The sequence below is a fragment of the Phragmites australis genome, chromosome 16 (genome assembly GCF_958298935.1).
Source record: "Phragmites australis chromosome 16, lpPhrAust1.1, whole genome shotgun sequence".
Classification (NCBI taxonomy): Eukaryota; Viridiplantae; Streptophyta; class Magnoliopsida; order Poales; family Poaceae; genus Phragmites; species Phragmites australis.
In genome coordinates this window covers 25,723,285-25,865,862 of record NC_084936.1, presented here as the reverse complement: position 1 = coordinate 25,865,862, position 142,578 = coordinate 25,723,285, and the positions used below count along the sequence as shown (strand labels likewise).

At 43.2% G+C, this 142,578-nt stretch overlaps 9 protein-coding genes, 1 long non-coding RNA gene, 1 other non-coding gene and 3 pseudogenes across 20 annotated transcripts; 7 read left to right on the top strand and 7 right to left on the bottom strand.

The window, feature by feature from the left end:
- Positions 1-3,115: 3,115 nt before the first annotated feature.
- On the bottom strand, positions 3,116-7,330 carry LOC133895689 (probable galacturonosyltransferase 4). Its single transcript, XM_062336159.1, has 7 exons — positions 7,100-7,330; positions 6,973-7,013; positions 6,836-6,880; positions 5,293-5,564; positions 4,802-5,159; positions 4,078-4,653; positions 3,116-3,824 (listed from the first exon to the last, which is right to left on the bottom strand). Exons 1-7 carry the CDS (start codon positions 7,251-7,253, stop codon positions 3,549-3,551), a joined length of 1,722 nt encoding a protein of 573 aa, XP_062192143.1. The 5' UTR covers positions 7,254-7,330; the 3' UTR covers positions 3,116-3,548.
- Positions 7,331-27,123: 19,793 nt separating this feature from the next.
- Positions 27,124-32,232, bottom strand: LOC133895681 (cytochrome c oxidase assembly protein COX15-like). 4 transcript variants are annotated; one of them, XM_062336152.1, is made up of 8 exons: positions 31,901-32,232; positions 31,020-31,336; positions 29,645-29,870; positions 29,311-29,556; positions 29,104-29,214; positions 28,672-28,803; positions 28,237-28,439; positions 27,124-27,597 (listed from the first exon to the last, which is right to left on the bottom strand). In XM_062336152.1, the coding sequence occupies exons 1-7, from the start codon at positions 32,138-32,140 to the stop codon at positions 28,269-28,271; spliced, it is 1,443 nt and encodes a 480-aa protein (XP_062192136.1). In that variant the 5' UTR covers positions 32,141-32,232; the 3' UTR covers positions 27,124-27,597; positions 28,237-28,268. The 4 variants fall into 4 exon arrangements, with proteins under 4 accessions (XP_062192136.1, XP_062192134.1, XP_062192135.1 ...); XM_062336150.1 differs by lacking the exon at positions 27,124-27,597 and adding an exon at positions 27,656-28,029; XM_062336151.1 differs by lacking the exon at positions 27,124-27,597 and adding an exon at positions 27,656-27,962.
- A 15,355-nt stretch (positions 32,233-47,587) lies between these two features.
- On the bottom strand, positions 47,588-51,229 carry LOC133896173 (BTB/POZ domain-containing protein At1g55760-like). The gene is made up of 4 exons (XM_062336722.1): positions 50,680-51,229; positions 49,613-49,770; positions 49,126-49,241; positions 47,588-48,374 (listed from the first exon to the last, which is right to left on the bottom strand). Exons 1-4 carry the CDS (start codon positions 50,793-50,795, stop codon positions 47,772-47,774), a joined length of 993 nt encoding a protein of 330 aa, XP_062192706.1. The 5' UTR covers positions 50,796-51,229; the 3' UTR covers positions 47,588-47,771.
- Positions 51,230-70,240: 19,011 nt separating this feature from the next.
- LOC133895174 (E3 ubiquitin-protein ligase RGLG2-like) lies at positions 70,241-71,789 on the top strand (annotated as a pseudogene).
- A 96-nt stretch (positions 71,790-71,885) lies between these two features.
- On the top strand, positions 71,886-73,325 carry LOC133895739 (uncharacterized). Its single transcript, XR_009905640.1, has 4 exons — positions 71,886-72,069; positions 72,359-72,463; positions 72,550-73,080; positions 73,176-73,325. It is a non-coding gene; the product is annotated as an uncharacterized LOC133895739 (long non-coding RNA).
- A 3,546-nt stretch (positions 73,326-76,871) lies between these two features.
- Positions 76,872-80,069, bottom strand: LOC133895173 (lysophospholipid acyltransferase LPEAT2-like; annotated as a pseudogene).
- Positions 80,070-80,766: 697 nt separating this feature from the next.
- LOC133896112 (agamous-like MADS-box protein AGL66) lies at positions 80,767-83,939 on the top strand (annotated as a pseudogene).
- A 1,922-nt stretch (positions 83,940-85,861) lies between these two features.
- On the top strand, positions 85,862-87,185 carry LOC133895663 (NDR1/HIN1-like protein 13). The gene has a single exon (XM_062336128.1). The coding sequence runs from the start codon at positions 86,348-86,350 to the stop codon at positions 87,041-87,043; it is 696 nt and encodes a 231-aa protein (XP_062192112.1). The 5' UTR covers positions 85,862-86,347; the 3' UTR covers positions 87,044-87,185.
- Positions 87,186-87,432: 247 nt separating this feature from the next.
- On the bottom strand, positions 87,433-92,288 carry LOC133895750 (elongator complex protein 2-like). 2 transcript variants are annotated; one of them, XM_062336252.1, is made up of 10 exons: positions 91,889-92,288; positions 91,683-91,770; positions 91,199-91,284; positions 90,825-90,978; positions 90,470-90,630; positions 89,714-90,385; positions 89,275-89,593; positions 88,935-89,152; positions 88,283-88,460; positions 87,433-88,145 (listed from the first exon to the last, which is right to left on the bottom strand). In XM_062336252.1, exons 1-10 carry the CDS (start codon positions 92,027-92,029, stop codon positions 87,646-87,648), a joined length of 2,517 nt encoding a protein of 838 aa, XP_062192236.1. In that variant the 5' UTR covers positions 92,030-92,288; the 3' UTR covers positions 87,433-87,645. The 2 variants fall into 2 exon arrangements, with proteins under 2 accessions (XP_062192236.1, XP_062192237.1); XM_062336253.1 differs by lacking the exon at positions 91,889-92,288 and adding an exon at positions 91,499-91,557 and having other exon boundaries at positions 91,683-91,871.
- Positions 92,289-101,328: 9,040 nt separating this feature from the next.
- LOC133895756 (LRR receptor-like serine/threonine-protein kinase RGI3) lies at positions 101,329-105,110 on the bottom strand. The gene is made up of 2 exons (XM_062336259.1): positions 102,078-105,110; positions 101,329-101,990 (listed from the first exon to the last, which is right to left on the bottom strand). Exons 1-2 carry the CDS (start codon positions 104,887-104,889, stop codon positions 101,515-101,517), a joined length of 3,288 nt encoding a protein of 1,095 aa, XP_062192243.1. The 5' UTR covers positions 104,890-105,110; the 3' UTR covers positions 101,329-101,514.
- Positions 105,111-114,674: 9,564 nt separating this feature from the next.
- Positions 114,675-114,807, top strand: LOC133896527 (small nucleolar RNA Z247). Its single transcript, XR_009905780.1, has one exon. It is a non-coding gene; the product is annotated as a small nucleolar RNA Z247 (small nucleolar RNA).
- Positions 114,808-118,544: 3,737 nt separating this feature from the next.
- On the top strand, positions 118,545-119,199 carry LOC133895172 (uncharacterized). Its single transcript, XM_062335344.1, has 2 exons — positions 118,545-118,874; positions 118,951-119,199. Exons 1-2 carry the CDS (start codon positions 118,545-118,547, stop codon positions 119,197-119,199), a joined length of 579 nt encoding a protein of 192 aa, XP_062191328.1.
- A 14,229-nt stretch (positions 119,200-133,428) lies between these two features.
- On the top strand, positions 133,429-134,396 carry LOC133895248 (probable E3 ubiquitin-protein ligase XERICO). Its single transcript, XM_062335405.1, has one exon. It carries the CDS (start codon positions 133,614-133,616, stop codon positions 134,076-134,078), a length of 465 nt encoding a protein of 154 aa, XP_062191389.1. The 5' UTR covers positions 133,429-133,613; the 3' UTR covers positions 134,079-134,396.
- A 797-nt stretch (positions 134,397-135,193) lies between these two features.
- On the bottom strand, positions 135,194-142,276 carry LOC133895247 (C2 and GRAM domain-containing protein At1g03370-like). 6 transcript variants are annotated; one of them, XM_062335400.1, is made up of 10 exons: positions 141,910-142,270; positions 141,188-141,836; positions 139,635-141,005; positions 139,049-139,231; positions 138,595-138,878; positions 138,392-138,508; positions 137,723-137,979; positions 137,323-137,500; positions 136,926-137,198; positions 135,194-135,827 (listed from the first exon to the last, which is right to left on the bottom strand). In XM_062335400.1, exons 2-10 carry the CDS (start codon positions 141,534-141,536, stop codon positions 135,633-135,635), a joined length of 3,207 nt encoding a protein of 1,068 aa, XP_062191384.1. In that variant the 5' UTR covers positions 141,537-141,836; positions 141,910-142,270; the 3' UTR covers positions 135,194-135,632. The 6 variants fall into 6 exon arrangements, 5 of the variants coding, with proteins under 5 accessions (XP_062191384.1, XP_062191386.1, XP_062191385.1 ...); XM_062335402.1 differs by having other exon boundaries at positions 139,635-140,384; positions 140,778-141,005; positions 141,188-142,269; XM_062335401.1 differs by having other exon boundaries at positions 142,112-142,269.
- Positions 142,277-142,578: the final 302 nt, after the last annotated feature.

Sequence of the window (142,578 nt, the reverse complement as noted above, 5' to 3'; positions counted from 1 at the left end):
GAGCCGTTGGGACGTCATCCATTACGTTAAACCCAAGCACATTCAACTCAAGAAATCTTCAAGAACTTCGGTTACAGTATGCACTCAACTTTAAACGAGAGACCGGGGTGCAAGATCCATGTAAATGAAGAATTTATTATCCTCTAAACAAAAGAAAAACATTACGGTGCATGAATGATTCATGTAACAGTTGGTGGTAAATCTCCGTTCTTCAATTCTGTGCACTACGAGAAGGAACACGACCGGCTAGCTAGACAATGCTGGCGACCAAGCCGCAGACGCGGCTGACGACGGGAAGCAGGGCGGGGCCCAGCTGGGGGACGGCGGAGAACACGTCGACGACGCACTTCTCGCCGACCCCGGCGAGCACGGCGCAGCAGCCCTCGCTGAGGTGCACGGTTCCGAAGACGAGCGTCAGGAGGACGTCGCGCGCGCAGGGGCGCGACGTCTCCAGGACGGTCTTCACGCAGCCGGCCGCGGCCCTCGGCACGTTGCCCGCGCCCGCGGCCGGAGCCAGCAGCTCGTAATCCTGTGGCACGATCTCCTGGTCGTACCCCGGCGCCTCCGCTGTGGCGTCCATCGTGGCCGGCGCCTCCGCGGCCTCAACGGCGTGCGCGACGGAGAGGACGACGAGGAGGAGGAGGACGCGAAGGCAGGGCGACGAGTGCGCCATCGCTGGTGCACTAGTGCGCGCGGCAGCTGGCTCTAGGCAGTTTGCGAGCTGCGCTGTGCCAACGTGCTGCGTTCTTCGGCGAGAACGCGACGGAATGGCGCGCCATTTGTAGAGAGGGAGCTCGATGGAGCATGCAGAGCGTTATGTCTTCAATTCGGAAACCGGCACTGGCATTTCGACATCTCGTAACTGACGACGCTAATAGGTTAATTCGACATTTACTCACGCCTTTAGGTACGCGCGCGTTCTTAATTTTGGTCGGTTAGTGTGCGTCGTATCTGGACTGGGATGACGATTAAGTCCTCTTAATGTTCTAACATAATTGGTTTTTTAATATTAATTAAATATCTATGTAAGTAAAAAATTAATGTGATAAGATATTATTGAGAAGGTAGATGAAATTTGTTTTTTTATAGAAGAAATTAGCTAGTTGAGCCATCTAAAATGTAAGACACCGTGTTGGGATGTTACGATTTATTCCTTATGCTCTCTTTTTCTCGCATTTGATACTCTGCGTCTTCTATAACACAAGTACTACTCACCTCTCCTCTCCTCTTCTCTTAAAGCAACATAGTTCATCACATAACCAAAATGGTAATTTTTATCGTACTATATGTAACCATTAATTATCTTGAAAGAGCTAAAAAATAATATATAGACATCATACATTAGAAGTTTATTTCTTAACACTAAAGACAATTACTAAAAATGGCATATTTGTAAATATATATATCGGTGCAGCCATACAGTGAGATATAGTAGTTTTTATGGTTTTATTAACCACATTTTTTGTTTTTTTTATGGTATGTAAATATTTCGGTTTTCTATGTGTTTATTCCGGTGAGATGATCGTATATTTTTTGGTTTTTTAATATTTCGATTTTTATGTATTTTTTCTGGGGATGGTTATACTTTTCAGTTATTTTGTATAATGTGTAAATATTCTAATTTTTTATATGTTTGTTCAAGTGAGATGGTCTTTTTACCGTTTAACGGTTTTTTCGAGTCTTAAAACACATGAACACTCCGGAGTGGAGTTGCATTTTTTTATGAAGGTAAGGCCACGGCGACCGCATGCGCAGTCAGTGCGCAGTGCTCAGCAAGAAAGCACCTTCCCACGCGCGGCCTGGCGCAAACGCGGCGCCGCTCATCCCCCGCCCAGAGCAGACAGCAGAGCACACCCCGGCCGTCCCACCAATACCGGCCGGTGCGCCCGGGAAGGAACACCACGCCCAAGGCGACGTCCGGATCCGCTGCCTACCTGCCTACGGGCGCGTAGGCTCTCCTGCGTGCCCCTCGCGCGCACCGGTTAGCGATTCGCGACCGGGATCGCACGCAAGTCGTAATCGACCGGTGCCGGCACGCGCAGCTTCACCGCTGTGCGCGACGCCTCCGACAGCCATTTTTAACGGGAAAAATAAAAAACCCTTAAAAGTTACTTGAATTTTAACTTTCCTCCTCAGAAATTGTTTCGTTGAAAAAAAAACACTCGAGAAGTTCAACTTTGTTGCAAAAACCCTAAAAAATTCAAAAAATAAAAAAATCATAGAAAATTCAAAAAAACTAAGACAATTCTAAGACCTTCTGTGAATTTTTTTCAAAAATAATATCATTTGCATCATATTTCATAAGAGAAAGTTTGAAAAAAAAGAAAAACGTGCAACTCATTTATTAATTCGAGTTAAATGCATAGTTAATTATTTACTAATCCAAAATTATGAAACTAATTTTTTTAGTCTTCTTACATGATCCACTCTCTTCTAAAAATACATAAAATCTTAAAATAGTTATTGTAACGTGCATGATAGAGTAAATGTGTTACAGATAGATTAATTCATAACTAATCCATAACACCCTTAAAATTAGTAAAAACCACTTTTATTAGTTTACTTAAACAATGATTTGTGTAAGAAAAATAATAGCAGATATGAAAAAGTTAAAATAACATGAGTTAATAAATGAGCTGTATATTTTTCTTTTTTTCCAAACTCCCTCTCTATGAAATATGATAAAAGGATATTATTTTTGAAAAAAAAAATTCACAGAAATCTTAGAATTGTCTTAGTTTTTTTTTTAAAAAATTGTTTATGATTTTTTTATTTTTTGAATTTTTTTGGGAGAGGGGGTTTGCAACCCCCAGCCAAACTTAGGGTTGCAACAAAACAACTTCTCAGAGAAGTCAAAATCCAAGTAGCACTACTTCAAGAACATGTGCCAAAGCCAAATACTTGAAGGGCTTACGTGCAAAATGTACTTTCATGTTGGCATAGCCACATTGGCTCTTATAGCCCTGGGAAGGTGTATAGACCTGCCGTGCACCACTAAAATGTTTAATCAATCTAGAACTGAAAAAAAGAGAAAGATCGTAGACCTATATGATATAGTAGGATAAGTTTATGAGCCGTCAGTACATTTACTCATAAAACAAGCAATGCCCCAGAATTGCAACATTGGCATCAGTAAGATTAGATCGCTCTGTTGCCATGAGCTTGTGCCGAGTTTCTGGTCGTTTACATTTTGTGCGTGGTGCGTATGTTAAAGTAGCAAGGGAAGGGTGCGTGTGTGTTTTCCCTGCGTTGTACACGAAAATTCTCTCCTAAAAAAAGGATAAACCATCGTGTGTGTACCATACAGCACAAAACAGCTATGGCATATTTTATTCTAAGGCCCACTATGAGTTAGCAGGGAAGAAATCGGCTAATAAAAAAAAAACCATATATGAGAGGGGGGGGGGGGGGTCATCAAATAACTACTCTACAAAGCTAAAAAAGGATGTAAGCAGCAGTAGCATATCAAAAGACCAAAGGGAATCTGCAGCAGCAGCAGCAGCATATCCAAATTCCAAAGACCAAAGGGATTCTGCAGCAGCAGCAGCTCATGGATTTATGTTGCATTCCCGTAGAAAAACATTATCAAAATTGGCATACTTCGACCAGTATTTGCGGTATTTGGGCAATCCAATCTCAAGCCAAGGTTTCAGATTCCCATTGTAGTGTATTACAGCTGCCCCCTCCATATCCCTTTGGTTGACATTTGGCTTGTACCCTAGACCCAAGAGATGCCATGAACGATCAAGAGGGAAGGTGTGGTTCCAGAATGTGACAAGACCAGCAGGAAGTGTTCCTAACCTCCATAATTGCCTGTTTGCATTCTGCAGAAATGAGATATCATATCCTTTAGTGAAATATGTGGTAACACAAGAACATAATACGGCACTAACGAATACCAAATCAAACGTCTGGTTAGGTATGCAGGTGTAACATTACAGTCTTAGTGAAGTTAATACTTTAAGATAAGGATTAGGTAGAAAAGTTGTGCCGCAAGGATTAATTACTTGCAATGTCTACTGCAAATATTTACGGCAATTTTTGCTTAAAATTATTGATAAGCTCATGAATACTCACCAGTTTCTGCCAGTAGTGGTAGACATCAGTAATATTCTGCTTCCTCCACTCAGACAAATCAAACATGTTCATGCCATAAGCCCAGCCACAAGCACGCTGATCAAACTTCTTAGCAATTAGTGGATTTGAGAAGTTGAGGTACCTATCAAACCTATGGAAGGTCTCCCCACAGGTTTGTACAGCACCATTAACTTTGCCTCTGAGATCTATCGACCAAAGTGAACTTAGGTCCTGCTGGACTACAGTATCATCATCAAGAAATAAGACCTTGCTAAGCTTTGGGAAGATCTCTGGAAGATAAAACCTCAGATGGTTGAGAATGGACAGGTACTTGGGGTTCTGGAACTTCGGATTTTTGTCAGGCTTATCCTGACCAGTCTTGAAGTAGTAATTGATCATGAAATGGGACTCCAGTTGCTTCAAAACTGGACTGTAGCTCGAATTTAGCCATGTAAACTCTTCAATGTTCTGAACCTGAACGGCAGCTTTGCCAAGGGGATTTCTCAAGAACCACATTCTCATTGCAGCATAATTAACTTTATCTGTCACAATATGGAAGACATGGTTTGTTGGTTTCTGCATCAGATTTTTGGTTAAAATGTTAGTTCTTGGTACATATGAAGTAAAACTGAACCTTATCATATATTTACTGCAGCATAAGTTGATTTGCACTTCTTCATTAGTTATATGTATTCTACAACTCCCGAACGTTTCAATACTTTACCTTAGCATTTACCAGAGTTGAGTTCACAACTACAGCAGCTGCCAGTACATTATCCGAGAATAATGCGTAATGTTGCAGTTTCGGATCTTCAAACTTTTCTTCATATGGAAAATTCTGATTGTAGGAGCTGGACAAATAATATTCATTTGTAAGACGCAGTGCAAGACAGTGAAGCCTTTTAGGTAGAGCTTTAGCCGCTACTTGCGCTAGATAGTCAGCCCGTTGCTTGAGAGTCTGAACTTGGTCCTCGGTGGAATGAAGGGTTGCTAGTAGCTTATCAATAACAGACACACAGTTTTCATGTACTTGTTTGATCTTTGTTAACATCAACTCCATAACTCTAATTTTTCCATGGACACTGTGTAGGCAATAAAATTAAACTAAGCAGGTTAGAGATGTTCACTTCCCATAAAATAGTACCTAAACAACAGGTACACATAATAATTGGAAATGCCAATGTGAACTTTGCAGTGCAACGAAAGAGAAAGTACTTATTTGGTAACCGCCTATGCCTGGTTGCATCACTGAGCGCTTGCTGGATATCCCTCATCTTTCTTCGGAGATCCCTAACAAAGCCATGATTGCCTCTAGAAGGTAGGAGCAGAATATATGTTTTTGCTCTTCTTAACTGGTCCTTGATGACACGTATTGTATTATCTGGAGAACTTGTATGATGACTGGTATTACTTCTATTTGCCTTTGCATTTAACCCTTCTGAGGCAGCACCTGTCAATTGCTCAGATGATCTATCAGCCGCGTTTTCCTGGGAACATTAAACCACTGGGAACTAAATAATTACTTAACATTGAAAGAAAATGAGAGGGAAAGCAAGATATATAATGCTTATATGAAACAATCATGTTAATAATATTTTCAAATTGTCCGCACCTAGTTTTACTAAACCTGAAGCATGTACAAGGGAAATTGAAAAAGGTAAAACATTACCTGACAGAGGGAAATAGATGCACAAACTAACTAGTTATCAGCAGGAAAGCCATCAAGATAAAACTTGTCAACAAAATGGAAAAAAACAGTGTTTTGAGTACAAATCATTATGATGGAATTCTGCATATTCCACTATGTCACTAGCATAGCAATAGCAGCTTACTAATTATAGTCCTAGAATGACTTGTTTTCATTATAAAATGGAAAGGTTCTATATTTCATATCCTATAAATATAGTTAGTTCTCATAATTCATAAACTTAATACCTATAATTTTTTCTCTTTGGACACGAATTTGATCGGTTGACAAGTTTTTCAATTTATCAATAGGCCACTCTCTTTTGCCTTTTTCAGTGACATATTTGGCTCGCTGCGCATAGCAGCAACACTTTGCTCCCTCGCTTCACCATCGCTGTCAAAGCTGCTCTCTTTACCCAACAGAGAACCCCCTTTGCTAGTAAAGACAACCTCGTCAACATGCTCTCTCTTATTTGGATCATGTGACTCCATCTCCTTCATCTCTTCTCCATTCTGCAGTCTGTCGTCCTCGCTCCCCCTTGATTCACTTGATCTATCTGAAACAACCTTTCCCATCAATAGTTTGCTGAATTACTCCATCCTGTCCCAGACTCCCAGTTGGGTGCCATGATTAACTACAATAAACGTTCCCTCCTTGTTGCGCTCGCCTGGGTCGCATGCAACTGTCTGTACAGGCTCTTTCACCGCATCAAATGTGTCCTAGCACGATAATTCATGACGACATTTTTAAATCCCAAATTCCCAATCTTACATACTTCCTCATCCCAAATATAAGTCAATTAGGAAATGATACGATCTCCAATATGACACTTTGACTAGCAATGTCTATAAAATATACTATTTCAAATAGAAAGAGTTATATATTAGGAAAGTATTTTTCATGATGACTCTAATAACATCAATCTTATGTTGTCAATCTATATGTATTTTTAGAAATCGGTCATCAAAACTAAAATGGTTTGACTTAGGACAATCCTAAATAGACTTATATTTGGGATCAAAGTAGTATTTGATTTCAGAACATGGGTGCATCTGGAAGCAGAGATTTCACCTGTGCCAGCACGTTTAGGCGCTTCCCCATCTCGTTCCTGGTGATCTGTGGAAAGCAACAAATCAAGATCATGAATTTAGTTCGCCCCTCCCCGAAAGCCTGATTGAAACAGGTAGGGATGCCAAATGCGGCCGTACCGAATTGGACGGATCGCGACCGAATGCGCTCCTCCCGGTGACTGCGAACACCACGATCACACGCATTTTCGTCAAGGACGCGCATAGGGGCAGTGCGAAGCGAAGGGGGACGGATCAGGAACCGTACGGATGGGGCCGGATAAGGGGGAGATGGGCGCGCCGCTGTAGAGCGCGAGGGGCGCGAGCACGGAGGCGACGAGCAGCGCCAGCACCGCGTCCCGGGGCCGCCACTTCCACCTCCGCCACCTCCACCGCCGTGCTGTAGCCGCCGCCGCCGGCATGGTCGCCGTCGCCGTCCTGGTCTGGTCGCCTACGCCAGGCCGAGATGGCGCGCGCCCCGAGCCCCCGATTTGGGAAGCGTTTCGTCCGAGGTAGAGGAGGAGAGCCTTTCACGTGCCAGTGCATTCATAGTTTGGTTCAAACAAGGGAAGCGTGACTGCGTGCCATGGGACGCAAATTTTGTTTTTCTTAGAAAAATTTCAGGACCTGCTTAGAAATGGGATGCAAATTTTGCATTTTCTACTTATTAAGGCGATCCAAAGCTAAAAAAATAAGTTAAAGATTTATTCTCACCTAATTAAATTAAAAATAAATAAATTAAGTGGTGACTCAAAACTTACATCCCTAGTTAGAGGAAAAAAATTGCAAGAATCTAAAAGTATTTTCAGATCTATTTATTTAGTTTTCTGCTTCTAACTTCTCTGAAAAGTTGTGTTTTTGACTTTTCAAAAAACTATTTTTAGATTTTAACTGTTGGATTTTATAATATTTTTTTTTGCTTTTCAACGCATTACTTTTAAAAAACTACTCTCAGCTAACTTCTCAGATTTTAGTTTATTTTTCTCAGAAATAAACTTCTGTCTTCTTTAAAAATCACTTTTCAACAAACCTTTTTATTTGAGCTTTAGACAGCTAGCTTTTGGCCCTCCATGTCCACATGAATCATGAGACATTTTGTCGGATCCGAATTTCAACCTTAACTACGATACAAAACAATATACAGCCTTGAACTACTCATACCATACAAGAATTTTTTTCTTATTTAGCATTGAATGATAGCAAAATCCCTTATCTGCCACCGAAAATCTTGTCGTCCCTTCCATGCTATTGGATTGAAAAGTTCAAGGTTGTATGCTGTTTGGTATTGGACTTGAATTTGCCTCCGGCAATTTCTATTTTTGGTACAAGGGCTACTGTTGCACGGGTTCTGTTACCTTCAATAATTTGGCCATAAGACACTTCGACTTCGTGACTTTTGCTAAAAGACAGTGAAAAAATTGATTTTTGCTGCTGGACACTATAAATTTGTTTATATTTGCTGCATGCCACAATCTTGTGTCCTGCACTAAATTTTGAAAAAAGAATGATCTTTGTTGCTAGACACTGTAAATATACACAATTGTCGTATCCAACAGCAAAAAACAATCTTTTTCAGTATCTTTAGCAAAAGCCAGAATGTCCTTTAGCAAAAAATTGCCTATGTACGGTACATTTGGTTGGAGGGAATTGATAGAAGAGAATGGGAGTTCCGAGGTGGGGCTTTAAAATCTCTTGATTGGTTAGTGGTATAGGGATTTGAATGGGATGAGCAAGGAAATTTGAGAGGTCAACTTCTACCATATTAAACCCAGGGGGAGTGGTGATAATTGGATGGAATCGTTTTGTTAGTAGAAAATGGATGTATATCCGTCGTTCATCATGACTTATGTTACTAATAATTCCCACTTCTAAACTCACACACCAAACTGTGAATAAGAATTCTCTCTTAAACAATCTTTCTTTTTCTTTTTGATGGGAAAACAGTAGGGGAGCCCCCAACAGTTGTATATTAACCATCAAAGGAGGAAGAACAAAAATGTGCAAGGTAGAGGAGAATATACAAAAGCTAAAGCTATTGTACAGAGTTAAGCCATGAATAAAGATCAGCTTGATTAGCTTCCGTCATTCTGAAGCCATGCAGGAGGACATCATTTATTAAAGAAGTTTTCCATAAATTGATATCAAGTTGTTGTCTTCCAAAGATTTTCACATTCCTTCATTTCCGTATGTGCTAGGCAGCTATGATTATGATCTTTGTGAAATACAAATTGTTAAAGTCTCTCTTTGGCTGACTGAGCACGTTGAAGAATTGTAATCCAATGCATTCCAATAGTGTTCCAACACTGCTGGTTGAATGTGCAATGAAAGAAGAGGTGGATCGATGTTTTTTCAATGTCATGTTGGCATAGAACACAACTGTAGTTATTGTCTTGAGTCTTGTGATTTTTCCTCTATAGAATATTCGTTGTATTTAGTCGGTCCATAAGAAGTAGCTATGTGAAGACTTTCAGCTTCAACGTATATTTGCTTTTCCATATCCATTTGAACTGTATTAGAGGTGAGTGATGTTGGAATGCCATCATGTAGAATTTTTTTAGGTATATGTTCCATTGCCCCATATATATGACCAAGTATCTCATAAGTTATGTTGCACATTTATGGATTGTACAACTGCTTGTAGTTGGATATGAGCTTATGAGCTTGTGCTGACATGGGAAGGTTGAATAAGTCCCCAATTTCATCTGTTGCTAGGAAGTTTGCAACTGAGATTTGCTTGTTCTTTACAAAGAAAAATAGCCTTGGAAATTCTCCAACCATATAATTATTGTCCCATACATCATACCAAAAAAAGACAATATGCTCATTATCAATTTTGCAGCATGCAATGGCACGATACTGATCTGCATATTTCATAATGTCACGCCACCAAAAAGACCCAACCTCTTTTGATCTATGTAGTATGTTACCATCCAAGTAATATGCTTCATATATGAGGTGTACCCATGGTAAATTCAGATGATTATAAAACTTGTGTAGATATTTCATGAGTAGGGTAGCATTATGATTTCTTAGATTAATAATTCATATACTTTCTTTCTCTTTGGGTCGGCTAACCAGTCTCCATGCAGCCAGAGATTTACCTTTTACACTAGTGTATTACCCCTTCACTGACCATGCCGTCTAGCTCTATCAATATTTTCATTAACTCCTGCTGGGAGTTGTAGAGAGCACATAAAATATGTTGGCAAAGAGGAGAATACTAAATTTACTAGTTATAATCTACCACCATAATTCAGTAAAAAAGATGTTGTTGTTAGCCTTCTTTCTATCTTTTCCATGAGGGGCGCATAATCTATTATTCTAAGCTTAATTGTACCCAATGGTAATCCCAAATCGGTGAAGGGAAGAGTGCTCGGCATGAAGCCAAAAATACCAATCAGAGTCCGTATTTTCTCATTTGGGACATTTATCAGTACCAAACAAGATTTGCTATAATTCACTTTCAAACATGTTGATTGTGTAAATGTTTCCAGTAGACCCTTTAAGCAGAAAATATCTTTTGGAGTTGCTTTTATGATAAGTAAGGTGTCATCCGCGTATTGAACAATGAAGAAGTCTTGAGAGTGGCCTCCATTGAAAGGTAGTTGAATGAGACCCCTTGCATGAGCTTTATTGACAATAGCTTGTAGGAGATCTACTGCTAGGACAAATAATAGAGGAAAAAAGGGATCTACTTGTCTGAAACCTCTCTTGCAATGAAACGTTTTCTCAGGTGTACCATTTAATAGTATGGAAGATTTTCCTAAGTCCATAATGTTTTGTATCTACATTCTCCATTTGTCATCACAACCCATAGTTTCTAGCATGACCAAAATTGTACTATATTCCACAATGTCAAATGCTTTCTCAAAGTCTAGCTTGAGGATTATGATTTTCTCCTTAGACTGATGGCATTGGTGAAGATATTCAAATGACCAACCAATACAATCTTGAATGATTCTAGTCTTTATGAACTCATGTTGATTTTTATGTAAGAGAGAGATTATGCGGGCTTGCAATATGTTGGCCAACAATTTTGTCAGGGTTTTAAAAGCAGTATTGAGCAAGAAAATTGGACGATAGTTTTAAACAATCTTTCTTAATTCCATCCAAACAAAGGACTGAGACTAGAGTCTGTTTGGTAGAACTCTAGCTCTAAGAATTCTTGGAGCTAGGTAATCCTAGCTCCAGAAATTCGTAGAGCTGAAGTTGTGAGTACACTAAGGGTATTTGAATGAGCCATCCTATTCATATTTTAGATTAAAAATAGTAACTTAAACCACTTTATTACAGCCTACAACTTTAAAATTTGACGTAGACCTGGAAGCTAGAGCTCTGCCAAACGAGGTCTAAAACTCAACTCCCATATAAATTTTCTCTGCCAACTCCCACCTCTAATTCACATGCCCCTTCTCATTGCTCGCCAAACGCGCCCCTAGTGTCCCATCGCATTTTAAAGCCTTTGGTCCAAGGTAGAGCTAGAAAAAAAATTGGCAAAAAACCCGAGCTCGGTCTGGCCCGGCCCTATTACTCTAGTAGCCGCTTTAGGCCGGGCTTGGAAAGCAGATGGCAGCCCAAAATAAAGTGGGCCTAGGATGAGCTCTGGTCCAAAATATTTCTTTTGTTATTTTTAGGAAAGAGTTCATATCGCCTCCTTCAACTATTACTCGAGTCTGTTTGTCCCCCTCGAACCGCAAAACAAGATATCTCACATCCTTCAACTATTTAAACCGATTCAATTTACCTCCTTAACTGATTTTGATAGTGGTTTCGTCCTACGTGGCAGTGGGCCCCACATGTCATATGACATCTCATCTCTTCTTCTTCCCTCTTTTCTCTCTCTCCAAAAAAATAGATGGCTAGTGTGCACACTAGAGCGTGTTTGCCTTGTTCTCGCCGATGAGCACACCGGGGGAGCGAACGAGCCCCGCCGCCTAGTCATGCCATACCACAACTTTGTGTCGATGAGGACGCCCATGCCGATGTACTCCTTGAGGAATGCCTCGACCATGATCCTCGGGTTCACGGTGAGCACGCACTGGCGCCCGCATCCTGAGAACATGAACAACGACTCTGGGTGGAGGTCGGAGTAGTAGAACTTAGGCAATATGATGCGCGCTACAGCCTCGATGTCGGTGACCCTAACGCCGGCCATGGACGCAAAGATGAGCACCTGGATGCCGTAGCACGCCACCGGTCTTGAACACCATGTTCACGGAGCACGCCGTCGAAGTACGAGAATGAGCTTTGGCCACAAAGTAGCGTGTCATCCAAGTCAGCTCGAGCCGGGGCTCTCTTAGGATGGAGATCGACATGGTGAGCTTGCCGCCGGACTCGGAGTAGAAAGGCAAGAACCCTCGATTTTTTCCCCAAAACAAAGCACTGTCGCGACCACCGTTGATCTATAGCTCCAGTCACTGGCCGTGCTGTCCAACCTCACGGTGAGCACCACATGCCACTACTCTACCTCCCTGGTCCCTCCTTTCTCTCTCTTCACAGCCACAACCGCCTCCTCACCGAGCCACCATGGTCGTCGCCCTGCCCTGTTAATCGCTAGTCGCCAACAAGACCTCCCCGTCCGATCCGAGCCCATAGCAAGCATCACCGTGCCCCCACCTCTCTTTCTCAAACCCTATCTCTCCTTTGTTCGTGCCCATGTGAGGCCCTCACTGAGAGCACCTCCTCCTCCGCCCTTCTCCATCATCGCTGGCCACCGGCGAAGCCGTACCACCCAAGGCAACACCACCGGAACACCAGTCGCACCCCACATCACCCTCCTGCACCTCTTGTTTAGCCTTAAGACTTTACTGCCAACTTTGGCGAGCTCTCGCTGTCGCTAGCCAGCGTACGACGACTTGGACCCCACCTCCGTAGGCGCCCGCAGCAGCGACCAGGTATCGCGAGGGATTCGTGGCTGACCGTCTCCTCCATATGAGCCCATGTGAGGCCACCACCGAGCTACCTCCTCCGCCGCCTTTCCTCTCCGTTGTCGGCCGCCCTGGTGCATCCCCGAGCCAAGCTGAACCATGGACGAGCTTCACTACCTCCCATGGGTCCTCTTTCCACGCTCCACGCCGAGCTTCCGCGTCGTTTAGCTGGTTCCGGCCAAACTTTGGTGAACACGCCGCCGTCTACACGCTGTGCCAAGCCACCCCTTTCTCTCTGCCTCAATGCCCCTCTCTCTGTTTGGCTGACGCGCGGGACCCGTTGTGCCACCTCAGCGTCTTTTGGCCCAATCGAAGCTGATTGTCGTCACGTAGGATGAAACCAGTGTACAAACCGTCTTAGGGAGGAAAAACAAACATTTTCAATTATTACGGGAGCCTCCATATCTAGTTTTATGATCAGAAAGGAAAATCAGACAAAGACAATAGTTTAAGAGTCAAAATAGATTTTTTTTCCTTATTTTTACATGTAAAGTTGACCAGGAGGACCGGACCAAGCCCGTCCCAACTTTCGCCCGGAATTTCTGGCCCGACGTGCTGTTTTGGGCATCCGACTTCGAAGTTCTATCGCTTTTGAACAAGGTGCCCTATTTTTTTCAACATAACGCCGAAAAAGCTTTTCAAATAGGGTGGATGAACTTGTAAATGAGATATGCAGGACCTCCAAATCCAGCAGATGAAATGGTTCCTAGAGCGACAGGACGGTTACTCTGGCTGCAAGCGCAACACGGCAGCGCCTTTTCGTCGGTTCGTCCCACGTTTTGGGCTCGTTTTCAGTTTGGAAGAAATGGTTCCTAGAGCGACAGGACGGTTACTCATTCGATTGAGCAGAGCACGGCACACATCTGGATCCAGCTTGAGCTTGGGTGCAGTGCAGTGCAGCGCATGAAGCTCGAGCCAACTAATTAATATAGCAAGATTTTTTAATTTTTTTTTACTTGAGGTTTATACCACTGGTTCAATTGCCGATTTGGTTTTTACCACTACCTTTTGAATTATTAGGGGCTTATTTGGTAGAACTTCTCTGATCTAAATTCTCAAAAAATAATTACATGATTAAAAATGATTCTCTAGACTAAACTCTATGGAAGAACTGATTCTACGTAGTAAGTGAATCAGAGAAAGAAAGTTTTTTCAGCTCACAGTATATAATTTGTTTCAAAGAACCACTACCACGGAATCACCTTGAGGGCTAAAAATTACAAACTGTTGTTTAGTAGAGCTCCTACTAATTTCACTCTGTAAGTTAATATGAGAGCTCTAACAAACAGCTCCTAGATTCATGCCACTAATTTGTAAAAAATCTTCGGTTCATGCCGATAGTTGCCGCGGCTAGATCGAAAAATTGGTTCAATCCAACTTAGTGATACGAGCCTAACAAGTTTTAAAACCAGATGTATAAACCAAATAATTACAAATGCGATAATAAAAGGTGAAACTGCAGTGACATAAACCTAAATTTCTCAAATGAAATGGGTCATGCTTCATGCACAAATGAATTTCTGTAGATTGTGTGTGATTGGTGGTTGTAATTAAAGGATTCAATTTAATTCCAAATTTGAAGAAACGGTTAGTTCCCTTCACCAAAGGGATAAGGCTAATCCAGGTTGATTTCTTGATCTGCGATTAACAGCTAGCCAGACACAAACATGCTTAAAAGTCCTGTTCGTTCGTCGTCATCGGGGACTGTGAGTAATTAAAATCCGCGACACTAAAAAATGATGATTTGAAATTGGATTACACAAACACAAAGCAGGAAACCTCTCAGTCAAATGTATATTTCGCTTTCTGTTGCTACTAGTATCTCTGTATGCCCCAAGGCAACCACGTCAGCACAGGCAGGGAGCTGCCTTCGTGCGGCCGCCAGGTGGGGGCGCTCGGCACCTGGAGACTCGCCTCACGTTTGGTGTCATGCGGCGGGCCCGGGCCCCTCGAGCACGGACCGCCAGAGCGGGTCCACCTCGCCGTCGGCGGCGGCGGCGAGCCACGCGTCCACGTCGTCGAACAGCGTCCGCTTGCTCGGCGGCGGGGAGAGGCGGTCGCCGGGCACCCCGATCGACGCCGCGCGCCCGTCCACGAGCGAGCGGAAGAATACGTCCCGGAGCTCCCACCCGCCGCCGCCGCCGGTCACGACGCCGAGCCCGCCGCCGCACTTCTGCCACGGGAATTCGAACACCCCTGGCGGCCGCTGCCACGGCGCCCCCTCCCCGCCTCCTCCGCCGTCCGCCTCCTCGAACGCCACGTCCACCGCGTCCGCCTGCCTCCTCCTCGCCGCCGCCGCCGCCGCCACCTCCTTCCCCTCCCGCGCGCGCTTCCTGCTCTGATCCATGCGCGGCGCTAACACAGCACATGCACCAACATTTCATTAGGCTTTCAGCTCCAAGAATCAGCCAAGCCTTTCGATCCTCGCATGCATGCAAGAACACAACACGAACATCACAAGACCTAGCGCATGCACTCGATTACCTGATCGGAGCAGCAAGGATAGGATGGTTTCAGGGAGGCGACCCTCCTCACCTCGGGTGTTCTTGGGAGGAAGGAGGCGATGGTGGCTGGTGGTGTATGTGTTGTGTGTCCAAGGGTGTGTGTGTGTATATATACACACGCCGGACTGGGCTGGATCGATGAGAAGGTTGGAGGCTAATGGGCGAGCGTTTTGCACGGCCTGCGGCCTAAATAAACTGGATCAGATCGAACGAACGAACGAACTATCTTATGATTCTTACAATCACGAATCCACGAGCCTCACTATCCTGTGGCTTTGTTCATATGGAGAAGATGTGGAATTGGCTCATTGGAAGAGGAATTGGCTCTATTTGTTCCCTGAAATTTGATGGTTTTGATTCTAAAGTTTTTTTTAAAAAAAAGAACAAATCTATGTGTGGTGCGATTTAGAGGTGTAGTGGATGTAATAGATAAGCGTTTGTTCACTATCACGTTGTGGATATAATTGCAATAGGGAATAGCAGCAATTATACAGAATATATATATATATATATTTAGAATGAAAGAATTAAATACCTGTTGGTGAAGGAAAATATGGGATACCGCTTCTTGCTATCAACTCTGAACCGAGATCGGTGTTGATCAAGCCCGACCTAGCATTTACAATGTTTGACTCTAGGCTTCGTGTCCCTGCACCAACAAGGCTAGCGGAGATGACAAAGAGAACATCTCACCGCGACAAGGAGAAATAAAAGCCATAGGGATGGAAGGGTAGTATTGGATCGATGATTGGAGGTGTCGATACAGGAGGCGAGGAGGTCGATGGCAAGAAACCGGCAATACGGTGGCGGCACCAGTAGCAGGTTCTATCGACGGGGAGCAACCAGCTGAAGTGCCCTAGTGTGGTTGTGGGTGGTGACAATTGAGGTAAAGTTGGAAGGAGGGTCGAACTATCAGTGGCGCTAAAGAGGGAGGGGGATATGATGGCAACATCATATATTGTGTAGTGGGATAGGTGAGAAGAGAACGAGTGGGTGGGAAGGTGACTAAATAGACTAGTGGCCCGAAGTAATGGCAACAATCACCATGAGAAATTTGAGAAAGTGTTATTACCTATTTTTGAGCATGGCTTAATGTATTTCTCGGAATAACTCAATCCTGAAAAGCATGGGAACCCTTGGAGCTCGATGGCCCCTCATCCTTCAGACCTTGGACGATTTTATTGATGTGACACTAGCTGCTGTACTTAGCTTTGATTCCCTTCTTTAACGCATAAGTTTCTAGCTAAACAGGTTTTGTAAAGTTATTCAACATCAATCTAGTAATTTTAAAGAAATATCGTTAATCAAATCACATTTTCTTAAAAAATGAGCAACTTAGCATTTACCATGCTGCGAACAGGTGAATGCTCGGGTGGTAAAGCTCGGTGGGGAGCAACCGCGGGTAAGGGATCAAGCCCCGGCTCTCGCACCATTCCGTGGGCACGCACGGAGCGTATGGGCTTGACTCCATAGTGGAGTCAAGCCCGGCGGGGCCTCCGTCCCCGTTCCGCACTCAGCCCTGGGCCTCCAATGAAGACCGTGCAGATGGAATCGCATTGTTAAAAAAAAGCATTTACCATGCTCGGTTCTAGGTTCCCGGTGGCCAATGGAGTAACAGCGCTAGCATAAATGATGCTGGAGCAAGAGTTCGTCTTGCCTCAGTAAGTACGACGAGAGTTTCTTTTAAAGAGGAGACTTAAGCTTGGAGATGAAGTTTAAGAGGAAGGAACACCACGAATGCATTGATGGTAGAAAAAATGGGTTAATCTGGGGGAGTATCACAGCGTGACTTGGTGTTTTTCACCTCTGTGTCCTTCTGCCGTCTCGCTCGTGCTTCTTGCCCAGGCGACCAGGGCTCCTATTTATAGGGCCGTGCGTAGCTTGGCGTACAAGTTTATCCCAATGTACAAATATCTGGGATATGACCGAATTACTGGGCCTTATCCCGGATAACTACTTTCTACCCTATATGGGAGATAAATATCTACCAGAGTAACTATCGTGGTGCCTGCCCCCTGAAGGTGGCAAGTCATTCGCCAATTGTGGCCTGGCGTCGTACTGTCAGAGGTGTCAGGATAGCCTCCATTACGCCGGGGTGTCAGAGCGATGTCCACCATCCTAGGTATTTAATGCTGGTCACTTCCTTGTAGGAAAAGTATAACCGGTGCTCCCCTTCGGCAGATCTTTTCTGAGGCCTGATGACTCACCCTGTAGCCTCCGGTGAAGCTAGCCCGAGCAGTTGGAGACGGGGGCCTCGAGAGGCATGGCTCCAGGAGGTGAAGGCTTCGGGAGGCAGGACTCCGGAAGGCCGGGGCTTTAGGAGGCTGAGGCTTCGGGAGGCCGGGCTTTAGGAGGCTGAGCCTTCGGGAGGTCGGGCTGGTTAAGCCAAGGGAAGGCTTCGCAGGTATGAAGAGGTGGCGCGAAGGAGCCCGATAGCTTCGGAGGTCGAACCTTTAGCTGGGGGTTTGGAGATCAAGGCTCCGGAGGGATCTAGATAGTACTCTTCAACCACTATCCTCAAGCTAGTTTATTTTCCCCCAACAGATGACAAAGAGAACATCTGATTGCGCCAAGGAGGAAACAAGAGCCATGAGGATGGAAGGGTGGTGTTGTAGCGATGATTGGGGGTGTTGATGTAGGAGAGGAGAAGGTCGATGGCAAGTAATTGGTGGTATGATGGTGGCATCAATAGCAGGTTCAATCCACGGTGAGTCGGCTAAAGTGCCGTAATGTGGCTGTGGGGAGGTAACAATTGAAGCACAATTGGAAGGAAGGTCGAGTCGCCAATGGCGCTGATGGGAGGATATGTTGGCAAAACAAATATTGTGGAGTGGGATGGAAGAGAAGAGAACATGTGAGTAGGAGGGTGACTAAATAGAATAGTGGACCAAAGTAATGGTAGAATGACCGCCACCGGCAATTTTAGAAACTCTTACTGTTCAATTTTTAGTCACAGTTTAATAGATTTCTCGAAATAACCCAATCATAAAAAGCAATAGAGCCATTAGAGCTCAATGGGCCCCGCCTTTCGGACCTCATACGATTTGATTGGCGTGACACTCCTCGTGAGGTGGGAGACTGCTAGACTTAGCTCTGATTCTTTTTTTTTTGACGCATAAGTTTTCAGCTAAAAAGGTTTTATAAAGTTCATCGAGATCAATCTTCTAGTTTTAGAGCAATATTACTAATTGAATCACATCATTTTTTTTCAAAAAAAATATCGAGCAACTTATGTGTAGCAAAAAAAAAAAAAAAATTATCTCCATTTCTATGTTTTTGCTCTGTATATCTCTGAACCGTCACAAATGAAGTACGTGATGAACAACTCAACACGCAGCCTTAGGCGACAGAAATCCAAAGGAAATTTGGCACATACCTACGCAATGCGCAACCAACGTGACAACATTTCTGGCATCCTCTCATCTCCATGACATCCTCACTTCCATCGATCGGTGCATGTGCTGCGTGACATGCCCAATTTTAGGCGTTTTGGTCGAACAAACGTGTTACGAACAAACATACTAGAGAAACAAACATACCAGAGAAATAAACATGTGATCAATTAACATTATTAACTACCATATGTAGTTACCAATCAAAGGGGCACCTGTTCGGGTGGCAGTTGCACCCGAACATATATGTTCATGTCCTTTAGATATGTGTATATATATATATATATGTAAACACTATTTATGAATACAATATGAAATTTTCACTCTTTGTCCACTCTCGATTCTATCGACTACTTTCATTTTGAACACGTTATCAACACGATTGTTCACCACTGAGCAACAAGAGAATAACCACAGGGGCCGATCGGCCTCAACAGCAACAACAGAGAAGCATGAAGGCTTCTCCTAGATCACGGTAAGAACACACATGAATTCATCACCTTCCACAAATGGAGAAGTTCTTTGTTGCTTGATGGACTTGGAGGCGGCAGTCCTCCATCACATCTTGCCACTCTGCCGCACCTGAAGCAGTCACCGTACACATGCTCGTCGTCGTGCCCGTGCATGTGGTCGTCGCTGTTTTGGCCGCTGCCACGAACCTGCAATGGCTCCAGATGCTCCTACAACTGCTCTTTGCATCAGACCACCGACAACAATGGCAGCACGTCGTTGTGTTGTCCCTTTCTTCAATAGCACGCTGGTGGTGGTGTCCTCAGAGGAGGAGGATCTGGAGGAATGTATTTGGTTGTACTCCCCTGAGTACACTCCACTGTCTCCTTCAAGGGACAATGCCGCTCGCTCCACTCCAGTGAACGCCACTGGAGTCTTCACTGAGACAGCGGAACCAGCTTTGGAGCCCTCCAATGCGATGTTGCCAGCCGCAACTGGATCTTTCGGGTCCACCGCGGCAGGAGCCTTCCTGGAGAAATGGAGAACACGGTCCCGCCTCTTCTTCCTGAGGCATTGACCTCGATGTGCTAGCCAAGTCATCCTCCATCGCGTCGACCTTCATCGACTCCAGCTTTGAGGTCGACGAGGTGCTCTCCGATGAGACTAACCTCAACCTCCATGGATGTTGCACCGTCCACTTTAGCCGGAGACACAATGGCAATGCGTCGCGGCTCCCCAACCTCGACCTTTGGATCCACTGTGGCTGCCCCCACTGTGCCGACCCACTGCACCCTCCGCCGATTTGCTACAACGGCGGCCAACTGCTGTCCGAGCCTCCACCTAGGGTCATGGGCCCCGCGGCCTCCGACTTTCCCTCCAAAGGGACCTAAGCGCGCCCAAGCATGCGCGCATGCTTGGGGGGAAGGGGCTCTTGAGCTCTTTCATGCGCGTGTGTGAGGGGAAGGGGGCAGTGCATCCCCTCACCGGCGTCATCACCGGCACCTGCGCCTTGTCTTCCGAGATCCAGTTGTCCGACCTCCATCCTCGCCGGCTCGCTGGATTCTCTATGGCTACTAGACACAGCATAAGGAGGTGTAGCCTCCATCCTACCGGATCAGCTCCAGCCCCTCTCCGGCGGCTTCGAGTGGCTCCAAGGCGGCACCATGGTGGTTCATAGTGACCACCACACACATGGTCGGCTCGATTCTGGCCCTTCTCCGGCGGCGCGCCCTCCTTCCTGGTTCAGCTCCGGTCACTCTGCTGTGACACAGCCTCCCCTCATAGGCAGTAGCACAGACGATGGTGGTGGCCCACAAGGTGGTGGCGGCTATAAGAGACGTGCGGTTAGGGTTGGCAACCCTAACTGCCAGCTCTGCCGGTTATATACGGCGCGGGGTGAGGGGGCTTCCGATCAGGCCATGGGCCAAATGGCCTAACAGGCTGGAGCCCAAGTTGTCTCGGCCCATAGGCCGAGAACTCCTGTGAACTAGCTATTTTTCATAAAAGCCCCTGGGTTTCTTCATAATTATAGTCCATTCTAATATTTACAACTTATCGTACTGTTAAATTATGTTATAGCCCATGTCTTTGACTATAATTATATTTAGTACTATTAATTATGTTATAGCCCATGTCTTTAACTATAATTATGTTTAGTACTATTTTATATTGTAAATATATCTTCTAGACCCTGTTTTATCTGGAAATTTATTTATGTCCCCATGTGTGTGCCCTTGTGCATTCCCTATGATATATCATTATGTTTACAACTTTATTTTTGCAATTAAAATTCTATTTCTTGCAAAAATACTTTTTAATACAAATTAAGTGATTACCTCTTCCACTTGATATTACACAATGTTCCAAACCTTTGTATATTGGTCATACACTAGGTAGTACTTGAGTACTACTACGGAATCTACACTATATCTACACATAGTGACTATCCTTAAAAGTGCGTACCTAATGTCAAATTTGGAACAAAGGTCTACACCTTTTCAGGTGATTACCTTAATTCATATCTCATATTAGCGATACACAAGGTAGTACCTAAGTACTACTGTGGGATCTACACTATATTTAGCACATAGTGATTATCCTCAACGTGCATACCAAATTTGAATATGAATTAAATAAAGGTCTACACCATTTTGGTGATTATATTTAAAGTATCAACACAAGATTTGCATAACACAAGGTAGTGGGATTCATTACAGATTATGTCCCCACTGTTGAAAGGTCTACATCATTTCGGTGACTATCTTCAATGTGTTACCAACATAATTTGAGGTCTACACTATGTAATTCAAGTCTCAACTTAACTTTACAATTTTGCATTATTACAATATTACCATGATTCTTTAATTTACCCAATGTGTAAATTCATTCAATCATTGGTTAATTTGTATAACAAAATATCCAACATCAAGTTCGAGAGACTCGAGTTGGATGGCAAAAACTATATAACATGGGCAATAGATATGAAGATAAGTCTATCATCCCGTAGACTCATAACAGCGATTAATCCTCCTCAAGAGGGAGATCCGCCACTTCAAGATCAAATCAAGTATGAGGCTTTATACTACATAATGCACTATCTTCATCTATATTTAAAATCTAAATACTTGATGGATAAAATCCATATGATCTATGGAACTCTCTCAAAGAGCGATGTGAACAGCAAAAGGCAGTCATACTGCCCGAAACACAACGCGAGTGGTTCAACATTCGTCTCCAGGACTTTAAGTCCATTGGACAATACAATCATGTTGTTCATAAGATCTGCTCTAGGTTGCTATTTTGTGACAAAGCTCCCACAAATGCAGAGAAAATTAAAAAGAACTTTGTCTACAATGATTTCTGTCCATAGGGTATTACAACAACAATACCGTGCTAGAAACTACCAGCACTATTATGAATTAATTCACACTTTACTTCAGGCCAAAAAGCATGATGAACTTCTTTTGAAGAATTATCATCAACGCCCTACTGGCACTGCCCCTTTACCTGAAGTTAACTCTAATATTTAAAATAACAAGAAGTCCGACGCCTAAAAACGCTGCCTACAGAACTTAAAAGGAAAGAAGAACCGCAACAAGAAGCAGAAATTTCATAGACACAACAAGGGGAAGGGAATTTTCAAGAACAACAACGATAAATATGACATTTGTTGTAAATGTGGTTGCTACAGTCACACAACTAAGAAATGATGCACCCCAAAATACTTGATTGATCTCTACCTTTTAAGTTCGTCGAACAAAGCCGACCAACTCAAGGCGAAAGGTATAAAGCTCATTTTAATCTTCAACTTGACACCACCAGGATGACAAGTTGTTCCCAAAACGTTCATCCAGAACCGAACAACGACAACACTCTGCAACAACAAGAAGACTTTGAGAGCACCAACAACATGATCATGAAATTTGCTTCCAATGATTTATTTGGATACCTCAATTAGTCTCCTAATTTATTAGATATGTTATATCTATGTCCTACATAGTATTATAATAGGTTGTTGTCATCTTATATTATATTGTATATTCCAATAATGTATTAGCACATTGATACTCAATAAAGTTGTATGGATTCTATATATCTATGAATAATTTCACTTTAAATTCTCCATTTCTATATATAGATGTCTACAGGGGACAATCCGATGGAAGAGAAAATATGCTTAGTGGATAGCTGTACCACTAACTCTATACTTACGGAAACTAAATATTTCTAAACTCTTAAAAAGAGTAAAGGAAATGTTTTGACAATCGCTGGACGTAATGCTATGATTGTTGGCTCTGATCGCACCACAATCACTCTCCTTCTGAGTACTTAAATAACAATCGATGATGCACTATTATATCCTGATTCAACATGTACCATACTAAGTTATAGAGATATCCATCAAAATAGTTTCTATATCAAAACCTATGATGACAACAAAGAGGAATATCTTCTCATTACAAAAAATAACGGATATACCAAACAAATTCTAGAAAAAAAATTCCTATTTATCTTCAGGATTGTACTATATATACATCAAACTCGTATCACATGTTGTGTATAAGGTAATTTTTCAGAATGTTAACACATTTTAAATATGGCATGATCGCCTTGGTCATCTTGGTGTAGGGATGGTGCGAAAAAGTATCTACAATTCAATTGGTCATGGCATAAATACTTTCAAATTCCCACAATCTTCGGATTTTGTATGCACTGCATGTGCCACAGGGAAATTGATTTTAAGACCCTCTTATCTTAAAATCTGAGCTGAACCACTCAAATTCATTGAGTGCATTCAATGCGATATATGTGGTCCTATCCAACCATTAACTGGATCATTAAGGTACTTTATGGTTCTTATTGACGCATCTACACGATGGTCACATGTGTGTCTTTTGTCCACACGAAACCATGCCTTTACCAAAATAATTGCTCAAATTATTAAATTACGAGCACATTATCATAAACATATGACACAATCCATTGAATGATCTATGTGGCTAAATTCACCTCATGTGTCTTCAATGATTATTGTATGGCTCTAGGAATTCAAGTCCAGCACTCAGTACCATACATCCATACTCAAAATAGTTTGGCTGAATCTCTCATCAAGAGAGTCAAGCTCATTGCATGAAAATTATTACATAATTACAACTTTCCAATTTCATGTTGGGGTTATACAGTGTTACACGTTGTTGACTTAATTCAATTGCAACCAACTGCATATCACACAGCTTCCCCACTGCAGTTAGTACGTGAAAATCCTCCTAGCATTTCCCATATGTGAAAGTTCAGTTGCGCTATATACGTACCGATATCACCACCGCAACGTACATCAATGGACTCACATAGAAAATTAGGGATCTACGTGAGGTATAACTCTCAATCAATCATAAAATACCTTGAGCCCCTTATAGGAGACCTATTTACAGCCCGGTATGCTGATTGCATATTTGATGAGGAGCATTTCTTAGCATTAGGGGGAGATTTCAAGTACCAGAAAGAATACTAGGAAATCAATTGGAATGTCACAGATATTTCCTCCTTAGATTCACGTACTCAAGAATCGGAACTTCAAGTTCAGATGATCATATATTTATAAAATATTGTAAATAGCCTACTAGATGCATTTACTGACAACAAATATATCACTAAATCCTATATTCCTACTAGGAATGTACCGGAAAGAGTGGAGGTACCAAATAAAACCAGTTAACTCCCAAATCAAAATAAGAGGGGGAGAAGTACGGTCATAAAGGATAAAGCTTCTTGCAAGTTACTATGGAAACAGAGGAATCTCTCCTTCAAAATAGTAAATGAAAATCAAAGTCAAGTTGAACGACACCCGATGCCTATGGATACTATACATCCAGTGGATAATCAGCATCCACATCCCAGCTCAACCATGCACACAAATACTGATGCTGGGACATCAGAACACCTAGACTCTATTGTAATAGGAACTCATGATGAGTCAGAAAGGGTAGATGAAATTTTCATCAATTATATTAATTCTGGAGAATCATTTGACAGAAAGACTATAATCATCGACACATACTTCTCCTCAAAGATTGCAAACGACCTTCTCAATGGTCCAGATCCCAAGACCATGGCAGAATGCCGCAAGCGCTCAGACTAGACACAATAGAAGGATGCAATCCATGCAGAATTGTGCTCGCTCTCCAAAAGAAAGGTATTCACATCAGTAATACCTAATCATCATAATATTTTTTCTATAGGATACAAGTGGGTTTTCATCTGCAAAACGGAATGAAAACAACGAGGTGGTGAGATATAAAGCGAGGCTTGTAGCACAATGGTTCATATAGAGATCCGGTATTGATTTCAATGAGACTTATTCTCCAGTAATAAATGGAATCACGTTCCGATATCTAATTTCATTGATAGTTTAAAATCATCTATCTATGCAATTGATGAATATAGTGACCGCATACCTATATGGGGCACTTGATTCGGATATATATATATATATATATTCCGAAGGACTAGACATTCCGAATCCAAACGCAAACCGCAACATGTATTGTGTAAAGTTTAAAAAGTCACTATATGACTTAAAGCAGTCGGGAAGAATATGGTATAATCAATTAAAAGAGTTTTTTTTTTACAAAAGGGTACTCCAACAATGATGATTGCCCATGCGTTTTTATAAAAAAGTCCTCAATAGTATTTTATATTATCTCTATCTATGTTGATGATATAAATATCATCAAAAATATAGAAGATATAGATGAAGCACGTAAAATGAAGGATTTGGGTAATATCAAATTTTCTTGGGTATACAACTCGAACATCTTCCTTCAAATATTGTAGCACACCAAGCCACATATACCAAAAAAATATTAAAGAAATTTAATATAGACAAATTATATCCTTCTAAGACTCCTATGGTTGTTCGATCTCTTGATATGGAGAAAGATTCATTTAGATCACGGGAGGAAGGAGAAGAGATACTGGGACCTAAGGTCCCTTATCTTGCAAATTGCACCAGACCTGATGTCACATTTGCAATGAATTTACTAGCTAGGCATAGCGCTGCTCTAACTAAGCATCATTGGACGAGAGTCAAAAATATATTTCGATATCTTCAAGGCACCATAGATCTTGATCTTTTCTTTAAAAAAACAAGATATGAATATGATTGGATACACTGACGCTGACTGTTTATCATATCCCCACAATGCCAAATCACTTCATGTTCTTACACAGTGGAACAATTATTTCATGGAAGGCTTCATGTTCTTACACAGTGGAACAATCATTTCATGAAAGTCTTCAAAACAAAATCTAGTGGCTACATTCACAAATCATTCTGAAATAATTACATTATATGAAGCATCACATGAATACATATGACTTCGTAGAATGATAAATCACATACAATAATCATATGGTATTAGTTTCATTGGATCACCAACAATTATCTATAAAGATAATTTTGCATGTATTGCTCAAATACAAACAGGTTACATAAAGAGCAATATAACCAAATATATTACCCCTAAAATGTTCTACCCTCATGAATTGTAAAATAATGGGTAGATAAAAATCTTGCAAAATAAGTCATGTGATAATCTCGCTAATTTATTCACTAAGTCCTTACTAACTTCTATATTCCAAAAAATTATTCATAAAATTAGTATGCGACGACTTCGAGATTTACAAAGTTCAGGGAAGTTGATCCCTGAATAATAACATGTTCATAATTATATTGGACTATTTTCCTTTATGAGTTTTTCCTATATGATTTCCCATATAAGGTTTTTAGCGAGGCAATATCTACCTTATTCCTCTTATTTTTTCGAGAGGTTTTTCGAAGATTTTAATATGATCCAAAGATCATAATTATCGCTCTCTAAGCTTACCAATAAGTTTTTCCTACTAGATTTCTTATATGAGCTTACAATGAGGTAATAACCGATATATACCATATTTTTCTCCTTATATTTTTTATTGGGTTTTAAAAGAGTTTTAATGGCATATCAATATATCAAACTATTATTTTCTCCTTATATTTTCCCCCATAGATTTTAGAGAAGTTTTCAACAAGAAGTTTACATTATAAATAATTAATCAAAGTAGAGTGTTACAAACAAATATTCTAGAGAAACAAACATGTGATCAATTAGCATCACTAACTGTCATCTGCAGTTACCAATCACAGCGGCACCTATTCAGTGGTAGTTGCAAACGAACAGACATATTCATATCCCTTAGATATGTACATATGTAAATACTGTTTATGAATACAATACAAATTTTTCACTCTTTGTCCACTTAATTCTATCTACTACTTTCCTTTTGAACAAAACAGTCAAAATTCGGAAGTGAAAACTCCAGGTACGTTGCAGCTGTTTCCGTGAGCTCACGAGTTGCAGTAGCCTCTGGGTTGTCATTCTCAAGTTCAGTTAGCATCTACTGTGAACTATTCGGCTTGTTTGGAATGTATGAATTTTTCGACAAGTAACGAAATTTCTCTATAACTACAAATGGGCCCCAAGCATTCAGGGGAGAGAAGCACGTAAAACACGTATGCAAAATCGTTTTCATTCTAACGTGCATAGAAGTTTTGACCTTGTTTGATGAAATAGCCAGATCATATGCATGCTTATCAAAATTTAGTCTCTTTTTTTCTTTTGCGAAGAAGAATCCGCCTTGTTTAATCAAATAGACCCGACCTCAAACACCTACAGCAAATATCCTAGGAACTTCATTCTACCTTCACTTGTGAACATAGTGAAAAAATTCAAGAAATGAACTCACCAGGTGTGGGGATCACATGGTCCGGGAGGATGGCGTCCGTCGATTGATTGAACGGCGACGATCCTCCCAAATCTCTACTAAACCCCACATCCATTATGTTCACAATCCTGCTTTGCTGCTTAACTCCGCCTTTTCATCTTAAAAAAAAAAAAAGAACTGCTCTGCCTTCTCCACCGTAATCGCCAACGCGGCCACACACAGACCAACACACTGCTTTCGAAAACATTACCTCAGACAAAAATAATAATAATAAAATCGCAGCTGGATGTACTGCAAAACTTGCGTAACACAGGAATTGCACATAAAATTTCGATACAAGTACAGAAAATCCTCAATATTCCTTAGTAACCCTCGGATCCAAACAGCTCCCACTTCCCAGATTACCTCCAAGGCTCCAACAAGGAAAATTGCAGAATTATTTGAGTGGTACATGGTTACAAGGCCTACGTAATGAAAACGTACTCAGCTCACATATTTTCCGAATTCTCTAGGTGGTGGACCACCAGAAGCTCTTGGCTTATGATTCGTGAGCAAGGAGCCTTGGGCTGGTAGATAAGAATAGAATGAACCGAGTCCTGTGTAAAATTTCTTAGTGCATAACGGAGCAGCTTCAGTATATATCATCTATCAGGGCACACAGCCCTGCACAAAGGTGCCAAAAATGCAATGAAAAAAATGCAACATATCCAAAAGGTCGAGAAAAGGTTTGTAATATTTAGCACAAGGAAACTTTGAGGACGGTTTATTCAAGAACTGAAATACTTCTGGGAAAAAGGTTTCGGTAGTTAGGTAGTGCGAAGAAACAAGGGCAACAATGCAATGTTAGAAAGGGGACAAATATCAACCAACCATTGTCTGATAGAAAATTTCATGGTGAAATATCAGGTTGATTTCACAGCAGTTGCAAGTGATTTAAGAAGAGCTGGTGATGGCCGTCTTAAAGTGTGAGTGAGAAGGATCATCAGTGACAACAGTGTCAACGCTCCAGCTTGGTGAGCTGAGCCCAAAGAGGTAGGAACATACATCAAGAGTGTAGATATTCCCAACGTAACCTGGAACAGAATATGTAAGATTATTAGAGGTATCATATACTAGTGTATGTCCAACGCCGTCCATTGAATAGTTCGTAAGGTGCTAATTATACTCTTCACGTGATGCAATAACTGCATCTGGTATACAGATTGGATTATGCACAGCAATAACTTTTTATGTCGGTTATGTGCAGGAACTGCATCGGTAGTGAAATATTAATATCAAATAAACCCAAAGAGCTGAATTTATTACCTGAAGGGCAGCCATCCCAAGTGTGCTCCCGATCAGAGATTTGACTGCTGGATGCATGTGTATTTTCCTTGCAGCCAACCACAATCCACCCACAGACAATAAAGTGGTTGTTGCAAGAATTCGGTGATTGAGCTACGAAAATGGAAAGAGCTTGTTAATCCACAAGACTGGATGAAGAACTCTAACCCACTGAAATAAGTAGTTCTAGCCAGAATGGGCAACTTAAGAGAATGAATATGCAAACCAGTGGCATAAGCCTAAATATTCAAAAAGCAGTGACATAAGGAGAAAGTGCAATTCAAGCGATGGCATAGATCTTATCAAGATTTAAGAACGAAATATTCAAGACAACAAGAACTTTTGGAGCTGGACTACTTTTGTTAATGAGAACATAAACATAACTGTGAAACTATCATTAGGGAAAATGGTTACCTGCACGGTAGATGTATTCTCAAAAAAATTGCGTATGAAAGGCTCCATGCTAAAAACATCTTCTGGAATCCAAGTGTCACCCATCTTTGGGAAAGAATTGTAAGCATGCCCCTGGTGATAACAATCAGAAATAGTTAGATGAATAGAACCAAATGCATAGCTATATATAGTTTCCAAGATAGGAAAGAAAGAGAATGTAAGACATACTGCATCATTGCCAGCAACAAATGCTCCAGATATGGCAGTAATGCCTACCACAGCACTGACAGGAATTGCCAATTTTCTAATTTTCGCTGCACCATTTACCCAATTCATTGATCCAGTCGGGGGATCTGGCATCACTACTGACAAAGCAGTCCACAATATACCGCAGTATATAACAAATGCAGATGTCAGATGAGTCGCCAACCTGTAAGGGCTAACCCTTGGTTGAACATACTCAGATGTTGGTTCCTAAGATGTAAAAAAAAAAAAAAAAAAAACTGGTGAAGCTCCAAGCGACAAACCAATTAGTTAAAGGTGAAAGACATTATAGAAGGACCTCAAGACCACTTTTCACCATCCACCAGCCAATAAGTCCTTGCCCACCACCAAGAGCAAAAAGAGCCGACAACCTAAGCCCAAGTTGGCGGGTAACATACCCTTTTGCAACAAAGTATGCAAAAGGAACCACAAATACAAAGCCCAAAGCTCTTCCCCACATTCTGTGTGCATACTCCATCCAGTATATAAATTTGAAATCTTCAAGGCTCATTCCTTTGTTCACCCTAGATATGTTCATGGAATGCTGCCATCGCATTAGCAGAAATATGATATCCAAAACAGCATCTCTCAATGATGGGAACATAAAATGAGCAAATGAAGGAAACATATCTGGTGATAGTTATAGTTGTTTAAACGAAAATAGATAAAGATTACTAACAGTAGAGGGGATACTTGTTCCTTATGTTGAGAGTCCATGTGAATTACTTTTCCTATATAGCTAATGAATTAATATAAATTGCTATAAAACGGTACTCCATCCATTCTTTTTTAGTATATTTGATGTTCTAGAATCCAGCCAAACTTTCTAAAATCTGCAATACTTTCTAAAAGTATGGGGAGTTTTTTTGGTTTCAAGCACATGAGATATAGAGTTTTCCTTCCTACACTTTGGCGATTTTGAACAGGTTAGGCTGATTTTTGGCTTAATGCACATGAGAGCTAGAGTTTGCCCTACTAATATTTGACAAATTTGAACAGGTTAGGCCTCCATTTGGTTTGATGCCAAAACTTTGTAAGGATCCATTTTCTTTGGCTGTCTAGTTCATTTTTTGTAGCCAAAGTGGATCGAAACAGGGGCAGCCAATTTTGGTAATGGTCAAAGTCGCATCAATAAAAATAACAGGTCAAAACGGAGGTGTTAATTGGATTGGATGCCACAGCTTAGTCAAACCTTTCACAAGTTTATATTAAAAAACAAAAAAACTTGTTCATAATGTGTTAGCATTAAGATAATAAATTCAGTACTCACTGACATGCTCTAATACCATAAATTGTGACAGATAAGCAGTCCTTGAGAAACATTCTCTAGCAAGAATGTATATTTCATCCATTTCCAGTGAACCAACAAATTTATGATGCATTTTTATTACTGTTGTAAATATTTGTTCACAGATTCTTCAATTAACAGGGGGAGCTTTTAAGGACTTAGGCAGAGTGAAGTACAAGTTCAGTAGCATCAAAGTTGTGATATTGATGTTTCATGAGATGCTAGAATCATCTGAGAGGACCATAAAAATCAAATATGCTAGAAAAATAAGTGGTTGCATCATACAACAGGTCATTAACTAGTTTCACCACTGGTTGTCGGAAAGAGGAGACTGCACACTGCAGTAAGGCAATGCATAAACAAGTGGCAGCAATTGCATCCTTACCTCTTGTACTCAGGCGACTGCTTGTATTTCTCAAATTCCAGCAGCCAGGTCTCGTCTGACATTGGAGGTATTTCCCCGGTGAACTTCCAGTCAGTCATTGACAGCCCAGAACGTGTGAGCCGTGTAATTCCTCCTAGTATGACCAAGCTGAACACCCAAGCAGCACACCCAAAGAGCCATATCCCGACTGCCTTCTGTGCCTGAGGTCCTTTCGTAACGAGCAGCTTCAATCCTGAATTTACTGTTACATTGGCCACAGTTGAATTCAGTGCTGCCACGGTAGTAGACATTTTTCTTGTGCATTGTCCCAATAAGGTCTAAAACAAAACACTTGAATCAGCTGTAATTTTTGATGATTCCTTTCAACAAGCCAAGGTAAACTGATGAATGCTACTGAGGCGCCATATTCCTTAAAAGTTGAAGAAATAAGAAATGGATTCTATAGACGAAATGTGAATTGCATAAATGAAACAAAACTTATACACATCACATTGACATAAAAACATCCATCATTTTCATTTTTGAGTAATTATAGCAACTGAAGCGCCATTTTCTCTTCACTAAAGTTTCCTCATGCAGAGGTTAATCACATACGCTATTCCTTCCGATCTAAAATTCTCACGACAGACATGGCCAAGCTTCACAAAGCTATTTCACTATATCAATCAGATAAACCTCTCAACCCAAAATGATCATGTGTTAGTCCAAAACACAAATCCGTCGTACCAGGAACCCAATATCTCAAGGAGTGGCCGGTCCCGAGTCATCCCTCGAAAATGATCCCATCACAGAAGGGTCGGCCTTCCTCGAAAATGACGGCACCAACACGGGAAAGGGAACCACGCAAGGAGAGAGGTGGAGGAACGCGGAGAGACCCGCACCTTCGGAGACAGGGAGCGGAAGGCCTGGAAGGAGGCGAACCGGGAAGCGGAGAAGAAGGCCCCCGTCGAATCCAGCCGCGGCGGGAGGAGGCGTCCGCCGCCGCCACGGGAGCCGGGTCCAAACGTAGGAACAGCGGGTGCGGGAGCGTTCCTCGGGAGCAGGCGAGGCATCGTCATCATCATGGCGGAGGCCTGGTCCCTGCCCCGGCGGAGCAGCGCCGCGGCCGCCCTGCTCCCCATCGTGGCCCGGCCAGCGGCGGTGTTGCTTGCCGAGGAAGAGAAGCACGCGGCTCTTCGGGTTTTCCAGAATTTGTGGTTGGGGTTTAGGCGTCGTGGAGCCTGCCTGTATAAACAGAGGCGCTGACACACGGTTTTGTGCAAAACCCGTTGGTTCCACTACGGAAAATGCTGCCCAAAACCGCCTCGTGATTCGTGCGAGCTGCATGCAGCGGGGCGAATTTTTATATATATATATTTTTAATATTTATAAAACTACATATACGTTTGAAAAAATAATAACTATAATCTATCGTCGTACTTTGTTATCTTTCATCCAAGGGATAATATTTTTTTAGGGTTTGCTGAATACTGATTTTAGGGTTTTACCGTGATCATTTTTGTTTGCGGCAAAGTGAGTGTCGTTCGTGCGTGGAGATTCGGTATTTTTGAAGTATTTAAAACTATGTTGATATTCATTGTTTTTGAGATATTTTTGATATGTGAAATTGTCAGAAAAGGATTGTTGAACACGGTGAATCTGTGCGTCGCGTAGTCGTCCTGGCTCGAGTGTGTGTCTACTTCTGGTGCGCCAGGTAGCTGCGAAGCTCCGAGCTCGTCCCTAGGACCGAAGATAAACTCGTAGTCAAGACCTAAGTACCGTTCCTAATCATCTGCTCCATGTACTGTGTCGTTGCATGTATATCTCCGAGATAGTAGATTTTTGCATGTGGAAAAAGGAGGAAAACATGTTAACGACAATAAAGATTGAGATATGTAACAAGTACTTAGTCATAAAGTGATTTGTTGTACCTAAGCTATGGGCGCGAGAAGAGTAAGGATCGCGGTTCATGACCGAAGGTCTGGACAAGCCGCTCACAATGCTCATGATCATCTTTTAAATCGCGGGGTCTATTTTCATACTTCATAAAAACTCATAAACTACCACTTATCCGACATACCTACCAACGATTGACAAAAAACTTTACCATTATTACATGTATGAACAACTATATTCAATATATTTACAACATAAAAATAACATATATAAACCTACTCTGCAAACCTACATCTAACAGTACAAAGTTGATAAAGTCCGATGTCCAATATTTTCTTTACATTGCTATAAAAAATACATGTACCAACACTACGTGGTACACTATGTCTAATATCACCAAATCATACATCTATTTACTAAGTTACGTCTAAATTTACATCCCATTGCAAAATTATGTCTAAATTCTAGATCTAGTTCCTAACCTATGCGTAAATAATAGATCTAATTGCTACTCTATGACTACATTCTACATAACTACTGACATATATCTAAAGCTAGAACTATATTCTATACTATGTTTAAAATTAGATCTAAGTTCTAACTGTATCTAAAGCTAGATCTAGTGCCATTATTATGTGTATAGACAACTATATTAGATATATTTACAATATAAAAAATAACATATGTAAATCTACTCTGCAAACCTATATCTAACAATGCAAAAATGATAAAATTTAGTGTCCAACATTTTCTTTATATTGCTATAAAAAACATATGTACCAGCACTACATCTAATATCACCAAATCATACATTTGTTTGCTAAGTTATATTTAAACCTACATCTTATTATAAAATTATATCTAAATCTTATATCTAATTCCGAACCTATGTGTAAATAATAGATCTAATTGCTACCTATGACTATATTCTACATCTAATCACTAATCTATATCTAAAGCTAGAATTATATTCTACATTATATCTAAACCTAGATCTAGTGGCTACCTTAATTGGTTTAAAAAAAAAGAAAGAAAAATTTTATCTTTTTTTCAGCAAACCAAGCCAAATAAGCCATGCGAGAGAGGGGCGGCCAGTGCGGCGATTTTATATAGTAAAATGTGTCACCCATCTAATAGTGGACCCGACGCGCGCAAACGCTCTTGTCATCCGTTGAAGAGCGATATCTTTATTATCGTCTCTCCAACGGATGACACCTTGATGTGACAGCCATATCAACACAGCTATTTAAGTCAATGTCGTTTGACTGTAGTCCCCATAAGGTATCGCCCATTGGTCTATTCAACAGGCAACGGTAAGTTAGAGTTGCTACTTTTAAAACGGAGTGTGGTTTTGCGTGTGTGTGTATATATATATATATATATATATATATATATATATATATATATATATATATATATATATATATATATATATATCTCGTATGAATTTAGCTTAGGCGTAGGACGCCCTATTATAGGCCCATTTTTTTTCTTTTTTTAATCATCGCATTAATTCACAGGTAATGCATTTTTTTCTTCTTATATGCATTCACATATTTTGAATACATACGAAATGTTCAATTTTTTAAAAAAATAAAAAATATATTCATGTTGGAACACATTTGGTTGTATTAATTCTAGACAACATCATGGTTCAAACGATTTTAAAAATAGACTTACGGTTTGAGAAAAAAATATTTAAAATTTGCAAATCAACCGCAGCCCTGGAATGTCCATGTACCGTGCACTCCCACTTCCTTCCCAGTGGATGGTTCCTTTGCTCAGACCGCAGCAATATCGAAGCACGCTATTCCGGTGTGCAACCTTGACTCGGTCGGTGGGTTGAATTTGAATTGATTAAGTGGTATATGAAAAAGACTATTTTAAACTATTACTGTAGTTTGGATTTCCTCTGTAAACTATAAAACCCGATATAATATATTTAGAACTATCTATATCGTGTAAGTGACCTCTTGATATATAAAAAGATGATTTTGCTACGACGTGACGCTAATATGGTAATGTTTTTGCATATGGACATATTTCTAGCTGACCTGGCAATATTAGAGGAAAAGTTAACCAAATCAGCATATAAAAGTTGGTGGGTCGTCACCAAAGGTCACCACCATGGTACCCCACAATTCACATATGAAGGTGATGGTATGTTGCAGCCCGAGGCTATGATTACAGGCTGCGAGGCTTACACAAACTTACCACGGTAAATCTTCTCTCTCTTGTTTGTCTCCCTATGTTGGAGGGTGAACTCTTCAAGCGGGGATCCGGAGGGACCCCTTTGAGATTCGGTCGGGGATGATTTTGAATCCGTTTCGTAGGTAAAATAAATGGGAGTAAATAAGATGCAGGTGGGGTGGAATGATCGGATGCAGGAGGAAGTAAATGCTCAGGGGGTTTTTAGATAGGTTCGGGCCGCACTGAGCATAACACCATACTCCTGTGTGTATGCTATAAATACTCTGAGAATGTCTCCCTGAGGATCTGCTGTGTTACAAGAATCTTTGTCTAAGTCTAGAGCTTCGTACTCCTTGTTCTTCAGTCGATCTAAGCCTTGATCTCCGTCTTCTCTGTCTTGTATCTGATTCAGGCCTTTCTCCGGGGAGCCCACCCTTCTTTTATACCCGTCGGGGCGGTAGCGTGCCCAGAAAGGATGGCGCAAGTTTCAATGCGCCATAAATGGAAAGCAACCATCATGGGCTGCTGCTCGAGGTGATGGGGAGGTTGAAAACGTGCCCCCATCCGGTCTTGTTCGTCATCATTCTGCTTTTCGGCGAGTACTGCGGGGAGGGCCTACCGGGCAGCCACCGAGTAGCCCCGCGTGCCCGCCCGGTCAGAGCAGGCCTGACACATCAGGGCAGCAGGCGGTGTGCCTCGAGTCCTGCGATGTTATCCCGAGACGCGCCGGATGATGCGCGATGGGACCCGTGCATTAAATGTCCCCACGCCTCCCGGAGCTGACTTTTCTTGTCATCGGGGAACTCGGGTGTTCGGGGACCACTGTTCATGACCCCGAGCACCCTCTCCCAGAACTCGGCCTTCTTGGGTCATCGGGGAACTCGGGTACTTGAGGACCACTGTTCATGGCCCCGAGCACCCTCTCCCGGAACTCGGCCTTCTCGGGTCATCAGGGAACTCGGGTACTCGGGGACCACTGTTCATGGTCCCGAGCACCCTCTCCCGGAACTCGGCCTTCTTGGGTCATCGGGAATTCAGGTACTCGGGGACCACTGTTCATGATCCTGAGCACCCCCTCCCGGGACTTGGTCTTCTCGGGCCTCGGGGAGATAACCCCCGAGGGAGGGCACCACGTGGCACTCTGCTGTTCTGGTCTCGGGACTCGGGGACCCCTGGTTCCTATGTCACCGACACCCTACCTCTCATACAAGTCATATCGAGCGACGCCACCTCCAACCTGGCGTTCCCAGCGGTGAGCCTTGGCCAGATCTACCACTTAGTTCTCCCCAACACGGATCCCCATTATAGCATCCCAACCATATTTCATTCATTTTGTTTCCTTCCTGATTCCCCTCCTCGTTTCCATTTTCTTTATTTTCTTTCACCTCCAACAACTTTCTTTGAAAGAGATTTGTGAAGTGAAATGAGAGAGAATACCGTCTTAGAGGGGATAACATTGTGAATCATTTCATAACGAGAACTGTAAAGAGAAGTTGTTAAAGCACTAAAGTAAACGAAAATCCCTTCGTAAATAGCATCCGCGAAAAGAATCCCTTAGGCCATGTACGAAAATCCGCGAAAGGAATCCCTCCATTAAAGCACGAGCGCTTAGCTAGACGCTTGCGGGTGGTTGTCGTTTTTTCATGCCAGCGTCGATGTTCGGATGGACGCTTGCCGCGGCGTCGGTGCTCACAAAAGCGACCGACGCTTGGAGCAGTTTCAGGATGAAAATTAACAGTTTCAGCATGGTCACTGAAGATTAGCAAGGAGATTTTATTGTTTCTATTGTAGGTTGAGACTCATATGCAAATTCTTTATCATTCTTTCTCTTTAAGCATCTATATAATCTATATAAGTGTTGTTGCATTGTACATGGCCTTAGGATGCCCTTAGACCATGGACAACGCGGTGAGGTGGTAGACGCTTATAGGCGGTTTTCCATTTTATTTTATTTTTTTGCCACCGTGGGACTCAATGCATGGCGCCAGGAAAGAATCGCGGCTCCACCAGGCGCTCGATGCTTGGGCCAAGCCAGTCGCGCGGAAGGCAAAGTGGGCGCTCTAGGCTGGTGGTTTCAACCGTGATTAGCACTAGAAATTAGTGCTACATCCCTGATTAGTGTTGGGGTTTACGGATGCTTAAACTGGCACTTAATAGAGGTCAATTAATTAAGCATCCATAAGATTGTTTTTTCCATTATATCTTTGAGACTCTTAGGAAGGTTTTTGGGCATTCTCTCTTTAACCGTCTATTTATCCTTGCATTATATATGCCCTTAGACTATCACATTCTATTGGCATTTAGATAGGGCAGCAAAGAACGAGATCCTCTCACTTCACTCCACCATGAACTATTAGATATGAGTTAGACAGTTAAGATATTGATGAATTGGACTTTATCTCGAGACTTCTGAAAATGATTTGAATCTAAGAATTTGAATTCGAATGGGATTTGAGCTGAACATAATCTAAGAGTAGATTTGAAATTGAGAGATATTTAATTTCAAATCTCCACACAAAGAACTACAAAAACTCAACTAATGTACAAGATTATTTTGAAATTGATTCTAGTGCACTCTAGGACTCCTATCCAGCTTAGCATATCTAATATATATGAATGTATATATACTGATACATATACCTCCACATACCTATTTTCTTAATCTTAGTTAGCTTAATTAATATAAAAAATTAAATTGGAATGAAATTTGTAACTAATCAGCATACTTAAACTCATGATGCTACATTGGTGATCATCTAAAGCAATGTGGAATTGTTCTACAGTTGATTGCATTGGGTACGCCTCAATGTAATGGGATGTTTGAATGGAGAAACCGAACTTTGTTGGACATGGTCTGGTCCATGATGAGCAAATCGGATCATCCATTACCCTTCTGGGGATACACTCTAGAAATTATTATGTTGACTTTAAATAGGATTTCATCTAAAGCTGTAGAGAAGACACCATATGAGATATTGACCGGAAAGCATCCCGGGTTGTCTTTCCTTAAGTTCTGGGGTTGTGAGGACTATGTAAAATATTTGACATCCAATAAGCTCACTCTCAAATCAGATGAATGCTTCTTTGTGAGGTATCATAGGGAAACCAAAGGATATTACTTCTATAACGGAAAGAAGGCAAAGTGTTTATCGTTCGAAATGGTGTTTTTCTGGAGAAAGAGTCTCTCAAAGAAAGTTAGTGGGAGTATGATGCAACTCAAAGAAACTCAGGAACCATCAGAAAGTGTTTTAGCCCATACTGAACCACAATTGGATGTTGCAGAACATGTTGTAGAGACATCAGCTCCACGTCGATCGAAAATGGTCAGACGCGCACCTGAGAGGTTTATGTTCCTAACCACGGAGCAACATGATATATTATTGTTGGACAATGATAAACCTAAGACTTACTAGAAAACAGTGGTGGGACCGGACTCTAAGAGATGGCTTGAAGCCATGAGATCCGAGATAAAATTCATGCACGATAATCAAGTTTAGAACTTGGTTGATCCACTCGATGGTGTTAAAGCAGTTGAGTGAAAATGGGTAAGAAAAAGATAGACGTTGATGGAAATATTCACATCTATAAGGCAGATTGATGGCGAAAGGTTTCAGGAAAATTTAAGGTGTTGATTATGATGAAACATTTTCGCCCGTCGTAATGCTAAAATCTATCTAGATCATCCTAGTAATTGCTGCATATTATGACTATGAGATATGGCAGATGGATGTCAAAACAACTTTCCTTAATGGAAACCTAAGTGAGGATTTGTACATGGCACAGCCTGAAGGTTTTATCGATCCGAAAAATGCTAGGAAGATATGCAGGCTACAAAAGTCTATCTATGGGCTGAAGCAAACTTCTCGGAGTTAGAATCTTTGTTTTGATGAAGTGGTCAAAGGGTTTGGTTTCATCAAGAATGAAGAAGAGTCTTGTATTTACAAAAAGGTTAGTGGAAGCGCACTCGTGTTTTGATCTTATATGTAGGTGACATATTATTGGTCAGAAATGATATTTTAATGCTTAATGCTGTCAAATATTCATTGTGAAAGAGTTTCTCGATGAAAGATCTAGGAGAGGTAATCATATATATTGGGCATAAAGATCTATAAAGATAGGTCGAGAAGACTGATCGGATTAAGCCAAAGCACATATATCGACAAGGTATTGAAAAGTTCATTATGCAGGATTCCAAGAAAGGTTTCTTGCTAATGTCACATGGCATCACTCTCAAAAAGAGTCAGCGTCCTTCGACCACTGATAAGCTCGAGATGATAAGTGTGATCCCGTATGCTTCCGCTATCAGTTCCATCATGTATGTCATGCTTTGTACACGTTCAAATGTTTCCTATGCTCTAAGTGTTACGAGTAGATACCAATTAAACCTGGGTGAAGCTCACGTATGGATATGTTTCTAGTCTATGGAGGTGAAGAGGAGCTTGTTGTAAATGGTTACACCAATGCTAGCTTCCAAACTGACAAGGATGATTCGAGAGCGCAATCTGGTTTTGTGTTTTGCCTCAATGGAAGAGAAGTGAATTAGAAGAGTTCCAAGCAAGAAACGGTGGTCGATTCTATAATGGAGGTGGAGTATATTGTAGCTTCTGAAGTTGCAAAGGAGGTTGTTTGGATAAGAAATTTTATTTCTGAGTTAGGTATGGTGTCTAGTGCTTCTAATCCATTAGATCTCTATTCTTATAATAGTGGAACCATTGCGCAAGCCAAAGAACTTAGGTCGCATCAGAAGTCCAAACACATATTGCAGCGCTATCACCTTATTCGAGAGATTTTAGATCGGGGTGACATGAAGATATGCAAGGTGTACACGGATTTGAATATTTCTGATCCGTTGATAAAGCCACTCCCGCAGCCAATGCATGAGACGCACATGAGAACTATGGGTATTAGATACTTACATGATTGACTCTAGTGCAAGTGGGAAATTGAGGTGTGGGCAAAAGTTTGTTTCTGAGTTAGGTGTGGGCCAAAGCATGAGGCACCAATAATTCTTCAGTTAAGCTTGTCTAGTTTTATGATATTGTGACACTGTATCTTTTTTAGCCTTTGTGCACTTGTGAGCACCACATTCTACTGTCCTAAGCCCTTTAGTGTTTCTAGCATTTGCAGATGTTTTGTGGTATACATGTGAAAGCTCATTAGGATTGCATGTTCATACGTTGCATGGTATTTTGTCCTTGATGTTTGCATTGGGGGGATATGCATTAAGCTATAAAGAAGAATCTTGCATGATGACTGGGGAAGAAAATATGATAAATGTGTGTTCATCAAGGAGGAGCATAGCATTAGAGTTTTATGGCGTTTTGGCTCGTCTCTGCTTCTCTTCGGGCATTTGCAATCTCTCTTATGAAAAGTGGCATGTTTTGCTCTTTCTCAAGTTTTTTATCACTTGGATGAGCTTCTCTTGTTGGTGTTGTTCAATCCAAATTTTTTGTGCTTTTAGGGTTGTCAATGCACTCATCAAGAGGGAGATTGAGAAGCCAAGTTGAAATATGACTTGGTTTATATGTGATGAGTGATTGACAAACTTGTAGATTTGGTTTAGGGATGGCAATCGGGTACGATGGGTACGGTTAGTGCTCACTTATACCCGTACCCACCGATTTTTTACCCACTCACAGGTATACCTGCGAACGCCCCCGGGCGAAGGGCCAGCCCTAAACCCGTCACCCGTGGGTACCCATCACCTATGGGTGTACCCGTTTACCCGCGGGACAGTGGGGCGGGCCGGGGTCAAGCAACACGGTAAAGTAATGTGACGGGGGTGGCAGGGCGACGCAGTGCGACGGGGCGGGGGGTGGCGTGACAGGGCAGGGCGAAGCATCGCACCGCTGTCTCCCACTGCACGTCGATCATCTCCAACTCGCACGCACCGCCTCAAATCGACCACCACAAGCTGTGCAACCCTCAAACCCTCGCCTCCACCGCAGGGGGCAAATCCACAAGGGATTCGCGCACAGGAGCATCAGGAGGCCGAGAGGATGAGGAGGGCGAGATGGGGATGCTAGAATCACGTAGCTATTCACCAGAGAGGATGCTCACATTGCAGGGAAAAGAGATGGATGAGATGGAGCTATGGGTCAAGTTTTGTGCTAACCGGCGGGGGATAGAACTTGAGACCTTCAAATTGGAGAGGATGAAGGAGAGGGGATCCGCACCAGCCCTCACGCCCTCGTCCTCCGGCCGCACGACATGCGAGCACGCGAGGGACTCGAGTGGCCATGGCATGCGTTGTCACCCCTCCGTCTCGTTGTGAGGAAACCCTCACACGGAAGAATCCAAGGATGAGGCCAGCCATTTGGGCCTATGTGGCCACTCGGCCCATGGCCTTGAGCAATGTTCTACAGGAGCAAAAGAAACAAGAATGACGTTGGAGCACAGCCAGACTGTGCATTAAGCCATCATGTGCAATTTACTAGTATGATGTAGAATATTAGGGTTTGATGGAATACCCACTTGTTATCAATCTATATAGGTATACGAGTTTCATGGGTATGGGTATGCCTTACCCATACCCATACCCGTATACATGTCGGGTAGTATTTTCTACCCATGAACGTACCTGTAGATACCAAATGCTACCCATACCCTACCCTATTCGAGTATTTACTTATGGGTAAACATATAATCGAGATAAATTGTCATCCCTAATTTGTTTTGTTGATTTTTGGATTGATTAAGCATGTATGTGTATTGCATTGACAATCATGACTAACCAAAGTTGAAGAGGAAATGGAGTTGGAGTGTTTGTTTCTGAGTCTAGGAAAATCACACACGTCAGATAGTCCGGTGCTTGGGGAGTTGAATGCACCGTAAGGTCTGACATTTAGACAGTGTACACGCTGGAGCTTTTCCTGCAAAGAGGCTGAAAAATTGGCTTTGGTGGACATATATGCATCGGATGGTACGGTGATATACTCTTGTGAACACCAGACTAATTCTTGTAGAGAACAAGTTTTTGAAGGAAATCAAGCTTTGAACACCGGATGGTCCGATGATGGAAGTATTGAACACTGGAGCAATTTTCACAGAGGGGTTGCAAAATTGCTGGTCTGGAGGAGTTGCATACGCTGGATGGTCCAGCGATTGGAAGTGTGCACGCCAGAGAATACGCCGGAGCATTTAGTGCAGAGAGGTTGCAGAAGTTGCTAGCTTGATGATTTGCACACGCGGGATTGAAGTGCCCCGGGTTATCCCCGGTGCTTAAAACCATTATTATACCAGTTCCTGAATCAGTCACTGGTAAATAAGAGTCTTACAGCAGGTATTATCAATGCCATACAACACGAGAGACAGTGAGCATAATCCACCATCCTAATAACACATACAACATTAAGCCCAAGTGCATTATTAAAAAGGTCCACGATAATAGAGTACACAGCAGAGACAGCATGACGAACACGCCACTCCACAGGCAACTCGGGTGCAGACGCGACCAAGCCTACTCGTCTGCCTCACCGTCTGCCTCGGTGAAGTCTGGATCATCCTCTGAAAGCACAAGCAAGGGTGAGTACAAGAGTACTCAACAAGTCTCAACCCTTGCCCTACGGCAGGGGTACGAATACATGCATAAGAGGATGACAAGGATAAGCTGTAAGGTTGAATTTTGCAAAAAGCTAAGTTGTACACGTGCATGGTTCAATTTATGTAAAGAATTTTATGAAAATGACAACGGTAATAAAATATGGTTGTCCAAATTTTATTGTTGCTGGACACCCCGTCCACGGCAAACCATGGCATACGGCCGGACCTATATTCGAAAATAGGGCACACCTTGCCCACTCACTCACAAGAAAAACACAAGCAACCCATGCTAGTTGCTGCGATCGAACCATAGTTCGTCCATGACCATAGACACGGCTATTCGAATAGTTTTACCTCTGCAGAGTTGTACACTTTACCCACAAGCTGAGCTCGACAACAATCCACCACTGTGGAAGCGCGGCTCAACAAAGCCATTACCCACCACAACATCATCACACTAACCGCCTACAGGAGCTAACCAGGGGTTCATGACCTTTAGCTAGGCCTCTAACCGGGTCGCCAAGCCTGCACCGCCTGCCCCTGCTCCATGGTTCCCCGCTACACGACTACCTCCAGACGGTAGTAGACTAGCTGGGGGATTTAGACTAAGCCCTGCCCATACAGGGTCGAGTGGTTGTATTGTATAGATTAGGTAGGATGTCACATCAACTCAGTCCTTAAACGAGCTAATGCAAACATCTCCACATGGAATCTGCCACACGGACAGCACTCCTCCCGAAGCCTGTCACACTGACAGCACTGCGACTCGCTAGGCATTCCCGAAGGAATCCTGATTTGCCCCGGCTCTAACCCTAACTCAGGATTCATTATTCTCATCCAACGTGGTCTTACCCAACCATAACCCACACAACACCAACATATAGTTTTACACCTTTGAAAAAGCTAGATGTGGTTACGTATGAAGTAATAGTAAAGATTATCATTCCTAAGCACACTAGTACAAGGTAATTGCCTAGTCATAAGTAAATTAGCTATGGCGAAAACCTAGGTTTACCAAGATCAAGCATACATGATAGACACAAATGGCTGGCTAAGCTACATTAGGTTATAGCTAGATCAACAGTTTAAAATATGCCAACTAATAATACTACATGCATTATATCGGAGTAAAACGGCTGCTACGGGTGGTGTTGATAAAACCGGGTTCAATATGGTCAAAGGGAAAATGGATTGAGACTTGCCTTCATTGAAGTCCTCGAGGGGGTCCTGCTCGAACTCCTGAGTTCCTGGCACCTGCTCCTCCTCCTCCTCAACGAACTCTCCGGCTTTTAGACACGATAATCAATATAGCAACACACAAATAAATACAAATAAAATATAATTAATTTTTAATAAATAATAAACTGGTATAAATAGATAGAGCACGAATTTAGAAGAATATCGGTGGAAGAATCGTCGAAATCGGAGTTGAAACGGAGGATTTATGGGCTTTGGAAGTTTGCCAGGAATTTAATTTGGGAAAAAGAAAAAAGGGAATATTCCTGGAATATTCCTCGAAAAATTCGATTTCTGGAAATTAAGAAAGTCTACTGTTTTTTGGCGGGCTCGTATTGTGCTTGGGCTCGGTTAATGGGCAGGTCTTTGGGCCAGATCAGCCCACATCAGTCCAGCGGGGAACTAACGGTCAGGCTAACGGTCGTTAGCCGGCCGGGCCCACTTGTCAGGATAACACAGAGAGGAAAGGGAGAGACGGGAGGGCGACGGTGTCGGTCGGCGTGGTGGCAGTCCACCGGAACGGCTCGGGACGGCGAAGCCGAGGGTTCCACGGTGGCGCGCTCATCGGAGCCTCGCCGGAACATGGCTCCCGGCCACCAATCTCGACGGGGATTGCGCCGGAAGAGAGAGAAGGGGATGGGGAGTCCATTTTCATGTAGTGAGCGGAGATGGCCGGCGGCGAATCACCATCGGCACAGCTCGGGTAGCTCGGTGGGCGGCTTGGTGAGGGCATGAGAGAGGGAGGGAAGTGAGGGGAAGGGTGGAGATGCTTGGTGTGGTGCTCGGTGGCCAACAATGGCGGTGTTTGGTAGCTCGACCGAGGAGATCGCCGGGGAGGTAATCTCGGCGGAGAGAGAGAGAGAGAGAGAGAGAGAGAGAGAGAGAGAGAGAGAGAGAGAGTGTGGGAGAGGATGGGAGAGAGAGAAGCTTGCCTCAAGAGCTTAGGTGGTCGCGGTGAGGAGAGGTAGAGCTCAGGCGAGGCTATTTATAGGCGGGGAGGAGGCGGGAGCTTCGTCGGTCGAAGGACAGCGACGAGTATGCTCGGCGTGCTCGGTCATAGGCGACTTGAAAGCGGCCGCAGGCGAGAGGACAGCACGGCAGTCGTTCGAGTCTCCACGCGCACGTACTGGAGGGGCGACGTGAGGAAGGAGAAGTGGGGGACCGGGGCGAGAGGTCGACACCGTGGCGTCCGGCGGCCGACTTTCCCAGGTACGATCGTTGACGGCTCTGCGGGAAGTGACAAACTAGGGCAGGGGAGGGGCAAGAGGACGATACGGCGGGATGGCGTGCGCACCGTGCAGGCATGGGGGGTCACGCGCGTACAATGGCCGAGCGAGCTCCGTGCGCGTGTGCGTGTACTGCGCGGGCATCGTGAGGAAGGAGAAGGGGGGGATCGCTCGGGCTGGGCCGGCGCAGCGCGGGGAAAGGAAAAAGGGAGAGGGAAAGTGGGCCGGAGAAGAGAGGGGGGGTGAGGGCGGCCCAGGGAGGGAGGAAAGTGGCTGGGCCGGGCCAGATGGATGGGTGGGCTGGCCGGGTGATGAAGGGAAAAGAAGAGATAAAGAAAAATGGGCCGGATAGATGGGAAAAAGAAGATTGGTCCCAAGTAAAGGGAAAGGATTTGAGGTTTTGGAATTTTTGGAAAGAGATTTGAGATGGTTTTGAATTGATTTGAAAGAATTTGTTTGAATAAATTTTGAAATTCAATTTAGCCAAAGTTTGGGATGTTATAGGGATCGTCCAGCATTCATGAGGTGTGCACATCGAACCATCCAGCGTTCACGATTTCTCCAAGATGTGTTTTAACTAAGGATTTTGATTATAGACTAATCTATAATGGAATTAGATATATGTATTTGCTTGTCTAAAGTTGTGCAGATCAAGGATACAACTTGGCGAACAATGACGAGACAATCAGGGCCAAGTGGGGTGCTTGGTACCAGACGATCGAGGAGGCCGAACGGTGTCAAGGGTGGTCCTAGTTGTGCACATAAAAGTCAAACAAAGCATGAAAAGAAGGATGAAGATGACGTTGTGACAAAGTCAAGCAAAGGGGATATCGATGCAAGTGACAAGATGGCCCGATGGATCAAAAGCGGGGTAGACTTACCGACGGCCAAGATTGCAAGACAGGGTACACGTGTCGATATCAGGATGCTTGCTTGGGGTCAAAGTCTCTAAGGTGCCACAATCGTTCGATTGACGGAGTGAAAAATGGATCAAAGTGGTGGTAGGGAGGAAGCCATTATAAGTAATGAGTATTTTGAGAACAAGAAAATTTAAAGGCTAAGACACCTCCCTATACCTATAAATAGAGGGGTATAGTTATAGGGACCATCAACTTAGAGAGTTTCTTCATCTGGTGACCATCTTTTTAAGTTTTTTTCAAAAGTTATCATCTTTTCATGACTAGGTTCATAGATTAATCTTAAATGAAATCTTGTGTTCATATTCCATCTATGGAGTCACAGTTTTTCGGTTCTTTCCCTTGCTTCTTTTTGTTTGCTACCACTTGTGTTCTTTGAGATGTGTTGGATGACTCAATAGGAAAAGGTCATCAAGTTTAAAAAGAAATTCTACGAGATATCTATTCACCTCCTCTAATCGTTAATCTTATGTACAAACGGTTTACATCTTAGCTAGTTTGGAAGTATATGCTAATTTACGGTCGGATAAATGGTTTCGATCTCAGCTAGTTTGTTAGTTGTTTTAAACGAGCAGGAAAGTATTAGAAGAACAAATTAAAGAGCAGTAAGGTTGATTTAAACGAACAGGAAAGTATTTAAAAAAAATCAAGAATGTAAAAACTTTATCGACCCATGCAGGTCGCAGCACGACGCACTAACCAACTGAGCTAATAGGCCATTTGTTGTCTGCAAGAATTATTTTCCCTGTTTTTATATAAACTTCAGGCTGTCGAATCGTACTGTCAGTGCTCCGGGTCCTTTCTTTATCTTCTTGCACTTTGTCTTCAAGTAAGCACCCTGTGTAAACAACGACGTGACGACTGGATTAGTGAAAACAGACCAAAGTTTCACAAATCATTTTGCCTTACTTTCAACTGAACAGAAGAGGGAGACATTTCAGTACATGGCTTGGCTTTACGAATAAATGCCACTCTGCAGATGATGATTCTAATCCGACAAGGCATCAGTTTAGCATATATCTATCATCAGAGGAGCTCTGCTAAATAACAGTTTTCAGTTTTTTTTTTTAAATGGAATCTATAATAGTGATTCTCTGAAATAGACTAAAAGCTGGAGAGCTAAAAAAAACAGCTTCTCTTGATTCACTTGACGTACAGAATCACTTCTTTCATATATGCACCGCTTGACCCTGTTTTGAAAATGAGCTTTGCTCTCCTCGTGTCACCAGTTCAAATCTGATTCCTTTTAGATAATCACTTTCAGCCATATAATCATTTTTTATAGAGAATCACTCTCCGTAGAGAATTTGGATCAAAGAGAGTTCTACCAAACAGGCTCTAAGTGACTTTAGCCATAAGCAGTAGAACAGTATTCAACTCGGGATTAAATTTCGTCAAAATTTTGCGAATTTCGGAGATGAACGGAATATCTAATCTCGAAATTTTCTTTATCTGATATGTGGGACTCACGTAGCAGAGAAAAAAAATACCGTGAATTTCGGTAAAATTTAGCGAATTTCAGTCTTTTCACCGATTAAAAAAAATTGTAAAACGAAATTGAAATCCCTGCATTCAATACATGTAAGATACAATGATTAGATTTACACATGACATGATGAGAACAAAATCCAATCAAGGTATACACATTAAATTTCAGGCCAGCTACTGGCACGTATATACTGTATATATGTATATTTACACGCTTTTCCAGCAAGAACCCTCCAAAGCACCTCAACCAACCAAGATACACACATTCCATGGCATCCTTACCGCCCGCTCCATGCTGCAAGAACACCATGGAACACTTCAGCCACCAGGTCCCTCTCCGCAGTCTGCAGGAACGCGTTGAAATCGTCGTGCATCTCGTACACCTTCCTGAAATCCACTAGGTACCTCAAGCAACCGCCCTTGAGCTTCGGCAGCTGGTACAGGTGCGCGGTCTGGAGCCTCTCGAGCACGTTGCCAGCGTCGATGTCCTCCAGCAGACTCTCGTGGCACGCCTCCCTCAGGTCGGCGATGTCGTACTTGTCGGCGGCCCTGAGGAGGGCCAGCCTGTTGGCGAGGAACTCCTCGCCGCGCAGGTCGCCGTAGATGTAGCCGAGGAAGGCCCGGCACGCGACGAGGGACATGTCGGAGATGTCCACGGTGGAGTGCTCCTTCTCCTTGAGGTCGTGCGAGAACATGCTCCGGAAGACGGGTGAGCGGGTGGCGAGGATCGCGCGGTGGGCCCGGACGCTGCCGTCGGCGGCGTTGATCGTGATGTCGGTGAGCATGTCCTCTTGCAGCATCCGAGCGAGAGCTGACAGTGCGGTGTTGTCTGAAGACTGCTTGACCTGGTAGGAGGTCCAGATTGAGGCCGGTTCGCCACCCTGAAATGCAGTTCAGGAGCAGGAGGTGAGACCGTCAGAGGATTGTTACAACTTACAAGCACAAGATGTGAATACTGAATAAGTTTTTTATGTTAATTCTTGTCAGTGAAATTCTTCCAGTAACTGATGTGCACAAAGGAAACGTATGTTGAGATCTGATGGTTAATAGACCAAAAGTCTGGCTATGCTCTCTCTCTCTCTCTCTCTCTCTCTCTCTCTCTCTCTCTCTTTTTGAACTAACAGTCTGACTATGCTCTCTTAAAAAAAATACTGAAACCATGTCTGTTTCCGACTTGTAGGGTGTTGTCAATTGATGATATCAATAAAAGTTTGAATTCTCACTTGCAATATTTGCAATTTTTAGTTACAAAGAAAAGGTAATATCCTGATATTAGGTCGAACTTGAGTGACAAGTGACAGCAGATCTCTGTTTTAGTTTCTGTTATGCTTAATATAGCCTCTGACTTTGAAACATGATTAATTTCCTGTTGAAACAACATCTCCAAATGTCATATCGACATCGCGCATAATTTCAACCCAAAGACAATACATGGATCAGGGGTTGTTTATTTCCACACAAGAAAGCAACCACAGAAGTTTCTGTACGATATTTGTGAGTGAAGTTGTGAACCTGTCCAAGATTGGACATGATTTCAGGTGACTCGAGGATGTCACTCCACGTACCCTACTGACTAATTGTTGTTGTACCAAACATTGACAAATCAAAAGAAGACAGTGAGACAGTGCTTACAGATGGATCTGCAACCTTCAGGTCAAGAAAGTCTATCTCAATCACAAATCTCCCTGTAACGGTACTATCAATTGCCCACACAAAACCGTCGTGTTTCAGCTGCTTGTCAAAAATTCCTGCATATATGCAAATCAGTTGTTAGTTAGAAATAAGTAACATATGGCGTCACGCTGTCACTCTACACATGCCTTGTGCACTCTCTTATTAGTGCGCAGAACTCAACTTGAAATCACAATAATGCCTCCAATTTGAAACCTGACTGATCATTTCTATGTTCAATAGAACAAAATTTTGTATTGCTTGGTGTGTGCTACTCAAATTCTGCATTTATTCTTGTAGCCAAATGAACTGTAGGTGTTTCCTTTCCTTTTTATGTCGACTAATATATTGAGAAATTCAAACGTATCTCCAATGTTTGTACATATCAAGATAATGTTCATCACAATTACAGGGGAGATAGTAGAGACTGTTGGTAGAAGAAACTTACCTGGGTGAACTATGGTCTTTTGATTAGGAGGAAAAGATATGAGAAGTTTGGTGACAAAGGAAGCTATTGGGGCTGGGGCTGCGTCCTTGGTAGAATTTGAATTCTCTGCAAAGAGCTTAACATAAGTCTGCTTGTTGTTTCTCTCCACAGATAGGTACCTTCATATTGCGGCATCAGAAACCTTGAGTTAGTTCATGACAAAAATGGTATCGATTTTCCCTTGTACTAATGCTATGAAGAATTCTTGACAATTTTAATTGTGTTGAGGTGGAGGATGACTTAAACTTCTTTTGGCAAAATTTAAGGAAGCATACAGCTTGGTCAAAGATTTTATTAGTAATAACAGAAAAGAAACCATTATCAGTGGAGGTTCAAGAAAGTGAAACTTTGTCTGAAATATATGGTTCCAAGCAAAGTCTCCACTTCTCTCCCAGAGACCAAATGTGATTAAGAAAAATCCTGACTACATATAGGTTGGTGAGGAAAGGTATCCAGCTATAATTAAAATGAAGCTGAATATAGTTTCGATTGGAAGTATAAAATTTAAGCGGATACATCCAAAAGTAGTGAGCGAGGTAACAAACTGAAATACTATTACACTGAAACCGCCATCAGAGAAACCAAATTCGGACATGATATGCTGTGCTACCAAAAATCTGAACTTTTTTTAGCCTCAAACTGAGACCCATAATCTGATGAAAGTTCAATCCGCTACAATCAAAATCACTACACGAAAAAGACGAAGAAATCCAAAGAAATTGGAACTTCTGCACTCTTTTTGAACTAACAAGCAAACTGACGATATCTCAACTTATGAACCTCCTCCGCAAACATCAAATTAATGAAAACAACAACATCCCAAAATTCACATGTACGGGTGATTCCGTGTCAAATTCAATTCAAAACGACTGAAACAGATCACAGAGCAGCACCAGGTGCACTAGTCACTCCCAAAGTATCGAACTTTTTGCACCCTACTCGACATGGCAATCAAGAAACCGCAAAGTAACAAGTCGAGAGAGATGGGGAGGGGAGGGGAGGGGTGACCGGTGTTGGCAGGGACGGACCAGTTCCAGAGGCCGATGCGGAAAGGGAGGGACTTGCGGTTGGTGTAGCAGGGGAGCGCGTCGACGCGCCATTGCGCGAGCCGCGGCGCCGCCTCCACGCGCGCCCCGTCGGTCATGGGCCCCCACGTCGCCGCCACCGCAGCCACCACCTCATTGACGCAGCCCAGCAGCCCCAGCGCCTCCCCCGCCTCCTTCCCCAGGTTTCGTCCCTCCCCCTGCACAGCCCCGCCTCATGCACTCCGCAACACGGCGCCAAGAACTCGGACTCACCACCGGGGATCGATGCAGGGACTCGACCACCACCAGCCCAGGCTCAAGAACTCCGAGAAGACAGCTCTATTAGCAGCAAGACACACAGCACAAAGGAAGCGTGCGCCAAGAACTGGCAGGACTGGTTGCTTGTCCCGGTTCTTGGCGGGTGCAACGGAGCAGGAGAGTGGCGGCGGCGGCTATATCATTGTGGGACGGGACATGGGACTATGGGAGTGGGAGAGAATTAATTCACCACGCAATGGCTTGGACGACGTTCGCGAGCGAGTGAGAGGAGGCAGGCTTAGGCCTGTTTGTTTCAGCTTCGGATTCTGGCTTTCAGCTTTTATAATCCGAAGCTGAAACAAACAGGTAGTTTTTGGTTATAGCTTTTTAAAATCTGCTGGTTGGATTGTAAGAATCTGAGAAGCTGATTTTCCTCAGCTTTTGATAGATTGTGAAAGTCTATTTTACTAAACTGTCCATTAAATTTTTTTAGAATCTACAGTCTAAAAGCTTTTCATAATTCAGCTTTTCACAATCCAGCTTTTCACAATCCAGCTTTTATAAGCTGCTTTTCAGAATCTCTAGCTGAAACAAACAGGCCCTGCGGATGGTGAATGCTTTGATTAATTATCCGCACCGATTAGCAGCAGTATTTCGCTCGCGCCTGTCGCATCCACTCCACTTCAGGCACCACTCCATCCCTTTTCCTGCTTCCCTTTTGCAGAGATTTTCTCTTCTTGCAATGATCATGCATGATTTGTTATCAGAAGTTCAGAACGGAGGCAGATAATGGTGCTCAATTACTGGCCACCGAGCCGCGGTTACTGGATCATTAACGTAACGGAGCAATGATTTTGCACTTGTACGCATGTATCTAGCATCTTTGTCGTCCATGGACCCAACCCTTGATTTGTTCTCTTTTGACTTCAGAATCGCAGCAAATCGTCACCTTTGCTTCCCAACCTCTCTCTCATCTTCTTGTCAGTATTCTTGTTCACAACACTTGCTCAGGCCCATGCGACAAGTGGGATAATTGTTGCTGAGATAAGGTTCATAAACTGTTTGGATCCTGAAAACCGCTCACCTGCGGTTACCAAAAAATCACAGTTATCACGATAACGTGGCAAATTCGTTGAGAATTCGCTCAAAATTCAGTCAGTCAAATTTGAAATTCGATGAGAATTCGGACCGAATCAACCGAACGGTAACCGGTCGGTTTTCTACGGTTACCGACCGTATTTAGCGATTTATCGAGCTGTTTTTCTGCATTTTTTGAATTATCAGCAACCGTTCAAATTTGTCGGTAACCGTTCGATTTTAGCGATTTATCGAGTGATTTTCTCGAATTTTAGTGAAGTTCAATAAAAAAATTCAAAAAGTAGCTCAACTTTGTAAAATCAATAATTAATTTATTTGAGCTTCAAATCAAGTGAAACAATTTTTGTTGATTTCCTTGTAACATGATCTATATGATAAAATTATTTATACTCATAAAAAGGTTGAATATATTCTGTGAGAAAATTTATTTGCTAAACCTAGTTAAATGCATAGTTTACTCTTTGCTAATCCAAAAATCATGAAACTAATTTTGTTAGTCTTCTTACATGATACTATATCTTTTAAAAATACATGAACTCATGAAATAGTTATTGTTACATGTAGAATTGTGTAAATATGTTGCAACTAGATTAATTCATAACTAACCTATCACACCTCCAAAATTAGTGAAACCACTTATTATTTTACATATACTATACTTTATATAGAAAAAATAGTATTAGACATAAAAAAGTTAATTATAGTAATGTTTCTTAACATATTCACTTTATGCTCATGAACTTTACAAGAATCATGAAGAAATTAATAAAACTTTAAATGAAGTGAAACTAATTTTAAAGATTCTCTTAAGATACTCACTATATAAAAAAATATGTTTTAATATGTTAAGCTTTTTCTTAACATAAGTTAATAAATTAGCTGCACGCTTGAACTTTTTTTTTTCAAACTTCCTCCATATAGAATATGATGCAAACGACATTATTTTTGAATTTTTTTCATAGAAGGTCTTAGAATTGTCTCTAGTTTGTTTTAGGATTTTTTTTATTTTTTTATTTTTTTATTTGGTTTTTTGAATTTTTTGGGTTTAAATTCGAAAATTAGTCAGTTTCTATTATCGATGCGGCACAGTAAGCTCGGTTACTATAATTTTCGAACGGTAACTGTTGATAAGTTGAACTATGGCTGAGATATGCACTGCCTAGTCTGATCGCAAAGGATCATGGTGCAAATTTTAATGTTTTTCCGAGGAGAACAGCGCACTTATGTCTTGGATTGCATTCACGCTACTCAAGTCGTTAGCATCACTGTACACTGTGTTTGTGCTCAGACTAGGTTTAGCAGAGCTGCATTGTATAGTCTAGCTGAGTGAATCATGTTTGTTAAAATGAAAAGTGTTTAGTTGTTTGTATTTGTCTAGACATACTATATTAATTTTCTATTTGATTGACTGAATTTGAGATCATATTAGTGGATACAAGAGTTGAGATTGTGATTGGTTGCTCGTATAAAAATAACTTTATGACATTAATAAGTGGATATGTTATAAACGGATACAGGAGCGTGCATTCGCCGTGAAACTAGCCGTATATTTGTATCAATCAAATCCGATTGAAACAGTAGATATAGATAACTAAACACGTTTTTCTCTAAAATTATACGCATCTATCGAACTAAATTGAAGTAAATTCGAGCAAACAAACACATCTGGAGAGAATCCAGCTGCAAGGGTTAACAAGCCGTTATCATATGAACATGACACAAATGATTTTTTTTGTTGAAGAATTGTTAATATTATTCTTACAGGAAGAACAGATTTCATTTGGTGCAATGCGAAGCTTAGACAGAAGCGAATGAGAGCTGCTGTTGCAATCTGCTCTTTGGAGATCCAAGTGGACAAGGAAAGTATCTCCATGATTCTACGTGGGGCCCGCGCCTGTTGCCCCCTGGATTCTCTCTCTGAACCACCCTCAGCGGCCCAAGATGACAAGCAACCGGTGGGGCCCCGCGTTTCGGAATCTTTGATTCTCTCTGGCTGCGCCGATGTGGCAGCTTGTGTAGCGCAAGAACTCACGTCACCAGTAATCTCGTCAAAACTGGGTTCTCGTTAAGAGCAGGTACTCAGACAGTGGATGTCAGGGCATGTATACTCACCGCTAGGGGTGAAAAACATCGAAATTGATCAGAAAAATGCCTAAAATCATATAAAAAGTACAAATTTTCCTTGAAACTAGAATTGAAAAATTACAATATCCGAAATTGATCACGATCGGAAATGTGGGAACAATCTCTACTCCTCCATCTCTTCCTTTGACTCTGCATCCTACATGACATCTCATATAGTCATGAGTAATGAATAATTATTTTATTTTGGTATCTTAGAATTTTTTGTAATTTTTGAAATATATTTTTATTTACATGAAGAGATTCTTAAATAAAAGAAAACTACCCACAGATACTCAAGACATCCTGTAACCAAGAAGATTTGCCTCAAGAATAGGAAGGAGACTTCAGAGGACGTACGTCACCCCATATATACGGAGCCACGGGTCCTTAGCTAGGATGAGGACAATCAAGCCAACAAAAACTGAGCAAGTAAGTCACCGACTAGATTTAGATTCATCTAGTCTAGCTACATACCTCCTTAACAGGCTCAATCAATAAAAGTCAAATAAGGCGTAGGGTTATTATCCTCTCAGAAGCCCGTACCTGTATAAAAACACCAATGTGTTCTCTCAAGATTCATCTGCATAAAAAGTATCCCCTATTGTTTCAACAAGTTTGTTAGATCGACAGTTCACAAATTGTCGACAGTTGATGTCGTCCGTGGTGATCATGACAAAAGGCATTGAAAAAACTACGCAAAAGATACCATCGACATCGTCCAAATCTTCACCGAGAACCGGTTTTTCAGATGAGGAGTTCTACGATAATTTTACCCCACTCCCTGGCGAGCCGGTGATCTATCGGATGAATTTCAACGACAAACTTTCCAGTGATGATTCAAGCGACGAAGTAAGTCGATTTATAGATCAATGTGCTAAGGATTACGACATCGAATTCGAACCACTCGACTGCCAAGACAATTGTGAATGTCCAATTCACAGCATGTCGGGATCAACCCTCGCAGCTTTTGACAACATAGATTGTCAAGACACCAAACCGGAGCACTTCGATAAAAGTTTAGTTTTTCTATATACCACACCCATTGTCGGAGGGTGAACTCCTGTCGCAGGGATCTCGAGAGACCCCCTTTTAGAGATTCGGCCGGGGGGATGATCCTGAACGAGCTTGTTTTGGGGAAATAAGCGGGAAACGGAAATAAATGCAGTGGCTGGTGGGAGATGATCGTCCTAGTGCGAGAAAGATGGGTGCACCGGGGTTTAGACAGGTTCGAGCCGCACGGGGGCGTAACACCCTACTCCTGTGTGAGTGTTATATCTGTCCTTGAAGGGAATTCTTCAAGGATGTATCTGGTTACAAGAGAGAGCCACTTACTGAGAGCTTGAGGCTCTCGTGTTCTAGCTTGGCTTGAGCTGGTTCGAGCGTCTGCGTCCTCTTCTTCACACACCTTTTACGTGTTCTCCATCCTTTCCTTTTATAGGCGCGCTGACCTCGACATATCCTGAATGGGAAAGAGGGGATGCGAATGCCAAGGTGCCACGGAGAAAGGCGTCATCATTCCGTTTTGGCGAAGTGACAGGGGCGGTGGAAAAATACGGCGCGCATCTGACCACCCGCCACTGTGGATGCCCTCGGGCGCCATTAAGGGGGCCCACCGGGCAGCCTCAGAGGTGCCCGGTGCGCCCACCCTGTCTTGTTCTTCTGCCAGAGCAGGGTGGCAGGCGGAGCGCTTCGATTCTGGCAACGTTATCCCGAGGCACTCGGATGAAACGGGACGGGACCCGTGCATTTAATGGACCCACGCCCCCCTGCTAGTGCATGGTAGGGTCTGACACTGGGGCGTGGGCAGCTGAGAATGTCAGGATGTCAGGATGTCAGGCCGCGCGTGCCTATTAAATGCGGCATTGGGCCCTTGACTGGCTGACATCCCGACGATGGGACCCTTCGAGTCGTCGGACGATCTTGCGCGAACCTTCGGGGAACCGAGTCCTCGGGGGCTGCCACGTGCAGCCCCGAGGACTCTCTCCCGAGCACTTGGGCGAGACCTTCGGGGAACCGAGTCCTCGGGGGCTGCCACGTGCAGCCCCGAGCACTCTCTCCCGAGCACTTGGGCGAGACCTTCGGGGAACGGAGCCCTCGGGGGCTGCCACGTGCAGCCCCGAGCACTCTCTCCCGAGCACTTGGGTGAGACCCTCGGGGAACCGAGTCCTCGGGGGCTGCCACGTGCAGCCCCGAGCACTCTCTCCCGAGCACTTGGGTGAGACCTTCGGGGAACGGAGTCCTCGGGGGCTGCCACGTGCAGCCCCGAGCACTCTCTCCCGAGCACTTGGGTGAGACCTTCGGAGAACCGAGTCCTCGGGGGCTGCCATGTGCAGCCCCGAGCACTCTCTCCCGAGCACTTCCTTCCCGATATTTGGGCTCTGCGGATCATCGGGGAACTGGGGTGCTCGGGGACCAGAGGCGGCGGCCCCGAGCACCTTCTCCCGGGACTTAGCTTTTTCTTATCTTGCAGGGTGGTGACATGTGGCGGATGGCCGGCCTGGTCTCGGGACTTAGGGACTACTGGTTCCGAATACACCGACACCCATCCAAGTGGTTGGTGGGGACAAGAAGGTAATGGCTAATTACCTCTCTACTACCCTTTTAGGAGCTATCAAGACATGGTTGACCAACTTATCGCTAGAAATAATCTACTCATGAGAGCAGTTTTGCATCATATTTCGAGCCAACTTTTAGGGTACATACGTTCGCCCTAACATGAAAAATAATCTCTACCATTACGAGCAGACAAGAAGCGAAACCTTGCGCGAGATAGAATGTCGCTTTGCAATATTCAGAACAACATGCCTAAGGTCAGTGACTACGATGTCATATAAGCATTCACTCGGGGGGTTAGGAGCCATAGATGTGTTGAATATATCGAAATCCAAGAGCCTGAGATGGTTAAGGAGCAAATAAAGATCATCGATGAGTCCGCTAATGCTGAAGACATGCTTCTCTTCGTCAAGGAGAGGACTTAGGGCATCAAGCACCCTCAACCCGAGCTCGAGGGCAACAAGGCAAAAGTCAAGCGCTAGAAGAGCGCAAAAAGATGTAAGGGCAAGGAAAATAATTCTGAGAAAGTTTTTGCAGATATGCCTGACACCCAACCAGATAAGCATTCTGGTTCTTCCAGGGCAAGAGCTCTATACCAGGCTCCAGCGAACGTGACAGTAAGCCCTGGTGCGACCTCCACTAGACTGATAACCACAGCCTCCACGAGTGCCACCTCTGGAAAAAGATGGTCAAAGCGGAGGATGAGAAAGCAGTCAAGGAAAAGGAGATCTGGGTCGTGACCCAAAGTAAAGACTCCGACTCAGATGACAATGAGGACGATACGGACCTGATGTCTTTCTAACCAAATGAGAGGACAATCAACCACATGTTTGGTGGTTCAGCATCCTACAAGTCAAAACGACAGTACAAGATGGTGACCCGAGAAGTCCTAGCTGCCATCCCCAAGGGTCATTAGGCCATTAAGTGACCAAACACTAAAATATCCTTTAGTAGAGAAGATTGTCCTAATAACTTTGTACAGTTAGGCCTCTTCTCAATAGTGGTTGAGCTTACGATAAATAGCGAAAGGGTTACTCGAGTTCTTATCGATTGAGGGAGTTCTCTGAACATCCTCTTTACAAATGCACTCGAAGGGATGCAAATTTTTTGATCTGCTATAAAGCTGGTTACTCAAGCCTTCCATGGTATAGTACCTGGATCTTCAACCACTCCCATCGCTAGATATCGCTACACGTTATCTTCAGGAAGCATGACAACTTTCAGATAGAAAAAATTCTGTTCGACGAGGTCAACTTCGAAATGGCATACAATGTCATATTAGAAAGACCTACTCTTGCTAAATTCATGCTAACCATGCATTACGCTTATCAGTGCATGAAGATCCAGGGACCTGAGGGGTCATCACGGTCTGGGGTTGTCCCAAGGCATGTCTTCGTTGCAACAAGCGGAGTCTCGACATGGCAGTTCAACAACAACCAAATGAGGAACCCAAGAGTTCAAGGATCAAGGTGTATAATAAGCACCAGTCATGACCGCGATCGTAGTGCCTCGAGATGCAAACCCAGAAACCTAGGGGTTCAGCTTTACGACTAGTCTAGAGCCTATGAAATAGAGTCTACACTACCTCGGAGGCAATAAGGGTCACTGCTTATCGGTTTAATTTAGTCTGTTTCATCTAGGTTTAAGATAATAAGTCTAAAATAGCTCGTGGGTCATCGGGAGTTTCTGTAAGTTCTAAGTGTAAGTCCTAAAAGTACTTTCTTGTAATAACAATGATCATATTGCTTAGGAAATCGATCGATTTTCTTTTTCGGCCTTACTTGTCTTTCCGCACATCCTTATGCCTGACAAACGAAGTAAGTAGCTTCTTGGGTCCTTCATCCCAAACGCGCACCCAGGGTGGTGATAAGTTTGTCTCGACCTAAGGGCAATATGAGTTCCCTTTACTTTATTATGTTTTTACTATTTGGACTACCTACTCGGAACTCGTACTTTTAAGTAGACAGTCGAGAAGTACTAGGCGCTGGAAACCGAAAATAACATATTGTGTACCCTTTAAAAGTAGATTCCAACGAGAAGAGAAGGACCATTGCATTGTGAACTCGGGGTTGTAAAAAATCTCCTTATCACGTTCCATGAGTGACTGGGGTCTATGACGCCTCTCACTCAAGCGGACCGAAGGCGGTCATAATAAGCGCTCTGACTAGTGAGCAACACATCTTGAACTAATTGAAGGAAAATTCCAATAAGAAAACCATGATATGTTATCAAAATATTCTAGCACGAAGTAGTCCCATCAAACGTGAAAAGCGTTTAAGTTTCCAACTAAAACTAGAAAATCTACCAAGTGTTTTTTACAAACTGTTTGGTAAAAAGTAAAAACTATGACAAGGGCAAGAAGTCCATCTCGTCCACGAAGGCCTTGGCTATCCGAATTTCCTCCTCAACCTTCTCTACCAACAACTCTTCTGGCTTATTCCCAAAGCCTTCTAGGAGGACGCTTGTGTTGAGCTTCGGTTGGAAGGTCTTCAGGATGGCCAACACAAAGGCGAGTGCCAGCTCCATGCTCCACCGGGACTGACTCAAAAGGTGTTTGGTGGTTATCCCTTGAAACCCACCAAACACCTTGGCAAGCTTGGTCGCCCGGATACCGAGCCTTGTAGCATCCTCTCCGTCGGGGGCCTCTGCTTGGATCCCAACACTGACAAGCGCCTCCTGGAAGATGTTGAGCGTTGCGACTAGTTTTTGGCAATGGCTGACATCTAGGCCCCTCCTGGGCAATAGTTTCTCGTGCCGTGAAGAGTTCTGCAGGATGACATTTTAAGAAGACAAAATGAATGAGCAGCCTATCAGGATACTAGAAGCTTACTCTTCATCCGGTCCTCTAGCACGGCGTCTGCCTTCTCCTTCTCGGCTGTCACCTGAGAGAGCTAGCGGCGTAGCTCGATAGTCTCATTCTCGAGCTCCGCTACTCGCTTCTTAGCATCACAACGAGTCTTGTTCAAGCGATGCACGACAAACTACAATGAACATCAAGGTCGATACCAGTAATTCACAGATTAGACTGTTAACATGCTGAAAGACTCTTACTGCGAAGAAGGCACTGAACGCCAAGTTTTGCTGATGGCCTCCCCTCCCTTCGATCATGTCCCTCCAAGTTACATCCAGCGAGATCTCGTACCTCATATGTGGAGGGGCTGCGGCAACCTCTAGGCTGGCTAACTCCTATTCCTAACTAGTGGCCACTGATATAGGGGGCTCACCAGGCTTTGCTTCCATCTTCTTCAGAGGAGGTAGGGGTTGGAGGTTAGGGAGGTCAGGGCTTGGGGCTATCGGTGGCATTCCGATAAACCTGCAAGGATGACAAATTCAAACCGAACATTCCAAACAAGCATAGGAAATAATTCTTAGCAAACTTGAGCAGTTTCTTAGTCAGCAACGCCTTCATCGGGACCAGGAGGGGGTGTTGTTCTCTTGAATGTCCTCACGGTGGTGCCTCCTTTGCTTGTTAATGCTATCGAGGCTAAGGGAGCATCGCCCGACAAACTCACTGGGATGACCACCTTTCCACGCTCCTTGGCAGGAGGCTAAAACAAGCCCAAAGTCAAGAATAAGTCAGCCGCAGAGGCTCTAAGTAAAATCTCAACTTACTAATGTCGAGGCTATCGCTCTAAGTGCTTGTGTCGCAACCGGGCCCCCAACTGGCAGAGTCGACACTGTGTCAGCAAGGGCAAGGGGAGTTAGAGCGATTGGCATCGGTGGCCTAGTACCACCCGTCGGTGAATCGGCCCCCGTATTGTCACCCCCTCTAGTTCTACTCTACCGGCAAAGGATGGGGCTCAAGATGATGCATCGTTGCCTCTGGTCCCACTTGTGTCAGCACTATCCGTGATAAGAACATCATCCGAGTCTACAGCTCCCCCCCCCCCTCGGTGTTCTCGGCCTCCGGATCAGGCCCTTTGTGTTGGGAAGTTATCCAAACTTGCGGTAGCCATCGCCACAGGTACGACAAATCAAAAAGAAGACAAGAATCAAGAAGGTCTGAGACACTTACTGACATGATTCTCGCTTGAGCTTCGGAGTCCATCTCCATGATGGGAACTGGGATATTCTTGCGGTCAGGAGAGTGGATAGCCTCGAAAAGACCTTGACCCTCTTGTCAGCAGCCTCTGGTGGAAACATTGCGAGAATAAACAATGGACTGTGAGAATTGATCTTGCAGATCCCTTAAATATGGCTACTTGAGATCGGGAAGTACATATCTCACCTTCTCGGGCTGGATCCAATTCGGCTAGAAATTGCCAAGCGCCATTAATCCTCAACTTTAGAGGACTAAGGTGGTACCTGATGAAGTCCCTGACAACGTCATAAGCCCTTAGATTCCTCTCATTTAGGTCCCGGATCTCTCCAATAAGGTTCCAACGAAGGGCGGTCATCACCGGCTTTTTCATCTAGGCGAGCCTCGACAACAGTAGCAAGCCTCGGTAAGGAAGCCCTTGTGGTCCAAGTTGGAAGTAGAACCATTTATTGTGTCGACCCAACCAAGTGGACTTGGAGACGAAGTCAGTGTACTTAGCCGACTTGCCTTCCCGGAGCCGAAGTTTGGTGCCACCGGCAACCTTGTTCTAAAGCCTCTTTAGGATGTAGAAGTACCGGAAGAGGTCGAGGGATGGACGAAAACCAAAAAAGGCCTTGCACAAATGTACGAAGATGCTCAGCATGATGACAGAGTTGAGATTGAGGTGGATGAGTTCTAGGCCATAGAAAACCATCACCTCGAGGAAGAAACTGGAATGTGGGAAGCTGATGCCATAACAGAAGAAGTCAAGGAAGACCACTGCGTTGTGATTATCCGGCTCAGGATCGTCTACACCACCTCCAACGTGCAGGGGATCAGAACCCAAAGAGGAATCACCTATTCGATCTCGGCCTTCTCTAGAGCCTCATCTGTGATCTTAGATTCTTGCCGCTCTGGGATCCCACTCGCCGTCTCATCGGTCGAGGAGCTCTCTTTTCCAATCTTCTTCTTGCCCATGGCGGTGGAGAGATTGAGGGGAGAGGGGTTTTTTGTGGGTTTTGAGGGCAAGGGCGCAAGGAGAGTGACAAATGTGACCAAAAGCAACTAATGACAAAAGAATGGACGTTGAGGTGGGCTCTCCCTTTGCCTTTATGCTGAGCAGAGGCTCCAAAAATGGCATTTCGATCAACGATGTGACACAACTCGAGGCCACAATCTCCCGTTTTATCGTCACGTCGTATTTAATGTCTGGCGCATGCATGGCAGTTGGCGCTGCACCTCGAGGAGTACGGCTCCTCACATTGCTACCGTAATCGTGATACTCTGGCAAGAAAAGATTCTCACCACTACCTGAAATATCCGCTGCGATTTTTTAACGTTTGAAATCAACCAGTGATAAACTTTTTTCCTACCCAAAAGGCAAAGCAAACAAAAAACCTACTTGGATTGAACATCTTCTCGAAGACTCTCTTAGGGACTCGAGGCATTCAAAATCCCGAGTAGAAGATAAGAAAAACCGGTTAGACGATTCATCATAATTGGGGACCCGAGTTCTACTCGATTATGTGGTCGAACAAAACACTTATCTTTACTGGCCATATACTTGATCTGTCGATATCTCATTTCACGTACTGATGAGGGGCTTGACAATGAGTAATGAATAATTATCATATTCGAGCACCCCAGAGTTTCCCGTAATTCTCAGGGCATATCTTTATTTTTAGGAAGAGAATCTCTAGATGAACTACTTATAGGTACCCAATACATCTCGTAACTGAGAAGATTTATTTGCAAGAATAAGAAAGACTTCAGAGGAAATCTTTGCAAGAATAAGAAATACTTCAGATGACGTACGACACCCCTATATATATACGGAGCCAGGGGCCCTATGGAGGACAAGCCCAATCAAACCAACAGAAACCGAGCAAGTAAGTTGCCGACTAGATTTAGATTTGTCTAGCCTAGCCACATATCCCCTTGTAACAGGCTCAATCAATAGATGTCAAACAAGACGTAGTTATTATCCTCTCGGAGGCTCGAACTTGTATAAAAACACATGTGTGTTCCCTCATGATTTGTCTACTCAAAGTATCTCCGATTTTTTCAACTAGTTTGTTAGATCAGTGACTCATAAATCGTCGACACAATGTCACCCCATTGTACATGCTCTCGGAATTTTTTTCATTTATATATGTTTCCAAAATTTGTAGATATTTTGCACTGTTTTGAAATTTTGAAGATCTATACGCTAGTCACCTGTTAGATTTGTAAATTTTCAAAATGGCCATACATATTTGTAAATTCCAAAAATAAAAGATATATTAAAAAAACTCCATGCTCTTGTATTACTCTTAGCACTGTACGGAGTGCAAGAAGTATTGTACGGAATGTCACCCCATTTCAACCTTTGTATGATAGGTTTGGAATTAGCAATAGGAGTACAACACTATGATAAGCATAATGCTTTTTCTCGTAAGAGTGTGCATGGTGGTGTATGCACGTCAATTACAATTAGAAAAAAACATTCAACTATAATTAGGAAAAAGACAGTCACCGCCCTTTTCAAGCAACAAATTTCATGCACGAGCATGAATCCTATGGAATACTCCTAGTCTCCCTAAAGAATCTCTATTGCATTTACAAATCAAAGCATAAGTACCTTTCATTTGCATTCCACACTCTAAACACCGAAGTCTTGTTCTATACTCACTATAGCTTTATCTTCCACGTTTCATACTATTATTATTCATAGGAAAGAAGTGTGTTTGTTACTACATGCCTAACTCTACGACTGATTCCTGATGTGGTTCATCTAACAGCAATCCAATGGATGGATGGATCTTGCAACTTGGCAGTCAAGCTTGGAGGTAAGTGGCTTGGGGCTTGCTAAATTACCTGTCAATTCGCTTGGTGTGTGCGTAAGATAGAACTAGAAAAAAAAAGGGGGCAAGTTGGTGAGTGGAGGAGGCAATGGTGCAACTAACTTGTCATGACTCATGACAGTGACCCGGTGGGCTAACCTCCGTTTTTCCCCTTGTTCACCGTGCATTGGCTGTAGCGACACATTGCACGGCAACAGCAATTTCGCAAGAGCAGTCCATTTTCAAATCCAACGGGCTAGTTTCACTTCTGCAATATGTTTGCTACCACGATCAGGGATTAAAATTTCGATTAAATGTAAATTTTTGTGAATATCGGAGGAGAACGAAATGTTTAATTTTAGAATTTTCTTTCACTGATACGTGAAACCCACATAGCAGAAGATGAAAAATAACTGAAATTTTATTTAAATTTGGTAAATTTTAGTATTTTCACCGGTGAAGAAAAAATTATAAAATAAAATTAAAATCCCTGACCACGATATTACTCTAGTATTCGCACAGATCTGGACCCTCAATTTGGCAATTTGCGATCCAAGCTTCAATAGCCTTCCATCCCTCTCAGGGAATAGTGTGTACCAAGTACCAAATGTCTGTATTTTCCGTTCAAATTTAACACATTCAGGTGCTCGACATATGCACTTCCGTATGACAGAAACAGAGTACCACAGGAGCCATCACTTCAACAATTCTAACAATTCAACCAGAGCATAATTGATTTATCAAAGTGATGGCTACTGACAGAAATTAACAAGTGTAACCTAATTATTATTATTATTTGTGATAACAATCTAGTGATGGATTTTTTTCAGCAGATGAGTGCTATGTGGCAGATAACGGGGGACATATGTGCAAGCCTGCAGCCTACAACTCATGTTTCGGAAAATGACATATGGTGATTCATGATTGGGCCTGCACCTACCCTTGCAGGCTTTCTTCCCGATTGTTTTCCCTATGTCTACATCTCTTGAGATGATCAGGCAGTTGAATCACTGGAATTTGATAAGAGAAACTGAGAAGGTCCTTGATTTTGCTGGCCATTTGTCCACCGTTTTTCAGAGCATGACACTTATTAACTTATTTCTGTTGGGGAACGGATAGACTAGTGTAACATCTAGTCCTCTAAGTAAGTAGTAATTGTTTTGATGATTAATGATAATCGTATTATTGTGATTGATAAGTGTGTTTTGAAGGTATCAAAAAATTTAGTTCACAATGATATATGGTTAATCTTGATCCCTATGTCGATTCAATAGACGATCAAATGACATATGCATCAAGATTAATGATCTTCTAATTCTACGTGTCACAAGGAGATGAATAACACTTAGAGTAGTATAAGTCTCTTTTTTCTTTAGTCTTCTGATCATACTATAAAGAGGAGCTATGAGTAGTAGTTTGATCTAATTGTATCTAGATTTGGTTGGATACATACTTGTGAATTTTTAGCACTAGGTAGCTAATAGAAGTCTATGGTTGAAATGTTGAGAAGATAGAGCTAAAGAAAGGTTGAATTGGTCGAGCTTAAGGAAATTGTCTTCATCGGAATATCCGGCGAACTTCTAGTTGAACTCACTGGAGTATTCAAGTTAGAAAATTAGTGAGATCATAGGATATTCTGTTGCTTAACGATTCATTATCGTCGGAGCTTTTCCTATGTGTTTTGGAACTGAAATTTTTTGAAGTTTGCACCAGATTATCCGGTGATCGGTTTAGATATCGCTGGAGTATTACTTGCAATAGCTGGTTTGAAGAGTTATACTCATCAAATAGTCCGACGTTGAGGTGCACAACGGAGTATTTTTCCAGAGAGGGTTGCAGCAGCTCACTTGGCGTGATTATATTCAACGGATAGTCCGGCGGTTGTTGTTGTGACGCCGGAATATATCGCCAGAGTAAATCTTGCAGAGAAGATTACATCAGCTGTGGTTGACAGAGTTCTGCTCGCCAGATGATCCGATGTAAGAACTTATGCTTCGCCGGAGTATTTTACAACAGCTAATGACAGATTCCAATGGCTAGTTAACGGTTAAATTTCAGAGAAGTTAACACCGGATGTTTCGATGATGGGGAGACAGAGCACGCCGGACCTTACGACATTCACATAAAATAGAGGTTGTTGGGTAACGGCTAGTTTTAAATCTCTAGCCTATAAATACCCCCTATCTCGTCCCCCTGCGATCTCTTGAGACCCCAGAGAAACCAATACACTTAGTGTGTCATCTAAAGGCAAGATAGATCATTTGGGTGATTAGCAAAGTCTTAATTGAAGATTAAGGATTTCATTTGTGTTTGGAGGGTACCAAATTTGCATCTAGCTATAGTTTAGACTTGATCTTGGTCGAGTGAAGCTTATAACTTGTTACTCTTGGTGGTTGGTAACACCTAGCTGGTCTTGATGGTTGGAAGTGTTTTAGTGAGCTCTTGGAGATCTTATGGGAGCCCCAAAAGAAGGTTTGTGCTTGGTTTAATGTTCGTCAATCCGGAAATAGAGAAGTGATAATCATAAGGGAGCACTTGAGTTTTTGTGGCTCAAGAGGGAGCTATATCCTTGGTGGATGCTCCAACAAGGATTAGGGAGGAGTGCCAATTCTTCGATACCTTAGGAAAAAAAATCCGGTGTCCTCTTCCCTAACTCTCTACATTTCCGCATTTACTTTGAGCATTTCCATACTTGCAAGCTTCTTATTTTCGCATGTTCTTACTTTCTTTGCTTGCTTACTTAGTTGTCTTATTCTAGTTTGTCCATGTAGTCGCATTTCTTTTCATCTAGGTTAAGATAGCTACTTGTTTTAAAAATTGGTAGAAGTTTTTTTTTCGTGCCCAGTTCAACCCTCCCTCTTGGACCATTCGATCCTTTCAACTATGTTAGCATAAAACAAAATTTTCTATACCACGTTTAACTAAGAAACTATGTGAGCAGGGGATTATAGATCGTTACCACAAGACACGTAGCGCAGCAAAAGAAAAGTTAGAGTAGATCGATCCACGTTGTGCACATCAATGCAGAAGAGGTAGCTCTCCGACCAGCTCTGAGCAGATGCGTCACGCTCCTTGGCTAGGTACATCGCTCCTCGACCAGCTCCGAATAGGTACGCTGCTCCCCGAGCAGCTTCGACCAGGTTCGTCGCTCCTGGACCAGCTCCGAGTAGGTATGTCGCTCCTCGACCACCTCCGCGGCCACAAAGCGGAAGTAGTCGGTCTCGTTGACCACCTCGTCGATCACGAAGAGGAAGTAGTTGATCTCGTTGACCACCTCGTTGCCGATCAGCACCACAGCAATAACAGCAGTGCATTTATAATATCCACACGTACATAGATGAAATATCGCATGCTAGTGTGCTAGCACCGCACTCAGCTAGGTTTCATAGGGAGTTCGAAAAAAGATGGCGGTCAAGGTTTTGGTGTTCAAATTGATGCACCCATGGCCACTGCCTCCTCTTATATAAAACATACTAATGGATCTTTAATCACATTAAAACATATCATGACTCTAAACCCTAATAGATCTTTAATTATATTAAATCTCACTTGCATATACAATTTGCATATATGATCGCCTCTGGGCATATCAACATCTGTTTATGTTCTCAGAAGTAAAATAAAAGCAAAAAGGGTCTAATAAGCTCGTCAGAATTAAACTTGTCTGGGTTCTTTGGAATGCATTATTTGAAAAATATAGGAATAGAAAAACACATGATTAGAATTGTTTAGCACTTCTAATTCTATAAAAATTTAGAACGAACTTAGGAAAGTTTTCAATGGAACACTTAGATGCAACATTGAAAAAACACATGTTTCAGAGGAGAGAGGTAAACTCAAACTAATTTTTCCATATTCCATAAGGTTGGACTTCATGTCATAAATCCTTCAAAAAATTTATAGAACAAGTAATTCTATAGAAATTTCATAAAAATTCTAGAGGTTGAATCCTTTGTTGCAAAATGGCTCCATTGGAATTTTTCAGGCCACGCGTTCACGAGACACGGATCCCATGCTACAACGGTCCGTGTGCCTAGTATTCACTTGCCTTCCTTTCATGCAGTCCGCAGGCGCGTCAGGTGGTCTCCGTCTGAAGCTCTGAATCGAGCATGGCACGGAACCCGTACCCGTCCCTGCCGTCGTGGCTCGTAGGCAATATCCGCAGCATTGACATGTGTGCGGTGCTACGGTTGGGAGCTCTTACTGTGCTGTCAAGGCAGCAATGGGTTACTGACTGGCGATGCAAACGCGATGGAGATGGCGATGATCACCGCCTGTAATCTGATCATCTATATGTAGGATTTATTCACTAGAGTTCTAGGTTTAAAAAAAATTAAAGCTGAATATTTTTAATTTTAGAAATTTGTTGATCTAGAACTATGATACATTAAAAATATTTAGATGAGCTATCTTGTTTCTATTTTAGACTAAACTGATATTTAAACCACTTTATTTTAACCTACAATATCAAAATCTGATGCGGAGTTAGAAAGTGGAGCCCTACCAAATATAGCCCTATACTTCTATAAAATCCACAAGTTGTGACAGATCCAATCAATCTTCACAATCCACATGAGTTGATCAAACGAACAACATATAAAGTTAGATCGCATTCCTCCTTAAAAATACATTTTATCTCCTATTATTTATCTTCTACATATAGACATCAAATTTATACCTTACATACATTCTAAAAATACATTCAATCTCCTGTTATTTGTCTTCCACATTTAGACGTTCAATATTTGTCTTTTATGCATTCATTGTCGGGTTTCTGCAGAGGGTGCGTCGTCTTACACATTTCACCTATAACGTTAGGTTTTCCAGAGGGTGTATCACCTTCGCTTACAGCACTGTCTTTCTGGAGAGGGTGCATCATCGCCAACGCATCGCCTCCACCACCGGCTACCACAAAGGTCGTCTCCATCACGCTATCTTTATACTAAATTACTATACGCAAATTATTTTTATCCATTTACAAAATTGGTCACCATCTACGGTCCCCTTCATCCTCCTATCTATATACTCGTTATTATCCTCTCTTCTAAAATTATATCATCATGTTATGAATTTCGTGTATATAAATATCTCTTTTATTATACTATATTATTTTACTTCTTCAAATTGATATATCCTATATTAACTTTATAGTATGAAATAAGTGTGCAGTTAGGACGGAAAATGACCGGTCGGTGGCTGATAGTTTCAGCACCCGACTACTGAATTCTCAACTGAAAGTTCAGAATGCAGAGCACAATGGCCTGTAGCTCTACTTTTGTACGAACCTTTCCATTTCGTAGTGGTATCACGGTTGGATCGAAGCTACGTAACCATCTGCCTGATTCTTACTTAAAGTACAAGCCGAACTCACACACTACGTTACACAAGCCACCCGCAAAGATAATGCGTGTCCCCTGCAAACGGTTTGCAGGAAGTTACAGCATGCTCGATTGGGAACCATCAACTTAATAAGATCAACATGATGCGTCCCAAGTCTGCAATCTTTGCTCTCCTGCCAAGGCAACTCCCCTGTGCCCTGACGCATGAGACTACTACCCTTCCTATTTTTCGCTACCGTAATGTTTTGTCTACTTAAAACACTTACACAAATTCTACTAAAAGCCGACGTATCCGCGAAAAATACTTCATGCTCTGTGAATTAAGAAAACCTGATGTGTTGTTGAATTAACATGTGGTTGCCACGTCAATAGTAGTAAAGTTCACGTAAGTTTTGTACTAGATGTAGCACTGCTCTTTTTTTAGGGCATAAAGATGCTAGATGCTTATGATTAGAATGTTAAGCACATACATAAAAAATGTAATTTTCAATACAAATAAGGACTATGTATGCTTAAAAATTGAAATTTTTAATGCAAACAAAGACTATGTGTGTTTAAATATAATTAACTATTTTGTTAGTACTAATATAAATAGTAATACTTAAGTAAATACCTTACCCTCCACTTAAGCACTTATGCTATTTCGGTAAAAAAATCCATTTTTTCGTAAGTACATACTCTAAGCACCTTATTATACCATGTACATGCTCTAAGCCCCCTCCTATTCTTGGTTAAGCCGTTCAGTCGGGTCCAGTCCCTGACAGTGGGCTCAGATAGCCGGATTTGGTTCGGTGAGGGCCCAACTGCGAAGCTTCCCGCGGCCCAAGCTCGGGCCCAGGAAGCAACTCCCTGCCTCGGCAAGGCTCGCGTCCCCAAAATAGAACTCGAGTAGTCGAGTCTGCTTCGATCGTTTCGCAACCCCGCCGCTGGAAAGAAATCGGCTGCGGGGTTTTCCCTCCCTTCGCCGCCCGCGCCGATGGTTTCCTTCGCCCCGGAGGTTTCCCCGCAATATGGGTGGATTGGATATATCTGCAGGATTTATCTGCCTATTTACTTATCTATTTCCATCCAGGTTTTACTCTGCTTATTTAGGCGGTAGGTTGCTCTGACCCTCCTCTTCCTCCCCCTTCTCCACTTCTCTCATCTGTTCTTGCGGTCGAGGGGATTCTTTATTCTCCCATGTCTTGGTGCGCGGCCTTGTTAAACCTTACCTCTCTCTCTCTCTTGCCGCGTGGTCTCCAAAGATTGTTTCTTTCTACATTTTTGGTCTCGAAAGATTGCTAATTTGTTGTGGGTTTCTGGCTGTGCCGCTGTGTGTGTGGGGGGGGGGGGTGCTTTGTTGTTCAGAGAGTAGAGAGGGAGAGATCGGTCAGGAGGAGGCCATGGGGTCGTTCTGTTCCAAGGAGAATCCGTCGGGGCGGCGGCCGTACGACTACAGCAGCAGCAGCGCCGCGCCGAGAGGGGGGAACAATCGGCACGCCAAATTCGGCGACGATTACGACACCCTGGAGTAGGTGAAGTTGATCGGTTTATTTTTACGCATGCTCCTCGCATTTTTGCATGTGCATTGCTGCATAGTATGTTCTGTGAAAAAAAAGAATTGCTGCATCGTAGGATGGACCTTGTCGGTTGATTTAATGTAGGTGGTAGTAGTTTTGGCGTGCATGAGATGCTATTTTCTCTAGTCTTGTTGAGTGTTGATGCTCTAGTTGGCTGGAAGTTGATTGCTTCATTGTGTTTATTGGGTTAAGAATGAAGAGAATCCATACTTCAATGCATGAGGATTTTAGATTATTTATGTGCTGCCAAAGTTGGCGTCGTGCTTATTGGGTTAAGAATTAAGAGCATCCGTATATCTCTCTGCATATGAATTTTAGATTATTTATGTGCTGCCAAAGTTGGTGTCCTGCTTATCTTCCATAATTCTTAAATGCGCGAAGGTTTGCAAGTGTGTCTTGATCCTTCAAGTAAATATATAATTCTTGATATTAAGTTATTTTGGAATGTGTTTTTGTCCCACATAAAACTGTGGACACGTAAGTGTGATGCATGCCTAGTTGTTTTTGGAATGTCCAGTATGCACAATGTTACTACTCTGTACTTACTAAGCTTGATTTCTTACTGATGGAATTATCTTTTCGAATGCCTTCTACCGTGTGGTTTAAACGAAACAAAATTTTCTTGTTACTCTGATTCATGATTCCATTTAGCTATACTGAGATTTTTGTAATGTTATCTTGCTGTCCTCCCTTTATTAATCTAGGTTACTGATGCTCTTGCACATGCTGGTCTGGAATCCTCAAATCTGATTGTTGGAATCGATTTCACGAAGTCCAATGAATGGACAGGTTCGTTTGAGCTTTATCATCTCATTACTTTGTGAACGTCCACGAGAGTGCTGTTTCAAAATTTCTTCTTTCTTTCTTTGAAAAGAACTTCTGATTACTGTTTGTAAGCAGGCAAATTGTCCTTCAACAACCGGAGCTTGCACGCAATGGGAGACACTCCAAACCCATATGAGCAAGCTATATCCATCATTGGAAGAACCCTCGCACGATTTGATGAGGACAACCTGATACCATGCTTTGGATTTGGTGATGGTCAGTTCTTAACATGCCTCGATTCAAGAGTCTATTTTACGCAAAACTGCAAGTATTAACAGTCTAAATTTCATATTACAGCAATTACTCATGGTCAGAAAGTATTTAGCTTCTATCCTGAACCGACCGTGTGATGGCTTCGAACAAGCACTTGGTCAATACAGAGAAATTGTTCCACAACTTCATTTCGTTGCTTGGTGCATCTTTTTTTTAAGCTTTAGATATAACATAGTAAGGTTCATTTAGTTGATTTGTTTTGGTTATTCTCAACAGGTCCAACTTCATTCGCACCAATGATTGAGACTGCTATTGGAATTGTGGATAGTAGTGGTGGCCAGTATCATGTCCTGCTTATAATAGCAGATGGACAGGTTTTTTCTTGCACTATTAACCCATTTCTTTTAGGGTTAGACATATTGTTTGTATCTCAATTTCCTGTCTGATGAATTTACAGTTTACAACATGTACTGCTCTAGTTATGGTTTCTTTCTAATTTGCCAGGTTACACGTAGTGTTGAAACGGGCAATGGACAGTTGAGCCCACAGGAAAGGAAGACTATCGATGCCATTGTGAAGGCTAGGTATAACCATCTACCTGATTTAGTTCCGTGATTAAGACTGTTCTTAGTATCAACGAGTGCATTGCCATCTGTGGCGTCTAATTAGGCGAGAATAGGCTTTTGCATATCCGGTGCCCAGTTGCTGGGTATGTGGTGCTTTTTGTCCTTTTGTTAATTTTGTACTCTGGCCCGTTGGGCCTTTCTCTTCTATTAATATAATGGGTAGCCCTCTTGCCGGTTCGTTAAAAAAAAATGAGTGCATTGCCATGCTGAGATCAAATATTTCAACACAAATATTGCATTATTGCAGTGAGTACCCTTGATCGATTGTGCTTGTTGGGGTTGGTGATGGACCTTGGGACATGATGAAGAAATTTGACGACAACATACCTTCTCGTGCATTTGATATTTTCAGGTAAATTCTCTTGCAACATCTGATAATGATAGTCTGCATATTTGGATCAATTATGTGAAAGACTAATTCATTCTGGTGCAATGCAGTTTGTAAATTTCACAGAGATCATGTCAAGACCTATACTCGGCAGCAAAAAAGAGGCAGAATTTGCTCTTTCAGCACTGATGGAGATTCCAGCACAGTTTAAAGCAGCAACGAACCTCCAGCTTCTTGGGTATTTTACTTATCTAGTCAAAACCACACTCATTTCTGGAAATTCAGATCCCTTGTCTTTTCTTTTCATTTTGGCAGCAAACGAAGAGGATTTTCGCGTCAACCAGTGTTACCTCCTCCTGTGAGTGATCGGCCGCAATACTCTGGATGCTCTGCAGTCAAACAGACCCAATCTACCAGCTATGAATCAGCATGTAAACCTGCATCATCGGCTCAACACGACTTTGATATAGATGATCAACATGGACGTGTGATGTGTCGGTGTCTTTGAGTTTGAAACAATGAAGACCAGCATTCCAATCGTATGTTCCACACTTTTATCCCATGCTGAACTCCTGTTCTTGCAGACTTGTCCAATCTGCTGGAGTCAAGCAAAGGACCTTGCTTTTGGGTGTGGGCATCAGGTATCAGCGTCACTTGAAAATACATCCTAAAATTTTCTTTAAGATGGTCCATCATCATCTATAAACCTTTAAGCGATAATGCCTTTGTTACGCAGACATGAAGGTATGTCCCCTGTGCCAAAGGGAGATCTCCACAAGAATTAAGCTCTACTGAAGCCCTTAAGAAGCTCATATACAATCACCATCTCAAGGAAACCTTTGACATTATTAAACAGGAGGTTTTGTAAGCAAGCAATATAAATACAGGGTCGAGTAGAAATTGGTGCTCAAACTTACTACTGTTGCCTGGTCATGGGATACAATTCTTTTTTTTTCTTCGAGATGTTATAGCATACAGTTCAATTCATTAGCAAAATAAATGGTCCATATCAAATATTTTGGTATTCTAAACTTACGTTCATACCACTTGCAATGGTTTTTGAGGTACGAGTGATACATGTCAGCGATCATTGTATGTTTGACCAAAATGTCGCGTTCCATGCTACGTAGATGGCTGTGCTGTATTGCCATCTCGCAGGTGAAGCAGAGGTCATCGTGGTGTGTCCGTGTCAGCCAGTATAGCCGTTGACTTGCTGCACTGAAGTTTTATCAGCAATCATCTAGAGCAAAAGTCTCGATCCAAAAGTCTTGAAAATATCAACTGCTTGTCAGACATTTGGTGTGAAATAAATCCTAGGAAAGTAGCTTGGTAAGAAGCGGAAGAAGATGACCACCAATACGGTCTATGTTACATCAACATGATAATGTTTTATCCAAGAGCAATGCTTCATGTACAACTGTTCGATCCGCAATTGTACCCAAGTTGCAAGAAAATGATAAACATGCACGCAGGAACCATGGTGGCTGATGCGGACAGCACCAGATCTGATTCTGCAACAAGTTACTACAACGAACAACGTACGTACCTGATCGAGATGGCAGCTGGAACCGTTCTTGTTCACGAAGGCCAAGAGAGAGGCCAGTGAGCCTGCATGACTCCCTCAACGCCAACCAGGAGGCACGCCAGCCACGATGGCATTGCTTCTCAGATGGCATTCAGGGAGCCAGGCAGGCAGCATTAACCATTAAGCTCATCTTGGTTCTCTTTCAGAATCCATGGTGAAGCAGCGCATCTGCAGAACGACAATTACGAAGTGAAACAGCTGGAGCCTTTTTTTTTCAGAAAAAGAAAAGAACTGAAACAACTCAACAAAGTATTGATGGAGGCGCAGAAGACACAGGACTGTCACGACATGGTAAGGACGGCGCTCGCACGCGAGCGCTTGAGCCATCGAGTCCGAACGCTCGCACGGACATACACGGAGCAGACGCGTACTCAAAAAAGCCGTAGAAATGGATCCCAAACGAGATATACGCCATGCCGTGAGAGCTTTCAGCGTTACTCAGAGCAGAAATACGAGGAGGCCCTCGTGCTGTATGAGTACGCGTAGAAACGAACGTGTGAGGCAAGGAGGACACATAGGAGGGAGGAGGACACGGCGCCATCCCCATAGCCATACATGGATCCATGTGAACGAATGGGTTGGCGCCATTGGTCATGCATCTTGCTCGAGCAGCTAGAGCACTGGACGCGGCCGAAAGATCGCAGCTGTGGATGATTCTGGCTCTGGCTGGACCCTGGCCTGCATGCTCATCGGCTTTTGACTGTCATGTCAGGCTATCTGTAACTGGAGCTGCCAGCTGGGCGACCTCCTAGTCTGCGGCTCCTCCGGCAGCAGGTACAATACGTCTAACACTAGTTTTGTAGGTACGTGGGTAGCCGACGATTCCTTCACTGGCTTACAGGTCAGGGCTTGTCGGGTTTAGTATTCAGGAACATGGGCGCTGCAGGCCAGAGCTACGGATCAGTGAGAAATGGGATCGCCGAGGCGGCCTAGCGAATCCAAGAACCCATCGCGTCCGAGGCTATTGGTAGGCAGGCTGCGTGCGGCCTGTAGGAACCCACCCGCACGTAGGCATCGGGGTCCAGACGCGTGAGGCGTAGGCAAACTTTAACTCATGGTTTATCGATCTGTTTATTTACGTTAAGATTTTTATTTTTTCACGAATGAGATTCACACCCCGTTTCAGAGGGATGGAGGTGTCTCGAAAGGTGAGCGATACGCACCAAAGACATGGACGTGCCACGAAGGGGCATTGCCCTCGCATGCAAATGCCGGATTCGAACCCAGGTAAGACTCCACCGAGCCTTACTGCTGCTAAGATTCTTATTATATGTGTAAATGAAAAAAAAAATTGTAAAATAGGTGAAAGAAATAATAATGAGTTAAGGTCTGTTTGGTAGTGCTCTTTCTGATCTAAATTCTCTGGGAGTGATTCTCTGTAGGAAGTGATTATATGGATGAAAGTGATTCTTTAAAATAAAATATATGAAAGAGTGATTCTGTACAGGAAGTGAATCAGGGAAGCTGTTTTTTTCAATTTCTTAACTTCTAGTTCATTTTAGATAATCACTTTCACGAATTTTACTCAAAGAATAAAAACTAAAAACTATTGTTTGACAGAGCTCCACTAATCCTAATCGAAAAGCTGCTCTGAAAACTTAAGAGCAAACCCTTAGAAAGGGATGGACGTTCGTGTCCACGATTCCATGTGAAGTTGCCTTTCCTGATAAGGCCGTGCGCATGTGGCCCAGCCGCCCGGGAGAGGACGGAACGGCGGCAGGCTCGGTTCGCTCCTTGACTGGGATTTGCACCAAAACTCGCGCCCGTCCTCCTATCCTGCTGATCCGGCAACAGGGGCTCTCATCGCCTCATGGCCACGGCCCCATCGATCCAATTGTACTATCGGAGTCGTTCTTCTCCAGATCACCAGCGTTCCTGGGTGTAGGGATGGCGCGATAGACCAGCATTCCTGTGTATTTGGCTGATCAACTTGTTAGTATTTCGCTGTTCCAAATGTTCTGAACTGTTTTGACATTTGGTTTCATTAACGAATTGGGATTCAAAAGAAAAGACTGGAATTCATTCGAAACTGAAAACCGCAACACAAAAAAAGAAAAAAGATTGCGATGCATACGACATACCTCAGATCTCAGGTGAATGTAACCCGGAGTGAAATTAAGCCCCTCCCTGCTCTCGAAAGGAAGATGGTTTTGCATGCCTTTTTATAAGACTGCCATGCTACGGAAACTTCGCATTTTTCCGCTGGGCAAACGGAAAAAAATTCTCATGGGCTGCATAGGTCTCCTACACCATCGCTGAATGGCTACCACATGTTTTTAATGTAGATCTCAAAACAGTAGATCTCGTCAAAATAGAAAATTATCATACATATTTAATACATATTAGTACTGTGCTTGTGTGTTACAACGGAACCTTTATTTTATACAGAACGGTTCTATGTTGTACACAAAATAATTGTTTCAGAGATCATACGGCGAGCATACAAAATTACAACAATAAAACATGTAAAGCATTCCAAAACGTTGACACCGAGTAAAGACATGAGCTGGGAAACAAACTCTGAGTGCCCAGGCCAAGCGGCACCAATCACAAGATTGCCATCAGTGAAGCAGCGGCCGATGGGGTTAGGCTCCAGCCAGGTATGCCATGCATTTCTTCCCCTGCGAATCACCCAACAATGTTGTTCACCAGTTCACCATCTTATTCTCGTTAGCTTAAGATGCATCACCCAATAAGAAAACATCAGTGCACACTTTGACCAAGTTTTTTATGTTACGTAGCTGTGAGACCATGGAATGCATCCTTAAGCTAACGAGAATAAGATGATGAACTGGTGAACAACAAAAAATGATTTACATCATTTATCTGGTGTTCAAATGAGGAGACTTACTCGCTATCTGGATTCGTAGCCAGAAAGTATTCCAAGAGTTCCATTGTTTCTGCTGTGCTTACACCATAAATCTGAAAGATGTAATGAAATCAGATATAACATTGCTGGAAGAAGTATGCATCATGCTTTTACACAAGGGGCAACAAGCACGAGGCAATGCTGCATGGAATGCAGAATGCTTTATTTCATGATTTTTTAATACAAACGGCATGTCGGCATTGGCATGCCATGTACACATACATTTATACAGAATTAGTGAATCATGTTGGAAATAATTATGCATTAATCTATTTAGTACCATACATTTTCCACTAATAATTAAATATGCTAGTTTTCCTTCTTTTTTTTATGGTTTTGAGAGATTCTACATCAACTACTGCATTGACATACCGCATACACATGTGAACAGTACAAATTAGGAAAAACTTGCATCTTTTACCCAAGCCATTTCTACCATGTAATTTGAGCAATTCACCTGCAAATAGAAAAGTCGGCTTATTAGAGATGATTCCTACTCGATGGATGACATATCCATTTCCAGTTAACTGCAAGTATATGGAATTTTGTAGGCTTCCAGTTGGCAGACGGTCTAGCAAACAAAGGTCAGAGGCTCAGAGCAAGTGTGCAGGAATTCAGAGTGAATCCTTTTTACCTTTCCAGCCTCTGCTGCTCGTGCCATAATCATTGAATCGCCATATGAACAAGAAGTCGGCAAAACATCAAGGGCACATGCCATAGCATAGCTGGTCTGCAAGAATAAAAGAGGTGCATTTAGTAATATTACTACCGCATTGCTAGAGAATGCACAGGATGTTAAATGGGCAAATTATTTGAGTTGAAGATATTTACATTCTCTGCAAAATGAAGAGCATTCTCTTGCTTGATCTTAGGAGGGTAGACAACAGGGAGGTACTCTACCTATACATTACATTATTCATACAATTAGCTAATTGTGTAAGGGGTAAGTGCCAAAAAGATATAACAGGTGAGAGTTCAGACATTTGCTTGGCAAAACTCAGCAAGCCATGCATGCACACCTCTATGAAATTGTGAAACTGGGTGAACATCTTGAACATTAGCTTTCCTAATGATATATTTCCCCTGAAACACAAAACAAGCATATAATAAAACAATGTTGAGGCAATAAAAAACACGTGTTTCGAAAAGAAGGATGCATTTCTGCAGAGAAATGCTCACCATGATTGGTCAAAATGCACATGTGGATAACGGACAGCAACAGGTTGAACAGGGTAGCCAGGTATGAATGCGCCATGTTAGAATGAAATCAGGAATCTTCTATTTGTTGTGGTGCCTTCAGGAAATAACAGTAGCCGCGGGAAGCTATTGCAAGCTGCCTTTCTCTGAAAACACATCCTAGAGAGTAGAAATAACCAATAGACAATCATGTTATTTCTATTATGTTTTAGGATGGTATTAATTTCTATTATACCAATAGAGAGTACCATATGAACAAATAACCAATAGACAATCATGTTATTTCTATTATATTTTAGGATGGTATTAATTTTTAGAATCAATTATGTTATCCATTGGAATAACATTACAGTTACACGAATCAGTAAACAGGCAACTCCAAGCACTAACATGTGCTTGTTCTTTTCTCCTTTTTATTGTTTCTATATCATAAGTAAGTTAATGTAAACTAATGATGATTCAATATTTTACAAGTTATAGAAAAGCATCGGGGTAACTTACATGTGACAACAAACAACATATCGAACACCAATCAAGAAATTTAAACATGTCGATTAAAAGCATGAGGAGAAACTATGGGGATGAGAGGAACCGTTCTTACCTTCATTATTTCGTTTACAGCAGTCTTCCTTGAAGCTGGTGAGAATCTATCGACATATAACTTGGAAAAAGGTACATGTCTTACAAGAGATTTGCAAATTGAGATGCTATTAGAGAAAGATGGAAATACATTTACCTGCATCGCTCGAATAATTGTTCTAACAAATGATATGGCATCATCTCGCGACCCGCACCTCGCAATCGCGTTATCCACCCACAGATTTCGAGTGGATCATCTCGCCACCCACATCTAATCATCTAGATTTAAAATCAGGCAAGCAGAAATTAATCGATCAGGGGTTCAGATCAGATCGAAATGAATCGTATTTACCGACCCAGGCCGAAATCGAGTATGAACGAGTCTCTCACCCAAAGGAGAAGCGGAAATGCTGCAACTCGAACATCCGGCGTATCAGACGGGACGGCCCAATCAGCCCACAGCCTATCGTTGAGCCGGTCTAAAAATATTATCCATTTGAGTTTAATAATGTGTCCTAGCTCATATCCTCTAATGTTTCAGACATTCAAGTTTAATGTTTCAGACGTTATGAAATTTTGTTAGAATAATTATTTTTTATGTTACATCCCGAAATCTCTTGCATACAGATCCAGATCTAAAAAATTATCTATTTAAGTTAATTCCTATAATTTCATATCTCTAATGTTTCAGACGTTCAAATTTAATATTTCAGATGTTATAGAAATTTGTTGCTATAGTTATTTTTATATGTTGCATCCGGGAATCTCTTGCGTACAGATTCGGACTCGAAAAAATTATCCATTTGAGTTAATTCCTATATTTTCGTATCTCCAATATTTCAGATGTTCAAATTTAATGTTTCAGACGTTATAGAAATTTGTTGCTATAGTTATTTTTGTATGTTGCACCCATGAGATTTCACCCAAAAATGTTGCGTGTAACATGGAGTGATGTTGCGGTGTGAATTTTCTGCTGAAATCGGATGCATAAAATGAACTATTTTGGTGCATGTTTTTCAATGTTGCAGACACTTCTCTCCAATGTTGCAGAAGTTAGTGCTTGATGTTGCGACGGAAGGACAGAGTGTCCGATGGGAAATTTCCCAATAGACGTCCGGGCGCTAGCAAGACCGAAGGAGAAGAGGATGCAGCGGGCGAAGATCCGCGTGATCTACATGAGTCGGCGCCGCCACGCCGGCATGGGCACGTTGCCCTCCTGCGACCACCCATGCACATCGGCCCACCCGCATAGCCACCCACGTGGTTGCGTACCCGACCGCGATGGCCAACCCGAACAGCACTAGCCGCACCACCGCGATCGGCGCGCACAACATCGCCTTCGCCCACCCGTATGCCCCGCCGCCCCACACCTCGCGGACTCCGAGACCGAGAGGAGACATGCAACATATGGGGGTTACGAAATGAAACGAAGCAGAGACCCAGAGACTTACCAGGGCGAGGGTGTCAACGAGGAAGGCGTGACGGCCGTTGGTCTTGACGAGCTACGAGATGTTGCTGGCGTTTGGGCCGGGCCACCGCTACGCATCATCTAACAAAATTTATAAGATCATGTTCTATAAAAGATCTTCTCTTTTATAATGACATATGTCTATTTTTTTTCTTAGTTCAACAGTTGAATCAGAAAATCAATGGTGTAGATGTAGTTTCATAAAAATTTTTCTAAATAGGATCTTACAAAATTTACTTTTAGACATGTAAAAGTTAGTAGAGATATGATTAACCGTTAAGTAGATTTTATTCACTGTTTTTATATCTATATTATATATATGTGACAACTATCCACGTGGTGCTACAGTAGACACTGTCTGCATTTTTTTTTTCAATGGAAAACACATTCTTCAAGCATCCAGCTTCACCCCACCATTCCCGCTCCGACGAGCGCTCCCGCCCGCCCGCTCCGATCCGATCGACCTGACCTGACTACGTTTCTCTCCTGCCTGCCTGCCCAGACCGAACACTTACCGGCCTCTCGTCACCCCCGCTGCCATTCGAGCCTTATTTCTCTCGATCGCCATTGGCTTCGTTTCTCTGAGGCTTCCACCTCGTGCACCGGTGGCTGTTCTTGATCCTCGCGCGGTAGTTATTTCATCGCCGTCCGGCCGGCCCGTCGCGATGGGGCGCGTGAAGTTGCCGATCAGGAGGATCGAGAACAACACGAACCGGCAGGTGACCTTCTCCAAGCGCCGGAACGGGCTCATCAAGAAGGGCTACGAGCTCTCCGTCCTCTGCGACATCGACGTCGCGCTCCTCATCGCCTCAGTCACTTCTCCGGTCGCCGAGGGTACGTACGCGCGCATCCTCCGTTCCCGATGCCGAGTCTGCTGTTCAATGTTCAGAGTTGTTGGATCAGCGACGCTTCCTTTACTCCCCCCCCCCCCCTCCCAAGCGCATTTCTGATTCTTAGCTCTGCGCATCTGCTGTTCAGTGTGGAGGGCGTGATCCTTCGGTACACGAACATCTCGGAGCACGATAGAGGAGAGTGAGTGTTCAAATTCCTCACATATCCATACTGTCTCTTTTTATTCGTAAACCCCGTGGATCATTGTCAAAATGCGACTCATGCCGTTCGTTTCTTTGTTATCCGTAATCACTGCAGAGCCATCCAAAAACGAGAGGTAATAAGAAGGCACCGACGCTGCCCCATCCTGTAATTTTCCTTTTTCCTCTTCTTTCAGAGGAATTCATCACGTAACTAAGACTCAGTGCAGTACCTCATCAGCATGCTCCAGCGGCTCAAGCGCGAGGGCGACATGGCGACACAACTAAGTGTGTGTATATATATATACTTAGCTATACTACCTATAGATAGAAGGTTAGTATAAATTTAATCTAACCATTCATGTGATTAAATATTTCTGTAATTACGACAATAATATTAATATTTACTCACCATATTATTGAAGGGCATTGCAATTTTTTTATACCTAATCTACAAATAATCGTTCAACTAAATAATCAGTATTCATCCTAGTATAAACATTAAACCTATAAATTTATACGATATAACTAACATGCTATTTTTTTTTCAAAAATACTCTTATACTACATCCTCTCGTATACTACTTATACTACCTCTAAATGATAGGTAGTATTCTAATCAATCTAAACCAACTGATCCAAAAATAGATGCCTCAAGTTCCTCCGAGACCACCGTAAATTTTTTCTATATATATCCCCATCTTTTCTGCGTCATCTTCCAAATCTCATCTCCTCTTCTTCTTTTTTAGCACCTCAAGCTGATTCTGTTTCGTACTCGTGCACAATTTTCTCTTTTTTCCAGAACGAGATTAACCCCTGATTTCATTACACGAATGCAACGAAATTACAACCATCTCCATCAATCAATTCGCAATACTTACAACAAAAACGTGCGCAAACAGAAGGATCTATACATCTGACGTCTGAGGAGCAGCACCGAGGGCTGCCGATTAGCCAAAATAGACCGTAAGTCCAAGACCAGAAACCACAATCCAAGTATAACAACTCCTAACCTATTATACCGGTATCTACCACACCAAGTTTCAGATACAAAAACCATCTCCGGACCGAGTGCTAACAGCACTGAAAACAGCAACTGCACTCCATCGATGATTGCTTCAGCTTGGAACACCATCAGCTCCTTGGCCTTTGGCGATTTTCTCTTATCTGGAAAAGTTTGAAAATCACACACCTCACATCCTAATCGCGTTTCTTCTTTCAAACTTGCAGCCCAGGGGCACTGAACGAGAAAATTGAGGTGAGGAATTCAGAGCTTATCACTCTCCTGTGTTGGCAGCTTCACAATTCCTCGTTGCAATTCAACGAACGGTATTAATTTTTAGATGCGTCGCAGGAGATTCAGCAGGAGATATACGCTTCGCAGCAGCAGCAACACATCTCTGAGGAACGCCTGAGGTCGGCCAGCGACGCATTCGTCAGAACTCAACTAGCCGTAGTGAAAAACTGTGAAACCGAACTAATCACAGCCCCTGCCCGTCTTGTTGCAGGCTGTTCGAGCCAGACCCGGCCTCGTTCTGCTCCACGAGCGAGATCGACGGCTGCGAGAAGTTCCTCATGGACGTGCTCGTTCGTGTGGTCGAAAGAAAGGTAATGCACGCAGTGATGCACACCAGAAAGAGATAAGTGTTTCTGAATTGCAAGTGGAACTAGTCTTGCGTGGCTGACAAAAAATAGCAGCAGTGCTGAACTAACCGTCGCCTAACGAATTTGCAGAACTACTTGTTGAGCAGTCACATGGCACCTTTCGATCCGACAGCGCCTGGGATGGAGGTATTTACCGAGATTTTCAGTATCCGGTCCCGTTTGAAAGCTGGAGTTTTTTCCGACTCATCATATGCTAATCTTTTTTTCTGTGGAATCTCGTTTGCTAAATAGGTTCTTGGATCATATATGGGAGCGTGTAAATTTTACACATGAGTGAATGCATCGTGCAGGGGCCAAATGTGGCGCAGATGTACGTGAACCCGGACGAAGCGGAAGGCATGGGCACGTTCGCCGGCGACGCCGCACTGTGGGCCGCCGACGGGGGGTCGAGCCCCGGCCATCAGATGTTTGGCGCATCTGAACCTTTGATCTACCTCAGGTACGTGCCTGACCTGACGCACCAGCAGCATGCGTTGGCAAGCACGCGCACGTTACGTGGTGCCCTCTTTTTGTTTCAGGGACCAGGACATGTACGACGCCACCTCCCAGGTGACCGGGCTGCACGGCGATCCGTGCGCGGCCGGTTGCGGCGCCGGCGGCGAGTGCGACGCCGAGGCGTGGCGGCAGGCGTACACCTACACCGAGCTGCTCTCCGTGATCATCCCCGCCACGCCGTTCCCTCTCATGCCGGTGAGCCACCCATGCATGCACCCGTCCAGTCCACGGCCGGCCACGCCACGACGACGAGCTGATCGTGCCATGCTGGTTTTTTTTTCCTGTTGTCGTTGCAACACTGCTCGGGGTCGGATGACCAGTTCCTTCCGATGCAGGAGGGGATGGTGAAGCCGAAGCAGGTGGAGGTGTCAGCGAGCTGCTCCTACGTGCCCAGCGACGAGACCGGCACGCCGGCGATGGCGCACGACAGCACCGCGGCACCCGCGAACGTCGCCTGACCTGACCCGACCTGGCCCGACGAGCTCATCAACTGTCCTTACAACATATTACATACCAGAATCACGAGAGAATAATTTCCTAGCTAGTGGCGCTCCTGTGCTTGCAAGAAAGCAAGGGTGACGCAGACGCCCACAGACCTGTAACCACTAGAACAAAATCATCTGCTCATAAAGTCTCACGAAATCAGCACCAATCATTCGCATAAGTTACAGCTACAACGAAACAGATGACTAGACGATTCTTTTCTACCAACTGACGAATCCGGATAGCACCTGAAGAATGAAGAACACATGGCGTAGTGCTCTGATACTCTCCTCTCCTCTCCTCTCGAAGGAAGATCCGTGTAAAGATGTGCAGTGCGGCGTCAGCTTTTCTACGTCTCTGACAAAGAAGGGCACTCCTGATGATAAAAGGAAGGGCGATAAAGCTAGAGACTGATCAGGAATGTTCCTTCCTGTTTGCTATCCAGCCGGCTTCTCATTTCTGTCGGCACATATAGGTTCCTTAGAGATGAATTAACCTCATACCTGACTTTATTTTGAAACGAAACAGGTCGGTGTCGGATCACCCCTTCGAGTCACCTTGTGCAACGTATACTTAGTCTTTGGATCAGTAGCTGGTACATATATTTTCAATAAAAATAGACATCGCAGACATATATCAATTAAAGTACAATATTAGATACTATACAGAGTTTATTACAGTAAAAACCCGTAGGCATAATTAAACAAAGCCTCACAACACAACGGAAATAAAGCAAAAGCGACTCAAACCCTACAGGTAGCTTGAGTGCGGATGAAACCCAACTTTTTTATTCTTTATCTTCATCTTCACCTTCGATGAAGTCAGCCTCTGGTTGGGTAGATCTCGAATTTAGATGAATATCGGTGGAAGAATCGTCAAAAACGGAGTTAGTATGGAGGAGAAACAAGCTTTAGAAGTTTTATCGAGAGAAAAAAAATCAGAAAAAGAAAAAGGAATATTCTTAGAATATTTCGTGGCTCGGCTCAGGGTGGATCGGCTCGGGGCTGGGCTCGACTCGACCAGGAGGCTCAGCTCAAGGCTAAATGCAGGCCCACCTATCCGCGAAGAGGAGGAGGATAAGGGAGAGGGAGAGGCGACCGGCTCGGGCGGATCGGGCAGAGAGAGTGAGAGGGAGAGGCGGAGGGAAAGAGGTGATGTGGGCGGCGAACGGCGGTGAGTCGGTGACGGCTGGCTCTAACAAGCGACAGGGTAGGGCGGCGGCGACCGGATCCAGCTCGAGCGGCGGCGGCCAGATCCAGCTCAAGCGGTGGCAGATTTGGCTGGCGAGGGCTGGCGATGAATCGGGGTGGGAGAAGCTCCGGTGATAGGCAAAACAGAGCGAGGATGGCCGGATCTACACCATGATGGAGGTGACTCGTGGCGAGGCTAAGGTATGAGGTTGGATTTGAGGATTTTGGAGCTTCTCGTTTGGGGAAGAGAGGAAGAGAGAAGGGTGGTGGAGCTCATCGGCGGTGGGCTTTAGTGTAGTGGTGGCAGTGGTGCTTTGCTCGGGTGGAGGTGAGTTAGAGAGAAGTAGTGCTGTGCGGTGTGGAGGAGAGCGGGGAAGAGGGCACTGTTCCTCTTTATAGGGGCGAAGACATGGGCACAGCGGTAGTGCGGGGCGCGTGGCGGGGCTCAGGGCGCGAAGAAGCGGCACGAGACGCGAGGATGGCTACGACGCGTGGCAATGGGACATGCGGCGTGGTGCAGAGCTCTAGCGTGCACGGCAGTGAGCGGCGCTGAGTCACAAGGATGGGGGAGAGAGATGAGTTCAAGATTTTTCTCTCTCTGGGAGAACATGAGTGTGACAGTTGGAGTGCGCCTTTTTCGCCTTTTTTCGACGCTAAGCAACCTGTTCCAGTTTCTTTCTCTGCTCTGCTCCGGGAGCATACTTCTCATCTCCTGATATTTTGACTGCTTTTCAGTCCAAAACTTCCAACTGAACTTTATTAACAAGAAGGTTTCATGAATTTAACCTCATGTCTGTTATTAAAAAATGCATGAGAAAAGCATAGAGTAGGTAGGTGTTCTTGATGAATAGATCACTGGGTATGAGTGGGAAGAGCACATTCCAAGTTGCTGTCTGAACAAGCCAGAATTCATGAAACATGCAGCATAAAATCTTTTGCTGAGGCGACCAATAACCGAAACTTTATCTTGCCCAGCTCAAGAAATATGCTTTGTTGCGATAAAGCAAACCCCATCAATTGCAGGCAGGCACCCGGCCACATTGCCCCACTTCACACCTTTGCTCGGAGCAGCTCCCAGTTTTCAAGTGGCAAAACACAAGACAATGGCCCCATGCCCCATTTTCGAAAGCTTCTTTTTTTTTCCACTCCCTCTTTATTTTGGACCCCATTAGCCATAGCCCAGCCACCTTTTAACACCATTACTCCATTCCCTTGCTCTTGTTGTTGCTGTGCTTGCTCTCTAGCTTTGAGCTTTGGTTTCCCAATAGGCCACTCTACACTCTTGAGCCTTGACACTTCTCTTGTCTTGCCTTCTTGGTGGTGGTGGTGGTGGTGCTGCTGCACAAATGGGCACTCCTTACCACCTCCAATCTCCAAGAACCATCGTGACCAAGATCATCAACATGAAGCAGCAGCCACCGGCGCTGCCGTCGCCGCCACCGACGGCTCCGTCGAAGATAATCCTGCAGCCGCGCCACCGGACCAGCCCGGCGATGTGGTGCGCCGCCATCGTCTGCTTCGCCTTCAGCATCCTCGTGATCGTCGCCGGCGTGGTCATCCTGATCGTCTTCCTGGCGGTGAAGCCGAGGGCGCCGTCGTTCGAGGCCGCCAACGCCAGCCTGAACAGCGTCTACGTCGACTCGCCGGCCTACTTCAACGGCGACATGACGATCGTGGCCAACATCTCCAACCCCAACCAGAAGATCGACGTGGTGTTCCGGTCCGCCACCGTCGAGCTCTTCTTCAGGGATAGGCCGATGGCAGCACAGGAGCTGCCGCCGTTCATGCAGCGGCGGGGCCAGTCCCGGGTCCTGAACATGCACATGGTGTCCAGCCGAGTGCTGCTGCCGCCGGAGGTGGCCGTGGAGCTGGTGAACCAGGTGAGGAGCAACAGGGTCGTGTACACCATCAGAGGCGCGTTCAAGGTGGAGGCCAGGTTCTGGTCTGGTCACTACACGTACTGGATGCATGCAATCTGTGAGCTGGAGCTCACTGCCCCTCCTTCTGGAGTTCTTGTTGCTAGGAGATGCAGAAAAAATTAATTATTTAGCATTTGATTTCGCCTTCCTTTTCTTTTGTTGTATCAAATCTTAGACCTTTTTGTGCACTGAAATCGGGCAGAGCAAAGCAAAACATACTCATGATTCATGTGGATTTGTGCTTGGTTCTTCATCTCTGTCCACCTCTTGCTTAACTCTTTTTTATATATATATAAATTCTTGCTTATTCAGTTGCTGCTTGCTGGGGCCTGGAGGCTACCTGCAACACAGCAGCAAATTAAGATTGTAAGCAACCTGAGTTCAACGAAGCGTGTACCGCACACTATTGAACTCATTGCTTGTGTGGAGGAAACATAGTGGGTTGTACCCAATTATTACAGGAAGCACAATCTGACAAAAGCATGAAAACTCGCACATAAGTGATTCAGCAATTGCATCGTCGTCAATATAAGCTCCATTCATCAAACAAATTGGCCAGGATAGCAAACACTGCATCATTCACCACTAAACTAGTGTTACATATGGACAGCACATGGTTCATGATAGCATTATTTTCTCATTATCAGGGCTAGTTATACAACATATCTTGGCAGATATGGATAAAAAAACTGCCAGGCGCATAACAGTCTGATCTACTTATGTGCCTATGTCCTGCCACGAACCTCAAACACCCTTACACAGTGATCAGCTCCACAAGAAGCCAGCTCAAGTGCTGATTTCTCATTTGATGAGTTGGGTTCCCGCCACCGTAAACGGTGCACGGTTGACACATGACACAACAGAGGGTCAAATTGGAGCATGCATGCAGTGCTGAGTGGAGATGAATCTGGAGTATTGCCTGCAGAAGCTTTTCCACCTGAAATACTCCAGAGCTCGATCAATCCATTATCCATGCCAACTGCAAGAATACCAGCATTAGAAGCACGGTCACGGCCCATCCATGCCAATGCTGTGACACTTTCACGGAACTGAGGCAACGTTGCAAGCAGCCCCACAGAAGATGCATCTTGAACACACCATATCTTTACAGTCTTGTCCCTTGATCCAGTTGCAAATTCGTAACCAAAGGGGTTCCATGAGCATGCCCATATAATTCTTTTGTGTGCTTCATGCTTTGCAACCAGACGATGCTCTGCTCCTTCCTCTAGAATTACACAGGTGGAATGACACAAGTAATTACAGCACAATCAAAACATTGTAAATCAAAGAAACATGATTAAAAAGACAAATGTAAAACAATAACTTCGATGAAACTACATGATCATAAGAAAACTTGCCTACCAGTTTTCCTGATTGAAAAGACAGACAAATGACGATCCCTTGAAACACTCAAAAGAAGTGCATTATCACGAGAGAACTCCATTTGTGTCACTGTCAGATTGTGAGACTGCAAGCGGCCTACGGCTTTCCATGTTCCAACCTCCCAGAGCCAGATCTCAGCAACTGGTGCTGATTGGGCCTAAAAAGCAGTGAAGTCCCATTAGATTTCCATGTATACAGTAAAAACAAACCATAAGCAATTAAGCATATTCTGCATCAACTAACGTCACTATGCCAGTGTGTCACACATCGACAAAGTGAAAAATGCACTATCGCTAGATGAAGATGTGCAACACTGTTTTCATAGAGGTGCTCAATGATATGTTTCAGGGATTCCCAGAAATAAAGAAGCACCAACAATACTGTGTTCGACCCGTCCCCCCATTTCTATGAAGATGGAAAAAATCCGTCAATGATATGTTTGTGAGTTCACATTTGATCAGTTAGCTTGAGCAAATGTGTTGTGAATCAAAACATCAAGTAATGTAACATAACCATGGCCAAGGTAACATAATCATGGTGCAATGGTGGTGTCTGGATGGACAAAAAATTTCTCTCAAATGACATCGACGAATTTCAGATGAATTAGCACAAGAAAACATGCAACTGATACCTTGCAAGATGATGCAACAAGCTTCCCTTCATAATCACAGCAGATCGAGAAGAGCTCGTTTCCATGACCATATAGTTTGTGCGATTCAGGCCATAGAGTATTCCATGCAAGTTGGTCCTCCACAGGGGGCTCAGTAAATACAGTAGGCACTGCATCAGGAATGGTTTCCATAGAATCTGGACCATCACTAGAAATACTGCTTGGGGATTCATTGACTCCTGAATACACCACCATGCAAAAAATAACATCAAATAAAAGAAAAAATTTAACTGGGTAGAAATGCAGTTTGTCATGCCAAACAAAGGAGGCATTATTGCTCAAGGGTGTGAGAGATTATTACCATGTGTATATATGGGTTTCTGCGAAAGCCCAAGAGCGGACATATTTGCTCCAAGGACTTGCACATTGTCAAAATCCTCAGAGATGTCAGGTTTCAACAAAGTTGCTTGTTGTAGGGTCTTCAAAAATGATAAGGGAGCTACAAAGACTCTAGAGACCTTTTCATCAGCACCACTAACAAAACGGTGGTTTCCACTACCCTGAATGAATGCCACACAGTTAATATCATGCCCATGAATTTGCGGACGAGCCATTTCACGCCAATATATCACATCTCCGGGGTTAACTCGGCTTTTCCAAGGAGCAAATATGCGTGTTGTCTGCATATTTAACATCGAGGCAAAAGAGGATTAGCAAGTAGAAAAGAGAACAGGACAACCGACCAAATATATAGGTTATATCAGTATGGGTCAAAACTGATAATAAGTACAAGAACTTGCCTGGTCATGGCTAACTGATAGCAAATATTGGCCAGATCTCGCCCATGTTAAGTCAGACACAGGTGCAAAATGACCAGACGGGACTATCTGAGGTTGCCAATTTTCAGAATCCAGTCCAACATCTTTCCACATATGAAAGGATCCACCATAGCCATGTGCAAGAATGGATTTGCCATCAGGTTGCCAGTGCCCACCATAAAATCCAAGTGCTGAGTGACTTAATTCACCAACAGTCACCGAATTGATCCAAAGGCCAGTATTTTTCTCTGGCCTCCATATCATCATCATCTTGTCCATGGATGCAGATAATATGCTCATCGTCTGATGAGCTTCATCCCTAGGTAACAGTGTAGGTGGCTTCCACTCTACGGAATATACCCAATCCTCATGTCCAACAAGAAGAGATTCCAATGATACTTGGTAACTTGTATTACCAGCCACAAATAGAGGTCCTTCAATATAGGAGGTCAACTCGATATTTCCCTTCCTCAGTTGTACTGTGGAGCCAGCAGAAACAGCTTCTGATGCCATTTTCCATATCCGAATGGTTCTGTCCTGAGACGAGCTAACAAGGAAAAGGTTGTGCTTTTCACTGCTCATCATCACGGGTAAAGAAAAGTCTAAACTTCTGATCCAATCAGAATGACCTTTAAGTTCACAGGCTTTAATGAACTGTGCATGGAAAAATGCCTAGTTAGGACAACAAGAAACACAAGGAACAAAAAACAGGAGTTGCAAAAACGTTAAGTTACAAACCTTGCCTGACTTATCCCCGCAATAAATGTGGATCTTTTGATCTAAACCACCCATTGCCAAAATTAGATGACTTCCCTGTTCCGGTAGCACGGCTAATGAAAGTGAAACCATTGGTTTTGGGCCAACAGATAGAGAATGCAGGCAAGACACTTTGCAGCTTCCTGCAGAAGAGAAAGCAAATAACTTAAGTCAGACAGCAGCACACATTTCCTAATAAAATTAAAGATCATAAGATAAAATATTAGAATGTCACTAATACAACTTCTCCCAGACACTAGCTAATGATCTGCATGTCTTTCTTTAAGGTACATTGTCAAAAATAAGATTATGACAATCCACAAGTATGCCATCTTACCACCAGTGGTGGGCTCAATCGCCATTTCCCAAATAACTACAATACTATCCGAGGAAGTGGAAGCAAAAATCGAAGCAGTATTCGAGACCATCCTTCCAGAAAAACAGGTTACCCCTTTCTTATGCATCCCTGGCAGTTGCAACGCATGAGCCCACTGCAAAGCAGGCAGGAACAACAAGAATAAACAATTACACATTAGGAGAAACAACTTGAGTCAATTTTAGAATTAACCAGATAAATATTTCCAGCAAGAACACTGCAAGTCAGCAACCCATTCTAGTGCAACAATATTGCAAGGAAAGCCACGAATAGAAGTTACAGAATGCATTATGCAATTATAAATTTACAATTAGGTGAAAACGGAAGAAATTCACCTCTCCCTTGCCAGAACCAATCTTCCATGCCATGATAGCACCATCAGCACTCCCTGAGAGTAGATAGTGTATCTCCCGGTCACGAACTGCAAACCATAAAGGAAAAAACAGCCAACAATTCAGCGCTCAGCCTAACAAAGGAGGAAAAGAAATCAGCATTCAGGGATCAGGATCAGACCAGAGAATCGTTCCTTCATCTAATCTAGTCAACATATCTGCAGCTTACAAGTTACCACCCAACACAACTCAACTAATGAAAGGAGTAGTAACAGCCTATATTCAGCTACTGATGATCCTTACCGAAACAGATATCACACTTATTAGACAGTCGAAAAGCGCAGCTTCGCCCCGAAACCGAGCTAAGTACAACAATACAGATGCTATCAGAAGACGAGTCGTTCCAGCAAGTTCTCCAAACTACTAGCACTTCAGCTCCGAGACATCAAGACTGGGAAACCTAAGAAATGTACAGACAAGGACGCACCTTGGAGCACGTCCTTCTTCGTGGGAAGCCACAGCGTGCAGTTCACCGCCGCCTTGTGCCCCGGAAGCGTTGTCACGATCTCACCTCTCTGCCCGCACGAACACAAGTTTGGACGAATTGGATGAAACGAACCACGAGTGAGATACTTTCAAAGTAGTTGAAATTGCATGAAGGGCGAAAAGAAAAGGAGGCACGAGGAGGTGGACCAGGGGGGAGAAGAGGGCGACGGCGTTCTGGGCGCCGAAGGCGACGAGGCAGCACGCGCCCCACGAGACATTGTTCACCACGCGGTTACAGCCGGCGCCTATGAAGACGCCCTCCACCTCCACACCGGCCGCCGGCGACATCGCGAATGCAACCCGGCCACCAGCGGTGGGGCCAGAAGTGAAGCGTGCCGAGGGCTGAAATACTCGACCAGAGGGTAATCAAGCCACACCACCGAACGGATGTGACTCTGGTTCTGGCCCGGAGGGGGCGAGGGGGAGGAGCAGCGCGGTGAGTGGAGAGACGGCGGAGGCCGGAGGGGAGCGTGGCGTGGGGAAGGAGGAGGGCGCGGCGGCGGGTGCTCGGGTGGGAGTAGGGTTGCTTGAGAAAGGAGAGGCTTGGGCCGTTTGAAACAGCGAGTTGGGCCGGATCCTCTCGTTATAGGCCAAATACATAATAAGCCCAAACTGTTGTGATCCGGGTCCTGCCCTATGCTCCTGCACAATTTAGCTCATACACGAGTTGATTCGCTTTACATTTTCTCCTACCCTCCTCTTTAATTTTTTATTTATATATTTTTATTTTTCAATATTTATAGAAATACATATTTATTTTAAAATATTACACATCTAGAATATCATCGTCCGTTAAAAAACGATAGCAAGGTGTCATCCACATAACAAGTGACACCTTGACGTGGCAAGCTAGCATGGCAGCCTTGAACACCTTCCTATCAGAGAGTGACACCCGTATACCCGCACGCCACACGAGGGGACCAAACTGAGAGCTTTTGTTGCAGGCCTAGGTCACGAGGAAATCTTGCAATCGATGATAGGATGACAGAGCTTTTGTTGCATCTTTTTTATGTTCATGACGTCCAACGGTAGGTCACAGGGCGGCCTATATGTACAGCCCAATTTATGTTCGATGCCAGGATGTGGATGCGTATGGGGCCAGCAGAGCGCATACACTCCTGTTGGTAAGGTAACACATTGATGTGTTGATATGGTAATTAGTTTTTTCAACGGGTGATGGTAGTCTAGATACGTAATATTTTGAGATAGGCGTGTATTTTTGTAAATATTGAAAAAAAAATGTAAATAAAAAAGAGTAACTGCACACGTGTTACACATGTGGAATCAATTTAGTTTATAACAATCCGAAAAGAATGAAAGGCAAATAATAGAATATTGAATGTATTTTTAGAATGTATATAAGACAAATATTGAATGTTTAGGTATGGAAGACAAATAATGAGAGATTAAATGTATTTTTGAAGGAGAAATATGATTCAACTTTGCCTGATAACCGTTTGATCAACTCGGGTAGATAGTAGAGATCGTCTGTATATATCACATCTGGTGAATTATACAGGAGTATAGAAAAAACCCTAAAATTTAAATAATTTACCCATTTTTGCCATCCACCATCGTCATCTAGCCCCACCGCCTTGTTACTAGCTATTGATATAAGATTTGTTTTACTAATAAAAATAAATAAAGAAATTATGAGAGGAATTAGTGCATAATCCCATCCTATTTTTTCGAATCCTACCTAAATCAAACTACGACATCGCTCCCGATGTTTCGACGGCGCTCCTATGACACATCCATATCTCCATACTTTAAGTTTATACTTAATATAATCGTATCCTATATTTATATTTTTATTGTAACACACGGACACTTAACTAGTACTATCATGGAGGGTCTCTTTGCACTTTTTCTATCGATTGTATATATTTACTAATTGGGGGATTCCAGGAGCATCATAGTAATCCTTGTAGGAGACTCATGAAGAAAAAAGAAAAATTCTAGAAAATCCTACAGAAATATTGGTCCTTGGTTGAGACGCTCTATGAAAAGAGAAATACTAAAAAATCCAAAAAAGAAGCACCATACCCTTAGTTTTGTATATCACAATTATACATAAAAGGTATCCAATATTTTTTTGAATTTTGACTGATTTTTTTGTCTATTGCCAATAGAATTATGATAAATCTGAAAATCCTATTTATCGGTGACCCCTAATAAATTTCTGCTATTGGTAAATAAATCCTGAGTCCAAGCTAGATTTTGAACTAAAACATGTGCAATCAAAGTCTCTCCCCCCCCCCCCCCCCACCCCTCTTTAGAACACAAAATGAAGGAAAAATACATAGGGGTAGAGGTTGGGAATGTGGATGGGGAAGCATAGGGAGATGATTGGTAAACAGAGGTGAAATCTACCACAACCGAATGCGTATTATGAAGCATTTGCATGTGTAATGTGTTGAAAGAAAAGGGAGAGTGAGATAGAAGCAGGCAAAGTAATTTCAATTTTGTTGTGGTTCCCAGATTTAAGAATGTCGAACAATATATATGAAAACATGCAAAAGTTAACACTTTCATATGTAGTTATGACTTATGGCATATCTAATAGCACATTCGATACTTTACCATTTGATAGCATCTATCTACTTCTTAAAAAATAATTACGTACACAGTTATTGTTGGATAAGGTATATTTCTGACATTCGTGAATAAACTTTGTATTTATATTAGCAAATAAAAAAATATGTAATTCTAGAAAATCCGGTCACTATCTATTTTTGCATATCTTAAAATCTGAACATACAACCAATTTTCTTACAAACTTCTACTATTTAGTACTCACTTCAGTAAAAAAAAGTATCATCTTGGGTTGTATGCAGTTAACATATTTAGATTTTGACCATCAATATCTGTTTGAATGTTTTGATTAAACTTTTGAAAATGATATAGCTAGATTTGTCTTGAAAAATGGTTTTATAATATTACAACTCCATTATATTTTGCACAAAATTTATTTTAACAATTATTAGTCAAAGTAGTGTATTAGTGATTGTCTCAATATCCAAAATGATATTCTTTTATGATCGGACGAAATATCTTTTAAATTCCTAGCCCGTGCAAGCACACGGGTATAATTGATGACCTATCGCGCTCACAACGGAGCGCGCGATCTCAGTCGACATGGCTCGTGTCTCACATGTGGGCTGGGCGAGGGTTGATTTTTTGTAACGATGCGAGCTAAGGATGGCCGAACAACGTGGACCACACGAAGGTCTATTTACGGGCTGGAATGTGGGCAAGTTGGGCAATTAAATTGAATAGGGTATACATGTCCTAGTTCGTTTAATCACTTTAAATGATGACAAGTCTCTCATGTGATGTTTGTTTCTAAGTCCGTTTTTACTGTTGGGTTCTTTATGACGAACCCAACAAAATGGAGTCTATATTGCATATATCCTCCAGATATTTTATGTGTACTGACAAGTTACATGCAATGTAGCTAACAAAGTACATGCAACCTTGCTAATGATTTTTCTATATAAATTGCTACAGGAAATTTTAATTAAATTTGGCACCTCATTTGAAGTTGTTATAGACACCAACACATAATTTGCTACAAACTATTCTCTGAAGTTGTTACGTCACCATAAGTTGTTGCCTAGCCTCAATATAAGTTGCTACCATTTATTCACCAAAGCGCATAATTATACCCAAGTTGCTATCAAAGAATCACTATGGTTGCTAGATTGACTCCAGAGAAGTTGCTACCAAAATCACTCTACCTCAATGAAGTTGCTACCAAACATGCACCAAAGGTTCTACTAGACACTTATTAAAGTTACCACATGGTTTCGACATAAATTGCTACCACCTGTTCACCAACTGAGTATTCATTGAAGTTGTGACCTCATCTGAAGTTCTTACACAATCTATGATACACGTATCCGATGAAGTTACTACATAATTTTCACACATATACAAAAGTTTTCTTAGGGTCTCCATATAAGTTGCTATCATTAGTCTACACATAGTTTTCTTGCTTTGATTTTAATAGCTACTTGTTTATTCAGGTGTACCAACTCTAGTAAAAAAAAAAAACTTATAAGGACCATAATACATAACTTGTTAGTGCAAATATATGAATCAAAACATATGTAATTGAGAAACAAAATTGAAATATGTCTTGACTTATATGTGATGAGTGATTGACAAAGTTATGGATTTGGTTTGATTATTGTTGGATTACATAAGCATGTATATGTATTGCAATTATGATCATGACTAACCAAAGTTGTAGAGGAAATAGAGTTGGCATTTTTGTCTCTGAGTCCAAAAAAATTGTATATGCCAGATGATCCAACACTGAGAATTTTGTACACGTCGGATGCTCCGGGGCTTGGGAAGACTACACGCCGGAGCATTTCAACTCTGGAGAAAAAGTTGAAGTACACGCCGGATAGTCCGGTGATGGGCACAGTGAACGTCGGAGCATTTCTTGCACAAAGGTTGCAAATCAGCTCTGGTGGACTTACATACGTCGGATGGTCCAGTGATGAAAGATGTGAAGGCCAGAGAATACACCAGACTATTTGTTGCAGAGAGTTTGCAAAATGGTTGTCTCGTGGAGATGAACTCGTTGGATGGTTCGGCGATGAGAAATTGTGTAAGCCGAACTATTTCTTGTAGAGAAGATTCCAGACGGCAATTCTGAGGAGTTGAAATACGCCGGATGGTCCAGCGCTCAGGAAGTGTGGACACCGGATCATCCGGCGTTCACAAATTTTTTTTCTAGGATGTGTCTGAAGCTGAGGATTTTAATTTGGAACTAACTGGAGATGGTTTGGAGATATGTGTTTACTTATCTTGCATCGTACAGATGATGGATGCAACTTGGCAGCTGACGGTAGGATGATAAGGACCAAACAGGGTGCTTGGTGTTGGACGATCGAGGAGACCGGGTGGAGTCAAGGATAATCCTAGCTGTGCACATGGAGGTTAAGCAAAACATGAAAGGAAGGATAAAGATAGCGTGTTGACGAAGTCAAACGAAGGGGATGCCAATACAAGTGACAAGGTGGTCCGGAGGGATCGGGAGCAGGTGAGACTAGCCGGCGGTCAAGATTACAAGATGGAGTACATGCGTTGACATCGGGATGCTTGCTTGGGGTCAGAGCAAGCAGCAATGAGTCACGCTTTGAGGAGCGTGCAAGGTGGTTTCACTGGTTTGGCCTCAAAACCGTGGAAGATAGAATGCACGAGGTATTATCACGAAGCTTACATCGAGACGAAGCTAAGTCATGAAGAAGTCATGATCGTTCAATGGACGGAGTGAAAAATGGACCAAAATGCGCCGATAATAGGTAAGAGGCTATTGGAAGAGAGGGGTATGTTGGTAACAAGGAAGCTTAAGGGTTAAGCTACCTCGCTAGGCCTATAAATAGAGAGGTAGGACTATGTGAGAGGTTTGAGTCAGCCATTTGAGCCTTGAGAGATAGGTTTTAGAGGAGAGAAAAAGAGAGTTTGGCCTTTGTAATATGTGAGAACTTTTTGGAATAAAAATATCTTGTAATCTGCCGAAAACAGGGTTGTCCTCCGCAAGAAATGAAAAGATTGTTTCTTTTGATGTTTGTGTTTATCTCCTTCTAGTCTCTTTCTATCGGTTCCCTTACTTTGTTGCGAGTTTTTCCTTTTTAGTTGTGATTTTCGTTTTTAGTTAGAGACTGAAATTTTCCCAACTTGAGAAGTTGTTCTTCTCGTTGCTAGGGGGTAATCTTCTCATATGAGTTGGTCTTGAACCATCACAACCCTTTGAATCCATCAACTTGGAGAATCTCTTCTTTCGGTGCCTAGTTCTCTTGTGTTTAGGAGTGTTTCTTCAAGTTGATTGCTTTCTTGCGCTATGACTCTTGATATGGCGTTAAACGGAACCTAGAGTTCTCATCCATCAAAGAGGAGCGTTTGTTGTAAAAGTCTGGCAATCTGTCTTTGTCTCTTTTTGCTTCTGCATGTTGTTTTGAGGTGCGTTGGGCTCAAAAATGGGAAAATGCTATCAATTTCAGAAGAAAATTGTTTAGATGCATATTCACCTCCCTCTAGTCATCACTCTCGATCCTACAATTGATATCAGAGCCAATTTGATCACTTATTGATCTTAACCGACTTTGTGATCTATAGACGACAATGGAGAGAGATGGGAAGATTTTGCTCTTTGGAGGTCGTGACTTTTCGTATTGGAAGGCGCGTATGGAGACTTATCTCTTGAGCCAAGAAAATGCAATATAGGAGATTGTGGACTCCAACTATGAGATATCTATTGCTCGTACTACTCAGGTCCAAATCGAACAATATGAAGCCAACAATAAGGCTAGAAATATATTGTTCATAAGCCTGAGTTATGATGAGTTTGATAGAGTCCAGCACCTTCGTACTGCCCATGAGATTTAGACTACTTTTAGTGTCTTTCATGAGAGTACTAACTAAATCAAGGCACGACATCAGAGCACATATAATCAAGAATATCAAATATTTATGTAAGGACCTGGAGAATCTTTGGATGCTATGTTTGCTAAGTTTGATGAAATTGTTAGCAATCTTAGATCCACTAGTGTTTTGCCCTACTCTGGTCATGAGAGGACGATCAAGCTTCTCTATGTTCTTGATCTTAGCATATGAGAAGTGAAGATCTCGAGCATTAAGGAATCATCAAGTTATGACACATTGACTTATGATGAACTCTTCAGCAAGTTCAAATCCACTGAGATAGCCAAGATGGCTAGGATAGGCCTAGGAAACCCTTTATCTCAAAATATGGTGTTGGTTTCCGGACCTAGTGGTGGTATTCATACTGGAGTTGGCTTTTCTTGTGGTAACCCTTCACCTAGTGGCTTTGCTTTATCTTCTTTGATTTCTATCACAAAAGAGCACGTGGACACACTTGATGATAAAGATCTTGTCTTAATCGTGAAGAAGTCCACTCGCTTCTACAACAATAGAAGAGACCAAAGGAGAGGTGGCTCTAGGGCTTGTTATGAGAGTGGTGATACCACTCATTTCAATGTTGATTGCCCAAAGATCATGAAGAAGAAAGATCCACTTATCAAAGGAGAGATTGAGAAATCAAGTTGAAATGTGTTTTGTTTTATATATGGTGAGTGATTGATAAGGTTATAGATTTGGTTTGATAATTGTTGGGTTATATAAGTATGTATATGTACTACAATAATGATCGTGACTAACTAAAGTTGTAGAGGAAATGGAGTTAGCAGTTTTTTCTCTAAGTCTAGGAAAACTGTATATGTTGGATGATCCAGTGCTGGGAATTTTGTACATGCCAGATGCTCCGGCACTTGGGAAGACTACATGCCGGAGCATTTCAACTCAGAAGAAAAATTTGAAGTACATGCCGAATAGTCCGACGATGGGCATAGTGAACATCGGAGTATTTCTTGTTGAGTGGTTGTAAATCGGCTCTAGTGGACTTACATGCGCCGGATGGTCTGGCGATGGAATATGTGAACACCGGAGAATACACTAGACCATTTGTTGCAGAGAGTTTGCAAAATAGTTGTCTGGTGGAGATGAACTCGCTGGATGGTCCAGTGATGAGAAATTATGTACACCAGACTATTTCTTGCAAGGAGGATTCTAGACGGCGGGTCTTAAGAGTTAAACATGTCGGATGGTCCTGCGCTCAAGAGGATTCTAGATGGGAATTTTGTACATGTTGGATGATTTTTTTCAGTGATGTGTCTTAAGCTGAGGATTTTAATTTGGAACTAACTGGAGATGATTTGGAGATATGTGTTTGGTTATCTTGTGTTGTGCAGGTGATGGATGCAACTTGGTGGCTGACGGCGGGATGATCGGGGTCCAGCGAGGTGCTTGGTGTCGAATAATTGAGGAGACTGAGTGGAGTTAAGGGTGATTGTAGCTGTGCACATGGAGATCAAGCAAAGCATGGAAGGAAGGATGAAGACGGCGTGTTGATGAAGTTAAGTGAAGAGGATACAATGCAAGTGACAAGGCAGCCCGGAGGGATTGGGAGCGGGACAGACTTGCTAGCGGTCAAGATCGCAAGATGGAGTACACGTGTCGATATCAGGATACTTGCTTGGGGTCAGAGCAAGCGACAGTGAGTCACGTTTGAGGAGCGTGCAAGGCGGTTTCACGGTTTGTCCTCAAAACCGTGGAAGGATGGAGTGCACGTGGCATCATCGCGAAGCTTGTATGGAGATAAAAGTAAGTCATGAAAAAACAACGGTCATTCGATGGACAAAGCAAAAAGGAGGTCATTAGAAGAGAAGGGTATTTTGGGAGCAAGGAACTTTAAGGGTTAAGCTACCTTCCTATGTCTATAAGGGTCTGTTTGTTTCAGCTGAAGATTATAAAAAATAGCTTGTAGATTGTGGATTGTAAGAAGTTGGATTATAAAAGCTTGATTGTAACAATCTGGATTTTGGATTGTAAAAGCTGGTGGAAGACGAATTGCTGGATTTTTATAATCTGGGGTTGTATTGTAGCAATCCAGTTTTTACAATCTATCTGTTTGTTTCAGCTTACAGATTATGATCACAATCCAGCTTTTACAATTCAACTGTTTGTTTCAGCTTATAGATTGTGACCATAATTTAGCTTTTACAATCCGAAACAAACATAACCTAAATAGAGGGGTAAGGCTGTGTGGGAGGTTTGAGCAAGCCATTTGAGCCTTGAGAGATAGGTTTTAAAGAAAAGGAATGAAGAGCTTAGCCTTTGTAATATGTAAGAGCTTTTGTGAAGAAAATATCTTGTAGTCTGCCTAAAAGAGGGTTGTCTACCGCAAAAAAATGAAAAAAATATATTTCTTCTGATGCTTGTGTTCATCAACTTCTAGTCTTTTTCTATTAGCTACGTTGCTTTGTTGTGAGTTTTTTCTTTAATTGTGATTTTCGTTTTTGGATGGAGGCTAAAATTTTCTCACCTTGAGAAGTTGTTCTTTTTGTTGGTAGGCAGATAATCTTCTCATATGAGTTGGTTTTGATCCATTCTAACCCTCTGAATCTATCAACTTGAAAAATCTCTTTTTATGGTGGTTAATTATCTTGTGTTCATGAATGTTTCTTTAAGTTGATTGTTTTCTAGTACTATGACTCTTGATAGGTTTTTAAATGGAACCTAGAATTCTCATGCATGGAAGAGGAGCGTTTGTTTAAGTGTTTATTCACTGTATGTTATTTTAAGATGCGTTCGGTTTAAAAAAGCTATCAATTTCGTAAGAAATTTGTATAAATGTTTGCTTACCTCTTATAATTATCATTTTTGATTCTACGGTAATGTAGATATCAGTTTGTAAATCTCAATCGTAAGGCTCACAGTGATACAAATAAAATTAAAAACCGACGCCCGATGAAAGAGTTATGATCATTTAGAGTAGAGATGATAAACTAGTACTACGTGATGTGGTGAAAGCGACTCTTCATTTGTCTTCTTTGATTAAGGGAAAAACATTAGAATATACGTCGTTCATCTCGCATCCTTCATTAGAAGAGCGCGCTCTGTTCCAGCGCGACTCATCGCGCGTTAACAGGATCCTATCGAAAATCCTTCAAATATTGATTCTAGTTTCTTCTCAAACTTTTTTCTTCCTAAATTTGATTTCCATTAATTAATTTACAAGTACAAATACATTTGGAGTACAGAATTACAAGTTATAACCTGAATTAATCAACAATTAACTACTTACTGATACACTAATCACACTATCTTATTACATCTCCAAAAATTCCCACCCTTCCTGCGTCTGCTAATCGCTATCTACTAGCACTTCAATGAGTAGTTCAGCTGGAGTAGTCGGACATGGCAAACGAGCAGCTAGACGAGCCATCCTTCGGCAGCGGGCTCCGAACCGGCGACCGCTGCGCCTGCACGGCGGGTGGTTCTGCGGCGGAGTTGCACGCCGACTGTTCCTTCCCCTCGTCGCCGCTCTCGGCAGGCCGCCTGACCTCCTTGAGCAGCGCCACGACGTCCTTCATCGCCGGCCGATCGTCCGCGCGGTGGGCGATGCAGAGCATGGCCACCGAGAACACCTGCAGCATCTCCTGCACCTGCGCCTCCGGCTTCCCGCGCAGCCGTGGGTCGAGGAGCTCCACCGTGTTACGCTTCGCGTGCACGTGCTCCCGCACCCACTGCACCAGGTGCGTGCCACCCGGCAGCGTCGGATCCAGCGGGTGCTTCCCCGTAAGAATCTCCAGCACCACCACGCCGAAGCTGTACACGTCGCTCTTCTCCGTGATCCGTTGCAAGGTCGCGTACTCTGTTGCATCAAGAAGAATAAAAACTCAGAAAAAATGTTTCTTTTTGTTCCGATAGAAGCTATCACGATTCGAACAAAAGTTCTGACCTGGCGCGATGTAGCCGTATGAGCCGGCGATCCGTGGCTTGGACGAGTCCAGCTTGGCGGAGCCGAACGCGACCACGCCGGAAAGGACGCGCGCGAGCCCGAAGTCGGCCAAGTACGGCTCGTTCCTGGGGCCGAGCAGGACGTTCATGGCCTTGATGTCGCCATGCAGGATGGCGGGCAGGCAGTCGTGGTGGAGGTACGCCACCGCGTGCGCGACGCCGAGCGCGATGTCGTAGCGTGGGCCCCACTCGGCGGCGCCCTTGACGCCGCCACGGTGGAGGAACCCGCTGAGGTTGCCGTTGGGGAGGTAGGTGTAGAAGAGCAGCTTGGTGCTGCGATTCGCGCCCCACCCCAGCAGCCGCACGATGTTGCGGTGCCGGATGGAGCCCAGCGCCGAGATCTCGTTGCGGAACGCGCCAGCCTCGTCGGACGACCACATCTTCTTCACGGCGAGCGAGTCGCCGTTGGGGAGCTCCACGCGGTACACCACGCCCGAGCTGCCCGTGCCGATCACGTTTGCAGATGTCAGCGCGTGCACCACGTCGTCCACGGAGAAGTCCAGCTTCTGGTACAGGGTCACCTCCCAAGCCTCGTCGGCGCTGTGGATGTTGCCGTCGCGGCGGCGCGAGCGCGCGAGCACGTAGGTGGCCGTCAGGAGGAGGAGCGCGCTCACCACGGCAAGGAATGTCATGACCAGCTTTAAGGCCGAGATGGCCGCGCGCCGGGAGGTCTCGTCGGCGCCGGTGCCGACAACAAGCAGGTGGTTGCCCGTGATGTCGCTAAGCGGAAGCTTCTGGAAGAAGGGCGTGTCTGGGAGCTCGCCGGAGAATGCGTTGAAGGAGATGTTCAGTGTGACGAGGTTCTCCAACCTTGCGAGAGGCGCGAGGCTGCCGGAGAGCTGATTGTACGACACATCGAGGGAGCCGAGCTTATCGAGCTCGCCGAACTGCGATGGAATCTCCCCGGAGAGACGGTTACAGCTGAGGTTAAGCGAAATCTCCAGCGAGGGAAGCTTTCCGAGCTCCGGCGGGATGCCACCGGAGAGCGCGTTGTCGCCGAGGTCCAGCAGCTGGAGCTTCTCGCAAGAACCGAGCTCCGTCGGTATACCGCCGGAGATCCGATTCTTCCCAAGGTTAAGCTTCGTCAGCTCCGGCAGCGACCCAATGCCTGGCCCCAACAGCCCATTGAGCTTGTTGTCGGCGATGTCCACGAACTGGAGACTGCGTGGCAGCTCGTCTGGCAATGTGCCGGAAAGAGCATTCGAGTGCAGGTCCATGAATTCGAGGTTGTCGCACCCGGACAACGCCAACGGCACCGGGCCGACGAGGCGGTTGCTTCCCAAGTCAAGGAAATTGAGGTTCTTGAGGTTGCCGATCTCTGCTGGTATCGTCCCCGACAACCGGTTGTCGTTGAGGCGGAGCCGGTAAAGGTTGGTGCAGTTGCCGATGTCCGGTGGTATGAACCCGGATAGGTCGTTGTTGAGGAGCAGTAGCTTGGTCAGATTCTGGAGCGCGAACAGCTCCCTCGGGACGGGGCCGGTGAGGTTGTTGTAGGAGAGGTCCAGCGACTGCAAGCCCTCGCACTGGGCCAGGCTCGCCGGCACAGGACCGGTGAGCCGGTTCTGCCACGCGTAGAACAGCGTCAGGTTGCGCAGCCTCGGGAAGTCGATGTCAATCTCCCCGGTTAGCTCGTTGTTGTCCACCTCAACGTCGGTCAGCGACGTGCAGTTGGAGAGCTCTGGTGGGATGGCGCCGGTCAGCTTGTTCGTGCTGAGCTGCAGCTGCTGCAGGTTCGGCAGAGTGCCAAAGCTGCTCGGGATGGGCCCGGTGAGCCCGTTCAGCGACAAGTCGATGAGCACGAGCTCCTTGCAGTTGGCGATCTCCGGCGGGATCGTGCCGACGAGCTGGTTCTGCCACAAGAGCACCGTCTGCAGCTTGCGCAGCTGGCCGAGCTGCGGCGGGATTGGACCGGAGAGGGAATTCTGGTACAGGTAGAGGCTGGTGAGCTCGGTGCAGTTGCCGATGCTCTCCGGGATGGGGCCGGTGAGCATTGCGGTGTAGATGGCGATGGTTTGGATCTTCTTGAGCTGACCGATCGTCTCCGGGAGGCTCCCAGAGAGGCCGGTCTCGGCGAGTCCAAGCATGGTCAGGTCGGTGCACCCACCGATCTCTGGTGGCAACGGACCCTTCAACGCCTGGTTCCCGCCGGCGCGCAGCACCTGCAACTTCTTCAGGTTGCCGATGCTCGCCGGGATCGCGCCGCTCAGCTCGTTGTCGTAGAGTGTCAGGTAAGTCAAGCTGGTGAGGTTGCCAATGTCGTCAGGGATGGCGCCCCGCAACGAGTTGGAGTTGAGCGCCAGCGACTGGAGCTTCACGAGCCGGCACAGCTCGGCCGGGATCGCGCTGGACAGCTGGTTCTTGCTGAGGTCAAGCGTGGTCAGCTCGGCGAGGACGCCGAGCTCCTTGGGGATCGCGCCGGTGAGGTTGGTCCCGGAGAGCACCAGCGTCTTGAGCGACCGCCTCAGCGGCTGCAGGCCCGCCGGCAGCGCCCCGCCGAGGTCGACCGACTTGATGCTCAGCGACACGACGTCGCCGCGCGCGTCGCACGACACGCCGAACCACCGGCACGGTGACGCGTCCAACGCCTTCCACGAGCCGAGCGCGCCGCCGCCCGTCGCGTTCATCGACTCCTTCCATCGCAGCAACGCCTGCCCTTGCTCGTTGACGCAGTGGCACGGCACGAGCAGCGCTGAGCAGACGCACGCGAGGAGCGCAAGAAACCTCGCTCTGGTGGCGCGCAAGCGTGGAGGCATTGGTGGAGAGAGTGGCGAAGCTGGGGTGAGGACCTGGACTGGTGGTGCGCGTCCTCGGTGCCTTGGGATTGTAGAGGGGGAAACCCCACGATTTGTTTATAGCACAAAGGCTTTGGAGATCTGGATCCAAATGAGCAGCCTAATTAGCAATAGCTTAGCTTTTGCAGGATATTCTTTTCAGTAAACAACAGATTTGATTAGGTACAGTGGCCTGTACTATCTCTAGCCATAGCAACTACTGCGCATACAGTTGATTTGGCTTTAAGAATTGTGCTTGATCGGCGACGAGAGCGGGCTTTGCTCCGGCACATATCTTAAAGCCATTTCAACGGAGACGATGGTACAAATGGTCCCTTGTACAAGTGGCTTCACATTTTTGACTGCTGAGTGTGACAGTGTGAGGGGGTGGGTGATCGCTTCTACTTCGATGTCCAAAATTTGGTTCTTTAAGTTTCAGATCAGAAAGGAATATGTGCAATTTTTAAAAGCAAGAGGAAGAAGAAGGAAGATGGAAGGAAGATGGCATGGAGCCCGGTTGATGCCATCATTTGGATATGTTTATCCCTAGTTGATGCACTCATTATCGCATTGGGTGATCCTGAATTGTTAATTGCTTGCTGCTGTGCTCAGTTTAGTTGGTGAGTGAAGAACATCTCTTCCACCTCGGGTTCTGGGAAATGCTAATCGTAATTCCCTCGGCAATCTGGACTTTATCCTTTGTTCAGGACGGTGTTCTAGCGCCTGTGAAAGTTTGTTCTTTTGTACTGCACCGATGGTGCAGGGTGGTCAGAAGTTAACAGCGGCTGCCGCTGGTGTTTGTTTACTATTCCTTTGACATGCTTCTCTTCTGGGTGTTACCTTCTAAATGTTTCTGATGGTCTGCAACTCTGCGTCTGCAGTTATTCAGAGCAGGTTCTGCGGAAAAATTAGTCCAAATTTGTTGTGCAGTGAGAGCAGTACAATTGAGACGCATAAAAAATTACACCTTTACCTATGTCAAACTTCCTCCCTTAAGCTTTATCAAATCTACTCCTCAATGCATGCTCATTTTTCATAATCCTTGGAGAAATTACTGGTATTGTTGTACTGTCGTTTTACCTCTTGACTGAACCAAAAAAAAGAGAAGTTTTACTTCTTGGCGATGGAAGATTCAGAAGTCCCAGTTCCAAGAAGGAAAGAATTCACGCAGCAGGGTTGCAGGTGAAGGATGCTCTGTGATCTTGGTAATCCAACCTCTCTGAGACAGATAATCTGGCTAACATTTCCTATAGAAAATCCATCTTGTGTGGATCTAACCTGCAATCCTCTTTACCTACACTTGTCTCAGATCTGCACAAACTTACAGTAGCAGTCTGCCACAGGTAACTGCACAAATACTACCTTGAGGCCATGTTCCCATCTGTGTTAAAACTATTTTTCTGTGGCATTTTATTCTGTAAAAGTTTAAGCGTTTCCATGATGTCAGCCCATTACTGAATATTATTGTGATCCGGCAAGTATTGTGCTCTTGCACATGGACAGAGAATTAAAATTTAGGCAGGTATAGGGGTGTAACCACTAGCCACACAACACTAGGCTTCTCCCTAGTAATTCACATTGATGAGAACTAAACAATTGCAAGACAGGGTGGTACATGCGCCATCTGTAAATTCATCTTTTTTTCTTTTGAATTCATCAGTATCCATATGCTTAATTTACTGTTTGTGCAACTTCTTTGTGGTACTATTTTCCAGAGTTCACATCACATGCCTAACTTTCCGAAGGAACTCTTATAACTGTCTGTGAACTCATCGTAGGCATCAGACGAGTGTTCTGAATAAAGAAAATGAGCAAGTGAGGTAGAATAAGCCAGGAATCTTTGGGGTCACATGGCAGTAAAGGAGTAAAGGTTAGTATACCCTAGATAAAATATTACCAACTTCGTTTAAAAAATATTACCAACTTAACCAGGCAATGGCAAACCGCTCGAAAGTAACAGAAAAGATTACGTCCCAGTGAAAAACTGAAACTGTTAGTAAGAACATGTATATTTTTTTTCAATAACGAAAGTTTTATTAACTTTTATTGTCATATCAAGATGATACAACTGCTAAAGAGCATGCTCACAGTTTCTGCATAATTAAGATGCACATAGTTAAAAGGGAAAAAAAAGACAAAAAAAAAATGACTCTAAAAGGTGAAACACTACAAAGCTGATCTAAGAAGGTCAATCTGCTATGTGTAGCCTATACAACCACCCAAAACGTGAAATAGTTCCCAGACCACCCGCTCTAAGTGTGCACATGCTGCAGTCACCGAAAATAGTCGCTTTTGTAGCTACAGAATAGATCACGTATGGAGCTATTTCACTACTTTTTTTTAAAAGATAATATCATTTCTGTATAGCCAGATAGACCAACAAAAGGTGGCAGCCGCTGCTATTAGATTGGCTTTCCATTACTTAGACAACGAAGCCAATTACCAAATATATTAGTTGTGTTGCATGGTGCGTAAATATTAGATGTCACTTTGACTATGAACTATGCTGATTGGGCAAAACGATAGTAAAAAAAGGGTGCTTAGTCATCTCCTTTTGGTGACAAAAGCAACACTTTTGACTACATTATCATTGTCTTTTAGAAAAATTGTCCTTTATTAAGAGAACTCCTTTGTGCATGTACCAAAGAAAACTTTAATTTTTAGAGAGACCTTCAATTTCCATAGTTGTCTGTTCCTATTTGGCACATTGTGATGAATTAGTACGTGATATAAGAAATTTACTCAAAAAATTCATCTTGCAAGAGATTCCACCGGAACTCATCACGCCCTTGCGACAAGGAAATATAGCTAAGGAGTTGAGTTAGCTCGTTCCAAACGTGCAGCTTTGAGCAAACGAGGCTCCTCCGGAAGAAAATTTCAGATGGGTTTAAGCGTAGCACGGTAGCAACCGGGCCCTCCTTGTTTCACGTAATATTATATAGACTAGGATACTGCTCTCTGAGTGGTGCATTTTTCAGCCATTGATTCTTCCAAAATCTGATTTAGGACCCATCTATGATGATGGAACCAAAGCGGAATAGGATATTCTTGAACTTCATCAGCATAGCTATGAAATGCAAATCATCTGGTTTCCATGTAACCCATGACAAAAGTTTGAATCCAAGGTATTTTTTTTTGCAATAATTCTTACCAATTTCCTTCTCCAGTTTCTAAGTAATAAAGCTATTCACATAGCATGGCCAAGTTATGGGCATCAAGATCCTTTATCCTTGAACCACCCTGTTTTTTAGGTTGACACATGACGCTCCACTTCGCTATACGGTATTTTTTCTTATGATTATTGTCTTTCCAGAAGAATTTGGAATGGTGATAGTCAATCTGCTTTAGCACCCCCACGGTATAAGGAAGAAGGACATCATGTAAGTAGGCAGGCTGCTGAGAACTGAGTTGAGGAGAATGAGGTGTCCACCTGCGGATAGGTATTTGCTCAACCAGCTTCTCAATCTTTTCTCGATCTGGTCCACGACACCCGATCAATCCGAGTTCTTTAGCTTACAGTAGTGAACATGAATTCCCAAGTAGCGCAAGGGTTACTCCCCCATAGCGCACCCAAAAAGCTCAGTATATTGGTTCATATTTTCTTGGGCTTGGTTGAAACAAAACAATCGCTTTTGTTGAAATTGATTTTCAGGCCAGAAAGCTGCTCGAAAGCACATAGCAATATTTTCAAGTTACTAGCCTTTTTCAAATCGTGGCCCAAGAAAAGAATGGTGTCATCCATATATTGTAGGATAGATAAGCTATTCTTCACCAGGTGTGGTACTACACCATTAATTTGCCATTCTCTTTTGGCTCTCCCGATAAAAACTACCAATATATCAACAACTATGTTAGACAATGTCGGAGAGAGTGGGTCTCCTTGATGTAGACCTTTTTTTTTGTCTAAAAAATATACCGATGTCGTCATTGACCTTCACTGCCACACTGACTCACGAAACGAAAGATTGTATCCAAGAGCGTTATTTAGGTGAGAAACCTTTTATTCGAAGCGATTGTAGTAAGAAAGGTCATTTGACTTTATCGTAAGTCTTTTCGAAGTCTAATTTTAGAAAGACACCACTTATCTTTTTATAGTGCAATTTGTGGATTGTCTCATGTAGGATTACGACCCCTTCAAAGATGTTTCTACCTCACATAAACATGGTTTGAGTGGATCAGATTATCCGATCTGCTACCCCGTTTATCTGGTTGGTTACTACATTTGTTGAAATCTTGAAGCTGATGTTTAGCATGCAAATAGGCATATATTGTTGGATACGAGCAGCGTCTTTGAGTATCCTGAAGTTAAGGCTATGGATTGACAGTGTTCCATCATATAACTCCTAAAATAGCATCATTAGGTCATTTTTATGACATCCCTGAATTTTTGGTAGAACCCTGCCATGAACTCATCTTGCCCGAGTGCTTTATTGTGTTCCATCTAAAACACTGTACCCATGATGTCTTTGAGTAGAAGGGACTGTAAGGACTAAACATGTTGAGATAGCATTTGTGATATTAATGCTAGTTAAATATATATGTTGATCGCCAAAGTTAGCATCATATTCAAGACTCAGCCAATTTTAATTTACAAGTTGAATGAAATTATCTCAAATTGGCATTGTATTAGTTGTAATATGCACTTAGTCAATGCCATACAACAAATAGACCACAAGAGCATGGACAATTCACTTTAGGTTAAAACGCAATCACATGAGCGACAGCAGACTGGTTAGGGGACATGTTAGGTGTCACACATGGCTCACGATGTTTTAGTAACAGGGATGGAAGCATCATGGGAATACAGAGGGTCTTGGATTTGGATCCCATCAAGGTGCTGGGGCTAATGGTGGTGTGATCATAACATGGAGCACATGGTTAAGTTATAAGCGAGGACTTATCGCAGGTTTAAATAAGATGAAACCTGTACCTAGTTCTAGCTGTGATGCATGTTCTTTTGCATCTCATTCTTCCGTTAGTTCTCTGACACCAGAGCATTTTCCAGCCTTGCTTGCAGCCAAGATCTGATCTTGTAGTAATTTAAAAAAATTCACAGAACATGGCCTAACATTATGTACTTGGATGGATAGATCCAGTTGATGAATTTCTGCAGGTACAGTGATCAAAAGCTAGTTATGATTGTTGGTATCCCATTTACCGAATGTGACTTCTGTCAGTTCAGAACATTCTGCAGCAAAGAAACTGACTGCAGAGGTTAAACAATGATGCAAGAAGGATAAACATTTAATTACCCTGCCATTAGACGCTTCTCACAACGTGTTATTTGCCGAGGACTAGTGCTGTCAGGAGCCAATTTACTTGAGACAGTGAATTTCAGTTTTGGACTGTTGGATAATGATTCAAACTCTAGAAGTATCCTAGTTAAATACGACTCCATAAATAGCCTATAAATATGAGACACCACTTATACTTGTAATTTGGGATAATCATAATAAAGATATGTCTCTCGTGGGTTTTTTACCTCCTTATTAGACGATTTTTCCACATGAATCCGTGCCTCCTGTGTCCATCTATTTCCTAACATGGACAGCTGCTCAAAATTGTACTCTAGCATAGAGAAATCCTTGCGGGTCAGCATTTTAGGTGGCTAGCAGCTTCAATGTCAAAAGATAAATTTGCTAATGACTATAGCATTTACTGATTTACCCCTAGTGACTTCTGTAAAGATGGGTACATTCTACTAATATAAGAAAAGGCAACAGCTAAAGATAGCTGCAGAAAAGTAAAGGTCTCATGCAGTCACTTCTTGCTTCCAAAGTGCAATGCCTACTAGAGAGAGTAGAGAGACAGGCATCCAAGTTTCTGGCCTGACAACTACTGGATGGACCCAAATTGCTGAGGTTGGGATGGTCTGTCTGCCTCAGAGCCTATCTCTGATCTCATGATAGCTTGCCATGGTTTCCAAGCTTCAAATTTTGGCAACGGTATGACAAGAACCAAGCTCAAAATTACTGAACCTGCAATGAAATATTGGGAAGAATATACATACTATTTGAACTTTGACAAAGATTTGAGAGTTCTATCTTTAAAAAAAAAATCGAGAGCTCCACATCCACAGCGTGACAAAGCAAGAAATCTGGCTGGGCCACAAGATATTAGTGAAAGCCAAAGTTTAAGGACAAAATCACATCTTAACTAATCTTTGTGACTCCTTTTAGTTCTCCACGTGTTAACGCCACTGAGTAGCCGCAAAGGGGATCAGGAGGCTATCACAATTCATTATTTGCATGAGCAACCTCATAATGCAAATGCCGTGGAACATATTCAAACTTCTTCTCACCTGCATCAGGCCTTAATTCTCTGGACATTTTCGAGATTTGAGAAGGCCCTGCAGATCAGCAGTGCATTAGCGCATGCGTTTATCGACCAGCAAGATGTGGACTGCCACCATGGTAGTTCAGGCGGCACTACTCCATGTTTCTTTCCCTGTAAAACTTCTAAAAAAGAGTGGTTTGTCATGCACGTTGGAGCACAACATGGACCACATCAATTTTTCTCTGCCTACCCTTTTCAAGAGTGTTTTGAAGACTTGCTCAGAATGATGTCAAGAAGCCATGAAATATATAGGATTATAGGTTACAGTGTGATGTGTTGAGGCAGTGCCATGGGTCACACTATCTTCAGTGTCCCCTAGGCGCAGACCTAGTGGTTGGCGACGATTTTGCGCTCCCTGGTTTTCAGGATTTTGTTCTCCTAACGCCCACATCACTGTCTTCATCTTTATGCCTCTGGGCACTATTCTATATCAGGAGTGGGGTATTATGCGGGGGCACAAAGAATAATTAGTTTGCACTTGAGTACAGATTATTATATTGCGCACGGCCATTCTATTGCTTTGATTAGTTTAGAGAAAAGATTTTAGGAGGGTCACTAGAGAACATAACCAAACAATATCAGGTGAATTTGGTCATCAATTGCACCATTTTGTTTTAAAAAAGAAACAAAACAACAGAACATACATAAAAAAACAGTTACAAATTTCTAAGTGCAAAAGATTTTTGAAGTATTGAGAAAAAAATAGAATTACATGGTGCTTTGACTCAATGTGCATCTTATAGAGTGGACCAATTTGGGGGGAAAGACAGTTTTGGTTGATTCGATTACCAACTCTATGATTGTGCCATCAGCCTTGGATGTTTCTCGGATAATAATTATCTGGACTCAGCCATCTATCGGCGAAAATCATGGAGCAGAATTATAGTTGGGCCTGCAGTTTTATTTGTATATGTATGTCTGCATGCGTGCGGAGTACCTGAATGTGGATTCCAGTCAACATCCGTGCAAGACTTTTTTTTGCGTATGATGTGTCATTCTGATAGGGAATTCGGATGATCCGTCCATTATTAGATTAGGTTCGATTCTCCGAAGTTTTTCATGCATAGTTCTTAATATTTTCAAATTAACCAGGGGACTTAAGATGAGTTAAAAAACTAGACCTAATCTAGGAGGAACTAGGTGGTCTTTCATCCTGTCTAGACTCTGAACAAATCGCCGGCCGTTACTGAACATGTCATGCCTGCGTTACGTAGCACCTCGACGCCTCGGCATGCATGCATGCAGCTCTGCAACTCCGCCTTGGGACGATGAACCCTGCAGCGCGCCACTGGTCCTGCACCTCGGAACTAGCACGGTTTCCTGAAAATTCTGCGTAACAAGATGCAGGAAAGAAGACTGGATGCATGGGAGCCAGGTGACGTTCGTGTCGCAGGATGTCCGAACGGTGTCAGCCGGCGCAGAGCCGAGGTATGTTCAGAGACAACGTAAGGACGAGCTAAATCACCGCGTTCAGTAATCAAGGACGCGAAGGCTTGTGAGTGACGAGATGATCTTGGATTTTTGCTAAGAGTAAAATGCGTTGTGGGTACGCATTCATAGTTGTCTTGTGCCTCTTATATTAGTTTCTTAATCAGTAGTAGCTAATACATATAGATTATAACAAAATAATATTACAGTAATACTTCGAATTAAATAGATTACCTAAACAAAGCAATACATAGGGCTTAAAGCCTATAATTCATTGCATCCACCGCTGACCAGCCGATCAACAGAGAGCTCAACAGTGGAAATATGGTAAACCCAATGAGACAAGTAACTTAGGTACGAACATAGCTTTAATCTTTTATGCTTCATCATCATCATATCTGGAATCATAACTATTGGATCAAGGTTAAGGTGGCTATGCTGACTAGGTCAAACGGCGTGCCATGTCAGCAATGTTGCTGATGTGGTCGTCACGTGGACGTCAAAGGGGGCTTTTGTCATCGAAACAAGAGCCACTCCTCTTGCCCATGGCAGAGCTTCGTCGGTAACCTCAGCAAGGTTGTTGACATGGCCACCATGTGGACGTCAGAGGGTGCTTTGGTCATTGGAACAAGAGCCACTCCTTGGGTCCACGACGGAGCTTCACCGATAACCTCGCCTTGTCCGATAAACCCTAAAGTGTGTTAGTTAGTTTTGCAGTTTGTTAGGTGCACGCTTGATCTATTAGGACATGTGCGGTTTTAGCTCTAAGGCATGCTGTGTTCACATCGGAGAAGTTTTTGCTCTGCTAATTCCATGACTGTGGCAAAGCGCATGTAGTGGGGCTGGTACTTTGGATCATGGCGAGCTTGTAGGAGGCCACGACGTATTCCATGTGCCATCTGAATAAAAGGAGAAGAAAATTCCAAAAAGCTACAGTGGGATCGTAGTACAAAAATCAGACTTTCAGAGTTTCAGAATAGAGCAAACTCTAAATGTCTTCATAGTATTGTAGCTCATCTGAAATCTCCCTGATTTTTGTCAGAGCACGCGTCATGTGTGTGAGTCTTTAGTGATTGTGTAAGTTGTAGATTGAGGTGGCTGCTGACACGCCTGGGCGGCACTTCTAGCGGTAGCGACGATGACATGCTACTAGATAGGCTTCTATGCAACACAGGAAAGATGCTGGTGGCGACGATTCTGCTAGTGACTAGCCAGAGTGGCAACTGGACCTCATCGGAAATGGTGCAGGTTGCGGTGAGCTACGGGTTTGTGTTAGAGATAGAAAGTTATCTTTATGATTAAGGTAGACATGTATAGATAGAATAGAATCAAATTTGCTTCCCTCCTGTATCTTGACGTGCAAGTCAAGTTGCTTGTGATCTCCTATAATCTCGCGATGTAATCTTGCCGTGCTTAGCCGGCCTATATTAATAGATCTACGCGGCCTCTAACGAGGTGAAAATGCTTCCAAAACAATTCACATGGTACCAGAGTCGTCCTCCTCCAAAAACACTTCTATGGCGAGCTCCTCCTGCAATGGCCTTGTCCTTCCATCCTCCTTTTCTCTTCCCATCATTGAGAAACTCTCCAAGACCAACTTCTTGCTATGGCGCGCCCAAATCCTTCATGTGATTCGTGGCCCAAAGCTTGCCAGACATCTTGACGGCACAAGCATTCCTCCTCCTGCTCTAGTTGACACCAAGGAGGGAGATAAAACAGTCAAAGTTCCAAATCTTGACTACGAGCAATGGTTTGCCACGGATCAGCAAGTCCTTGGCATCCTTCTATCCTCTCTATCAAGGGAGATTCTCACCCAAGTGGTGATGATGACTAGTGCGGCACAAGTATGACACGCTCTTGAGGACATGTTTTCCTCACACACACGTGCGCGGGTGGTGAACACGCACATCGCGCTAGTGACGACCCAGAAGGGCTCCATGACAATTGCCGAGTACATCGGCAAGTTGAGGGCTCTCAACGATGAGATGGCGTCCACCGGGAAGCCCCTGGACGATGAAGAGATGGTCTCCTACATAATCACTGACCTCCAACTTCATCCCATAGTGTCTGCTATTTTGGCAAGAACGGAACCCATCTTGGTTAGCGAGCTCTACTCTCAACTCCTGAGTTTTGAGACTCGCCTAGATCTCCTGCATGGGGGCTCTCAATCTTCCTCATCTATCAATGTTGCCTCTTGAGGTGGTCGAGGATAGCGTGGTCGCAAGGATGTGGATGCGGCAATGGCGACGGGCGTGGGAACGATTTCAACACGCGTGCCCCCAACAACAGGAACATCACCAACATGCGTGCAAGACCGACCTGTCAACTCTGTGGCAAGCCCGGCCATCACGTCTTCAACTGCTAGTACAAGTTTGATGAAAGTTTTGTTCCAGATGAGAAAAGTGCAGGTGCAGCGACGGCCTCTTATGGTGCAGCGCTGACTTGTTACGGTGTGGATACAAATTGGTACACCGATTCTGGTGCCACCGATCACATCACAAGTGAGCTCGACAAGATAACCGTTGAAGACAAGTATAATGGCAATGAACAGATCCACACTGCTAGTGGAGCAGGTATGGACATTAATCACATTGGTCATGCCACTATTTCCAGTTCTAGCCATACACTCCACCTTCATAATGTTCTTCATGTCCCAAAGGCTAAGAAAAATTTAATCTCTGTTCATAAATTCACCTCTGACAATAATGTATTCCTTGAATTTCATCCAAATTTCTTTTTGGTAAAGGATCAGGCATCGAAGAAAATTATTCTTTAAGGAAGATGTAAAGGGGGTCTGTATCCCCTTCCATCTGTATCTACTCCAAGCAAACAAGCTCTTGGTTTCATCAAACCTTCTCCAGCAAGGTGGCACAACTGTTTAGGTCATCCCTCCTTTGCAGTCGTCCAACAAGCTATCAATAATAATAGTGTTCCATGTTCTAGTGAGTTTAATAAAAACTCGGTTTGTGATGCCTGCCAATAAGCTAAGAGTCATCAACTACCCTATCCAAAGTCCAATAGTGTGTCAAGTGCACCCTTAGAACTTGTCTTCTCTGATGTATGGAGGCCTGCTCCTTATTCGATAGGAAGAAAGAATTATTATGTCAGTTTTATTAGTGATTATAGCAAGTTCACATGGGTGTACCTTCTCAAATATGAATATGAAGTTTTTTAGAAATTCCATGAGTTTCAAGCTCTTGTTGAGAGACTGCTTAATCGCAAAATCATTGCTACGCAAACAGACTAGGGAGGCGAGTATGCAAATTTGAACTCCTTTTTTTTTTTAACCAAAGTTGGCATATCCCATCATGTTTCATGTCCCTATGCTCATCAATAAAATGGCTCTACTGAAAGGAAACATCGCCATATTGTTGAAGTTGGTCTCTCTCTCTCTCTCTCTCTCTCTCTCTCTCTCTCTCTCTCTCTCTCTCTCTCTCTCCCTCCTAGCACATGGTTCTATGCCCTTAAAATTCTAGGATAAAGCATTCCTCGCTGTGACCTATCTAATAAATTGTCTCTCTAGCAAGGTCATCCAAAATTCCACTCCCTTGAAGCGTTTATTTGGTCACGAACCAGACTATAACCTTCTTCGTATCTTTGGGTGCACATGTTCTCCTCTACCTCTTCTCCCTTTTCTTCTTTATTCTTCCTCCTCCTCTTCTCCTACACCTCTTTCTTTAAATGCTCTAGCTCCACTAGGGGGGGGGGGCTGGTGCATGTTTGTCTCATACATGCCATGCTGGCAGCTCAGTCAGCTCCACCTGGACTAGATTGCCCCCTCTGTCATGACCATGACCTAAATTGTGCCCACCTAATAAGATTAGTGACATTGCACAATTTATAAGTTTTGTGACAAGGTTGCACCAACCGTGCAAGTTTTGGTACCCACGGCGTATTTTACTCTTTGCTAAGCAACGGCTCTGCAGCAGTGCTGTTTTAAATGAATTTAGGCCTCCAAACTCCAAAGCTAAATGTAGAGATTGAATGCCGTTGGAGAAAGTCTCAAATTGCACCAAAAAGAAAATAAGAGCAAAGGAAAAGGCCAAAAAAATGATGATTCAGTAAATTAATCTCCCAGTAAACCACGTGATTACCATGATAATGAATCATTTGGGAAGGACAAAGTGCTTGCTGATGCCTAAGAAGAAGAGAGGCTAGGATGAACTATTTGAGAAAACAGAGGCGGGTAACTATGTAAAAAAAATGAATACATATGAATGATTGGGATTTGAGCCAGGCTTAGTTATGTTTGGGCTGGGTTAAAAGGGGGGTCTTATCGGGCCATGCCATATTTGCTCAGTCCAGGTGCGATCAATGGGCCAGTCATAGCTGGAGAACTGGGCGAGCAGCATGGTCACATGGCTCGGTGTTGCATCATAGCGGTGTATCATGGCTTGTGGTTGTGGTCCGTGGGTCGAAAGGCGCCTTTTGCAGTAGCCCACAACCTCATCCATTCCAAACCATTCGCGGTCCCGTAGCCACAAATGCGCAGTTACTAGTTTCATTACAAATCAGACACACACGCACTCATAGTCTGGAAGTAATATTTCGGATTGCATTATCTAAAAGATTTTTTTTTCTAACAGAGGATAGTTTTTATGTAGAACACGATAAACTATCTAAAATATTTGTATATTTTTTTACCTCATATTAGTTATTAAACCTATCGTACAAGGTAATATATATATATATATATATATATATATATATATATATATATATATATATATATATATATATATATGATGGTACTCATCCTTATAATATACCACATTTTTAGTAATTTGTTAATTATTAATTATTAAATCATCATCAACTAGCTTCCAACTGTGCTAAAAAAAAAGAGCGACTAGATTATACATAGTCCGCGATCCGACCGTACTATAACTCACATAGTCAGAAATAGTTCTTAGCAAAAAGCGTTCTTTATAGTCAGGAATCATCTCTAACTGAATGAAATTTTTTTAGTAAAAAAACTCCAACTAAATAGAGTTCTACTAGTAGGGTCCTATCTAGTCAGGATTATACTTGTACAGGCCGAATGGTTACAATATCTTTTTCTATGTTTTCAGATAATATCCTATTAAATGTGCACAACTTTTGAAGATGGTTGAAAGAATCATATCGTTTGTAAAGAAAACTTTGAATATCAAAATTTGTCAGTAATGCTATTAACTGCAGTGGTAACATTAGCGCCCATTACGAAATAATATGCCAAACCACTCTTCCTTATAAATAGGAGGGAAATCGATGCTATATTCTCCTTCGTATTAGCACTCTCGAATCCTCCATCTTCATGCAAAATCTTTCTCCTTTTATCAACCTTCAGCCCCAAACCTCCAATGGCGTCTGGTAACGTGTGGACCACCCACGAGACCTAGGATGCCCGCATCCAAAAACTAGAGAAGGAAGAAATGGTCACCCTAAAGAGTCTGATTTCTTGAAAGCAAGTAGAGGAGAAGAGTTTCCAACCCCGAGCTTTGGAGAGGTCATAATATTCGAGGCTTTTTTCACTTCAACTTTCATCTCCCCATCTCGGATTCTTCAAAGAAATCCTCAATTTGGAGGGAGTTGGTATGCATGCTTAAAGTGGGTTGGTGTGTGTTCGGTTTGGATTACATGCGATTAGCAGGTTTAATCACTACTTAGGAGTTGCTATAACCATGACCGAGATGTATACTAATACGTCAGCGTCGTAATAAACTTGACAGCCAAGTAGGCAACTAAATAAGGACTCGAATCCACACATCGAAATGCATGGATGAACGTGACTCACAGTCACAAGTGCACGAGATAGGGAGGAGAAACAGGGATGGAGGAAACTGCGACGACGAGGTTCGTCGTCGATCGACAACAAAGAAGCAACTGCCTCTATGGAGGAGGGTTGGGACTTCCCCACGGACACCTTCATGGAGATCCTGCTGTGCGTCCCACCGAGCTCACGGCGACGGCTCTGCCTCGTCTGCCGACACTGGCGCGACATCATCGTCGAGTGGACGTTTGTCGAGAAATCCTGGGGCTATTCGGCTTCGGCGTACGTCATCGACGACCTCCCGGAAGGACCCTGCCGAGAGCCATGGACAGACGGCTTGAGCCTCGACACGTTTGGCTACTTTGAAACGGAGATGGTCGGCACGCGCAACGGCCTGCGGTGCCTGTGTGACAACACCAAGCCCGACGGCGCCATCACTTTGGCCAATCCGGTCATCGGAGAGACGCTGGCACTCCCTCCGTTGCCGCGCTCCGGCCAGTGGGCCTTACCGGATCCGATGGCACAAGGCGTACAGCTTCGCGTACCACCTGAGGACGGGGCAGTACAAGATTGTGCACGTCCCGTGCTACTTCGACAGAACCGGGCAGTTCGACGTGGTGCAGGTTTTCATGCTGGGGGAGGCGTCGTTGCGCGACGTGCATGCCCCCGCGGGTGCGAGCTGCTGCCTCACCGCCGGCCTCATCAACGTCGACGGCGCGGCTTACTGGGTCACCAAGGGCGCGGAACTGTTGGTGTCTACAGGCTTTGATGATTGAAATAATTAGGCGCTCTACACGGTCATTTCTTTAAATGATTCGAAAGGAAATTTTATGAGATCCGGTCTCACAGAAAAATCTTTTATTGTGCATATCATGTATCCCTCTTATTCCTCTCAGTTGTATGTGACGGCCATTGAATTAGAAAATGACGGTATGCATTAGGATCTTATAAAATCTTTAAATGAAAGATCTTATAAAATTTCCTTCCGAATGATCCATCGGCCGCTCTGTGGTTCTAGCCTTGTACATGGCTACTGTGCTTGATGAGCAATCTGACATGCGATTCTGTTATTCACTCGATACCACGTGGAATTGAAATTGTTCACAGCTAAATATATCAAGAACTAAATGCTCTGCATATTGTTCGGTAGTACTTTGTTTCACTGTAGATGTGGGTTTGGGTGGGCAATTGGGGATTGCCAATCAGTGCCTGTCGTATGACAAACCAACATTTGCAAAATGACGTGCCATGAGAATTTCCCATAACCATACCTAATCGAATGAGAACTCAAGGCAAAGAACCACGTCACAAGCAAAAAAAGAAAATAAAAAGAGCAAATCCAAACAAAGGAAACAAATTCGTCTAGAAAAACAAAAGTAACAAGAAGTTTGAACCTTATACGAAGATGAAACCGTGCAAAATTGCCAACATTTGAAGTTAAGTACTCACCAAGCAGCCTTGATGAATCCGTGGACATCGGGCGCCTGACTTCTTTCAGGGGGGGACACGAAGAGGAAAATATATATATTCGATTTTGGTTACCTCTGCCCACTAAGGCCCATCATGTCCATAAGCAGTTCTTCAGATTAGTCTCTATTAGGCCCACCAAGGCCCATCATCCTCATCTTATTTTCCTCCTCCTTCCCCACAGGCAAAAGCAGTGTTAGTATCCACTCTAAAAAATATTGTCATCAACAACTTGTCCCCGGCTATCATAAAAACTGGGAAAGTGCTTGGAAATCTGCATAAACATTTTAAATCTCAAGTCTTTATGGATGCAGTTTTGAATGTTATTGTTGTTTGTTTTAAGGTACAATTAATAATATCAGGATTTTATCCGTTGCTATTTATTTTAGGACCAAGTACTCCTGGACACAATTAAATTATGAGATTAAATGGTCTAAACATCCTCAGCATTACACAAGTGGAGAGGAAAGAAAAGGAAAGATAAAAAATTTGCATGCAGAACAAGTGTCATTTGATTGCATTGGATCCTTCCACGTGTGATTGCATGGGATCCTTCCATGTGTTTATCCCATTTGCATTAGCAACCGAGTTGCAACCACTATAGCTGATCAGGACGAGGATCCCCTGATGCCGTGCGCCGTCGCTGATACGTGGAACCGGACCCACGTGTCAGCGACGAAGTCACCGTGACATCGACGTTAGGGGATCCGGATCCCGTTGATCAACGGCATAGATTTGTGTTGTCACTAGCATAACATGATGCATTATATAGATTTTTGTATGCATTGGCAATCGAGTTGTGACTCCTGGAACACAACATCTATGATCGATGACATGGACTCTTTTGATGTGAGCAAACAACATAGACATTATGAATCATATGCATATGACATTTCAGTTACCAGTGGAGGCCACTGAGCAACTACCCAATTGTAAATGCAAGTATGTGGTGTAGTTCAAAGGATATCATGGCTGAAAAAGTTGACACCATTGATAGGATATGGAAAAAAGGGAGTAGCTAATTATGCAAAAAGGAAAGGAAAAGTTGTAAACCCCTAAACTATTGACTATTTGTCATCCAAGTGTAAACACCCCCAGGCATTACACAAATGAATAGGAAAGAAAAGGAAAAACTAAAATTTTCCATGCAGAACAAGTGTCATTTGGTTGCATGGGATCCTTCCGAGCATTTGCCCTATTTGCATCTGCAATCGAGGTGTGAAGTGAAAACACAATCGATGATCAATGACACAAGAACTTTTGTTGTGACTACCAAAACCATGATGAAGTGTATGGACATGACATTTCACTTACCTGTTGAGGCCAACAAGCATCATTTGCATCAAAAACAGAGTTGTGAAGGCTCTAAGAGCACAACGTCAATGATCGATGACTTAGACTCTTTTGTTGCAAACAACACAAACATGACAAATTTTCTAGATATGACATGTCACTTAGCCATGAATTCATTGAGCAACTACTTAATGATAAATGTAGCCAGTGGCATATAGTTTCTAAATGACTCCTTTTTTTATGGATCCACTCTCACCACCGACCTGTCTTTATAATTGGCATCTGTCGCAAGAGGAGGTTAAGGAAGTTGTCACTACTGATAGGATAGACAAGACGATACTCATCTAGTTGACATTCTCAAACACTGATTTTGTAAAGTAAAAGGGTCAACTCCTGAACTATGGACTATTATCGACTCAAGTGTAAACACCCCCGCCACAAGTGGACCAACAAAGAAAACATAAATATTACAAGTTTTCCATGTAGGACTAGTGTCGCTAGTGTCACTTTGGTCACATGGGACCCTTGCACGTGTTCCTTTGGTTTGCATTAGCAACCGAGTAGCAAAGGCTCTTACTATCGATGATCAACGACATCAATTATTTTTTGTTCTGGCCAATACAAATAAGGTGAATTGTATGGACATGCAAGTTGTTTACTTGTAGAGACACATAGCACCATTTACATCAGCAATCGAGTTACGAAGGTTTTCAGAACACGATGTTGATGATCAATGACATCAACTTTTTTAGTGTGAATAACACAAACATTATGAGTGACATAGACATGACTTGTGGTGCTGAGCAACTACTCAATGATAAATATAGTCGATAGCATACAACACAGAAGCCATTGAACTACCACTATAGTTGGCATCCGTTGCATGGTGAATTGTATGGCCAGACAAGGTGCTTATCTGTAGTATGCCACCAAGCAATGTTTGCATCAGCAATCGAGTTTCGAAGGTTTTTAGAGCACACAGTCGATGATCAATGACAATACTATTTTTTTTATTGTGAATAGGATGATCATTACAACATGTCACTTATAAGCAACTACTCAATGATAAATGCAATCGATGGCATATAGCAAAAAAGCCACTGAACTACTGCTACAATTGACATCTGTCACATGGTGAATTCTATGGATAGGACATGGTGCTTACATGTAAAGCCACCGGGCATTGCTTGCATTACCAGCCAAGTTACGAAGGTTTCTGGAACACATCGTCGATTATTAGTGACATTGATTTTTTTTAAAATAGCACAAACATTATGAATTGCATAGGCATGATATGCCTCTTACTTGTGGATACCAGTGAGCTCTACTCAATGATAAATGCAGTTAGTGACATATCTCAAAAGCCATCGTAGTACCGCTACGGTTGGCATCCAATTGCATGGTGGATTGTATGGACAAGGCAAGGTACTTACTTGTAGAGCCACCGAGTATTGTTTGTGTTAGCAACCGAGTTATGAAGGCTTTTGGTACACATCGTTGATGCTCAATGACATTGACTTTTTTTTGTTGTGAATGGCACAAACATTATGAATTATATATATACATGACATATCGCTTATCTGTGAAGGTCACTGATCAACTACTTAATAATAAATGCAGTCAGTGGCATATAGCACAAAAGCTATTGAACATATAAGGTCAAAAACCACCGAACTACCACCAAAGTTGGCATCCGTTGCATGATGAATTATATGGATGGGACAATGTGCTTACGTATGGAGCCGCATTGCATCATAAACATTATGAATTACATATATATGACATGTTGCTTACCTGTGGAGGATATCGAGTCACTATTCAATGATAAACTATAGTTTGTGGTCACAATAATTGGCCTCCACTCATGAGAGGAGGTCGAGCCCGCTAGTGTTTATGAGTAACTTCTTATATGTTGATCTTAAATAAAAATATGATCGCCGCAATGATTTAGATAAATCATGAAACATATATTATACCACTTCAACATCGAATCGCACTTTGCAACTTAAAATTTTCTAATAATACTAAAAAAACTCAAAATTTTCACCGCATACACAGGTTTCAAATACATGCTATACTTTGAAACATCACTTCCATCCCATTTCTGTGCTTTAACAGTTACATGTCTATTTTCTCTTGTGTCCTAACCAGACTAGGGTTCGAGACATGGTGCGACAAAGGTATTCCCACCACGACGCAATGGTCCGATAGGAGGAACGACGACAAGACTTGACTCTTGAGTCCGAACCACTGATCCAGGCAGAAGGTACAATAGGCACTCGTATAAAAACAAGGTAAAGACTTATTTCTGAGCGTGCGTACTCCAATGCACTCGTGTGCACGCTCATATCCATCGTCCGCTATGCATCCATCAACACGCGCGTTAATGCTCTGGCCCAGATGTGGAGCACGCCACGCGGCACCCGAACGGTGCCCGCCTGACTTGCTCACAAGCCTCAACCTTATTCTCCCCCTCGCCTTATCCCCTTTTCCAACTAACACCACACAGCCGCTTGTCTGCTCGCCGACAGTGAGCTCCCACTGGTAGCACCATAGCAAGAGTGTCCGTTGCTCGGCTGCCACTACCTCCATGTCTTCCACCCCGATGCCTCTAGATCTGCTCTTCGGTGTCCTCCCCCTCACCTTATCCCCTCCGCCTAGATCCCCTTTTCCAACCAACACCACACCGTCGCTCGTCTGCTCACCGACGGTGAACTCCCACTGGTGACGTTGTAGCAAGAGGTCCCTCTACTCGGCTGCTACTCCCTCCATGTCTTCCACCCTAACACCTATAGATCTAATCTCCGGTGGCGAGCTTCCGTTGCTGGCCCCGTAGTAAGGGGGACCCGGTGCTGCTGGCCTCCTAGCAAGAGGGGAGCCGAGCTGTAGGACATGCTGCTCTTCTACAGCACGAGCTGCATCGTAGGCATCAAGCGCTTGCAAGAGGTGACGGGCATGTTCATGCCTCCCACGCTATGCGTCGTCTGATCGGTCATGGAGACGCCATCGCCGTTCCAGGAGTCCGCCCACTGCGACGTCTACCACTGCACCTTCTCCACCTTCCGTCGCCGCGTACGAACCCCCCTCCTCTCCTTCTATCTCTCTGAAAAATTGTCTGATCCCCCAACCAAACTTGTTTTGATGTAAACTTCTCTGTCCTCTTGCTGTGAATCGGATCGTAGCTTAGCTGGTTGTAGTAGTGGAAATACCATGACTCTGACGATTTTTTTCTTTACTTTGGCAGCATCACTGTCGCAGCTGCAGGAGGACGCTTTGCCATGAGTACTCTTTGTACCACATAGTAAGCAACCAAAAATTGTGGGCGTTCTGACTATAGATCCTATCCAGCAGAATGTCAGCACTGTTTCCTCCTCAGCCACACAGTCGAACCCGAGACCAAAGAAACTTTCTAGTACCCAACAGAAGGGTTCAACTTTGTGTGGAACGCGCCCTACGTGAGCATCGGCATGCATTCCAGCGTCGGAGCAAGGAGCACCCGAACTCCAAGAGGCTCCATGGGGAGTGTGCCGCGACGACGGCGATGGGGACATCGTCCTGGAGCTGGTGATCAACGGCGTCGGTGGTGAGTGTGCTCGTGCATCATTTTGATATTCTCATTTGGGAAATTTAGGTTAACTTGTCAAGCATTTCTTTGGATTTTTTTAGTTTTTCCTGTGATCTTATGTGGCAAAAGAAGTTGCTTATGTGTGGAAGAAGAAGTGCTTGCGAATTAAACGAAAATGCTTCTGCATCATCACCATAGTAATTTTGCACATTCAGATGAGTATCCTCTAGTGATAGCATCAATTCTGTCACTATAAGCATCTATATCCCAGCTGCATCAGAACTTGCTGCACCAAACTGATTATAGTTTGTAGAAGAGCATGCTCTAGCTAGTTGAGTACAAAAATGTAGGTTGAAATCTTCATTTAGTGTTGTCATACTGAAGTTTGTACTTTCATCAATAGGTGCTAGTTCAAGTCAATCTAGAACTGCGAAAATGAAAGAAAAATACAATTATTAAAACCATTTCAAGAATGCATTATAAGACTCTTCAGTTTCTATTGGAAGCAAGTTTTACACTGCACTCTAGTATTTTTTTTTAATAAACTTGCCAAGGATATATGGTATATGTAAAAAAAAAAAATCATCCTTGTGTTTCTTTTACTGATGTTTTCATTAGCAGCAAAGGTTGTGTTCATTAGCAGTTTTTAAATCCTCATAATTTTGTTTTCTAGATTCAATCGAAGAGCATATTTGTGCATTTTCTACTGGACAATTTTCAATTTCTCATAATACAAGCATTAATTGTGCAAACGTCCAATTTTCATTATTTTTTTAGGCCCAACCCTTTTGGCAATGCAGTAGATCAGCGGCCAAGCCAAAGTAATGCAAAACAACGTAATGTTCTGGGATTGTGTTCTTACGTTGTGCAAGCAAAACGATCTTTTCTGTTTTTTTCTTACTGCCACATTTTTGTTAAGGTATTAGAGCAGATTTGTCGTTTTATGTTGGCATGCAATTTTTCAACGGATTAGAAGCATTTTAAATGAATTAGAAGCATTTGTCGATATGCCGTTGGTTTCTTTGGTGACGTTCAGTGTTTGCGTTTTTCTAACGCTAGAATTTACTACTTTTTTGGAGACAGGATCGACAGATCTCATATCCACATAGGATCGCTAAATGATGCCCTTAGGAGTTAGGTCCAAAAACAGTATTGTGTATTTTTAAAAGCAATTTTTTATTTCATCAGATACTATTTTTAATACTTAATTGAGTGACGAAATACATATATGCTTTTTGTCAAGGTTGCAACTCTCCATGACAATATGTCCTTGTTAGAAGCAAGATAACAATATAGTTATTTTTCACGTCTTCTCTCTCCACAAGCAATATTGTATCTTTTCATAAGTATTTTTGGAGTAATCTGCTCTTTTTGGCGTGAGCGCTGAAGGAGGCGGTGGCATTACGACTTCGGATCACCAGCGCAATTGGTTTGTGAAAATCAGTTGTTTCATCTGAAGGGGGCAGGTACAAGTACATCATGGTTGTCATGTACAGGTTTGAAAGCATTTTTATCTATTTTTGAAAGCAATACATAGTCAACTTCAAAGTATTTTTTATTTATTGAAGGCAAGTTCAAAATGTATGAACAATTCATGTTTCCTATAAAGTACTGATTGAGTTTCATGTCCATATAGTATTTTTTATATATTTCTGAAAGTAATACATAGTCAATTTGAAAGCATTTTTTGTTGATTATTGGAAGCAAGTTCATTATGCACATCTGATTATTGACATAATGCATTATTGGCTTCCAAATTTGTGCATGTCTTCGAGAAAGGCTACCTGCAAGCACATTTGCAAGTATGCAAATTTACGATTGCAATAATATCTGAAAGCACATTCTGGCCTTATATGATGCATCTAAAACAATTCCTTTGTTGTTTCGCAATTGTGCAATGATGTAAATGGCCAAGACATGTTCTACATTATTTTAGTGTATAGTCAAATAGGCTTTGTGCTAATTAAAGGTGAAAAATCTACCTGGCTTGTACCAATAGTGTTTTTCTACGGATTCTATGTAGATATGCTTTTCTGTTTCTAATAATGTTTTCAGAAAAATAGATATAATCTGAAGAATTTTATGTGCACGTGCATGTTCCTGCATGCAGATGTCTAATTTGGGTAGGTGATCTAATTAGAAAACCAACTAATCAAGTAATTTCCTAATTAAAAAGTATGCCGATGGAAGTGCATTTGGATACAGGTGCAGGTGTTAGCCGGACCTAAAAACAAAAAGAAAATTCAGTTAAAAACCGAGAAAAAGATTACAGTACTGCGAATCTTCACAAACGCTTTCGTCCCAGGTGCAGAGTCTGTCGGTACGTGTAGCGCAACATAATTCCCCAGGTGTCACGAGTGATGAAAACGTTGATGCACGCGCCCAATCTCGACACACTGCACCGCATCCACGATCCATCCCACTCCCACCTGAGCGAACAATTTTTTCCCTTTGCGTGAGATGTGAGCAGACACTATTGGAGTACCACGCATCCACACTTGCGAGCGCGCAGTGGCAAAGCTCGGCGAACGGTGACACCGTGGCGGGGAGGGGGTACGCCGTGTCAGCATGCAAGAGGGGCAGCTCCAGCCCTCCCCACTCGGCGTCGCACACGTAGCAAGCCACGCGGCGGGCGGCGGGGGCGGGACGCGTTGCGCGCGTTGCTGCCGGTGCAGGTGCGCCCCTCGCGCCCGCCACGTGACACCCACGTCCCCAAGGCCCACGCCCCCCGGCTGGCTCCTGCCCGCGCCGTGGGCTCCATCTGAGGGAGGCAGGCGGGTACGAGACGACGCGAGCCAGGAGGCCAGCCCTATCACCTATCGGCGTCATCCCCACGCCGGCTCCACGTGACCGGCCCGGCATGCTTGACGCTTGTGCGATCGCGACGGAGGTGACCGGTCTCGTCGCCTCCTCGTCGTGCGCTCTTCTTTGCCTTGGGGCCTTGGGGGAGCCTCAGAGCCTGGCAGACTGGCACTGCAGCGCTCTCTGCTTCTGTGTTTCGGCACCTCTGCAACTTGCGGCGCTCATGATAACTTAGGATAACTTTAGTGGTTTTAAATAACAGCTAATTTTTATTAATATAGTATTTAGAGAGAAGAAATAGACGGAATAGAGATAAAACTGATGTGGAGAAGAATCTTACTAACGAATGAAATTTTATAAGTTAGTTTTCTCATTGAAATTAAAAATAACTCTAAAAATTATGAGATATATTAGAAATAGAATCTTTTAAAAAAATATTCTAATAAAAATTAGAGATAATAGCTACCTCTTATTATTGAAGAGGCAGGAAAGTCCTTTGTTCGAGAGGAAGCCGCCTTGGAAAAGGCTTAGGAGAGATGTACGACGTTTGGTGATGATTTGATTGGTCTCCGCACTTGATTTTGGCACTTTGCTACGTCGGACTTGGTCTTGGTGTGGTGGTTTTTTAAAAAAGATTTATAAATAACTAAAACTTTCGTAGCATTAGATTTATTGTGAAATATATTTCAGATACTTTTAAGTATTCGTAAATTTTTCGTTAAAAAAAACATAAGATCAAAATTGCTATAATAAAAAATTAGTGATAAGTAAACAAAAATAGAGATATTACTACTTACCCCACCACCATATTACCGTAGCAGAGCACCGACGACGTTCAGCCTCACCGTGGATACCCCATCCATGGATCGATGGCTAAATCTTTTTTTTTACAGCTGGCTTTCTTTACCAGAGCTTTCCTTGGAAGCCGTTTTACGGCGGAGTGCGGAATAAGGCCTTGAGCCCCCGTCGGACGTGCATCATCATAGTGCACTACCACTATGCTACAAGCATATCCGTTGATGGCTAAATCCTAGTGGCCTTTTTAAAAAGAAAATTTTATTGACTCTATCTACCCTCTACAACTTCGTAACACCAGAGCGGTACGAGTCTAATAATCACGTCGAGCACTTGTCTTCATGCTGTCTAAGAGCGATATGTTTGGTCTCCCAAAAATCAAGTACCGCAACTGCTTGCAAATCACGTTAGCGCGTATAGGTAGCGGAGGTTTTACTACCCCCGCCGCAGACTCCAGCGGCGACGCGCGGAAGCAGCCGAACGGGGAACCGTGGAGGCGAAGAAAGCGCAGCGCGGGGCCGAGAGCCCGAGAGGAAAGGAAAGCCCGCGACGAGGCCGTGCGCCATGGATGGGGACGGGGACGTGTGTGTGTGCCCGTCCAAGTGTCGCGCGCGCGCGCCGCCTGGCCCGCCCGGCCGCGCCCGCAGCGGAGCCGCCACGACGCGGACGCGCACCGCGCCACCAACCTCTCGTCGACCCGTCGCGCCCGTGGTGGGCTCCCGCACGCTCGGTTGCTTCTCGCGTGCACCGTGGGCAGGGCAGGGCAGCGCGGCATGGGCGCGCGATCAGTGGGGTAAGCGGATTAGATACTGACGTATACTGTTCATTCGGTATTTTATTCTATAATTTTTTCGAAGTTAGGATCGAATACGAATAGTATCGAATAATTATTTTTTATCTTATATTCTATTTTTTAAGCTAAAATCGAAATATACAGTGCTGTAAGCTTTCGATTAATCAAATAAATATAATTTTTTCACTTCATTTGCATTACTACACAACACATTAAATAATATAAAAGTGCAATAAAAATAAACACACATAGAGTAGCCGCTGATCCTTAATATTATTTTCATACATATGTGTGACAATTTACCTATATATTATTATATTGTTAAGTAAAATTATAATATGTTTTTTTAACATCTAACATTTTAATACTTAGGATGGATAACATTTATTTGTATCTTATTTTTTCTTAGATTTAGAGTTAGACTTAAATAGTATCAAATAACTATTATTATATTTATATTTACTTCGTAACACTTCCCTCAATCGGAGTGAGCGGAAAATATCCGTCCCGTTTTTACCCTACACGCGATAGAGTTGCCGTGGTGACAAGTGGGCGCCGCGGTGCGGGCCTTGCCCTGCCCACGTCTCCGCTTCCTGGGGCTTTCTCCGCGTGCCCCCGGCCGATCGACCTGTGCGATGCATGCGGCACCACCGCACGGCCGCACCGCCGTAGCAGAGAGCCGTGCGGTGGTGCCTACAAGCTCCAGCTACGCACTGTGCTGTGACCTACCACTCCACTGCACACGCAGGCAGAACAGGCCACTCATCAGTAGCGCCAAAAAGAACCCGCTCCAGCAGTGCAACCAAAACCTTCATTAACTGAACCAAAAAATCTTACTACGTATGAAGGTAGATAAATGATGCACTTTACGCAATGATCAGAGGATTATTCTATCATATTTATTTTAGATGCAGTGGACTAGTTTAACGACATTTTATTTAAAAAAAGACAAATAGACAGAAGAGCAGATACAATATTACGGCCAATAGGCGCACCTAATCTGATCCAATGAATTGGCCCCTGAATTCCTCATCGGATGCCCATTCTGGATTAGCGCCTCCACATGCGCCGATACCAGCAAAATCTCTCAACAATATCTTGCTTAATGAATTCTTTAATTGTAACCATCAATCATAAGAGTACTGTTCTTACTTAATGCATACTTCAGCTATATTCAACAATCATCAGAGTACGAACTGTCTTTGTTGACTTCCCTGTGATATTCTTCCGAAGCACACACAAAATTCCTGCACTAAACCCACACTAGCTCGTGTATTTAGTATCTTTTGCCCAGTAGCCGACGTAGCAAAATTATAGAAGAGAACTAATCTTCATTCTCCTTATTCACCTCATCTCTCTCTTCTTCTTCACTTGCAAAAAAATGAGAAGAAGCTATAGAAGAGTGGCCATAGGTAGGAGGGCTTGAGCCCCTCCCCTAAGCATCGGCCTTAATTAATCGGGTTTGTACATGGAAATCATGCAGCATATTCGCGGTGTTGGAGGTTTCAGCCGCAAGAACCCGCCGTCCCTTTGTCCGCGAGCCAAGTTTAGGAAAATCAAATCGCAAGTGACTATTTTTAAACCTGTACGATCACATGCTACCTTGATTAGTTGCTCGTTAATCACCTCGTTTTTCAGCATTTCCCACTACACAAGTATCAAGACTAATTTAGCCAATACGTAAATGTCACTGCAAAAGGTAAGATTGCGATTAGCAGATCCAGATGCGCGTTAAGAGACGCCCCCCCCCCCCCCCCCCCACTATTCCTCTCGATCAACATCATCCCAGCAATGATCGATGCTCCCCGTCGATAATTCCAGTCATCTTGTTCAACTAAAACCCGGGTTTGAACGAGCTTATGATGGATCAGAGGGACAGATGGCTGCATCTGGGCAGATGGGACAGAACACGGGCGCTTACGCGTCGAGCATCCGGGCCCGGTGCTGCAAGCTTGACAAGCTTCATACTCTCCTTCAGTCCTTCTCCCGTCTTGATATAAGCTAATCCATCGTCAGCCTCTTATCATATTTCAGAAGCTTGATAAAATTCATTTGATTGCTTCCTATATACCAAACATAGAAGACTTCTCTTTTTACATTTTTATCTGGTTGACTACCAAGACATAAACCATAAGCATAAATCACACAAGCTGTCCACTAAGTCTGTCTTGATATTGCTCTTCTAACTTGGCACGTTAAATATCTCAATTCAATACTTGATTTTTATATAGAATCTAACTCCAACTTACTCTCAACCATATAGTATATGAGTTAGTTAAAAAAAATTAATTAACAATGTTATACCTTTAGTCATTTGATCTCCACAAGTGACTTCGCATTTATGTTTATCGTCAATCTTCTTTTAGCTTCTCCTTCATCTTATAAGCATCATGTAGAGCTTAATAACTTTGATGCATCTCTTTGATCTTACAGTATTACTTAACAAATTTATGATTTTATCACTTATATATCTCCTATGAAATAACTTACTACCAATTCTTAATATAATTATTAGTCCATATGTATTTTCACCACTTATCCGAATATCATTGAAACTCATACATCTTGATGTATTTCTGTGAATCACATATCATTTCTTATTGAATCCGTGCCCAATCATCCATACATCACCTATAAAAATAACCTACTAATAATTATCAACATAATTATTAATCTATATATATTACCATTAATTACTAAAATCATACTTAAAACTATACGGACCTTCAACTAGCGACATCTTCTCGGCGGCGACCGCGTCGCCGGAGGCGTGGAGGACGTCAGAGTGGGAGGCGGCGGGGCTGAACACGTAGTAGGCCGCCCTGCGCGGCGACCGCGACGGCGATGACGGGGCTAGGCTCGTCACGTTGGAGTCTGCCTTGGTGTGGCGTGCCATTCTTGGGAGCCGCGCGACGCGATGGGTTTTTCGTAGCCACGGTGAGTGGCTGAGGCGGCGGCGCATGTCCACGTGGAGGGATGGCCAAATGGGGCCAGCCGGCTAGGGTTCTGACTGTCGGTCGTAGCATGTGCGCGTGGGCTTCCTGGACGAATGGGGTATTTGGATATGCGTATGGGTTTTTCTCATGTACAATGCATTGTTTCGTGTGACCCGATGGACACCTGTCGGTGAACACTAAAACACAAATCCGAGTCCGATCCAAAACATTTTAGATACCGATCCGATGGACCGTAGACGAAAAAGATAACCTGGATCGATGCAAACTCTGCAGTACCGAACTCACGGGTTGAATATCCATCCCTACTTTTGATGTTTGGTCGCATCACCTGCCATGGTCGTATCCAATAACTACAGTGCTGCCTCTGGACCATTTCGACCGAGTGATTATAACCATGACAACAGCTACACGACCGGTACAACAACTTGGTACTGTTGCTGCTCCACATAAAACTTTTTTTTGTCGATGTTTACTCGGGAGTATTTGGGTATTTCAAAATCGTATAGTTAACAAATTAATTGAAAGCATGTTTTATTAACTTTTGTTAATGTATATTAAGATATGTACAATGGAGACTATCTCAAACAAGTAGTAAATCAGATCAAAGTTTGAAGTTTAGTAGTAAGTCTAAACGGCACTATTAATCTGTAGACTCGCTCCTTAGAATCAAACCATTTGTCTACTGGAGTAACAAGAACAGATAACATGAATTGCCACCAGTAGTATCATCTTGAAAAATTTATATTCCTACATGTAAAGCATGATCCTCATTCTCCCAAATTACGAGGGGTACAAATTAAATTAGATTTTATTTGGTAAAGTTCTAGATCTCGAGTCCACTCCAAATCTGAAGTTTTTAAATTAAGAGTCTATTTGATAAAATTATAGCTTTATTTTTTTTTTAAATTGATCATCCCAACTCTAGACATTTTTAATACTGGATCTTTGTATAAATTAAGGATCTTTAATTTAAACATAATATTATTATTTTAAAATAAAAATAGATATTTAAACCATTTTATTTTATCCTACAAACTTAAAATCTTATATAGATTAAAACCTTTATTATAGCTTAAAATTAAAACTAAATATCTCACCCAAACAACTCTGATGAACCCATGGCTTCATCAATTCCACAAAATTTTTAGAGCTAAGCATATGCAGCTCTAATTTTTTTTAAGAAGCTCTGTCAAACAGGCATGGGTTAGACGCGCTGCAAAATTTACCGTAATAAACCTCCACGGTAACTGTGACGTTTACCGTTACGCAGCACACCTTCCTTCCACTGAAAACGGAGCCAATCCAAGCCAATCTATAAATGGCTCACCACACCATCCTTCCAGGCTTCCACTGAAATCCACTACCATCCCCATCTCTCGCATCGCACCCACCTCCCCCGAAACCCCCAAATTGCAATCTAGTCCAGACTCCAGAGGCGCCCCCAAATCCGCGAGGAATCTCGCAGTTCACCGAGTGGGTTCCACGGATCGGCCGCCGCCCTGACCGTCTCCGGCGAAGATGGGCATCTCCAGCATGCCGGCGCCCAAGGACAGCCTTCTGGCCTACGTCCTGTACAACGCGGCGGTGTCGATCGCCATCCTCGCCGACCTCGTGCGTTCCGCGCTGGTGTTCCTGGGCCTCGCCGTGCCACACGCCTGGGAGGACGGCAGCGAGGAGCACCAGCTCGCGGCGATCGCAGCCGCGGCCGCGGCCGCGGGGCCGAGCCTCGCGGACAGGTTCCGGAGCAGGTTCAGGCCGTCGCGGTTCGGGCGCCGGCGAGGCGGGGTGGACTGCCGCGTGTGCCTCGCCCGGTTCGAGCCGGAGTCGGTGGTGAACCGGCTCCCCTGTGGCCACCTCTTCCACCGCGCCTGCCTCGAGACCTGGCTCGACTACGACCACGCCACCTGCCCGCTCTGCCGCCTCCGCCTCCTCCCCGCCGCCGACGACTCTCCCTCTCCGACTCCTCGCCTCGCCCGGATTTAGAGATATCTCGCCGCTACTCACTCACCCGCTCCGCCACCGGGTCAGATCGGCGTGGCCCTGCTGTGTCCGCGTAGGAATTTGAGAGGCCTATTTAGCTCTAGTGCTCCCAATTAGTAGCTTTTTTTCCTCCTCCTCCTCCTCCTTTTCCGTGCCCTTTTTTGTTCCTTCTCTTTGCTTGTGTTTGCTGCCGTGCCATGTAAATATTTGCAGAGTGCTCCGACGGAGGTGTAGCACTTGCACTACTGTGTACAGGCGAAGAGACGAGAAGAAAAAAAAAAAAAAATTGATGCCACTACTGTGCCGATCCCCTTTTGCTTTTCTACGCTTGTTAAATACATTTTTATCTCCCAAAACACGTACTGTATAGTATACTTACTACTATGGAGTACTACCATTTATTTATAAAAATCTGAAATTAGCAACCCTATGATCTTAGCAGAACAGAAGCTAAATTAGGAACTAAAAAGGTCTACTCACTAGAAGAAGTAGGTTACTCTTTCTTTTTTTGCAAAATTTAATCATGTTGTTGAGGAAAAAAATGGTACTCTAATAAAAGGGGGGAACGTTCTAGTGGTGAAGGAAGCGACGGTTGATATTTTTTGGGGGGAGGAGAGGGCAGCCGATATCTCTAGAGCTTCCACGCATCCGCCGCCGGCGCTGGGGCGGGGCGGGGCAGCAGACAAGGCGCTGAAAGGCACCGGTGAGCACTAGCATAGTTTACGCGAGTCACATACTCACATGGGGTGCGTGCTTACGTGTTGTCTGCGGTGCATGGCCCAGATCCCGTAACAGCCGGGCACGCACAGAGACAAAAGGGGTGAAAAGGCATCAATTTCACATGAATTTCGCATGAAGTTTCCATAGAAACTGTGAACTTTTCCTGTGTTCCAAAAGGGCATTCCTGTTGGGGAGTTGGAGTCCAACTTCGCTTTGCTCAGGTTGGATAAGAACAGTACTGGTCTCTTTCAGCAGGCCTGCCCCAGGCATGGCGGTTTTTGGTTAGTGTCGCGTCTGGTTCTGATAATAATATCTCAAGCCTTCAGCATCCTCATCTCTATTTGCTACTGCAGTGAACTGGAGACAAAACAAATGTATGATGGACGAAGAGAAGCGAATTCCCTGTCTGTAAACTTCAGAACTTTTTTTGATAACTTATTCTTGCTTTTGTACAGCTCAATATGTGAGCAATTAATCCAACTAACTCAATACAACAAGGAAAACATACATCTATTGTCTATTGAGCTATCCTACTGTGTGCAATCCAAGTTCATGCTTATGCTAATAGCCCTTCTGTGGCATCCAAATGCTGCAATATCTGCAAATTTCAGCCATACTTGATCAGGTACAACAAACCTGAGGATGGGCACCCTGAGTTTCACCAAAAATTCAACCACAGTGGTCCACAACCACATTATTCGAACACATGAATCAGAATCCATTGTTGTCCGTGCGTATCTTCAGCCAAACAATGTATGTACCCGGGGGGGGGGTCGTACCGGTGGTTAGGTTCAGTCATTCAGTATTATGCACAGGGATGGTAAGACGTCAATGCTCCTATCTGACATGTGAGAGCTCCCTTGATGATAGGTTGAACATCTCCTTCAGGCGAGCCGATGAACTGGAAAGAACATTCTTCTCGATTCGCTTCCGATGCTGGGTGGTCTTTGACCATTCAATTCCAAGAGAGACTTGAACATTGCATACCTTTTGTTTAGGCGCAAGGTCCTCGATTTGGTACTTTATATGAAGCTGCAGGTACAAGAGAGGAGAACAGGTCATTTATACTGTGTTTATTCTGGTAGTACGAAGAAAATTGGCATGGCAAGTTTGATTTTTCCTCAGAATAGAAAGGACCTGCTTCTTAATTTTTGTCTCCACATAATTACCCCCAAACCAAATTTTACAACACAACTACGATATATTATGCCATTGACCCAATGGCAAACATGTCCTCAAATTGATAACTTACAGCAGAGGACCGTCCAATTAAATAGTTTCATATATTTTAATACGCTGAGGGTAAACCTATGTAATTTGTTTCACTGAAAAATCTGGATGCTTTATTCATAATTGAACAACTATTCTAGCACAAAAATTTCAACAAACTGGTGTAAATTGAGTGCCGCAGTTCTGTTACAATAAAACAGTTTAGTATAAGAGTTTAATGAAGAGCAATGCTTTGTGAAGGAACTCATAAAATTTCTATGTAACCTAGAGATTGAAATAATTTTAGAAATTAGTCTATGGCTTATGAAGAATATTAGTTCTTAGATTTTAGGGAATTATTCTGAATCCTTAAAAATTATAGAAATTAGAAAAGATTGCAACTTTGAAGAATTTTAGTTTGAATTTGGCTTAGGATTTTTGGTTCAAACCAATCAAAATGGGTTGCATATGAATTATAGTATCCCACAAAAATCATCCTAAAAATTTTGAAGCTTGGGAAGGTCTCTCATTGGATTAGAGAAAGGTGGAAGATTTTTAGTGCGTTGGTTACTGTTCATATAGGCAAAAATGTCTAATGTGGTGGGTCTGTGAGATAACTGCCCAATGTATCGGTGGCTTTGTGAAATGGGCAACAAAAGTGATGGTTTTGTGATAGTTAGGACAAAAGCTGATGGTTTTGTGATAGTTAGGACAAAAGGTGATGGTTTTCTGAAATTAACTCTTAGTATAAAGAACAAATGGCATGTAAATGAACCTACACTTCTCGGGTGGTAAGTGACAATAGACAACCTGTCACAATCCAAAGCACTAGAGAGGAGGGACCTTCCAAGCATGATAAAGGGAGTATGGAAATACCAACCAGAATGGCACAGAGCAGAAGCTTCAAATACGTATACATACCGTAAAGAAGTCACCAAGAAAGACTCCTTGGAGTTCCATCACCTCTTCAATTATCCATCCTTTCTTATTGGGCATAGGAGATTTCAGCTGAGTTCCTGTCGCTTCTCCTCCAACAGGAGACAACTTCTTGCTAAATTTGTAATGAATTTGTCTTTGGTATTCATCAGGTTTATCTGATTCCCACTGTGTAGCAGAGTAATTGAGGCATCCAACTTTATCCATTACTTTCATTTCCAAAGAACCTCCATCAAACACCTCCATAAGCGAGGCCATCTGGCAAGAGAGACAAGTATATCAATTCAACTTCTCGTGATAGACTGCATGGTAAGTAGTAGCCAACGAACTTGCAGGTGTAGGCTTAGATTTGCCATGGTCTGTGGAAGTTAACCGAACTTACATTGGTAGAAATGGTTGAGGAGAAAACCTCAGTCATCTGAAGGCTCTTGGAATCCTCAACGCCAACAAAAATTCCACTATCCTCACTCTGAATGGTGCAAGTTTGGGACTGTTCTTCAGCAATTTGTACTTTGAACTCTGTGCTCAAAGATCTTGCTTTCCATAATGCCATTATTGTTCTGTAAAGCATAAAAAGAAATTTATTCTGGCAAGAAGCATATATAAAATGCAAAAGGATGTTTCAAGAATCAAGGTATTGTGTGGATCGATACTGATATATAAACCAGATTTCTCGATAGTTCAAATATGCAGTTAACATGAAGTTCGTTTAAGGGGGTTTGATATTATGGAGCTCAAGTAAAGATTTAGTGCACCATATGTTTTAGGAACTGGAGATTTACCTATTAGCAACACTAAATGATGCAAAAGACTGCAGATGAAACCTAAGCTTTCCATTCTCCATGCTCTTTGCTCCATGCTTTGCATCCATGCCTCTACCTTTGTGAAGAGTTATTACAATGGATGGACTCCATGATGATAGTGATTGAGGTATTGCTTGTATGTCTTCAATATCCTCCCATAGAAAGAAAAATTTTGTTTTCCGCCCAAACATGCTTGAATAAAATCCAATTGTTCTTGGTGATAAGAAAAGATGACCCTGAAATTAAAAGTAGAAGAACCTTTTGTTAATTGACTGGAAAGTTAATCAGCTATTCAGAACCAATAGGGACACATGAATACAATTAGTTGATCTAATTAATTTAACAAAATTAATCTAATAGATACCAACTTTTAACTCACATAGCATGGGAAGTACTATAATATCAGCATAAGGGAACTATAGATTTAAGCAATGCAAAATTTTCCTGACAATACTCAACTTTTCAGTACAAATGTGTGAATCAGCTATATCAGATGTTCATAGTTTACAAAATATGCGCACACCACTAATGGAAATTTCCATATCAGCACCCAGCATTCTTTCATAGAAAGTTAGGAACAAGGTGTGCAATTTTTTCAAATAAGAACTGTAATTTAGGCATATCTGTAAGTCACAACTAAAAAATTACCTGTGCATGCAATTTCCGCTTCAAGTAGCAGGTAAAACTGTTGATGAGAAATTCTTCTGCTGGCAGACAGAAGAGCTCCTGGAATGCAGTATTCGTCCGAGGAGACCTCAACGTCATCTGGCAACAGCAGCTACTCAAATAAGATTGGGGGAAATCACACGGTAACAATATACCACCTAAGAGAAAGGAAGGAGAATTCTCACCTTCTTACCAACCTCTTTCTCCATTTTGCTCAGATATTCAGTGACCATACCAGTGCCCTTTGAGTTGTTCAAAAAAATTCTTAGATGTAACTTTGACTGCCAAGACTGAGCCAAGTTACCCTGGAGAGGAATCCATACATCAGCTAACTCTGACAAGTTTGATTTTACAAAGTTAATTTCAGCATGTCCAAGGGAGGTAACTTCGTCAAACGGTCCATCAAAATCATATACATGTACGTTCATCACTGATGGAGGATCCTCCATGGCATCAAATTCAAAGATTTCTGCATAATTTAGCAAAATAAGTTTAGTTAACTGTTGCATGATGTATCACAAAACACATATTGTCCGAGTGCAATCCAAATTCACGATTTCTTAGTGATGTGTTGTTATGGAAGAAGATGAAAAGTTTAAATAAACATAAAAACCAGAAACTGTACCACAAAACACATACCATTCCACTGAGGTTCCAATGTTTGGAACTTAATTGAACTTGTTTTTGTTTTACCGTTGCAAGTAAATACCACATAAGGATCAGAGAATCCAGTAGCATCAACTGGAGCCAATTTGGATCCCTCAATTAAAGCAACCGTTAACAACCATCCATCACCTTGTGCTTTCACACCATGGTCACCAACTACATGAGAGAAAATATTAACAAAAGAGGTGTATACTCACATTCATGCATATATAATCCAATAGAACACATCAAGAAATGCAAGCCATAATATTGTAGTGTTTTTCCTCAGAGGATTAGGGTGCTAGTTTCTTAAAAAAAAAACTTTAGAAACTAAAGTTTGGTATTTTTCCCCAACTCAGGAGCTCCACTTCTCACAACATGATGGTGTCAGATATGTAGAGAATATTCATTGGTTCATTTACAAAATTCAAGCTAAAAACAAGTGTACCTGAGCTTTTCTGTTTTACATCTGGTAAATCACTGTAGTAATAAGGAACATATTTCACATAAGATGAGCTTGTTTTAACTACATATTCTGATATTCATATTAGAGATAGCACGGAAGATAAAAGAAAAATACCTTTTTGGTCCCTTGCCTGAACAAAGCACGTAATTTTCTTAAATATGTGCTGTACTTGAAGAAACAACAGCCCACCCACGATAATCTCACTGAGAGAATCTGGCAGATCTAATCCAGGAAACTCGAACCCTTGAACTACACTTGAATTCACTCGTAAAACATGCAGAGTAACATAGAGAACCACAAAAATAGAGGACAAGACACCTAAGTTGCAGAAGTACAGAAATGCTATCTTCCAATCAGATTCCTGCCCCCCTTGCAACGAAGCTAAGATCTGTTCCTTGTCAGACCCAGCATCTTCGACATCAACAGGCTTGACCTTCTGTGATAGTAAATCCGAAAACTGTGCATAATTTTGCTCCAAGCCTTGTCTTGCTCCATTTTCTATCATACCCTTCAACATAGTACTCTGAAAAAAATTCATGCGCCAAGAAATTACCAAGTGTGATGTCTGTTGCTCAGAGTCAAGTTCAGGACCTGGCATAATACGGAAAAGAATTTCTGTCCGAAAATAAGTACCACAAGGAACATCAGGGGTGCTAACACTTAATAAAACTGAATACTCTTTTCCATCAGCCTTCAAATAAGATTGCTCCTCTGTTGCTCGAACGGCTTTAACCAATTTCGAAGGTGCAGTTGTATAAGTTATCACTCTCTTCAAGGACTCCCCATCATTATCAACTCTCCAGGGTTCAGTTTTGAAATCAGTACAACCTTGGAGCTCGACCACTGTTTGTCGAAAATTTGAATCTGGTGAGAAGAGAAGGTTATTCAGATCACTAGGTGAGGCAATATATGACTGATTAATAAGAATTCCTTGTAAATTTACAGGCATTTCGACTCCTTCATGCCTCGATTCAAAAGATTTCAGTAGTTCATCAAATGGAGTCTCTGGACACACACTATTGTGTTGGCTTACAGGATCCTCAGATACGGTTGGTTCTTCTTGAACTTCTTTGGAAGGCTCAGTGGTTACTAAGGATGTTGGTACTGAATCACCATTTTTTCTAGCAAATATTTGACAGACACGATCAACAAATGATGGCTTATATGTTTTAGAGGTTTCAGTTCCATTCAAAGTTGCATTAGGAATCCCATTAGATGTGTCCTCTGCAGCAGCTAGATTTCTGTCAGTACCTGTACCTTCACTACATTTATCCTCTGCAGGGACTTCATCTCCATCAAAATACCCACTGATATTATCTTCTTTAGAAGATTCACTTTTGTTATAAGCTGATGCAATAGATACTCCTGTGCTTTGACTTGACAATGAATAGTTTCTCTGTATATCAGTTAATTCAGTAGCAAGATCATCAGACCATGATCGTGTGGCTCCAGCTGTTTCTAAAGATATTGAGACACAAATTTCACCTGCAGGGTGGAACCAAATAAAAAGACAAAGTGGTGATCACATTTTTCAGATAACAAAATAGATTAGAACTTAGTAACTAGCAAGATGATGCAACTTCAGAAAGTCAAACACTTGTGAGCAAAAGCAACAAGCATGATTTCGCATAGCAAACATTTGTGAGCAAAAGAGCTGGAGAAATTACCACAATCGACTGCCTTGTCGGTTTTGCCCTTCGGAAGAAGCTGGTACCACCGGGTAGCAAGCGAGAAGTTCTCGGCAGCCAGCGCATCCTCTATCGGCACCCTCACCAGCCCCAGGAAGTCATCGATCCCGAGCATGTCCGCGTCATAGACGTAGAACTTGAGCACATCTCTGACATCACCGACGAGGAAACTGAACTCCTGATCCCAAGTCGGGTTCAGGTTCATCTTGATCACCTTGGTCTTGAATCGCTGTTTCCCGAGCTGCAGCTTCACGTACGGATCACTGAACCCGTTGGAATCCATGGCCCGTAGGTTGCGGGCTCCGATCACACGAACAGTCAGCCTCATCTCCGCTCAACTCAGCCCGACCGGAAAACTCCCCAATCCCCAAGTTGAAAGAGAACAAGAATCACCAGGAGGAGCAGAAATCGATCACAAGATCGCTCCTTTTCCAATCCTAAGCGATATCCCACATCAGAAATTCAGAAGAACAGTGGCCACCCCAAGAAATCGGCCAAGATACCGCCGCTCTCCAATCCGACCAATCCAGGCACCAAAGCAGCAAGAACTCTCACGCACTCAGATCAAATAGTCGCCTCGTCCCTGGTCATTGCCAACTCCAACTTCAACTCAAGCAGCCCCGATGATCTGGAGACACGAGCAGATCAGATTTACACGTAGCAAGACGAAAGCAAGAATGGGTAAGCAGAGGCGCACGCACGCGAGTGGCAGGAAGTAAACCAAATGATGGAAGTAAACCACGACCGGACTTCGAAACCGGCAGTATTATACGGCTCAAAGGCGCGTTCTTGGTTGGATCAAGTCAAAACCTCCCACATGGACGCGAGATTTCGTCAAACGACACACGAAACAGAATGGAGAGCGAGGAAGGGGAAGAAGGCATTTGCTTTGGCCATGCGTACGCGATTAAACTAGCGGGCGCCCTCGCTTTTCCAGGTTCGATTCGCTTCTCCCTCCTCTCCTCTCGTCCCGTCCCTTCCCCACGTTTGGGGATCGCCGTCGCTTCGCTTTTGAAACTGCGGAATTTTCGGAGGAATTCGTCACGTTTCTGTAGCGAACTACATGCAATGTTTTCTGTAACTAGTGAGTGTCCGTGCATTGCAACGGTTCCAAAATCGTACAATGCTCATATTGCTGAGCTCTTTTGTACCTAGAATATAGTCCTTGCTATGTAAGCAGCGTTGACTTGTGGCAGCTTAATTATAAAATCTGTTACCAGTTAATCAAACCAGTGGCGTCACCTATTTCAGATTGTTGAGATGCATGGGTGAAATGATAAAACAAAACAATTCCAATAGTCTACAATAACAAACCGTTCCAGTTCAGCGAAAAAAATCAATCACTACAGTAATTTATGAATGTATAGGTG

What these genes read in the sequence shown, in the direction of transcription:
- LOC133895172 (XM_062335344.1), top strand. Translation starts at nt 118,545, where the DNA reads ATGGAGGAGGGTTGGGACTTCCCCACGGACACCTTCATGGAGATCCTG. An exon ending in CCATCACTTTGGCCAATCCG is followed by an intron (nt 118,875 to 118,950) that starts GTCATCGGAGAG and finishes CGATGGCACAAG; the next exon opens with GCGTACAGCTTCGCGTACCA.
- LOC133895247 (XM_062335400.1), bottom strand. Translation starts at nt 141,536, where the DNA reads ATGAGGCTGACTGTTCGTGTGATCGGAGCCCGCAACCTACGGGCCATG. An exon ending in CGACAAGGCAGTCGATTGTG is followed by an intron (nt 141,006 to 141,187) that starts GTAATTTCTCCA and finishes TCCACCCTGCAG; the next exon opens with GTGAAATTTGTGTCTCAATA. An exon ending in AGCGGAAATTGCATGCACAG is followed by an intron (nt 137,980 to 138,391) that starts GTAATTTTTTAG and finishes TTTTAATTTCAG; the next exon opens with GGTCATCTTTTCTTATCACC.
- LOC133895663 (XM_062336128.1), top strand. Translation starts at nt 86,348, where the DNA reads ATGGGCACTCCTTACCACCTCCAATCTCCAAGAACCATCGTGACCAAG.
- LOC133895681 (XM_062336152.1), bottom strand. Translation starts at nt 32,140, where the DNA reads ATGGGGAGCAGGGCGGCCGCGGCGCTGCTCCGCCGGGGCAGGGACCAG. An exon ending in CAGTCGCCTGAGTACAAGAG is followed by an intron (nt 29,871 to 31,019) that starts GTAAGGATGCAA and finishes GAACATATCTAG; the next exon opens with GGTGAACAAAGGAATGAGCC. An exon ending in TTGTTGCTGGCAATGATGCA is followed by an intron (nt 29,215 to 29,310) that starts GTATGTCTTACA and finishes TGTTATCACCAG; the next exon opens with GGGCATGCTTACAATTCTTT.
- LOC133895248 (XM_062335405.1), top strand. Translation starts at nt 133,614, where the DNA reads ATGGGCATCTCCAGCATGCCGGCGCCCAAGGACAGCCTTCTGGCCTAC.
- LOC133895750 (XM_062336252.1), bottom strand. Translation starts at nt 92,029, where the DNA reads ATGTCGCCGGCGGCCGGTGTGGAGGTGGAGGGCGTCTTCATAGGCGCC. An exon ending in TCGCCCTCTTCTCCCCCCTG is followed by an intron (nt 91,771 to 91,888) that starts GTCCACCTCCTC and finishes TCGTGCGGGCAG; the next exon opens with AGAGGTGAGATCGTGACAAC. An exon ending in TTGGTTCTGGCAAGGGAGAG is followed by an intron (nt 90,979 to 91,198) that starts GTGAATTTCTTC and finishes CCTGCTTTGCAG; the next exon opens with TGGGCTCATGCGTTGCAACT.
- LOC133895756 (XM_062336259.1), bottom strand. Translation starts at nt 104,889, where the DNA reads ATGCCTCCACGCTTGCGCGCCACCAGAGCGAGGTTTCTTGCGCTCCTC. An exon ending in ATACGGCTACATCGCGCCAG is followed by an intron (nt 101,991 to 102,077) that starts GTCAGAACTTTT and finishes TTGATGCAACAG; the next exon opens with AGTACGCGACCTTGCAACGG.
- LOC133896173 (XM_062336722.1), bottom strand. Translation starts at nt 50,795, where the DNA reads ATGACCGACGGGGCGCGCGTGGAGGCGGCGCCGCGGCTCGCGCAATGG. An exon ending in AAAGACCATAGTTCACCCAG is followed by an intron (nt 49,242 to 49,612) that starts GTAAGTTTCTTC and finishes GCATATATGCAG; the next exon opens with GAATTTTTGACAAGCAGCTG. An exon ending in TGAAGGTTGCAGATCCATCT is followed by an intron (nt 48,375 to 49,125) that starts GTAAGCACTGTC and finishes ACTGCATTTCAG; the next exon opens with GGTGGCGAACCGGCCTCAAT.
- LOC133895689 (XM_062336159.1), bottom strand. Translation starts at nt 7,253, where the DNA reads ATGCCGGCGGCGGCGGCTACAGCACGGCGGTGGAGGTGGCGGAGGTGG. An exon ending in GCCTAAACGTGCTGGCACAG is followed by an intron (nt 5,565 to 6,835) that starts GTGAAATCTCTG and finishes TAATGTTCCCAG; the next exon opens with GAAAACGCGGCTGATAGATC. An exon ending in ACCACTACTGGCAGAAACTG is followed by an intron (nt 3,825 to 4,077) that starts GTGAGTATTCAT and finishes TCATTTCTGCAG; the next exon opens with AATGCAAACAGGCAATTATG.